At 46.3% G+C, this 144,179-nt stretch overlaps 1 protein-coding gene across 1 annotated transcript; it reads left to right on the top strand.

Annotated features, from left to right (window-relative positions):
* Positions 1–31,523: 31,523 nt before the first annotated feature.
* Positions 31,524–108,977, top strand: LOC147703611 (serine protease 33-like). Its single transcript, XM_086929524.1, has 3 exons — positions 31,524–31,637; positions 38,715–38,741; positions 108,808–108,977. The coding sequence occupies exons 1-3, from the start codon at positions 31,592–31,594 to the stop codon at positions 108,975–108,977; spliced, it is 243 nt and encodes an 80-aa protein (XP_086785650.1). The 5' UTR covers positions 31,524–31,591.
* Positions 108,978–144,179: the final 35,202 nt, after the last annotated feature.

Genomic DNA, 144,179 nt, shown 5'->3' with positions numbered 1-144,179 from the left:
TTTGCTTCTTTAATTTGTGTATCATTTAATGCATGGATGTCTTGAATATGTAAACTTCTTGTTGTTTTACTTTGTTCTTCGTCACATCCATCACCATCGCTGTATATACCAAATCACGTGCCACTTGCGCCGTCACAAACTTCACGAGCACTTGTGGACAGTATCCTGTTGGTTACATGACAATTAATGAAATGCAGTGCTATCTTACCATGTGCTTGTACATATGATGTTTAATATGTCCAACATGTTTTAATTGATTCCAATACAAGCAACCTTAACAAACAAATGTCGCCCTGTGTTTCTCCTCGTTCAGATTGAATCCATTGCAATTGAGCCTATTCAAACGGCCCATAGCAGCTGCGTGGGATACCATGCTCACGCAGTTCCACGAAGAGATGTGCGAGGCGGATGCTTCTTGTACCCCCAGGGCCACTTGACTGCAACCTCCCCCCGATGACTATTAATGCACCACACCGACACAAGCACTCCACTCCGTGGCGTGGGTAGCTCGCACCCTATCCACACACTGCCCCGAGACTAGCCAACAACCCCCTCAGCTGAGGGCTACAGCCTTTACCCCAGAGGCTCCTTGTAACGCTCTCCCTGGAAACTTGGCCTACTACGCTTGCGCTGTTGCGTAACTTTACCCCCACCCCACTTTTACTGTTCAAGAGCTATACACAACTTATGGCAATTCGCCTAAGTTGCATTTCCCTAAAGTAAATGTAAATGTAAATGTGTGGGACTTGTAAAGCGCACAGCTGCCCGTAAGCGTCCCGGCGCTGAAGACCGCTGGGGAACCCATCCTGGTTTTCCTAGTGAGATGGTCCCTTCTGGGTATCTCCAAGGTGAAACCAGGCATGTCCGGCATCTGTGGGGGGCCGTTGTAGAGATGAGGCAAGCTTAATGCCCCGAGTTGCCGAGTGTGATCCCTGGTTAGAGTAGCCACCGAGGCGAGAATTGTCGAGTCCGGTGATCCTGATCCACGACCCTGCCGCGTCAGGAATTGAAACCTGGTCCCGGGCCGTTCTCTGCTTCCGGTTCTGCCGCCTCTAACCAGTGAGCCACACCACTCCACTCAAGGACTCAACATAGACTGCACAGCTAGCACAACCTCATCCTGTCCTTGCAGTGGAATGTCCCACAGTTGCCAGCGCCGTTCTGACACTTTCCCAAAATCTTCAGCTGGCTTGCCCCATGACTAGTGTGTCTGTGCTAGCAAGTAATAATTGCAATGTAAATGTCATAATGACTCTGTCATGATATATATCTATTTTTTTGGTGTAAGATGTTTATTTTATAGATAAAGCATAAAAGGTACACTGCGTCACGCCAACAACCCGGAGGCAGGCCGCTATGGTGTTCACATCATATGACAGCAATTGAAGCAATTGGGTGGATCCTGCCCAGCGGGCTGTGGGGCCATCAAGAACAATGTACAAAACAGGAAGGTCATGTGAATTAGCAGTGTAACATTTGCACGGTAATGATCTTACATTTTGTCAGTGCGGTAGCCGGAAATATGAGACTGAGGGTTTCAGGTCTGCCATAAGTCCAGCAGCAGGACACAGCCTGTTGACACGGCAGATTGAAAGGATTCGCCTACCAGCACTGTTTTCACCCAACTTGTCCCAGCAGACAACAGAAAAACATGAACAATAAACCATGGTGCAGTCGAGAAACATCAAGTACGCATTATCCACTGACATCTAGGGCCATGCGCATGTGAGGGGGGGGAGGGGGAAGGAGGGAGGGATGGGGGGGGTGCTGTGGCAGGTCCGTCTATAGGATCACATGGCCTTAGGGGTGGAATGGGGCGGTCTCGGAGGGTCGCGTGCAGGGACCAAGAAGGGCAGAAGATTCGGGGCATGTCCTATCTCCAAGGAAGACCACATCAGTATCACGCACCAGGACAGCTAGCGCGCGCCCCCAGCCCAGAGTTCTCATCCCATATCATCCGACACGCCAATAGCAGATGAACCATCGGAAGCGTCCGAGCCCGCACGCTCCCTAGTCCATTGTAGGAAGGGTTCCCAGATGTCATTGGGTCTGGAAGCTGTTGGCATCGTTTCCCAATAAGTGGTCAGTTGCGTGTGTCCATACGTCACATCCCTAATCCAGTCTGTGTACAATGGAAGAGCTCTCCGGCCCCAGTGTAGTGATATTAGACGTTTGGCATAGAGGAGGAGCATCGCTTGCAATTTTCTATCGCAAGGTTCTGTGTCCTTAACGTAACCCAACAAACCCAGTAGTGGTGATGGGGCATCAGTTCTGTGGAGAATTTGGTTTATAGCTGCGAAGACGTCCGACCAAAATGCGCCTAGTTTGGGACAGCTCCACGCCACACGGATGAAGGACGCATCCGCTCCTCCACACTTCCAGCATGCAGCATCCTCACGGACGCCCATTCGGTGTAACAGAACCGGCGTGCGATAATATCGCTGTAGAAATTTAAAGTGGATGAGCCTTAAACGATAATTCGGGGACAGTGCCGTGAGCTGCTTGCAGCAGTATTCCCACATGTCATCTGTCAGCGGATCAGTAAGGTCAGCTTCCCAAGCCTGCTTGGCAGTGGATACCGTGACCGGGGCCTGCTCCTGCATACAGTTATATAGTCTTGACACCAGTTTTTTTGGGGATGGTCTAGAAAGTAGGTTCTGAAGGGCATCCAGTGTCGGCGGCTCTTCAGGGAATTGGGGCCCCAACTCCTTACAGGATTCTCTAAGGGAGTGGTACAGCAACGCGTCCGCGAAAGACTCGGGGTGGTCTTCCGTACCTGCCTGTAATGCCCCAAAAGTGCCCTCGGGATAGATGTCAGCAAATGTATGCAGTTTCCGTCCGCGGAGCATGAGGGTATCCCCTCTGGTACTCAAGCAAGGCAGCATCGGATTGCCCCGTAGGGGGATAGCTGGCGCATATAACAGGGTGAGGTCCGCTCTGTTCTGTAACTCGCGCCAAGACCAGCGAATCATCTCCACCGTGTCCACATCCTTCGAAGGACGTTTGACTGTGCCATAAAGTGCCACACGCAGCGGTAACGGGGCAACAGCGGCGAGCTCCACCGCCACATGTGGTTGGTAAGGAGTTGGGAAGGCCCAGAAATGTAGAAACTGCGCCTGCGCGCATAGGGAGTATAGCTTGAGGTCAGGAGCCCCGAGGCCACCTTGTCTCAGTGGGAGTGTGAGCAGATTCCAGGACACCCTCGCTTGTTTTCCCGCCCAGACGAGTTTCAATAGCAAAGAACGGACACGTGCATGGAAGTGTGCCGTCATGGGCAGTGGAACATTCACGAACAGGTATAGGAATTTGGGCAGAATCACCATTTTCACCAGCGCTATTCGTGCTACCAGTGATAGGGGCAGTTTGTTCCAGACCTCGATTTTCCTCTCCAGCCAGTCCACTGTTCTGCCAAAATTAAGTGACCACAACTCCTGAACGTCTCGGCTGATTCAGATACCCAGATACTTAATTGCGTCAGTCTCCCAACGCAGGGGGTACTCCGGTGATGGCTGGCTCGTCTCCTCAGTGAGGGGAAACGCAACCGACTTAGTCCAATTCACGGACACCCCCGCGAGTCCCTCAAACCGCACGAATTCTCGGAGTAACGGGTTCATGTTGTCTTTTGTGTTGACGATGTACAAGGTGACATCATCTGCGTACAACGAAATCAGCAAACTCCTGGAGCTGAACCCGATCCCCCGTGCGGTGTGGTGTTGCCGTATCCTAGCCGCAAGCGGCTCCATAGCTATAGCAAACAAGAGCGGAGATAACGGGCAACCCTGTCTGGTTCCTCTAGATATCTCAAAGGGCTTGGAGACTAGGCCATTTACGCTCACTCTAGCTCTGGGCGCGTTGTATAGTAATTTGATCAGGGTTATGAAATTATGACTGAATCCCATCCTCCCCAAAATCCGGAAAAGATAAGGCCACTCCAGGGAGTCGAACGCCTTGGTAGCGTCAAGGAACACCACTGCCGCCTGCACAGAAGGGTGTAAGTAGTGCAGGACAGAAAAGATTGTTCTGAGGTTGTGCGACGTAGCTCGCCCAGGAATAAATCCAGATTGGTCAGGGAGTGCGATGATCGGCAACATTGGTTGCCGTTTATCTGCGATGATTTTGGCATAGATTTTAGCATCTACATTAATCAGGGAGAGGGGCCTATAGGAGTCCAGGAACTGTTCGTTTTTATCAGGTTTCAATAGTGTAATAATTAAGGCTTCATGCATGGAGTCCGGGAGGGAGTTCAACTCGAGGGCTTCTACGAACACCGCATGCAATTTCGGCGCCAGTTCGTCTGCGTATGCCTTGTAAAAGGACGTCGTCAGACCGTCAGGGCCTGGAGCCTTGTTGGCCGGCATGCTTTTGATGACCTGAATAATATCCTGTACGGTCACCGGGAGATCCATATATTGCCTGTGGTTGTCATTAAACCACACTAGGGCGATGGAGTCCAGAAAGTTCTCCAAGGAGGCTGGAGTCACAGGCTGTCTGGAGGTGTAAAGGGATTTGTAAAAGCCAGTGAAGGCTCGCAGTACCGCATCTTGTCCCACAACCAGGGATCCACTCTCGTCGTGGATGACATGTATGTAGTGTGATTGTGTACGGGGAGCTATTAATCTAGCTAGGGTTCTGCTTGGCCTGTCCCCTTTCCCATATCTACGAGCCTCCGCTCGTTTCCCTAGAAATCTAACTTCGCGATCTGCCTCTTCAGTGAATGCAAGCAGCTTGGTTTTGAACATACCAGCAGTCTCCAAGGACTGATCTTGGCTAAAGGTCACATCCAGGTCGCGCAACTCCCTTTCTAATCAGGCTAGTGTTCTGTGTATGGTTTTCAGCACACCCGCTTGCCGCGCTATGCACTGGCCCCTGATCACCGCTTTAAAGGTGTCCCATTCTATGGCCTCTGATGAAACGGACCCAGCATTTTCTGCAAAGTATGTAACAATATCTTTCCTGATCTCCTCTACAAATACCGGGTCCGTGAGAGCATGCGGGGGCAGACGCCACGTGAATTCCCTATGAATCATATCAGGCATGCATAACTCCAACATACACGGGGCATGATCCGACAGTGATCTGGCCTGTATGTCAACTTCTTTCACCCACATCGCCACCTCAGGCGACACCAGCCAGAAATCCAACCGGGACCAGGCAGACTGATGGTGTGTGAAGCAGGTGCCCATCCTTTCCCCGGGGTGTCGAACTCTCCACACGTCTGAAAGCAGTCCCTCCCCCATTATATCAAAGACAGCTTGACGCGCGTTAGCATGTGTTTGTCTACCTGCACCTCTCCGATCCATAGCATCATCTAGCACAACATTGAAGTCACCCCCAATAATAATCGATTGGCAATCAAGCAGCTCAATTCGTGCCCATAGAGTCCTAAAAAAGTCTGGGTCGTCCACGTTCGGACCATAGATGGCAGCTAGCACAACCGGTTTTCCCTGCAATGAACCATGTAAAATAACATACCTCCCATCCTTGTCTTGCACACATACATGTTCCCGCCAGTCCAACCCCCTGCGTACAAGTATAGCCACCCCTCTCGCATAATTAGAAAATATGGCAGAATATACATTAGACCATCTGGAATTCCGCAGTCTAGGTGAAGGGATAGTGTTTATGTGGGTTTCTTGCAGAAAACAAATGTCCACATTGTGTCTGGTCAGCATACCATGCATCAATCGGACTTTCTTGTAGTCCCCAAGACCTCTAATGTTCCAGGTCCACAGTTTAACCCCCCCCAGCTTGGATGTATAGTAGAAGCAACAAATTCCCCGACAGCCCCCGACCCCTCAAAGCACCAGACCCCGCCCACAACACATGCACCGCCCCTGTGCCCAGAATTGAAAGCAAAAGATATTTCTCAGCGCACCCGGCTAAAACTGCGAACAACAACTTCTCCAACTCCCCCCGCACCCCGCCTCCCTCACCAACCCCCCAATCAGGTGGTGACATACCCCATAGAAAGCCACGCATAGCGTGGCATACAACCAACATTAGAAACAGTGGGAGACACCCCATGGGGACGTGGTGCACCCAGCCTACACCCCCGTGTTAGCGGGGTGGCTACATTCAGAGAAAGAAAAAAAAATAAAGCTGCAGGGCCCCAACGGCGCCCCCGCCTCAGGGTCGACTAGTTCCACCTCAGCCATTGTCACAGAAGGTCCAGGTGTGGATAGTCACAAATTCACCACTCGTACAACAGCAGTGTCTTACCCCACTTGTGATCAGAGTAGATGCATCTTCAGTGGGTGCGTGGGGCCCCCAAGCTCCGGTTCAAGACTTGGAGGGATCAGGTAATCAGCGGCGCCTCGCTGATGCTGGCAGCCCATCTAATCATTATCACTCAGGTGATCAGTAGCATCTTCTAGCCTGGGCGATTTTCTTCTTGCCCCCGGGCCGGCGATGTGTTTGGCAAACTTAAGTGCGGACTTTGCATCCGTGAAGAAGTGCGTCTCGTTTTCATGGAGCACCTTCAGCTTCGCCGGATATAACAAGGAATACTGCACTCCAGCTTGTATCAGTACTTTCTTGGCTGGCAGAAATTCCTTGTGGGCCGCTTGTACCAAGGGGGTGAAATCCAGGTAAAATGAAATATTATTTCCTTTATGCGTTATCCTGCCTTTTTCTCAAGCCAGCCGTAGAATGAGGTCTCTGTCCTGGTAATTGAGCAACTTAGCGAGTATGGGGCGCGGTGGTGCACCCAGCGGCGGTTTTTTCCCAAGTGACCTGTGCGCCCTTTCGACCGTAAAGACTGGTGACAGAGCCGGGTCAAATAGCTCATGTAGTAAATCGGTTACAAACACCTCCATCTTTCCAGTATTTGTCGTCTCTGGAATACCCGTAATGCGCACATTAGATCTACGGGAACGCGCTTCCAAATCGTCCGACTTGGCGCGTAGGTTGTCCAGCTCTTTCTCCAGGTTCGTTATTTGCTTTTTGGCCTGCTGTTGGAATTCGCAGCATTCAGTTTGTCGATTTTCTAAACAATCCAGCCTAGTCTCATGAGCGCCGACCTTGGCCTTCACTGACTCCAGCTGCTCGGACATAGCATCTAGTTTGCTATCAATACTTTTCAGGCTGGACCGCACCTCCAACATCAGTGCCCCAAAGTCTATGTCCGCTGGTGCATCATGCGACGAAGATCCTCCGCCGTCCGTTTCAGCTTGCGATTGTTTTGGCGGTCTTTTATTGTCAAAGCTAATTTTAGGTTGTCTGGCCTCATTTTTCCCCATGATGGAGGTGGATAACGGGCAGCAAGTCACTCGGGCAGACAGTACCAGCAAATGGGCCGTGTTCGTCTTAGCTTATGAAGCGCCAGAAGCAATGTGTGCATATAACAGAAATTGCAGACTCGCCAACCAGCCTCCTAGACCGCAAGTATATCGCACCACCAGGTTCGCGCCTTCAGCCGCACACAGCGCCGAGCACGTATCAGTCTCAAAATGGCGGCAATGCCAATCTCAGCCCTACGGCTGTCCAGCGCCGAGACCAGCCCAGTATATCGGCCAGATGTAGGGTAGGGGCTTCAATAGCTCACGGGTGCAGTAATCCCCACCAGCGGATCAACCCCGTCTTAGGAGGTCAGAGTTGCCACTCAGGCGGGTCAGCGCGCGTGTGAGGCAGCGCGGCCGTCCCACACCCCACACATGCAAGTCCCTCGCCTCACCTTATGGGATGTAGGCGGTCGCCGCTCAGGGTCAGGCTCCTTCCCCCGCCGAAGTGCAGCAGTGCCGGTCAGCATGCGCCAGAAAATGGCCGGCCGTCTGTAAGAGTGTTGCAGGCCCTGCCCCCACGGAGGGGTATTGTCCACCTCACTCGCCCCTCGGGCCGGACGTGCCCAGGTCTTCTCTCCGGGCAGTGGGGGCTTACCGGTGCGTTTTGACGGAGCAGCGTCACAGCCGTCGGGGTTCCGCGTCCGCCCTCTCAGGATCACCAAGGGCCTCCAAAGCCGCGGTCCACAGTAGCTCGTCGCTTCCAGGGCACAGCTCAGCTGCCTCGGGTCGCCGCCGGCGCGCAGGTCGGCAATGCTGCAGATCTCGTTTGCTCCACCGTCCGGGGAGCGCCGCGCCTCAAACCTCGGCAGCAGGATTAGCTGGGTGTCCGTCACCAAACCCTAGGTGCGACGGGGGTCCGCAGGGACCCGAGCAAGGATCATGTCAGGATTTCAGAACGTAGCCGGCGGAGCTCGCTCACAGAGCGGCCATTACGCTGCTCGGCTAGCCACGCCCCCCCCTGTCATGATATATTTAAGTGGAAATACCTCAATAAAAAAGAGTTATAAAAACAATAATTAGTGGAAAAGAATGTAGAGTGCCTTTATTAGCACCAGCACGACAAATAATGCAGATGCAAATCCCAATTAGAATGTAAACTGTTAGTAAAACCATGATTGCCAAAGCTTTTTGGAAGATCTTTATTACTCATTCTCCAGTACTCATCTTGAAATCCTTTTGGATAGGGTAAAGTTCCTTGACACTCTTTAAATGTAATCTATCTTCTCCCGAATGCTAGGAGAAGAAATGAGGATGAAAGAAAATTGTCAGCGCAGCCAGCCAGAACGAAGTTCAGAGCGATCCTATTTTGTAGATTGACAGGCCTTTGAGAGTCTAGTTGGATGTTGATCTACCTCAATGAGAACGCTGTGATATTCATTACTTCCTCTAGTACTGTGGTATTTAGTCTTTCATGTATAGCCTAGACCATGCCATACATAGGAAAAATAATCGAGAAGATTCATTTGGTCTTAGTCACTTTACGGCAGTGTCATTGTAGCTAGAGACAATGATTTTGGGAATGGGAATTGGCAGTTACCACATAGCCGAGATAGCAGATCCCAGCTTATTCTTGTGACAGCCAAGAATAAACCTATTTACTACTGATCTCTTCAGAAGCGGTTGCTCCTCACGCTGCTCCCTGCTCTGCTTGCCGCTTGTCGTATCGTAGCGTTATACTGCCAGATTGCTCTTTGCTAGCTCGAATTGCTCCCACAATTATTAGTGCCTGATTGCTTACAATATTTTTATCGTAGCGCTATATTGCGAAAGTGCGTTTTCACGATCTTTCAATTGTGCTGTGCTGCCTTTGCCTGAATAATTAATTTGTGCCTGATTGTGCCGGTGCCACTGCCATTTTCATTGCGTTTATTAAGATTGTGCCCCAATTCTGTTTCGCTTTTGGCTTGCTGCCATTTTGTTGTTTGTTGTTGTGCCTCCCTGCCCGGCTCTCCACCCCGCTCCCGCCTCCCAGCTGCTCCTCCCTCCCACTGACAGTTTAGGCTCCGCTTTCCCGTAGTAGCGCTGTGACCGTCCTGATCTCTTCAGAAGCGGTTGCTCCTCACGCTGCTCCCTGCTCTGCTTGCCACTTGTGGTATCGTAGCTCTATACTGCCAGATTGCTCTTTGCTAGCTCGTATTGCTCCCACAATTATTAGTGCCTGATTGCTTATTATATTTGTATCGTAGCTCTATATTGCGGAAATGCGCTTTCACGATCTTTCAATTGTGCTGTGCTGCCTTTGTCTGAATAATTCATTTGTGCCTGATTGTGCCGGTGCCACTGCCATTTTCATCGCGTTTATTAAGATTGTGCCCCAATCCTGTTTTGCTTTTGGCTTGCTGCCGTTTTGTTGTTTGCTGTTGTGCTTCCTTGCCCAGCTCTCCACGCCGCTTCCACCTCCCAGCTGCTCCTCCCTCGCCCCTTCCCCCTCCACTATCCACATATGACAGATGCCTTTGCGCACAGCGTTCACGCGCAGTGGACGCGCCCCATACGCGCCGAAGGTGCGCCAAAGGTAAGCCCGTCTACGCCCGTCCGCGCCTGGGCCGCACCCAGGGCCAGACCCCCTGACCCCCGCAAAATCCATTCCGCCCACATAACGTACGCACCGCAACCCTCTCAGCCCTTAACCCCAGCCGCCCACCAAAATGCTACCAAGCTGCCCCAGGACACACCCAAGGACCCTTCACCTGCCACTCCTGCAAGTTCGACTGCATCAGGACCCACAACAAATCCACAAACTCCAAACAGAGCTCCGACACTAACCACCTAAAGTGCATACTGCTCAACACCCGCTCGGTCCACAAACACTCCATTGAACTCTGGAACCTACTCGACACTACATTGCCGGACGTCCCCTTCCTTACAGAAACCTGGATGAACGCATCATCAGCGCCCGACATCGCCATAGCCATCCCGGACGCCTACAAGATCATCCGAAAGGATCGCACCAACCAAACAGGAGGAGGCATCGCCATCGTCCATAAGTACACCATCCGCATCACGACCAGCTCCGAGGATAACCTCGCTATCGCCGAACACCTTCACTTCCAGATCCACACTGACCCCAAGACCACACTCAGAGGCACCCTTTTCTACAGACCACCAGGACCCCGCACACAATTCAGGGAAGAGATCACTGACTTCATCAGCCCACATGCCCTCCCCTCCGAGAACTACATTCTACTGGGAGACCTCAACTTCCACCTGGAAAAGAAAACCGACAGCAACACCACCACCCTTCTGGCCAACCTGGCCAACCTCGGACTCGAACAACTTGTCAATACCCCCGCCCACTATGCCGGACACACGCTCGACCCAATCTTCACCTCCAGCAAGCACATCTCCTTCGATCACACCACAGCTCTCCATTGGACGGACCACAGCTGCGTTCACTTCAACTACAAAAAGACCATGACCCACAACCCCCCACAACCTATTCCCCGAAGTAATGGGAACAAAATCAGCGCCGACCAGCTCTTCACATCGCTTCAATAAAACCCTCCTGCCAAATCATCAGACCCAAACCAAGCAGCCACCAACCTCACACAATTGATCACCCACAGCGCTGACGAACTAGCACCCTTGAAAAACCATCAAATCAAGCAAGGTAGCAAAAAAGCCCCCTGGTTCAACAATGACCTTAAGAAATCCAAGAAGCTCTGTCGTACCCTTGAGAAAGCCTGGAGAAAAAACCCAACCAGTGACAACCTGGCCACCTTCAAGAACGCCACCCGCAAACACCACCAACTAATCCGATCCACCAAGAAATCAGCATTCAAGGATCGACATGACAACAACGCCCAAAACAGCAAGGAACTATTCAACATCGTCAAAGAATTTACCAACCCCACCGCCGGCACCAACGACATCACTCCCTCCCAAGACCTCTGCGACTCTCTATCCTCATTCTTTCACAACAAAATCGCCAACATACATAACAGCTTTGAAAACCAGTCCGAAGACCAGTCCACTCCACCCACCTCCGCACCAAAACCGCACTCTAACAACCTTTGCGCCTGGAACCCAATCACCACTGAAGACACCATCCGCCTGATGAACTCCATCCACTCAGGATCGCCAACCGACCCATATCCCCACCACATTTTCAACAAAGCAGACTCCATTATCGCACCCCATCTCCGCGATGTCATCAACTGTTCCTTCAACTCCGCTACCTTCCCGGAAAGCTGGAAACATGCCGAACTCAGCGCCCTTCTGAAGAAACCCACAGCAGACCCGACTGAACTTAAGAACTACCGCCCCATCTCGCTCCTCCCATTCCCTGCCAAAGTCATTGAGAAAGCCGTCAATAGTCAGCTCGCTGCCTTCCTTGAATCCAACAAATCCCTCGACCCCTCACTGTCCGGCTTCTGAGCCAAACACAGCACCGAAAAAGCCCTCATCGCAGCAACAGACGACATTCGAACTATACTGGACAACGGAGAAACAGCCGCCCTCATCCTACTTGACCTCTCCGCAGCCTTCGACACAGTCTGTCATAGCACCCTCATACAACGCCTCAGCAACGCCGGAATACAAGGAAAAGCATTGGACTGGATCATCTCGTTCCTAGCCGGAAGAACCCAAAGAGTCCGCCTCCCCCCTTTTAGATCAGAGGCCACCGAAGTCATCTGCGGCGTACCACAAGGATCATCACTCAGTCCCACCCTCTTCAACGTATACATGAGTCCCCTCGCATCCATCGCGCGCCAACACAAACTCAACATCATCTCCTACGCAGAAGACACCCAGCTGATCCTCTCCCTCACCAAAGACCCAAACACCGCCAAAACCAACTTAAACGAAGGAATGAAAGAAGTTGCAGAGTGGATGAAGAACAGCCGTTTAAAACTAAACTCGGACAAAACGGAAGTCCTCATCTTAGGTTCATCCCCCTCTGCCTGGGACGACACTTGGTGGCCACCGGCCCTGGGAACCGCACCCATACCTACGGATCCAGCACGTAACCTGGGCTTCATCCTGGACTCCTCCCTCTCGATGACCAGACAAGCCAACGCCGTCTCATCATCATGCTTCAACATCCTACGCATGCTCAAAAAAATCTTCTGTTGGATCCCCACCAAAACAAGAAAGACGGTCACCCACGCACTGGTCACCAGCCAACTGGATTACGGACACACCCTTTACGCCGGAACCACAGCCAAACTACAAAAAAAACTCCAACGCATCCAAAACGCCTCAGCCAGACTCATATTGGACATCCCTCGTCAAGCTCACATTTCCGGTCACCTGAAAGACCTCCACTGGCTCCCCGTCAACAAGAGAATAACGTTCCGTCTCCTCACCCAAGCATACAAAGCCCTCTACCACCTAGGACCCGAATGCCTCAACACGCGACTGTCCTTCTACACCCCCACCCGCCAACTACGATCGTCCAATCAAGCCCTCGCCGCAATTCCGCGCATCCATAGATCCACCATGGGGGGAAGATCCTTCTCCTACTTAGCGGCCAAAACCTGGAATTTTCCACCTCCGCCTTACACAGAACCACCTCTAAAACCAGTCAAGCCCTACTTGCCTTAAACAGGTATGCCAACACACTGTGTTCTCATAAGGTACTGGGGTGTCTGGAGGGACCGTTTTCCTGCAGGATTTGTCTTACTCAATTTACTAGTAGTGCTCTAATCACTCCTTGCCAGCTAAAGTCTACTAACTGTCAGTCTAATTTGATTGACAGTCCTCCTAATGAATGACTCAACTCTTTCTTGCAAAAACTTATTGTGTAATGTCCGCTCCTTAGTTACCCATTCCACCCAAGTCTGGGATCTGATAACATCAGAAAAGCCCCACCTATGCTTTTTAACAGAGACGTGGTTGAAGCCCCACTCTGTTCCGGCCATTACTATGGGGGTACCACAAGGATATAAATTAGTAAGGATGGATAGGCCAATTAAAATTGGAGGGGGATTAGCTATTGTTTTTAAACAAGAAATCGAGGTAGTGGTCACTGAGACTGTATGTAATTCGCAAATGGAGCTCCTCATTTTCACTATCAACCCTAATTCTAGAGAAACAAGGAAGGGAGCATTAGTCTATCGACCCCCAGGTCCGCCCGGGAATTTCTCTCTTCAACTTGTTGAAATACTGGCCCCACATATACAGATGGACTCTGATTTCATCTTGGTAGGGGACTTCAATGTTCATAGTGAACTTTCCTCCTGTGTGGAGGCACAGACACTCTTGGCAGATCTAACCACCCTAGGTCTGCACCAAGTTAATCAGGGACCCACGCATTTAGCCGGTCACACTTTGGACCTAGTGCTATATAATTCCACCTCTATAAAGTGTCTACCTCCCTGCCAAGTGGATTGGACTGACCACTCTATCATTGAGTTCTATACTCGGCCCAATCATGTGCCTAAGGGAGTACAGAAGACCTTGGCCGATGTCAGAAGACCCTGGAATAAATTAACGCCTGAGAGCTTTAGGGAGAAATTTATCGAACCTAATTGGGCTGAATGTGGCGACAACGTCACCGCGGCACTAGCCGCTTTCAATGAAGCGGTAACTATCTCCATTGATCATGTTGTTCCTTTAAGAACATACAAACCCCGACCTGCCCCAAAACAAGAAGTCTGGTACACAGACGATCTCAGGCAACTAAAAATCACGGTACGGAAATCGGAAAAACGATGGAGAGTCACACATAAGGATGAGGATAAAGACATTTATAGGACTTCCCAGAAAAATTATCATAAAGCCATTCGATCTGCCCGGAAACATCATATAGCAGCCCAAATATCAGCTGCGGGTAAAAATGCGAAAGTCCTTTATCAGATCTTACAGACCTTTGTCAAGCCTGCAGCTTGTGAAACAGAGGGGATTGAGTCCCAGGAACTCTGTGATAACATCTCGCAGGTCTTTGTAAGGAAAATAGAAGGCATTTATGCTAAAATCTTAGCCTCGAAATCCACCTCTAACACCTTGAGAACTGTTGATAGTATGGCTCCTCCACACTTCAGCACAACAGAAGACAATGCTAGCAAGCTTGTTGAATTCCCCCCTATATCTATAGAGGACATTGGCACTCTAATTAATCAAACCAAGAGTGGTTGCCCGTCGGATATTGTTCCAGCTCGGATCATGTCTCTCTTAAGGGAAGATCTAGGAGCGGTGATCCAGTGGGTGCTTAATCTATCCTTAGGATCAGGAGAAGTTCCTCCTGATTGGAAGCGTGCTTTGGTGAGGCCTCTACGGAAGAACAACTCCATTCCATGGACTGACCTCACTAACCTGAGACCCATCTCTCTTCTCCCTTTCTTAGGGAAGCTTGCCGAGAAATTTGTTAACCGGCACTTATCTAATTACATCGAGAGTGCAGGGGGACTAGACCCCTCCCAATCGGGTTTTAGACCTAGGCATAGCACCGAGACCGCCTTGCTGTCCGTCGCTGACAATCTTCATATGCTGCAGGATAAGGGGTACTCCGTTATCCTGGTGTTATTAGATTTGTCAGCGGCGTTTGACACTGTGTCACATGAGATCATGACCACCAGACTAGTTGACATCGGTCTGGGAGGCAAGGCGCTGGCATGGTTAAGGAGCTTTTTCAGCAAACGCACTCAGAGAGTAATACTGGGCCCATACCAGTCAGAGGAGGTGGAGATCTCAAAGGGGGTGCCACAGGGCTCCTGCTTGAGCCCAACGTTATTTAACATCTATGTGACACCCCTAGCAAACATCATGAGATCCCACGGGTTTATCCCTGTATCGTATGCAGACGATACACAACTCCTCTTTCCGTTTAAAATCATGACTCCTGAAGTGCGTCACTCCTTTGCCCAAGGGATGAAAGAAGTAGCACATTGGATGGTAGCAAACCTCCTTCAGTGTAACGTCTCCAAGACGGAGGTGATGCTCTTTGGGGAAGCCAAACGACTGTGGACTCCTGACTGGTGGCCTTGTGATCTTGGCCCAGTCCCTGAGCCAAAAATGGTAGTGAAAGACCTGGGAGTCAAACTGGATCAGGAGCTCACCCTAAAACATCATGCTACTCATGTAGTAAGCTCCTGTTTCCATGTTATTGGACTTCTCCGAAGGATGTTCCCCTTGCTACCTGATACCACCAGGAAAACTTTAGTTCAGTCGCTCGTGTTGAGTAGGCTGGACTATTGTAATGGTTTGCTGCTAGCCGCTAATGAAGGGGTCATCGCTAGACTTCAAGTCGTGCAGAACACGGCTGCCCGCCTTGTTCTCAATGCACCGGCCCGGACTCCTTCAAAGCCACTTCTCAAAAAACTCCACTGGCTCACCATAAAACAAAGAGTGATGTTTAAAACGTGTTGCATCATCCATAAGTGCCTTTCTGGTAGAGGCCCGGATGATTTAACCAAGAAATTCATCCCATATATTCCAGAAAGACCCCTGAGATCCGGAGACCATGAATTATTATGTGTCCCCAGATTCTGGAAGACACGACAAGGTGGAAGAGCTTTGTCAGTGGCAGGCCCGAAACTTTGGAATGAACTTCCATATGAAATCAGAGCATGCAGGGAACATTTTCCCTTCAGGAAAAAATTAAAAACTTTCTTGTTTAATTATTGACATTGTTGAACATTGATAACACATGACAGGGCTACTTGCTTTCTGATGTCGGAGAAACTCCCCAGGGAGTCGATTCCCAGCGCGGTATAAGTTTGCAAATAAAAAATAAATAAATAAAAACTAAAAACTTGGATATTCGATAAGTAAAGCACCCCCCTCCTTCAAGCACCTTGAGATCCTCTGGGTGAGTAGTGCGCTACACAAATTTTTGAACTTGAACTTGAACTTATGAAGTAGGCAGATTTTTCTCAGATTCACGCTGATAATGTGAGAATCCAGTGGCATGGCAGAAGTTAAATGGAGGAATATGACCAAGTATTGTGTCTAAAACACTGTCACATTTTTGAATATACCGAGACATTCTTACTGTAAGCCACAAAAATGTTCTTATTGTGAAACTCATTGAACATACCATGTTTATGCATATGCAAGGTGGATGTGATCTGTCAAGAAGGGTTCTTCCAGGAGGTGAAGGCAGGGGCGTAACAAACACCCCCGCAGCCCACGCGGTGGGGGGGGCAGTATTCAGCAAGTGAAGGGGGCCCCCTTAGCACTTGTAGAGAACTGGGTAGAGAGCTGTGACTCTCTCTCCCTAAAGTAGTCTGTAAAGCAGCCTGCACGCGCTGTGTACTGAAAAGAGACAAAGTAGCAACATTGTTTCTCTTCAGTCAGAGCCACGAGCAGGCCCGGGACAAGGATGGGGGTGGGGGCCCCAGAGAGGGCACTGCACAGAAAGGGGCTACCTTCACTCCAGCTACTGTCAGCTTCGCTTTTACAAGTCAATGGAAGTGAAGTAAGAGACAGAAAGACAGACAGAGAGGGCACCTTTTGGAAACTATTTCACAGCCACAGAGGACAAAAAAATGAAGTCAAGTTTGTAGAAGGCATTTACTGTTGCAGAACAGCAGCCTCTCGACCTAAAAAAATAACCTAAATGGGCGCTCTCAGCGATGCCGGGTTCTGAAGATCTGCAGCCTTGTGTAGTTTTTGCAGCCTGTAGGAAGGTGGCTACCTGACTATGGTTACCCCAGATTTTTTGCCTTGTGTTTAGCTGGTTTTCGACCTAGTTGGCCTGGTTCCCTGCTAATCAGGGCCCCAGGCTATCTGCTCTCTCTGTAAAATGGATTCCATATACCCTAGGTGCATAACTAGATTGGTTTGGGTCACCTTATCAGCCCCTGTACAGAGCACTATAAGTGCCCAGGGCATAGGTGCATCCAAAACCTACCAGGGGCTGCAGCATAACTTTTGCCACCCCTGGCTGGCTATCTAAAATTGACACAACTGGCTGATCACTCAGCTGGGGCAAGGTGGAGTAATCACCCCTTGCTTAGATATAGTATGGCTATATCTAAACCTAACTGGACACATTTATACCTATCAGTCACTCCTATGGCAGGCCTTAACAATCCTGGAGGCAGAGTGCTTGGTTTTATGTGAGATGGTGCTCTAGCATGAGCTGAGCCTGTCTGCAGCTGTCGGGACCAATTCCCTAAACTGTTCCGGGATAATGCCATACCATATACTCTTAAGTGCATAATAATCCTCGCGGTTATATGTTAACTTTGGTTTGGCTTTATCAAAACATGGCGTGTAAGGTGTCATACGATTTGGAATACTACCCCCTCTCCAGTCCTCGCGACGGGGGTAGCATTCCACCCCTCTAGAGGGAGACGACATGTTACTTTGCTAAAACGCGGTTGATTTTAAAAAGAGCCTCTGATCCACAAAATGGATGCTTCTGCCACAGACACAAGTCTGACCTCCTGCTGCTGACCGAAACTCAGCAGAGGAGGCCTGGACAAAGGCTTTCCTGTCGCAGGGAGGTGTTACACCACCCCAGACAGGAGATAGTGGATTGTGGCAGGGAGGTTTGTAAGAAACCAGACACTGCCTGGGGAGCACAAGGCTTCCCCTTGCATAATCCGGCCAAACCAGTTCTGGGGCACACCAGCCCAAGTCCCAGCGCGGCCTGGATCAAAGGGAAAGGGGTGTATCCACCCTCTTCCTGGGTCCCACCCATAGGAGGGGACCTAGCAGGTAATTCAGCCCCCTAGATTGGTATAAGAAGGGGAGCAGTGCCAACGCACTCAGATTATCCTGATGAAACATTTGAAATGAAACTCTGGACTCTTCGACATCCTACTCGACGTAGAAGACTGAAGAATCTCCCTTGTGGTCAAGGAGTGACCAGCCTGTTCAAACAGGCACCATCCAGCACCTCGACATCTGCTTTGTTGCAGTTCCTGCCAGAACTAGAGCGACAGAGATCAACAAGATCAAGCTTGCCTGCCTTCTTACAGCCCGATCCACAGTCCCTGCTGAGATGAGACCCGTGGAGGCGACCGGAAGCGTGGGGCACGCCATCTTGAAAAGACCACGAGACGCTGACTGTGCAGCCCACGAGTGACCCTCGAAGCTGTACACCGGGGTTTGAGAAGCCCCAACCCTGAGCCACTTTTGCACCGAAGCTCATCCCTCTACACTTGACGAGTGCTGCGTGGGGCCCTTCTGCTTTCTTTGGCTCAACGCGTTGGACCGGTCACTTGCCAGCTGGCTTGTGGCCCCTGTGCCGACGAAAACCAAAATACGACTTGTGATTCTGGTTGCTCCAGACTTGCACCCGCTCTTCTGAAAAGGAGCACCTGCTCTGACCCTCCTGGTCCGAGTGAGAAGCAATCTTCTAATCCCGCGTGTATTGCTCTTGCCAAGTGTTGTTTGCTCCGATCTTGAAGCCGATAGCGCCGACGGTGAGAGCCTGCGTGGGAAAGCTTGTGACCTGCTTCAGGACATCGCAGATGCCCCAGAGCCCACGTGGCAGCAGAGAGAAGCTCCTTTGACAACCACCTGATTGCTCCCGACATTGCCTGGTTCCGTCCTGGTTCCACCCTGGTCACTGCTGAGTGACCCAGACTCTGTGCCCTCTGCTTTCAGGTACTTTACGACTCTGATCCACCCTTGGATCACACCGGACACTTCTCCTTCACATCGCCTGCAGCATCTTCAGCTTCAAGCACCAACAACCTGCGTGACAAAACCCGATGCCACTTCGACCCTAGGCACCCGCTTCCTGTGGGTGAGGTAACTCAGCAACGCCGGTGTTCTCACAATGGAACACACCTCTAGGGTCTGTGTCTAAAGTTTTGTCCTTCTAGGTTCAGCAGAAGTATCCTAAAACTCTATTTGTGTAACTTTTACGCACCATTGACTTTGCATTGGTGCATGCGTGTGCTTTAAGCACTGCACCCGAATCCCGCGGGCTTTTCCCGACTTCAGCATTGCTTGTCCCGACTGCTCCCAGCGATTCCCTAGGCCCTAGGCCTAACCACTGTTTGATTGGTATCTCTTATACCACTTTCCTAATATATGGTTTGAGTGGCCACCCGCCCTCATCCATAATTGTGCAACTTTCATATGTTATACTGTGCTTTTGATTTAACGCTTGTGTCCCTCTGCTCATAAAGAGTACTGGGGATTATTTTAGTAATGAACATATATATTTTTATAATACATACTTGTGTGGTGTTCATTTGATATTACAGGATTGTGATTGGTAAAACAGCTCGCTTAACACGACCTCTTGAGTTTAGCCTTTCAGGCTGCTTAGTCCATGCTACCCCTAGGATAGCTTGTCTATAAGGTTGACTTACAACCAGACACCATAAGGGATTGTTTGGACTGATACAAGGTGGTTCCAGAATTGGAAACATCATATATCAGGCCAACTTCTCACACAGCCTCAATGTGGTCAACTTCCCAGGATGGCGAGGACAAAAGAAGGCGACATCTGTGAAACTCAGGCTTATGAGCCCACTGCCCCTCCCATTATTAACTGGTGTCATCCAGAACGACAAATCTGCTGGGTTCTGTGCATTTTCAAGGTATGAAAAGAGGCAAAGGAGCAGAGGAGAAACTGCACACAATATACAGGTTAAATGCATGTGGCCTCTAAAATAGACTTATGGTACCACTTTGCTAGTTGCAGGGAGCTCTTTCAAGTAGTTTCTCAATGTCTAATATGATACTTGATACATGGAATAAGAAAAACAAAAACGCTCCTAACACAGGTTACAGATTTTGTTCTGCAAATGCTGTATTGCCCTGCCGGGTACTGCTCTGTCCCACATTGATTTCTTATCTCCAGTCACCACCTCCCAACTCCACAAAAAAAGCATCTGCAATGAGTTGAAAAAAGGAGGGGTGTCGCCCTGTGAGAGGCCTATCCTAATGCATGGCTAAAAAAAGTGTAGCTTGGCTCCCTAGCCCATCTCAAAACCACGGGCCTCAAACAGTTCATAGATATGTTGTATCTCAAATCACCCTAGATTTTGGACGACATGGAGGGGATGAAGGCTATTGATCTATGTTGAGATATAATAAATGCGGTACTTGTAAGCTGGGGATACCGGATGCATCAGCTATTTCTCAGTCTGACCTGGAATCTAACCAACCCAGAGAAAAATGCACCATTTGTCCTGATGTTCCCTTTTTTTCCATATCGGGACACAATTCTGCAGCGCCCTCATGTCGCATGTATTCTGTTCAGTGAAGCTACCTGTAGGCAGCGAGGATGCTTTCTTATACACAGTTCTAGCCGAGCTCAAACAAAGGCCCAATTTAAAGAGCCATCAGCCCATGGTCTGTTCAATTATCATCCTAGCTGGGAGCCACCTGGTACCTGACACATGGATGCCAATGCAGTTGAATGAAACAAAGGAACATATCACTAGTACTGAAGAGAAACTATAACTGTAATGCAGGTTTTGACTTGGTTCGACCACTATGTAAGAGATATGCATTTACTGTAAGGATGCAATACTTATTTGTGAGTAGGTTTAATTACACTAATACTTATTTAAATGACACCTACTTCTCTTTTTTTAATTTAGTTCTTTTACAGCACTACTCCTCCAAGTGTAGGGTGTCAGAGTGCTTTACCTCACACACAAACATACAGTAAATCATACATGTATAAATCAATGTACAGGAAATGTTACTTAAGATAATGAGACTTATAAGGTGTAAGAATCACATACTGCCTGTAATTGTGGACATTGTATGTTAAGAGTTAACGGTTTGGAGAAACAAAACGTCAGGATACAAAGTAGCACTTCGATTGTGGTTGTTTGTAAAGAGTTCAGCACTTCCCAACATAAACTTTCTTTGCAAATTTAGAATAACAACAGATTGAAAAGAAAATAAGGATCTAAGCCCATGATTTACAGTTTGCATGCAGCTCCTTGATGCCACTTAATAGATCCCTGTGCTATATTAGAAGGATTGCAAATACGAACTGGAAGTAACAATATTATCTCAGTTTCAGTAGCAGTAACCCTTTTATCTATCTACATAAAATACAAATATGTGATCTGCATGTTACAACATGTGCTTTGCAGCTGGCACATTAATCCTTTTATGCTTCTTAGTGAGTAAAACCAGGACTGCGGTAATCACCAGCGTGATCTCGGCCTATTGATTTTTTCCTCACAATTGCTCGGCACACGAAGATCTCTGCAACAGGTGTCTTAACCCTGTCAGATATTTAAAAATACAGCTTGTTTGCAACCAATTAAGTAAGCTAGGACAGACTTGCCCTCACATTTGTCCTTTTCAGGTCTCGCTAGAGTCAGCGCATGTGCTAGCCTTGGAAGACATTTAGTAGCTGCTTAAAAATGCGCTACCTTTCCGGCCACTAGCTTGCTAGAACGCGCAGAAGCGCGCGCGACACTCACTTTTTCCCGTTGCACGCGCGCTTGCGCACAACTCGGGTCACCACTCGCGTTTTTTTATTTTATTTTAACTTTGCCTGCAGATTCTAACTAAGATTCCTACTGCGGGGCATGCTCTCCTTTCACCCTCCCGAGTGGATCGCTCTTGGCGCCTTCTAGCGTGACATTGTTTAAAATTTTAACTTTGCCTGCCGATTCTAATTAAGATTCTACTGGGGGCAAGCTCTCCTTTCACCCTCCGGAGTGATCATTCTTGGCGCTTTCTAGGGTGACATTGTTTGAAATTGAAACTTTGCCTGCAGATTCTAACTCAGATTCCTACCGCGGGGCAAGCTCTCCTTTCAACCTTCCGAGTGGATCGCTCTCAGCGCTTTCTAGCGTGACATTGTTTGAAATTGAATAGTTGCTGGTTATATCCTGGTCGGCGAACAAATGCAAGTTTTGACACTGGGTATGGAATAAGGCATTATGTATTAGAATGCCATTACAGGAATGTGTGAAAAAGTAAAGATAATTAAAAAAATGAACACCCTAACAAACAGCTTGCAAAGCAAACAGTTTATTGCACTGCCACGAAAGGTTTTTATATGTGATGCTAGAAGATTCTCTGTCCCCGGACAGTGCCTGTAGTGTGGGTAAGAAAAACATTCCATTTCCCACTGAGGCCGCATACATGTCAGCTGATGGTCATCAAATAGACACATCTAAGAAGAAAGGGTTTAAAGTCTCAGCTACGGCAGGTTACAACGCCATGGTGGTGCAAGCTGTGTCTCTGGGGCAATAACTGCAGTGCGTGGGTAATTGCCACCAGCTGGACAGTGTCAATGGCCAGCGTCAGCTGCCTCATCCGTTCCGTGCACGCAGTTACACCCCGTAGAGTTTGAAGTTTCTCCTGTGCAGTGCTTGCATTGTCACCGGACAGCTCCAACAGTGCCGTCCATGAGCCTCTGCAGTGCTACACTTGCGGTTCCTGTAGTGTCACATGAACTGTCTCTGCAGTGTCACGAGACAGCGACTACAGGTACCCTTGCGGTGCCTGCAGTGTCACTGGACAGCACCTGCGGTGCCATTATAGCTACCGTTTCGGTGCCTGCAGTGTCACCAAACAGCGTCTGCAGTGCAACTAGAGATAGCCGTAAGATGCCTGCAGTGTTAGCGTTTGCAGTGCCTGCAGTGTCACCAGACAGCATCTACAGGTGCCCTTGCGGTGCCTGTGGTGTCACGTGGACAACGTATGTAGTGCAATTATAGGTACCCTTGCCTCTGCAGTGCCTGCAGTGTCACCAGACAGCGTCTGTTGTGCCATTATAGGTAACCTTGCGGTGCCTGCAGTGTCACATGGACAGCGCCTGTTGTGTCATTATCGATAGCCATGCGATGCCAGCAGTGACAGCATTTGCAGTGCCTGCAGTGTCTCGTGGACAGCGTCTGCTGTGTCATTATCACTAGCCGTGCGATGCCTGCAGTGACAGCTTTTGCAGTGCCTGCAGTGTCTCGTGGACAGCGTCTTCTGTGTCTATCGATAGCCGTGCGATGCCAGCAGTGACAGAGTTTGCAGTGCCTGCAGTGTCTCGTGGACAGTCTCTGCAGCGTCATCTTTGCAATGGTGTCAGCATCAGGAAGGGATATAGAAAAACAGTGGTCCTCAAACCAATCAGTCTCAGTGGTGAAATGAATTTATATGTTTTTAGGTTTGGAGCTAAAGTAAGTTCACGCTCCTTGCGGACAACAATGCTCGAGCATAAGGTTTTATACATGAAACAAATGTATATATATATATAGAAAGAAGGATAATGGATGTGCAGAGACTTAACTTTGGATGAAACAACAAGGATCCTTGTTGTTTCATATAAAGTTAAGTCTCTGCACATCCATTATCCTTCTCTCTCTCTCTCTCTCTCTCTCTCTCTCTCTCTCTCTCTATATATATATATATATATATATATATACTAGCAGCCCGCCCCGGCCTTGCCCGGGGCAGAAAGGGGCTGGGGGCTGCATCCCAGCCCTCACGCAGACGCTCCTCCCGGCGCTCATGTTCTCCGCTTTCCTGTGTATTCACCCCATTGCTGTAGGAGCTCATTGGAAGCATCTTGTTGATTTGGTATTAGCATAATTCTTAATCCCCTTGGGATACGACGTACTTCCAAATATTTGTTTAGGGTAATTAATTCCCAGGATTTATTTATTTATTTCCTGCTTAATTTCTCCCATTGTCTCAGTTTGCTTTTCATGTCCGTTGTTATTGATGTGTTTTGTTTATCTGGATCACTTGTTGTTGCAGCTTGTTTGTTACACTTTTCAAACATTGTTGTCAAAAGCTCTTTCCTTTTTGCATCCCTTTTGTCCATGTTCGCCTATATTTGTTTAATGTTCCTTTCTTGCTTTTGTCTGTTACTGCTGTGCACGCAATTACTTAATGAAAATCTGCGTTATGATTTTCAAATGTGATTGAAAGTTCGTGTTTTAATTAGCACTTTGCCGCCTTTTATAAATGCTGGTTTACTTTTAAACTCACGATTGCATGTTTTATATTGCGCAGCCTGCCTAAAAGAAACACATATCTTTCACTATGAACCGACTGGTGATTTGGGAAGGTTTGCTTCGAGTTTTCAGTCTTTGTTGTTTAAATGCAGGCACATACACACAGGCTTACCTCGAGGAGTTTTCCATCGGTTGACGTGTTGTTCTGCTTCATTTACAATTCCTCAGGAATGAATCATTCCAGTCAGCGAGCACCGCAGCCCGGACTTTCAAAGTTACTTCTCATTTGGTTCAGGATGCCGGATTTGCATGGCGCTCATTTAGGTGCGGGGCTTCAAGGCAGAACCACTGCCGTTTTTGTATTTCCTCTCCAATCCTATGTCATCCACAGGATCCCGAAATGAAGTCACACTCCGCTCCGCAGCTCCTCCCAGCGCTCATGTCCTCCGCTCTTCCTGTTGCTGGTGAACGCCGCTCCTCCCCTCACGCAGACGTCCGGCCGGAGCTACTTGCAAGGCACTACTTTATTTTTATTTCTAAATATTTTAAACAACGTTTATTTTTATTTTTATGTAGCCTATGTCCTTCTGCTCCCCCTGAGGTTTTCTAAGATGTCTTGGGTGTTTCGATTGGTGGTGTAGTTTTATATATATATATATATATAAATAAATTTGTTTCATGTATAAAACCTTATGCTCGACCATTGTTGTCCGCAAGGAGTGTGAACTTACTTTAGCTCCAAACCTAAAAACATATGAATTAATATCACCACTGAGACTGATTGGTTTGAGGACCACTGTTTTTCTATATTGAACGTTACCCAGGTCCACAGACTTGTTTGGGTTACCCCATACTTGTAATAGCATCAGGGAGGGAGACTCGCCAGACCCCATTGCATCGAAACGTTTCTCCTTCAAACGGCACGCTTGAAATCCACTAGGTCCGTGAAAACACCTTATAAAATTAAATGCAAAGCACCCCACTCAAAGGCCGATTGATTCTTTTACAAAACCCGGCTTTTCAAATACGATAACGTATAGCTGTAGTCAAGCGCGGTGCATCCATTGGGGCGTAGGGGCGTAGCCCCACTAAGCCCCATGGACCTACCGCGTCGGGACTCGTCACTAAAAGCCCGATACAAATATTTTTAAAAATCGCGCTATCTGCCGGCTGGGAAACCGGAAGCCACCCGACTTTCCCGGAGTGCGCAGGGGGGGGGGAGGAGGATGGGCCTGCTGCAGCTGCGCAAGTGTATTTTTGGGCACAAGCATGGCCGCGCATGCGCAGATCGTTTTCCTGTGAATTCCCCCTTAGAGAGAGGACCAGGGGGCGGGCCGCAGCCCCCGGGGTTACACAGGGCGACTAGGCGAGGAGTCATGGTGCCCCCCCAGCCAATCCTGGCGCTGCATACAGCGCCAGGATTGGCTGGTCAATACATAGCTGACTTTGGTGCTGGGAAACCAGGTTCAAGCCTCTTAGCGAGCCATAAAAATGTATACATTACTTACTTTTGTGTTAAATAAATAGATATTTTAAAAACAAATAAAAATGATGTTCCGACTAAGGTGTGAAATTGGTGTCGAATAAATACATGTTTTAAAAACAATTAATATTAATCATGTATCATTGGCGCTGGAGTACAAGGTTCGAGACTGGTATTGAACACTGACAAGCTGTGTGCAAGTTATATGTTCATAAAAATACATGAATGATGGATGGATGCAGGATGGATGATGGGTGTGTGGATGGATGGATGGATGCATGAATGAATGATGAATGCAGGATGGATGCAGAATTGGTAGGTGGATGGATGGGTGGATGCATGAATGAATGATGGATGCAGGATGGATGGGTGGGTGGATGCATGAATGAATGATGGATGCAGGATGGATGGATGGATGAATCGATGCAGGATGGATGGGTGGATGGATGGATGGATGCATGAATGCATGATGGGTGCAGGATGGATGCAGGATAGATGGGTGGATGGATGGATGGATGGATGCATGAATGCATGATGGGTGCAGGATGGATGCTGGATGGGTGGATGGATGGATGGATGGGTGCATGAATGAATGATGGATGCAGGATGGATGGATGGGTGGATGGATGGGTGGATGGATGGGTGGATGCATGAATGAATGATGGATGCAGGATGGATGGATGGAAGGGTGGATGCATGAATGAATGATGGATGCAGGATGGATGGGTGGATGGATGGGTGGATGCCTGAATGAATGATGAATGCAGGATGGATGCAGAATTGGTGGATGGATGGATGGATGGATGGATGGGTGGATGAATGAATGATGTATGGATGCAGGATGGGTAAGTGGTTGGATGGGTGGATGCATGAATGATGTATGGATGGATGCAAGGTGGTTCGGGCTCGCTCGCTCGCTGCGGTGCAATATGCAAATTAGTTTACGACCACCACTTTCAAATGTCACCAGCCGCCCCTGGCTGTAGTGAAATCTGTAGTGTAGTGCCGTCATGAAAGCGATTACGAGCCTTAATAAACGTGCAGTTTTGTGTGCTCCATGTTGTGCCAGTCACTTCCGGCATGCATAGATAGCTCTTGCCGTAGCGGTATCACGTGGGGTCTGAGGCGGTCCTACCGTGGAACGTGCTCCCCATGAGGATGTAGCAGGTCAAGGGTTCGCATCTTTCCTCAGTGGACTGGCCCTACCGTTCATGCTTCAGCTCTGTAAAATGATTTACTGAGACCCGCCAGCATATTGTTGCAGGTGACGTACTCTGTTTTTCCCACTCTGGCTACCTGGGCTTAGCGTAAGCCCCGCTATTTACATAACACGACGCGTGGGAGTGTACTAAGGCCTCAGAAGGCTTACATGAATGCATTACTTTCTTTTGACAGCGGTATACAATTCTGAAATTCCTTCTGTTATCGGTTTAAACTCTTCGGCATAAGCAACACAAGCGCCGAGGGGCAGCGCTCTGCCAAGAGTCTTCTCTTGTGAGGTGAGGAAAGGTGCGTGATGCTAGTGCGCAGACACCTGGGAGGCAGCCGCGTGGCGCACTGTGTTCATATCCTACTCACAAGAAGTTAAATTGAACGTGGATTTTTCCAAGCTATGCTGCTCGTATGGACCCCACCGCTGCTGTCCACAATTACAAAAAATACACATACGGAATTTCACCTGTCAGACAAAGCGCTCTATTACTTGTGCATGGAGACTGAGCGCTGCATTCGATGTCTGCTCGCCCCTCCTGGGGCCATTTCTGGGTAGAGACTATGTCAGATTGAGGCCTGTCTCCTCTGATTGGTCCATTACCAGCAGGGCTTATTTTGCAAACGAATGCGTGTACGTGCCCAAGGCTTTACTAAGAATCCTGGCCCAGCGCACCTGAAGGTCGTGGTTGCCAAATACCAAGGCTTCTTAGTACTGATTCGACCTCATGCCTCTTTTCAATCACTCAACAGCATCTGTACAGCGCCACACTGTCACCCCAGGAGTATCTGGGCGCTGTGTCTTTTATGCTCTTGCAGGTTGTTTTTGACGCTGCTTGTCACATTATCACTGTTTTTCGCCTTTCTCTTCCTTTTCCTTTCTCCTTTTTGCGTTTTTCTCTCTCTCTTGCATGGGTGAAGGACTGATGAGACAAGCATTGGCATGGCCAATAGGTCTCGCCTTTGGGACTTATAAGTGTTTAGTTATCCAGCACAATATCCTTGGTGCAACAACATCAACTCTTGCATGGCTAAACACGTATAAGGCCCCAAAGGCGAGACCTATTGGCTATGCCAATGCTTGTTAACATTTTCGTTTCAGCCGATTTTTTAACAAATGTATAGGTGGAGTGTCACTGTTTCAGGCGCTGCTTTTAAAGCTCCGCCCCCCTTGTGACTACACGCCCTTTCACCTGCCTCACCCCCATCTATGGGTTCCTGGCAGTAAGTTGTTTCCAGTAGTACATTGTTTACAGTTCCAACACAGAACACACGTGATCTGAGGACTCGTAGTGCGCAACATTATTATGTGTGTTTATAGATTTACAGTGGTCTCACCTGTGGAAAGCAGGTTTGTTAACATAACTCTGCAAGCGATATGTGAAAGGAATGGAAAATCTAAGTTTATGGTAACCGTATTTTCTGTTCCCGGCAAAGGTGCAAAAACCTTCCTTTGATAATTGCTCTCGATGTGCCTCTGGCTGCAGTAATATATTAGTGTTTCTTTTTCAGGTGTCTTGTCTACCAGGAGTCTGTGCCTCTCCCTTAAAAAAGAGGGTCCATCCTGCCTGTACCACTTGTTCACTCAGGGGAGCACCTGCAATGAAAACCCTTTCGTCTGTAGCATGGGCACTCGCAGACATTCTCTCAAGAGCCACAATGTTTCGTCTGTGATGTGAGGGATCAGCATTGATGCCAGCAGGGTGGCGATTCGGGGATGGGGTGGAAAGGGTCAGAAATGTGGGTATAGGGGAACTGAAGCATATGCATTTAGTGGCTGAACTGCACACTGTCAAACTAGAAATCCTCAGATTAATCCCAGCTTCTCCACTTATATATAATGAAAAACACTTTTTGAATTTTGAAGAGATGTTACCACATTTTTACACTTTTGCTGCAAGATAGCTTTGAAAATGAAGGTGTTCCTAAAGTTGTATGTCTTTTTAATGTTACTGCTGAGTTCAGTGTGTTGATCAGGGGGACACAAGTAAAGGTCAGGAAGGCCCCATAGCGCCCCGGGCCATACTTTGAGTATCACAGGTCTATAGTTTCTTGCTACGTCTATGCAGGAAACCTGTTTTCAAATCAATAACCCTATCCCCTTCTGTTCTTGAACACTAGGGGTTAGATTTGCGAACCTCTTGCGCCACCGGAATGCGGCTTTTTGTGAAGCTCCGGTGGTGCAGATTAAAAAATCATATCTATGAAGGCACATTAAGCCACTATACGTAGCTTTGAATGGCCTCGGAGATATAGAGTGAGGCACAGCAGCACAAATCGCAGCGCTGCCTTACTCTGTTCTTGGGAGGTGTTCCATGTGTATTACGGTGGGTGTTCCACCGCAACACCCATGGATTTTGACGCTGCTGTAGATATACAAGAGCATGTAAACCTGGGGAAGCTCCAAATCCTTATGCCTCCAGTTGGGAGGATAACATGGAGAAATGTCATTATTTCTCCTTGTTATTTCCTCTTTCTATGTGTGCTACAGTTCCCTCTTTCTGTGTGTGCTGCCTTTTACAGCACAATGCAGCACACATAGAAAGAGGAGAATGCCTCTTAGGATTGTTTTTGTGCAGGAAGGTCCCTTTCCTGCACAAACAAACAGTCCTACCAACAACAAAAGCACTCTTGCACCATGGTGTAAGGGTGTCTGCATTGGTGCTAGGCAGACAAAACAGTGTCAACGCAGGGAGAAAGGACAGGATTGCACTGTATTGCATAAATATGGCGCATTCCTGCCCTTTCACTTTGGCGTAGGGCACGGCAGCCAGGTGACTTGCTGTGCTGTCCTACACTAAGTCTAGGGGTGGGCGGCCAGCTACGCTCCGTGCACGGAGTGTGCGTAGTGCCGCCTACTCCGCATTTTGCGGAGCTGGCTGAGCCAGGCGGCACTACGCACGCTCCGCAGACGGAGCGTAGCTGGCCGCCACCCGCCTCCCTCCCGCCCTCCCTAAATACTTTCAAATAAAGGAATGCAATAATTTAAAAAGCACTTACCTTGCCGCCGCTGCCCGCCACGTCCCCGGGGCTCGTTATCTTCCGTCTTCCGTCTTCTTCAGTAATGCGCATGCGCGGGCGGCCGCGCATGCGCATTTTCACGGGAAAATGCGCATGCGCGGCCGCCCGCGCATGCGCATTACTAAAGAAGACGGAAGATAGCGAGCCCCGGGGACGCGGCGGGCAGCGGCGGCAAGGTAAGTGCTTTTTAAATTATTTCATTCCTTTATTTGAAAGTATTTAGGGAGGGCGGGAGGGAGGCGGGTGGCGGGGCTGGCGGCCAGTGGTTTTGCGGAGTGGGGCTACGCGAAGTGCGGAGGTGGGCGTAGTTTCTCGCCCACTTCGCGTAGCTCCGCGAAGCCCCACTCCGCCAACTCCGCCCAGGGCTAACTAAGTCCCTGTAAATGAGGGCGCAATTTGTTAGATTAAGCAGCAAGGTCAACATCCACCTGTTTATCGTTGGAAATGTAAAAACTCTTCAGAACTTTTCTGTTTTGTTTTTAAAACATCCTATGTTCTGTTAATTTGACATGAGAACAGGGCTGCAACAAGAATGAGTTGCATGTACTAAACGATGAAGCCGTTATAATGAACATATGGAATTAAGAAATGCCATTGTTTGGAATGTTTCCTTCATTATGTCATATGGGAATGCTATTAGTTCTTCTCTCTTGAAATCATTACGACATCTTGGGTGGAGTGAGCTCCAGTGAACCACCACTGAAGCACTGGTTCATATCTAAGCATGTAAATAACTAAGCTGCAGTCCAGCAGTGGCTGGTGTGGCAAGTACATCTTTTAGGGAAAAAGCAGTATTTGCCCTGCAGGGTTCATAGCTCCCACATTTAGATTCCTTTCCCCCTGTGAGAATAAATAAACACTGGGAATGACGTCACACCACAGGTTTGAGCAAAACTGGGGGCGGAGCTATGTGGGTGGCCTGCTGTCCACCGAACTGCTAAAAAAATTGACTACCCCACGAATCAAAGTAGACATTTTAGGCATTGAAAAGTTCAATGGCCAGCTGTATCCCTAATCACCCTAAAGTAAGGCTGATTTGAGTTTTCAGCCTGGTCCTGTTACCCCACGTTACCGGTCAGGTGACCCTGCCAATAAAAGGGACCGGGCACATGTGCCCTGGGTCAGTTCCAGTGCCCCCTACCATGGTGTCCGTGCAGTCATTACCCAGCATGGGGGTGGAGGGCTCCAGACACCACAGGTCCGTTGAACATATACATTGTAAGTAACTCTGTACCTCATACAGTGTGAATTTATTTTTCATATATTTAGGTCTACATTGCATGCTCCTCTGTAGGAGACAGAGTTTCCAAAACTAACTAGTTTAAAAACCATGAATGGGCGGTAATTTCCTGATTGTCTGTTCCTGGCAATGACGGGGGAGAGTAGAGCTGGGAGGGGCAGGGGTTACGTTTTGAGACATGACCCGCCTCTGCGCCCAGCCCTCATTGGTGTATCTTCGTGTCATAAGCCTCCTGGCAGTCACCGTTTTGTCAGGTGTTGTGGGAACTGTCCGGTGCCTGCATCTCTCCCTAACCGCCGTCTCCAGTCTCTTGCATGTATTCGCTCCGTCCAGCTTCTTTCGTCAAAACTATTTTTTGTGTTTAGTGCTAAGCTGTGAGCCGGGCGCAGTTCTATACAGGAATAAGCTCTATTCTACATTCCTCACTCACCCCTCTGACTTTCCGCTCTTGAACATCAGTTTCTTTGAGTTCTAAGCAGGCGGCTCCACATTTACCTGCTTATTGTCGCAGATATAGTCTTTTCAAAGCTTTTCTCAGCTGCCTTTGCGAAGGTGGTAACTCAGGACTCCAGAGAAGATGGCGGGATTTGGCCTTCTGACCGTTCTCCTTTACTTGGGCACAGGTAAGTGTCTGTCTTCCTTTTTCACTGGCAAGAAAATGACTGCAGAAAGAGGTTGAGCCTGCAGTCCCTTTTTTTTGGGGAGGGGGGGGGGGAGGTGATAGGGGGCAATTTGGGGGCAACTCCACAGGGTCCCCATCGTGCTCAAAGCATCTGAATATTTATGAAATATTGCGGACACGGGGGCCTTTTTAACATTCTACAGAGGGGCCCCCGTCATTTTGCGTTACATCACTGTGCAGGGGTGTTTTATTGTTGGTTAGGCCGGTGTTACCTCGGCCCTCCCATTCACAAAGTTCACCTTGTGGAGGCATTACACTGTATTCTGATAGGTACTGTTGCCCGAAAATCAGGTCCTTGAGCCTGGTCTTGACGGTTTGCAATATTTCACGGTTTACTATCAGAGACTTGGTTGCCATTAGTGCAGGAAGTGCAGTGGCACCAGGGCCCAGAGGACCGAGTGTCATTATTGCTGCATTTCACAGTTCAGACGGCGCCCAAGGGGCCCGTGACCTTCCTTGCACTAGAGACTTTACATACTGGCTACACCACTGGTGACTTTTTAGAACTACCTCCAAGCTCTGTTTTTATCTGACAATTGAAATAATTATGATACATTTATCTTATGGTACAATTTGAAAAAGAGAAACCCATTCACATAAGACCTGTTTTTGGGTGAAAAGAAAATGTGAAAACATGTATTATAAAACTATTCACTCGGCACCATTTATTTAATCGATAAAAACTATTTTTAAGGGCCGAATCTTCAAGGTCCTTTTGACAAGCTGGGATTGCGGTCCTCAGTCGCTTCAATATGAGGCTGACTTACAATCATCTTCAGGGGCTGTTGTTACTCCCCAGTCCTGTCCCATAGAATATTCTTTACTCTGCTCCATAATAAGGACAACCTTTGAAAATCGTGTCTCATTTCCCCAAAGGCCGAAATGTCAACATTTAAGAACACGGAAAGAGTCCCATTTAGAGAAAGAAATTGTGAAAATGTCATTTTGCATTGGTGGCTTTAAGTGGGAAAAAGTTAAAATATCACAATTCATAGGACAAACCTCACTTACACTGGTTAAAGCTATTTTGCACTCTGTTGCTCCGCTGGCCGGTGAGTAGAAAAAACTGTAACACATTATTCCGATTCTAACTGATTTTTATTTTGAATAATTATTCATGTCAATTCTAATTTTAAACTGTGCCGCATCACCTGTATAGTGTGGTAAAGGAAGTACAGGAGTCCACTGTAGGTATAAGTTCCTTTAATGTAAGTTCCTTCCAAGATAACAGGTACAGAAGTAAGATAGATAAAACCCCACCAGGAGCTAGCTCTCATCAGCTCAGCCTGAGTAGATCAACTGATGTTAAGAGCCAGAGAGTCACCCCAGGCATTCTATGATGTCATCAACATTCCAATCAGTAGAGCACCACAGCTAAGTAGTTTACTACACATCCTCTCTCCTTAGTGAATGAGGAAAGAAAGAAGGAAACATAGACAAAGATACCTCAAGTGTGACATTTGCATAAAAGTACAAAGATGAAGTACGCAAATAAATAATGTACAACAAGTACTGCATGAGGTATGATTAGCATGAACAGAAATACTATAATCATAAGTATGAGCAGGAATAGAATAACATGCTAAATTTGAATGGAAAGAAACCACTAAATGCTACTATATGCCACATCCCCTTCCCTTAGAGTAAAAGCATGGCTTTGATGAATAAAGAGCAGAGTAGCGAAGAAAAATGGTCACGCTGCCAACTGGGTACACCAGAGAGAAAACTCCCTGAAAAACAAAGGCAAGCATAGACACAGACCCTTTACAAGCTCCCCTAACAAAACAATCTGACAGAGAAAAATGAAACTTCTCACCCAAAGTCCCACCGACATGAAACCCTTGGCCACGAATCTCAGGCAGGCAGACTTTGACGAAAGCAGAGTGTCAAAAAGCAACGATGTTAAACAATCTCCACCAAAAATAGGGAACACAGGGTACTAATACTTAAAAATCACAACCTCCCCAAAGTAGGGTACACCACAGGAAAGAGAACCTGGAACTGAAATAGGGCATTGACTACCCACAAATCAACAACCTCCCCTCAAAAGGGTACACCGCAGGGTAGGAAACCTGGGAACTGAAATGGGCATTGACTACCCTAAAATCCACAACATCCCCTAAGTAGGGTACACCGCAGGGTAGGAAACCTGGGAACTGAAATGGGCATTGACTACCCTAAAATCCACAACATCCCCTAAGTAGGGTACACCGCAGGGTAGAAAACCTGGGAGCTGAAATGAGCATTGACTACCCTAAAATCCACAACATCCCTTAAGTAGGGCATGGACGCACAGACCACTACCTCAACAAACTAAAAGAAATGGGCATTGACTACCCTGAAATCCACAACATCCCCTAAGTAGGGTACACCACAGGGTAGAAAACCTGGGAACTGAAGTGGGCACTGACTACCCTAAAATCCACAACCTCCCCTGAGACACAGACCCCTAAAATAACACCTAGACTAATAAAAAAAACAGTTTCACTGACCTCCCTCACAAGTGTCAACAACAAAACTGAGTGCCCCACGCCAAACCCACAAACGAAATGACAGCAGGCATTATAATGACAGTAAAAGCGTAAAGCTCCCCACACCAAGCTCACAAACCAAATAAAAGCAGGCATTGTAAAAAAACAGTGAAAATGAAAAACTCCTCACAAACTTGCTTTCAATCAGTCCCCCACCCCTTACACACAAAACGAAATAAAAGTGAGCATTGAAGGCAGAGATAAACCTTCCTCCCCAAACCACACAGGACCTCACAACGTTGCCATCGAAGAATAAAGAAGTAAAGTTCCTCCAACGGGCAAATGGTGAGCAGCGCTTCCAGAAAGAAGAGATACAACATCCTCCCAGATCTCGGATAAGTTCACAAGTCGAAAGTTCGTTACCTCTTGAAGACGAGCTGTAGTTGACCAGCGGCACCAGCGATTAACTCTTGAAGAACCCCGTGTAAACAAACAGCTCCACAACACTTTATTGACACAATCGTTGAAAAAAAACAAAAACTGTAGGACTGAACAGAAGATGGCGGCACGTAACCATGACGTTGTGCGGGGTGGCTCTCCGCTGGAGCGTGAACCAAAACGTCCACTGCAGTAATGAACTGGCAGACGTCACAGAAGAACGAGTGCAAGCATCCATGAGGAGGTAAGACTGCGCGTGTGGCATGAGAGCGCGTGGTGAAAGATCGTGCGCTGTTTGAAAACCAGCGGTTAAACTGCCAAATTGCAGAGGCAACATGTCTAATGTCCAACAGAGAAAATAAAAGTAAGTATGGCACCACGAAAACGCAGGTACAATCCCAACATCCATGAAAATGCACATTCGCTTGCCGAAGACGCCACTCACAATACCACAAGTCACTGCGACAACATGAAAAGTACCCCAAGTCGCTGAATGGCGCTTTAGCAAATGTGTAAAAGAGTTTGCCAACAATACCGTTTAACTCTTGTCTCATGAGTCCTTTTCAACGCTGCAAACGCTCCTTAGGAGAAGCCAAATCCGACCTACAGATGGGCAGCGTATGTCTTGGAGAGTGCGTGTTGGCGTCGCTGATGAAGCTTGTTCTCTGTAGGAGACTTGCAGACAGTAAGAGAAAGCCTCACAAATAAACGCCGATTTTAACACGCAAGGAGGATAGGCTGAGTTAGTGCACAAGTCTCTTTAGGCACAGATGATTTCAAAAAGTCTCTTTAGGCACAGACGATTTTAAAAGTCTCTTTAAGCACAGACGATTGAACACTGTGACAGGCACTTTCCTCAGAAGGCTTGCTGATGGGCTAAGACAATTCCCACACAGGTTGAAGTATGTTGCATTAACCCTCACAACATTCACCAGATACAGCAGAGTATTGGAAAATGAAACCACAAACGCCCTAGATGCAGGCTCAACAGGTAACATACACCCAGATTGCAGGCTGTCCAGGTGGTGGAACGGACACTGGTGGGGTTGGCTGGGGCGTTACCTTTGGGTTTCAATTTGAGTCTGAGAGTCCATAAAGTCTTTAGTTCCTTGTCTTTAAGTTCCTTAGTCGTCCTTTCTCCTGAGTTCACGCGTAGGTTCATCCTTTCAAGAAACGTCGCCAAATTGTGGTAAAGGAAGTACAGGAGTCCACTGTAGGTATAAGTTCCTTTAATGTAAGTTCCTTCCAAGATAACAGGTACAGAAGTAAGATAGATAAAACCCCACCAGGAGCTAGCTCTCATCAGCTCAGCCTGAGTAGATCAACTGACGTTAAGAGCCAGAGAGTCACCCCAGGCATTCTATGATGTCATCAACATTCCAATCAGTAGAGCACCACAGAGAAGTAGTTTACTACATATAGCATTGTATCAGACAAAAACAATTAGCTACCCAATTGTTCACTGTTTTGGGTGACAAAAGATCGCAGAACAGGAGAGGGTGGAATTACATATTTTTAACGAAATGTTGTGAAATTATGCAACATTATATATTTTTTACTTTGCCTGCCTCTCTTGCCTGAATGTTGAATGTAAGGACATTCCTCATCACCTCACAAAAGTCATGCAGGATCCTGGCAGAGGACTGGATCCAGCTGAAAACATATCAAGACTGCACTTCTACCGTACCCATGGTTTTCCAAGGGTACGGGGTACCTTAGAGAGAGGTGTGGCGCAGCGGCCAGGGAGGCTGATTTCGGAGACCAGTGCTATCCCCGGCAGGAGCCCAGTGCCATAGGTCACTTGGGGGCATATAATCTAGGGACGGCGATGAATAACGCAAAGCGCGCTTAGCGCTTTTTTATTTATCGCCGTCCATCACTGGAATTTATCGCCCTGGTAGCGCGTTATTAACAACGCGTTTCTCCAGGGTGATAAAAATGTCAGCGATAGCGGGGAATTAGCTTCTTTGCCGGGAACATCGCTGTTCCCTGCAAAACAGCAATAACCTTGCTGATATGATCCTGTGGTCGTATCGGCATAATCCACCCGCATGTTAGGGATAGGTAAGTCTGCATTTAAGCAGACATTATTTTTTGGCAAAAACAGCGTTTTTCTCCAAAAACGAACGTCTGCCTAAATGCTGGGGCAGCATTGTAAACATCGCGATGTACACATCAGCGATATTTACAAGGTTGTACTGTCCAGGGACGCCCACTTTGCATCTCATTAGAGATACAAAGAGTGGCGTCGGTAACAAGGTTGCTAACATGCGCTAATACATGTTAGCACTGCCTTGTTAATAGGGCGAAAACATTATCTCCGCTTTTTTGGCTTTTAAAGACAAAAAAACGGAGATAAAGCCCTTGATAATACGCCCCTTAACCTCTCCACCGGACCCCAGGGCCTTGAGACTCTTATAGGGGAGTGGTTCCCGCATTACAAATACCAGATTTAGATTTCCATAAGCAAATTGTTTGGGAAAGACCCCGGCAGTGTTGTCCTTCAATAAATGGTTCGGTTGCATTCACTTGCAAACACATATTAAGTTTTACACCAAGGGCACAAACAGTCCCCTTTCTCCTAAGGCTAACTTAAATAAACACAGAAGAATAAAACATTTTAGAAAGAGACTCTATAACTAATATATGCTACAGTATTGTTTCAATCCACAGGTATAATTGAAAAAGATACTCTTTGTGAAGTGCTTGTGCTGTGCTGTAGAACGTTCATTTAAGTCAGTCTTAGGGGATAGCGGATTGTTTCTGTCCTTGGTGTCAAAGTTACAATGTGTTTGCAAGTGAGTCCAACAGAATAATTTATTGATGCATGTAGAACAGAACATGCTTGACTAACATGTGTCTCCCAATACAGCCATCTCAAGCAATGATAACAATTGTTCCGTTCATGTAGCTATTCATTTATAGCAAAACACACAAGATGATGGACGGAATGTTGCACAATGGCAAAACATTCACCCCCAGTCACAGATCTGGGTTTAGTCCATGTTATTTTGCTCACCAATCCACCCCAGTTCAGACATGGCCATATTCAAATCAGTCTTGACCCTGTGCCTCATGGGAACAGTCCAGACTGAACTGTCAAGCCATGTCTTCCCTGGACTGGAATCAAGCATCCTAGGACCGGTTTCTGGTTATCAGCCTTAATCAGCCAGGATAGTTTGACTCCAGAGGTGTAGTGAGCGCAGGACCGACGCCTGGGCATACCCTTCCCACATAGGGTGAACAGCAACACACAAGATGATGGACAGAATGTTGCACAATGGCAAAACATTCACCCCCAGTCAAATATCTGGTTTTAATCCATGTTATTTTTGTTCACCAAGCCACCCCAGTTCAGACATGGACATATGCAAATCAGTCTTGACCCTGTGCCTCATGGGAACAGTTCAGACCGAACTGCCAAGCCATGTCTTCCCTGGACCGGAATCAAGCATCCTAGGACCAGTTTCTGGCTATCAGCCTTCATCAGCCAGGATAGCTTGACTCCAGTGGTGTAGTGAGCACAGGACCCACGTCTGGGCATACCCTTCCCACACAGGGTGAACAGCAAAACACACAAGATGATGGGCGGAATGTTGGACAATGGCAAAACATTCACCCCCAGTCACAGATCTGGGTTTAATCCATCGTTATTTTGCTCATCAAGCCACCCGAGTTCAGCCATGGCAATATGCAAATCAGTCTTGACCCAGTGCCTCATGGGAACAGTCCAGACCGAACTGCCAAGCCATGTCTTCCCTGGACTAAAAGGTTTTGCTATTCATTTATATGCAGAGCTTCCATCATTGTGGTGTTCCTAGCTTTCACAGATGCTGGACAGATACCTCAGTTGGTTTGTGATCTTGTTTAAAAGAATAATTTGTATTCAGAGTTTCACATGTTCAAGTCAAAGCTTCATCCGTCCTTTGTCCATAAAATGAGGAAACTGAGTTGTGAATTAGTGATAGCTGCCAGGTCCACTGTTTGAGACCTACAGTCAGTCTGGAGTGAACACTATATTAAAACTCATTTCCAAAAATACCTTGTTTTTCATAATCCGCTGATCACCCTGCAAAGTTCCTTGACCTTATTCCTTTTTCCTTCTCCAGGCTTCCTCAAGATGGCCGATGCTCAAGGTAAGATGCTTCTTAACATATTTGTTTCAAATTATCTGTACTCATGCCTTTTTTGCTGGAGCCTTTGGTCTGGGTGGAATCTGTTGGGCAACTGCCTCCGCACAACCCAGGGTGCTGAAATGTCAACCCAGGGAGATAAAATGTCAACCCAGGGAGATGAAATGTCAACCCAGGGTGATGAGATGTCAACCCAGGATGATGAGATGTCAACCCATGGTGATGAGATGTCAACCTATGGTGATGAGATGTCAACCCAGGGTGATGAGATGTCAACCCATGGTGATGAGATGTCAACCCATGGTGATGAGATGTCAACCCAGGGTGATGAGATGTCGACCGTAGAGTTTGATAATAATGTATGGGATAAAGAACAACCTTCTGTTCCCTAAAAGGATAATGTGAGTTGCGAAGAAGTTCTTCTCGGAAAACCAGAATATTCTAATTCATTTGCATAGTTTGGGACGCTAGTGTGACTTGAATTTTCTTTTTTGCATATTTTGTTCATAAGCTAAATATCACTACACAATCACTCCTCCAATACATTTTAAGTTCCTTGTCTCTTGCTATTTCTGATAAAATAACTTATTTGGATGCAGACATCCCGAAATCTTGTTGACACTGAGCTACAAAAAACAGAGCTCCAATTTTCAGCTTGTAATGTGTTGCAAACTCAGTAGCAAAGCAGAATGAACCCGTACTTTATGATGTTTGTATGATGTCTCATGTTTTTCAAGGGAGTCGAAAGTAATTAACTGGTAAACTGACTGCTGGTGCTGTTTCGACTCAGGGAGCTGCTTTGTAAACTTTCTGCAGTCTCTAGCTTCAGGCACTCTGCCGAGCCAAATGAACAACAATAAAAGATTTGAGTATAGATGCAGTACACCTATTGCAGATGGTTAAGGTTGTCACACCTTAACTCCAATGAAAAATAAACACACATTTTTAAATAGGCATTGCAAGCTGCCATGTGTTATAGCAAGCCTAATTCTAGCACTTAGGAGCTCATTATAATGGTGGTCGGACCGCCACCCACAGGCTATTGGTAGTGGTCCGGCCTCCGACAGCCCCTTGGTCTGAACGCTGGATTGCAATACCACGGGCGGACCCACAATGCTCAGGGCGAAGACCTCCGCCTCCACCTGGGTCTCTGATACCGACAGGGCGGTGGTCAGGTTCGTAGTTCCAAATGGAGGCGGTGCCGAGGCAGGCATCACCATCGGGATTACGATATCCATTTCTGACAACCTTTTGATGTTAGAAAGACTGCCATGAAGAGGTTTTTTGGAAACGGAATGTGAGGGCCCAATCATGGGCCATGTCCATCGTGGGCCATTGTAAAGCGGCCCATGTGCCCCCACTCACCACCATGCACCGTGCGCCATGCACCACACTGTGCACAGCACACGGTGCATGGGCTTGTAGGAAGTGCGCCTTTTCACAGCAGCTTGTGCTGCAGCCCTTTTCCTGGGCCGCAGCACAAGACGCAGTGAAATAGATCACTTAGGGGCATATTATCAAGGACAGGCGATACATTATCGCCGCTTCTATCGGCAGGAAACTGCCGATAAAGCGGCGATAATGGCCTTGATAATATGCTCTATGGATTCCAATCGAAGCCCATGTTAGATGTGAAGACATCTAACATGGTCTTCGATTGGAATTCATAGAGCATTTTATCAAGGCCATTATCGCCGCTTTATCGGCAGTTTCCTGCCGATAAAAGCGGCGATAATGTATCGCCTGTCCTTGATAATATGCCCCTTAGTGACCCCCAACCTAGCAGGCGGCAGTCCGACTGCCCATCTGCCTGCCTTCTATCACAATGAGGGCCTTAGTTTGCTCAGTTTGAGGTTTGCCCTATACAACCTGTTGGCAATATCATTGCTGTTCTTATTATTTGGAGCACATACACTCATGATTAGTGGGTGTAGATAACTTCCTTTTCTCAGACTTCTTTTGATGTTGGAACGTTGCTGTAATAAGACCACTTTGTAACTTTTTACATTCAGTAACCCAGGGCACAAGTCTTTAAAAAAACAGAAGTGGTAGAACTAAGTTATACAGCATGCAAGTGTCATCACGATGTGCGACATCACTGTGCATGACATCGCATGTGGCATCACAAAAAGTGACATCATAGGACGTGACATCTGTAAAAGAATTCAATAAAACAACGGTTTTGTTAAATGCACATTCGTGTAAATACTCACACAGTCTGATACAGCTGACATTCATACAGTGCCTGCTCTTTTATATAAGGATTAAACAAAATCGAAAACTTGCTACCAAATCGTAGTTTCTCTTAAATGCTTATTACGTGAAAACAATCTGTGTGCCTTTGTTTCCAATACACTGCTCCAGCACAGAGGTGTGAGGCTGCAGATAGCTCCCCAACAAGATTGTACTCCCACAAAAGGTGAGCTGATGGCCTTTACATCAGCCCTTCGTCTTAGGCATAGTTTGAGGAGAAAATATAACAAGCATTTGCAACGCAATCGGTCTCGCCTTTGGGACCTTATATGTATTTAGCTAGGCAGCCCATTAGCCTGGGTGCTGAAACATCTACTGTTCTTTAACATGGAGGGAAAGCAAGTACCAAACTGTGGAACACGTTAGGTATGGGAACACATGGAGAAATAATATTGCCTTTCAGCAGGATATTGTATAGTCCAAATCTCTGTTTTTAATATAAAACCAGGGCCTTTGTGGTCATATCACTGAAAAAACAAGATTTGAAAAACATATTATTGTCTACGGGTGCTCGTTGAAGACAAGCTTTTTTAGCCTGGAATCTAGGTAATGCTAAAGTTATTCTGGTATTTCATTGACCTCTGCTGGTCGTCTTCTATGAAGAAAGTTAAATACAGGCAGTTGCCAGAAAAATATAAAAGAAAGTCCCTAAGTAGAAAGCAATTCTGGTATTTTAGTGACCTCTACTGCTCATTTTCTATCAAGACAGTTAAATAGAGGCAGTTGCTCAAGCAGAAAGCATGTCTGGTATTTTACTGACCTCTACTGGTCATTTTGCATCAAGACAGTTAAATAGAGGCGGATGAACAGAAAGAAAAATCCCTGAGCAAAAGCGGAAGCATACAAGTCCTAGGGCTGATCTCCAGAGCCCACAAAGCACATACAACAGATCTTCCAGACAGCTCAAGTGCTGTCTAGGCCCGAACTAAAAAGCCCCTCCACCCACTGCATGCTGTTGCTCAGCGGAAAGCAGTCAGCATTGATGGCGATGCGGAATGTGTACCAGGGACAAGTTCAGCTTACCTCGTTTTGGCCAAACTTCTTTCCAAGGGGTACGGCGTCTACCCTGTAAAAATAGTGGGAAGACACTGTCTACCTGCTTGTATCCACAACTTGTGCCCTGCAGTAACCTCTTCCTAGGAAAAAGTCAGGGCACTAGTTGAGGGTACATGTGGGTAGACTAAGACTACCCACTCTTTTCACAGGGTGAATGCCATTCACCCTGCCAACAAGTTGGGACGCCAAGAAATATGCTGAACTCATCACTGTATAATTATCACACACCAGGGCACATTCAGCAGTGCCTGCAGGTTGCCTGCTTTCGTTCCACGCAGCAACGTGCAGACAAGGGTGCTTGGTAATTTTAAATTCTAGCTGGGCCCAAAACAAAGGCAGTAATTAAGGGACCATCACGCCTCCTTTTGTTTGAGTATCCTGTCTGAGAACTATCTGAAGCCACATACCTAGTTGCAAATGCAATGGAGGGAAAACAAAGGCACACAGCTTGGTATTACTTCACTTTACTTAAGAGAAGCATGGTTTTGACTTTTTTTCAGTCATTATATATCAGAGATATGAATGCATTGTAAGAATGTCAGTTATGTTGGCCTTCCCAGTAATTACACAAATACCAATTTAAATACCACTATTTTGTTTTATTTCTTTTATAGCCCTACGTATCCGTTTACATCACATGTGCACATTATACATTAAGAATAAATCATATGGGGGAGGAGCTTCGCGGGCAACCAAGATGGCCGCGTGAGCTCGGAGCTCCGAAGACCCTCCGATCCTCCGTATTGATCCTGCTACCCATCCTGTCCCACAGTAGTGGGAATCTGTTGCGGTGCTGTTGCTGAGGCGGGGCCAGTTCTCCGATCGAAGATCCGGGTTTCCTGAGCTGAGTTACACCGTCGTGAAGATTGGAGACGACGACGCCATAATAGTCTGGCATTACGAGGGGGACGGTGGCGTTTCCACACGGTGGCAGTCCGAGAGGGTTGGAGCTGCCCCGCTCTGTGCTGGTGGCCAGACCAGATTGTTCAGAGGCCTGACGCTCTGCTGGGTCGGTGGAGTTGATTATTGACTTCGGCCGTCTAGGAGTGGCAGTGCCGGTTCGACCTCGCTTTGGGTTGTGACATCCCCGTAGCCCATCATGGCGGGCAGAGGAGACCCGGACAAAGGGAAGCCCCTGAGAGTCAGTAGGAAACCTTCCCTCTCACAGGCCACCATCTCTGAACGTTTCTCCCTTCCTAAGGGATCGCCTGGTGCTTCAGGCCGCACTAAAGATCCGCAGCGAGATGTGTCTCCGGACGATGTCGAACCCACCCTCCGGGATGTTATGGGAGCCATTGCGGGCATCAAGGCCGAAATGCACAAGCAGCACGAAGTGTTGTCGCACAAGGTCGACACGTTGACGATTGAAGTCAACCTCATCAGGGCCAACCTCGGAAAGACGAACGACAGAGTCAAGTCGCTCGACATTAAGACGTCGAGCCTGACTACCGACATGTCCGACGTGCAATCGGAGGTTCGGGACCTGAAAGCCGCTAACTCGCTGCTTGCCCGCAGGCTCGATGATTTTGAAGGACGGGCACGGCGCCAGAACGTCCGCATTATCGGTGTGCCGGAGGGTGCGGAGGGGGACGCTGCCGATCTCTTTGTTGAGGACATGGTGGTGAAGCACTTGGCTCCCGGTGGACTAAGCAAGTCCTTCTCGGTGGAGCGAGTGCACAGACTGCCCGGCGGCCAACCGAAACTGGGAGCATCTCCGCGCCCCATCATTGCCAGACTTTTCAACTACAGGGACCGGGATGCGATCCTGCAGGCATCGAGGAGAGGTGGTCCGTTAAAATTCCAGAATGCAGAAGTGAACTTCTTCCCCGATTTCACTCAAGCGGTACAGAAACGCCGGCAAAGCTTTATGGGTGTCAAGCGTAGGCTGCGGGAGATGGGGCTGAAGTACTCTATGCTCTTCCCAGCGAAGCTTCGTATAGAACATGGCGCTCGAGTGGTGTTTTTTGACTTGCCGGAGGCAGCTGGGGACTGGCTGGACACCCTGCCTCAACATCGGACTGCCCCTGAGGATCAGTCGGAAGGGGCGTCAGGTGGTCCTGATCTTCAGGAATGAACAATGTTTCTTCGGACTTCTTTCGGTGGAGGGCCCTGCAAGTGCAATCAGTCACTGACTTATGTTTTTTCCTTTTCTTTCTAATGCAGCTTTAGAAACTTTGGAGGATAACGGGGGTGATAGGATGTCTCCTTTCTCCTCTGGGGGCTTTCCGTAGGTTAGTTTTTTGGGGGCGACAGGCACACTGCTAGTTGGGGCAGCTTTTTAGTCTAATGCAGGGGTGCAGGGTGGGGGTGGTTGGTTTGAGTGTTTTCCTTCTGTTTTTTCTTTTTCCCTTCTCTCACGGCAAGGTTACTGTTCTTCTGTTTATTATGTTGCGGTAGCTGTTTTCTGGGGGTGGTGGTCGGGACTGTGCATCTTTGACGATGGGGGGTAAGACATTAAACGTGTTGAGTTGGAATGTGAACGTGCTGGGGGATCGCATTAAACGTGGGGTTGTACTGCAGATGTTTAAACGTTGTGTACCCGATGTTATTCTATTACAGGAGAAGCATCTCATTGGCAATACGTGTCACGCACTCAATAGAAAAGGGTTTAAGATGGTGGCTCACTCCGGGTTCTCTTCGGGGTCCCGAGGGGTTGGGATCATGGTGCGCATGTCTCTCCCACTGGAGGTGGAGACTACGGTGATTGATGATAGAGGCCGCTATGTTGCCGTTGTGGGTAGATGGGAGGGGCGTACCCTGGTTTTGGTTTCTGTTTATGTCCCCCCAGGTTTGCAGACGACTACCTTCCAGGATCTCGGGGGCGCCATTTTGGGCCTCCCGGAGGGATTGCTTATTCTTGGTGGGGATTTTAATGTGGTGGTGTCGGGAACCCTTGATCGTTTTCCATCCAGAGATCTTCGCAGTGCGCAATTATGGCTCCCAAATTTCCTGAATACTATGGGTCTTATTGATTGTTGGCGACTTCTCCACCCTGCCCAACGGCAGTATTCCTTTCACTCGGGTGCGCACGGAAGCCTCTCCAGGATTGATTATATCTTGACTCCGGCGGTCCAGGCATCGACCGTTTCTGGAGCCCGTCTAATGGCCAGAGGTATATCGGACCACTCCCTGGTCTGGGTGTCGTTTGACTTTGGTACTGCGGCAACCTCCAGACTGGTACCGGTCAACCCCTGGTACTTTCGCAACCCCAAAGCTTGTGACCTCCTAGCTAAAGCTATCGACCTGTATTTCTCTGAGAATACGGGCTCGGTATCGTCGGCCTTGTCACTGTGGGAGGCCTTCAAAACTGTCCTGAGAGGGGAAGCCTTCTCCTTGATAGCCGAGGTGCGCAGGCGCAGGGATGAGGAAATGGTGCGGTTGGAGTCGGAAATTGAGGGCCTGGATTCTCAATTCGAAATAGACCCGACACCCGAATTGCTGCACGCTCTCTCCCTAAAGCAGTCAGAGTATCGAGCCACTGCCACTGACGCTGCCAAGGCAATGGGCAGGGAACAGCAAGGGAGGATCTATGATGCGGGTGACAAGGCGGTCAAGCTTCTTGCCTGGTTGGATAGGAGGGAGATGGCTTCCCGTGTGGTGCCTGAAGTTCTGGGAGAGGACGGGGTGGTTGTTACTGATCCTGCGCTATTGCCTCGGCTTTTGCCGACTATTTCGAGATGGTTTATACCTCGGTCTCCACCTTGACTGAGTCGGACTCGGCCTCTTTTCTGGAGGGAGTTGAGCTCCCTTGCCTGTCGGACACCGAGCGTGACGACATGGACAGGGACATTACGGCTGATGAGGTGGCGCTCGCGATACGATCTCTGCGATCTGGCAAGGCTCCCGGTCCCAATGGTCTTCCGGTGGAACTCTATAAGATTAAGGCCGACACCGTCGCAGTGCCCCTGCGGCGTATGTTTTTGGAGGCCCGGGAGGCTGGTGAGCTCCCGCTGGACCAGCGTTTGGCCACAATTGTGGTCATTCATAAGGAGGGGAAGCCCAGGGACCTTTGTAGATCGTACCGCCCGATCTCCCTGCTGAATGCCGAACCCAAGATTCTGGCTAAGTTACTGGCTAACCGGCTGGTGGGTGTGATCGCCGACTTGGTTCATCCGGATCAGTCGGGCTTTATACCTCACCGCAACACTGCTCTTAATCTTCGCAGGCTTCACGCTGTCATGGCGCGGGTGCACCAACTCTGCGAGCCAACTGTCCTGGCTTCACTGGACGCGACAATGGCGTTTGATTCCCTCGAATGGAATTATCTTTGGGCGGTGTTGTCTAAGTTTGGGTTTGGCCCCGACTTCATCAGTTGGGTAGGGCTTCTCTATGCCTCCCCGTTGGCCAATGTAACGGTCAACGGCCGGATATCGGCTTCCTTTGCCTTGCGCAGGGGTACTAGACAGGGTTGTCCGCTGTCGCCGCTCCTTTTTGCTCTAGCGCTCGAGCCGCTCGCTGCCTGGATACGCACCCACCCTGACGTCTGTGGGATCAAGTGGTCGCCGGGCTTTGAGGATGGAGTCTCATTGTACGCGGACGATATCCTGCTCTATCTTACTTCCCCCTGTCGGTCTTTGATTGTGGCGTTTGACGTGTTGAGCACTTTTGGTGGGTACTCGAGCCTAGTCATTAACTGGTCGAAATCCTACCTATATGTGCTCAGTGGAGACACCCCACGTCTTCCTAGGGGTTGTGCAATACAGGTCTCACAGCAGGGATTTAAGTACCTGGGTATCTATATATCAACGGAGGCCCGGGCACGATACACCAACAACTTGCTTCCCCCTCTTGCGCGCCTCAGGCGCGACGTGGAGGGTTGGAAAAGACTGCCGCTGTCCCTGCTGGGCCGGGCGGCATTGTTCAAGATGATGTCCCTGCCGAGATTCTTATACGCGCTCCAGAATACGCAGGACCCCGTCCCCTCCAAATACTTCAAGGAAATTGAAGGTCTACAACGGACCCTCTTGTGGGAGGGCAGGCCGCGTATCGCTGTAGTTAAACTGACTATCCCATGCTACGATGGCGGTATTGCCTTGCCTGACATCCGCCGGTACTATTGGGCCTCCCAATTGGCTGCTCTTAATCACGGCTTTTATGGACCGGCGGAGAGTCCGGGATACGCCATGGACCATTGGCTCTTAAATGATGAGATGTACTACAGAGCGCTGTACTCTAGATCTCTGGATGGAAAAATGACTGGTCCCACCAAGACCGCTGTGCACATTTGGAGGGCCATTACGAAAGCCTTGGGGTGGAAGGGTAGACTTACTATGGCCACTCCACTTTATGACTCCGACTTGCTGGGTAGGCTGTGGCACTTGAAGGGGTTTGACCGGTGGGACCTCATTGGTATTTCCAAGGTGGCTGATGTGATGGCCAGGAGGGAAATTAAGTCTTTTGAGGCTCTACAGACTGAATTTCAGCTAGGCGCCACAGAGTACTTCAGATATGCACAATTGAGACATGCCCTTACGTCTGCCCTGCCTGTTGGTGAGAAGGTCCCCGAGTCATCCCCGCTTGAAGACAGGGTGCTGGACGGCCATATGCCTGACAGTGCCATATCCCTGACCTATAAAAAGCTGATAAATGTTCGGACGGATTTGTTGTTGAATGTGAGAGATCAGTGGGTGCGTGATGGGATTGAGTTGGATGATGAGGATTGGCAGTGTGCGGTGTCTTCCCCCAAAGAAGTGGCAATTTCGGCTAGGCTGCGCTTAGTCCAATTGAAGATACTCCACAGAGTTTATGTAACTGGCCCCAGACTGATTCACATGGGGCTCTCTGTGGACGGTCTCTGTAGGCGAGGGTGCGGTGCACTGGCCACCTTCATGCATACCATCTGGGAATACCAGGTCATTGCTTCCTATTGGGAACGGGTGCATGTGGTTATGCGTGAGGTGACTGGTGTGGACTTGACTGCGGAAGCTCGACGCTGCTTGTTGAACGTGTGGGGTCCGACTGACTACACTAATGCTCAAACCCGCTGGGTCACGTTAGGGTACATGGTGGCCAAGCGAGACAGTGCTCAAAAATGGGGTGCCCCGACTCCCCCCACCGTGGGACTGTGGAAAACCAATATGGAATGGTGCATGCTCCGTGAGAAAACTGTGTACATAGCTAGGGGTAAGCCTAAGAGGTGGGGGGTTGTCTGGGGTGCGTGGAATGAATACAGAGGTAATATTTGTGTGCCCCCCGACACCGGTCCGCTGGAGGTTCGTCTCTCTCCCTAGCCCTTCCTTCCTTCCGCTCCACTCTTTACTTAAACGAAATCCTGGTTCCTTTCCCCCCCACTTTTGTACGCTTCTCCAATATGGTTAGTGCAGAGTGCTAAAAGGTCCCACTCGCCCCCTGGAATCGTGCATTGCCGCTCCTATGTTGTACCTTGCCACCTCCCTTTTTTTTTTTTTTTTCCTTATTCCCCTTTATTTTACCTTTATCGTTCTTCTTGTTGTTATCTTAGGTTTCTTAATTATACTATAAAATTAAACCTGATTTGCTCCTTTACTTGATTTGTGCGCACCTCTTCTCCACTCTTTTTATTGCTGCCTAGCCTCAGGGATGTAAGGCTGAATAGCTGTGTGCTTTGAATTTTCAATAAAGGTTTTCCAAAAAAAAAAAAAAAAAAAAGAATAAATTATATGTGTGTAAATCAATGTACCAAATGCTTTACATAAGACAGTGAGAGTTCCATTATCTCGGAGCCACCTGTTCTTCATAGCTCACTGTGCTATATTTGGAGGATTGCAATTTATAGACTCCTAGTAACAAAATAATCTCTGTGTTAAAAGCAGAAACCCACTTACCCATTGATATAAATAATCTGTCATCTACGTACTACATGATGTGCTTTGCTGGAGACATATTAACCCGCTTTGTTACTTTGATTCAAAACTGAGTCTAGACAAAATACAGATCTCTCCAGCAAGTGCATTAATCTTCAGAGTTATTTTGCAATTATTATTCCCTAAGATTTACTGGACACACACAGATCTTTGCAGCAGGTCCCAAAACCAACATAAGTTACTTTAAAAAGCAGACTTTGTGTTAGACTTGGCACCATTGGTGTGTCTCTCCCTTCCACTTTTTGCTGTTGCCTCATCTGTTTTTTTTGGTATAGATGCTTTGGACACTTTTCCACTGCTGATCAATGCCAAAGTGCAAGTGCTCCCTATTGTAAAATGATGTAGTGGATTAGTAGTTCCATGCTTGGTTGTTTGATTTACTTGTCAGACCATAGTACAGTGCACCATGTGTGCCCAGGGCCAGTAAATCAAATGCTGCTGGTGGGCTTGCAGCACTGGTAGAGCCACCCACAGAAGCAGCCTCGTAAAATATGGCTCAGGCCTGCCATTGCAGAGCCTGTGTGCAGTCTGGGACTGCCATGTCGACTTGGCAAGTGCACCCACTTGCCTGTCCCTAAACCTTCCCTTTTCTACATATTAGTCACCCCTAAGGTAGGCGCAAGGGCAGGGTGCATTGTATGTAAAAGGTAGGACATGCCATGATGTGTGTGGCATGTCCTGATAGTGAATTATAGCCAATTTAGTTTTTCACTATAGCAAGGCTACCTGTTCCAATAGGCCAGAATGGGCAGTTTGATTATAACATCTTATAATCTTAACTGACCCAGGGAACCAAGTATAAATTCGAGTTTAGTATGCCTGAACTCAGAATGTTGAAATACATCTTTTAGTGAGGGTGATTGATTTTTACAGTCTGTGTTTGAAAATACAATTTTTAGAAAGTAGGTATTTTTTTGCCTAACCATCCAGCATGCCTCTGCTAGGTTTGTGTATTCCATTTTTGGTTTTTGAGTGACAGGAGGCTTGGCTCCAGCAGTCGGATGAGTCAGTGCTGGGCTGAATAGGACCTGCATTGAATAGAGAGTAGGGGGTGGAGATTTCGTTTAACTGACCTGAGCCCTCATAGAATAAAAAGTAGGGGAAGGAGATTTCCTTTCAGCTACCTGGGCCAGGTCTGCTCTCAAACAATGCTGTCTCCACCTCCTGCCAGGAAGCTGCTCCCAGGAGGACAGAACTGGATTGGACTAGGTAAAGACACTCTCTGCCTTCAGAGACAATTGATTAGTGTGTATAAAAAGGTATAAAAAGGGGGACTCAGACCCCAGTACTTGAGATCACTTCAGGGAAATCAAGAGGAACCTTTGCCAAGGAGCAGAAACCGGAGAAGCAGAAGGTGGATTACTGTCCCTGTGCTGTTTATTGTCTGGGGTTGGCCTGCAGTGGTTACTTGTTGCCAAGGAAAGGAGAAAAATACTTTGCTGTTTGCTTTGTCATCTTGAGGAAGATCTTCAAGGGCTTGAACTGAACTTGCCTCCTGTCTGAAGTCTATGGGACACAAAGACTTCACCACCAGCTCCCCCTGAATTTCCTTGCTGGGCATTCTACCTGCAGTGAGGTGCGTGCTGTTGTTGCTGTTGTGTGGGCTTTCTGAGAAACTGCATGTTGCTGGGAGCTGGAAGCGTGACGCAACGAGGAGAAGCGTGTCGCCGCCGCAGCAGTTGCCGTCACATCGCCGAAGAAGCGTGCCACCTCCGCAGCTGTTCTCCGTAGCACCGCAGAAAAGACGTGTCGCATCACCGGAGAAGCGTGCGGCCGCTGGAGAGGTCCCTGTCGCATCACCAGAGAAGCATGTCGCAGGGCCTGTTGCTGCTCCAAAGGTCATCGATTTCGCTGCACGGCCGTCGGGCGTGCATGCATCGCATCCACGGTGTCTCATCGCATCAAAGAATTCATTTTGTCTCATCGCACCAGATCATCGCATTGCATCAAATCAAATGAAATCAGGTGTTTGTTAAGTGTGACTACTCACCCCTAAGAGTCTCAAGGCGCAGGAGGTGTGGGGGGGTTTGCAGGTTCCAGTCCATTAAGAAGGGAGTCTGTCGAAGAGCCAGGTTTTGAGGTTTCTTGCGACGATGGGGAGCGATGTTATCTGTCTGAGGTGGAGCGGAAGGTCATTCCAGGCACTGGCTGCGCGGAAGGGGAAGGAGCGGCCTCCCGATCTGGCCTTTCTGGTGCGGGGGATCATGGCGTAGGAGAGCTGGGCTGGTCGTAGGGTCCTTTGGGGTGAGTGGAATTTGAGTCTGCTGTTCAGGTATGCTGGTCCAGCATCGAGGTGCCATCTTGTCGCATCGTAACCGGAATGCAGGAAGAAACCGGCACATCACCTCCTCTCCGGTAAGGAACTGGCACATCACCTCCTCTGCGCTGCAGTAAGGAACCAACGCATCACCTCCCCCGAAGCAAGGAAACCAACGCAGCACCTTCCCTGCGACCCTTTTGTTTGCTTTGTGTGACACATTCAAGTTACTTTGAGAGTAAAGTGTTGCTTTTACCATCTACATTGAACTAAGCTATTTCTACCATTTTAAAATCATATTTTTATTACAGTATTGTAGATTTTTGTCGTTTGGTCTTGTGTTAAGTCTAGTAAAGAATACTTATTTTTCTAAACTGATGTGGTGTCCATTTGTAGTGTTTTCACTGTATTACTGTAAGTGTTCACAAATGCGTTACCCACTACCTCTGAGATAAGCCTGTCTGCCCTTGCCAAGCTACCAAGGGGGTGAGCTGGGGTTGTTCAGGAGTTTATCCCCTTTCCCTGACTATAATCAAGGGTCCCTATTTAGACAAAGGTGTATACCATTGCCACCTAGAGCCCCCCATTTCTAACACTTTGCAACTAATTGAGCAGAATCGATTTACAGTCATGTGTCTACTTGTTGCCATTTCTTTGTGACAGGGTTTTCAACAAGCATTTGTAATGCAATCGGTCTCGCCTTTGGGACTTTATATGTATTGAGCAATGCAGCACATTAGCCTGGGTGCTGAAACATCTACTGTTCTTTCACATGGAGGAAAAGTAAGCACCAAACTGCATGACATGCCAGGTATGGGAACTCATGAAGAGAAATATTGCCTTTCAGCAGGAATTGGTATAGTCCAAAGCTCTGTTTTTAATATAAAATCAGGGTCTTGGTGGTCATATCACTGAAAATACAAGATTTGATAAACATCTTATTTTCTACCGGTGCTTGTGGAAGACAATTTCTATGAGCTGAGATGTAGAGAATGCTAAGGTGATTCTGGTATTTTACTGACCTTTTCTGGGCGTTTTCTATCAAGAAAGTTAAATAGAGGCAGTTGCCAGAAAAAGAAAAAATAGAAAGTCCCTCAGCAGAAAGCAATCTTGGTATTGTACTGACCTTTACTGTTTGTTTTCTATCAAGACAGTTAAATAGAGGCAGTTGAACAGAAACAAAACGTCCCTAAGCGGAAGCAGACTAGTCCTAGGGCTGATCTCCAGAGCCCACATAGTACATACACATATAAGTTTATACTAAAGTATATACAAGAGGTCTCAAATGCTCGACCTAAAAATGAATGTTTAAGTTGAGGCCCATATTTTAAGTCTGGATTTGCATCACGTTTTTGGCACCACATCAATGCAAAAGTGAATTTGTTAAATATTGTAATGCGCTCACAGACACTCATGATACGCCTGCTAAACATATGTGTGAGGTCTAACTTCTTGTGATGTCACTTCTGGTGAGGTCATGGGTTGAGATGCACTTTCCTGTGATTACACATTCATGTCACACTCCATGATGCCACTTATTGTTATGTCATGCACCATGATGCCACTTGCATATTGCTTAACTTGGTTAGACCCCCCCACCGTGTTTTTTAGTACTTGTTCCCTGGGAGTAGTGAATTAGCGGTGCTGGCTCATCTGTCAATCAGCTGCTCTGGTTTAGGGTCCCCCTTCCCTCACTCTGAGTGATCCTAGAAGCCCTGTCAGCAAGAGCAGTGAATAACACCTAGTGGTGGGCCCTTTTTTGGGTATTCGGGGTAGTTTGTCAATAGGGTTCTATCATTTCTTTCACATAGATATCCATGACAAATTTGCACCCTTTTTTTCAACATCCTGGGGATTCTGAAAGCACCCAGAATTTGTAGATTTCCCTGCATGCAGGAGACCGAGAAAATAGGCAAACAACTGGCAAATATTTGAGTTTTATAAAGAAAAATAGGGAAAATAGGGAAAATACGCTACAGATAAAAGCATCTGTTTTTCCTCCTTAAACTGCAATTCACAAATGGTTTGCTATTCTATATCCACCATCTTCCCAGCTTTCAGGAACATGAAGAGCTAAATCTGAAATCCTAATTTTGTACCACTGTTTAGGCATTTTTCAAAGAGGTAGCCCAATTCTCCTAATTTTGTGCTTTAAACCTACTTCCAGTTTGTGGTGAAAACCAGTGGAAAACCGAGGGGTGATCCAGTACAGCTATAGTTTAAAAAAAAGTAGACACAATTCTAAATTCAGCAAGGGGTCATATATGTGGATCCCTCAAGGTTTCCCTTAAGAAAATAAATGAGTATGAAAGAATGGCCATTTGTGAAAACTTTTACATATGTAACATTTTGTCATGATGGCCTATTTACAAAAGTGGGTGGGGTTACTTGAGAGGCTCTCACCATGTTTTGTTTACCCAGAATCCGTTGCCAACCCCAAACTTTGACTAAAATAAAACATTTCCTCCCCTTTCTGTGATGGAAAGTTCTGAAATATGGGGGTGGGGGAAGCCACAAACTTCCTTCGACCTGGCATTTATCCAAGTCTCTTGATAAAAATGGTACCTTAATTTTTTGGGGAGGCCTCGTGCCAGTGACAGGAAATGACCCAAAACGCAGGTGAGCCTGTGTTTAGCGAAAGGGGTTGCTGGACACCAGTTTAACCATAATCTTCCCTACCTTGTTTGTCCTCATCGCTCGCTGCAAAGCAAGGTGCTTAGGGACACCCCTGGACATGTCCCTCTCTCATGACCAGCTATTTATAAAAACCATACTGTATGGCCGTACTGCCTGTGACAAGGTTGGTTCTTTTGTTTCCTTGATGGCACCTATGTACCGCTCTGGAGTTGCCTGGCTCCTTTCTTACGGGCACCATCTTAGTAGAGTGCTCAGTCCCTTTTTAGCATTTTAATAATTTTATGTGTTCCCTTACTTACATTTTTGTTGCTTTTGCATTTAAGTTACCAGTAGTCGCTGATCACAGGGAAGCCTGTGTTTAGCAAAAGGGTTTGCTGGATACCAAATTAGCTATTGTTTTCCCTTCTTTACTAGTTCTCGTCACAGGCTGCAAAGCGCGACCCTTTAACATGCACCCGGGCATGCCTCCCTCTCATTCCAGGCAATTTAGGCAATCATAATGTGCTTCCAAACAGTGGGCACACCCACTGGCGTAACAAAAACTGAGGGGGCCTCCCTGCACGGAACTTAGAGGGGCCACCTCCGAGCTCAATCAGGAGCTCTCCGGCCAGAGGGCAGCGCCGAGGGGGCTTCCTGGAGCTTGGGGCCCCCCCACACCGCGGGGGCTGCGGGGGCCTGTATTACGCCCCTGGGCACACCACTGGCGTGCCAAAGGGACATCAAAGACAAGGCCATTTGCACCTGTCCGTGCCCCCTTCCGCCCAGCACCTGTCCCACTCGTTGTTTGGACTCACAGCATGTGCAGCGAAGCACTTATGCTAGAGATGCTCTATTGGCCCTCAAACCCCCAGGTAAGGTTTCTACCTCCCCACTACTGTGCCCTTCATTCATCTGAGATAAAATCCTTCCTGTATGTCAAACATGCACCTTGAGATTCATCAATTTGAACTCACTCAGTGAGGTTGAGAATTCTGACATAGGGAGTGACTAATGAAGCCATCTCCAATACTTCCAATTTCAAATGTGTCCTGAAGAATGCCAGGTCCTTGATAAAACTTTACTTTGAATTCTCAGAGTTTCTGGATTCTTATCAGTCAGACCTGGTATTCGTGACTGAAACCCGAGCTGACAATATATCAGGTCCCAATATAGTTGCAGCGTTTCCGCCTGGCTACTCTATATTTTGCTTAAATTAACAACATAAGAAGGGTGGTTGGATGGCGGTCATATATAGTGACACGTTGCCACCAGATTTAAGCCAGCCTCCTCTGCTGAGTATGAAGCGCTCATATTTAATATTGAACGAACCAAAACACAATCTTTTAACAAACTTCTGGTCTATTGCCCTCTGGGCCCAGAGCGGCTTTTTCACGACATCAGCTCGTTATTGGAATCTTCTATCATTACAGCAGATTTCACTATATTGGGCAATTAAAATCTTCGTCTAGATAATCAACTTTTAGTAGAGTGTGGAGAAGTGTGGCTCACTGCTTAGAGGAGGCGGACCTGGAAGCAGACGTCAGCCCGGGACCAGGGTTCAATTCCCGGCTCGGCGGGGTCTTGAGTCCTAAAAATGTCCTTGGACTCGACAATTCTCGCTCTGGTGCCTACTTGATTCACGGGCTCACACTCTGCGACTCTGGGCAATAGCTTGCTAAATCTCCACAATGGCCCCTCGCGGCGGGATGCCTGGCTTTCACCTTGTGGATACCCTGCCGGAGTTATCTCACAGGGCAATACCAGGACGGGTTTCCTAAGCAAGCGCTTAGAAACCGGCGGTGATTTGCGCTATATAAATTCCTGTACATTTACATATGTCCTGCTTCAGATTATTGTAGATAGTTGCTGGCTCGATTCATCGGGCGGGCACACCCTTGATGGGATATTTATGAACTCTCCCTCCATCATTAGTGTGTGTACTCGCCCTTTGACCTGGTCTGACCATTGTGCAGTGATTTGGGAGATCATGCCTTTCCAAAATACGCTCCCTCAAAGTCTGCAAGGAAATCGTTTGTCGCTCGTGCCTGACATAAGGTGCAGGCCTCTGAACTGAATTTTGCTCTAGCTGGATCTCAGCCCAAAATATCAAAATACATAGATAAGACGTCAGTGAACTATGCAGACTGGTTAGAATCTGCATTTAGCACTCTTGCCCCCACCAAAACCAAAGTGCACAAGAGAATGAAGTGTCCTTAACCCTGGTTTAACAACGCACTTAGGGACAAAAAACAGGGTTATCGCAGGCAGGAACCCAGGTGGAGGAGAGCCTATGACTTGAGAGAAAAAGAAAAATATAAACAGTGTATTGTTGAGTACAAAAGTCTTTCTCAGCCTGCCAAATCGACTTACTACACGGAACACATTAAATCGGCTAGTATCTCTAATAAAGCACTTTTTCAAACAGGCTTATGTCAATATCTACGAGCACTTCAGCAACCTGTAGTCAGGCTTTCTGCAATTCTCTCCCAAATTTTGTTTCAGGAAAAAGTCAAGGTGATCTCTAATAGGTTTTCTTCAAACCGCTTTAGATCCAAAGAGAATTAAGCATCTTTTTATGTAAACTCTGCCAAGTCCATCTTCAGCAAATTTGACTTTCTCACAGTCAAACAATTAAAGTCAGTTATCACCAATACAAAATCAGAATTCTCCCAGGACTCCTGTTCACCTAAGATAATCCTGTGCCCAAAGTGGTGTCCATTCATCAGACCAAAATCTTCAATGACATGTTCAGCTCAGGATATTTTCCCAAACAGTGTAAGTCGGCATCAGTTTTGCCAATGTTAAAAAAAACCTTCCTTAAATGTGCTGGATCCTAGCAATTACCTGCCTACCTCCGGGCTTCCTTTTCTGGTCGAACTGGTGGAGAAGGCTATGAATACACACATAACCACTTTTATAGAGAATAACCACCTGTTGGATGATACCCAACTGACTTCAGGCAAGGTCATGGCACTGCATCAATGCTTATAGCGGCCACAGAAGAAATCAGGTATTTTTTAGATACGGTGGCAATGCAGTCCTTATCTTACTCAACCTGTTTGCAGCATTTGACATGGTCAATCATGACCACTTGATTGACCATTTACAAAGTCTAGGGATTGAAGGATTAGTGTTCGATCTGCTGCGTCAGTTTCTATTGCTTAAAGAATTTACATCAGAGTCCTCCTCCCTGCCTAGCAGGGTTCCGCAGGGTTTTTCATTGAGCCTGACCCCTTTCAACCTCTACGTTACACCTCTAGCCACTTTGATCAAGTAATTTGGTCTATTGTTAGTGTCTTATGCCGTCAATACACCGATCATGGTATCGCTTTCTAAGAACTGTGCCAACATATGCGAATCTTTTCGAAACTACAGGAGTGCAGTTAGTTGAATTCATCCAAGATGGAAGTTATTCTTTTTGGGAACGATACCTCTTTTTGGTACCCTCTCTGTTGGCCTGATGACATGGGCACTCTGCCTAAGCCTGTGAAGAAAGTTAGACATCGCAATGTCATGATGGATGAAAATCATAATTTTAAAGACCAAGTTAGCAGGCTCATAGCGTCCTCCTTCAACGCCCTTTGAACCATCAATAAAATAGCTGAATTTGTCTCATTTGATTTCTTAATGACCTTTGTTATAAACATTAGTCTTATCAAGATTAGACTACTGCAATGGTCTTTATTAAAATCTACAAACGGTTACTTAAATAGACTTAAACTTTTACAAAATTCTTCCTCTCATTTGAACTTAAACGGTGAGGAGCCACAAACGTCTGTTCACCCAGCATTTGCCCAAGTTTCCCGATAGCAATGGTACCTCATTTGATTTGGTAGGCCTTGTGCCCGCAACAGGAAAGGCCCAAAATGCAACATGGACGCATCACATTTTTCCTCCGAAAACTGACAATTTTTTCCCAATGTGGGTAGCTCTAAATTTTCAACCTTAGCTCAGCCAGCAGCTAGAGAAACCTAGCCAACCTGTACATTTTTTAAAACTAGACACCTAGGGGTATCACAGCTGAACTGAATGAGCTTACTTCCCTGACTCTCACCAGGTTTTTTGACCCAGAATCCCCGTAAACCACAAACTTTGACTTTAAAAAATCAATTTTCCTCATATGTCTGTGATAGAAAGTTCTGGAATCTGCAGGGAAACACAAACATCCATCCACCAGCATTCCCCCAAGTCTCCCAACAACAATGCTACCTCACTTGTGAGGGTAGGCCTAGTGCCTGCAACAGGAAAGCCCCAAAATGCAACATGGAGGCAATTCATTTTTCCACCAAAAACTGGACCCTAGCTCTGCCAGCAGCAAAGAAAACCTAGCCAACCTGTACATTTTTAATAGCTTAACACATAGGAGTATCCGGAATGTGCTGACTTGCGTGGGTCTCACCATGTTTGGTAATCCCGAATCCCTTGTAAATCTCAAACTTTGGCTTGAAAAACACATTTTCCTAACATTTCTGTGAAAGTTTTGAACCCTGCCAGAACCACAAATTGCCATTCTCCCGGCATTTCTCCCAGTTTCCCAATACAAATCATTCATCACTTGTGTGGGTAGGCCTGATGAACGTGACAGGAAATGGCCCAGAATGCAACATGGAGCATTGTATTTTCCACCAGAAACTGATCCCTTTTTCCATTGTGGGCAGCTCTAGGTTTTAGACCCTAGCTCAACTAGCACATAGGGAAGCCTAGCCAACATGTATATTTTTTTAACTAGACCCCTAGATGTATCCAGGGTGGGCTAATCTGTGTGGTTCTCACCAGGTTGATTAACCCACAAGTCCTTGCAAATCTCAAACTTTGACTGAAAAACACATTTTCCTTACACTTCTGGGATGGGAAGTTCTGGAATTTGCTGGAAGCCACACATTTTCCATTCCCCCAGAATTCCCCCAAGTGTTGTATGGGTAGACCTAGTGGCCACAACTGGAAACGGCCCAAAAGGCAACTTGGACGCATCACATTTTTACACCGAAAGACCCCTTTTTTCCAATGTTGGTAGCTCTAGATTTTGGACACTAGCTCAGGCGGAACCTTGGGAAACTTAGCCAACCTGTACAATTCTGAAAACGAGACATCTAGAGATATCCAAGGTGGGCAGACGTGACTTGGTCTCAGCAGGTTTTTGTTTACCCAGAATTCCTTGCACAGCTTACATTTTGAATGAAAAAACACACTTTCCTCACATTTTTGTGATGGAAAGTTCTGAAATCTTATGGGGAGCCACAAACTTCTGTTCACTTTGCATTCTCTCAAGCCTCCTGATAAAAATGGTACCTAACTTGTGCGGGTATGCCTAGGGCCCGCGACAGGAAATGGCCCCAAACTGACCTTTTTTTCAAATGTGGGTGTAGGAAGGTGGAATCTGACTGCATGGTTGCCCCCACTTTTTTCCTGGTGTTTTGATGGTTTTTGACTTACTTTGGCTGGGATCCTGATGATCAGGACCCCAGCCAATCTACTTTCTCTTCTAAATTGATTCCATACACTTTAGGTACACTCCAGATTTGATTCTGGGGTACGCTTATCCCTAGTATATGGTACACTATGTACCCAGGGCATACCAGGGCCTGCAGCATATATTATGCCACCCCTGGGAAGCCTTCCAAAATGACACCACAGGTCTGCTACTGCAGCCTGGGTAAGGTGGTGCAGGCACCCCTTACTGAGATATAGGTTCACTATGTCTCTTGTAATCACTAAACATATAAACCTATCAGTCACCCTTGTGGCAGGCCTTAACAATCCTGAAGGCAGGGTGCTTGGTTTTCATGTGAGAGGGTGCCCATGCATGAGCAGAGCCCTTCTGAAGCCTTCAGAATCTATTCTACGGTGTTGTATGTGATGCAGCCATACCATATACTCTTAAGTACATAATAACCTTGTGGTAAATGCTAACTTTAAAACGGCTGAACAGAAACATGTCTTGTTTGGTGTCAAACACTTTGGAATCATACCTCCCCACTAGTAACTGGTGTGGGAGGTATGATTCCACCCTACTAGAGGGAGAAACATGACAACACTGGTACACCGGTACTAGCTTAACAGAACCCGGGCACCACAAAATGGATGCTGCCAGACACAGACATGAGTCTGTCCTCCTGCTGCTGGACGAAACTCCAGCAGGGAAAGGTTGAACAATAGGTTTCCTGTCACAGGGAGGTGTGACCACCTCCCAGACAGGCTTTAGTGTATTGGAGCGGGGTGGGTGCACTCCAAGAGTGCTTTGATGTCTGCACTGGGGGCACATTTGGTGTCCCTGTGCATAGTCCATCTCAAACAAGTTTCAAGGGCTACCAGCCCCTGCTCTGGCGTGAAACTGGACAAAGGACATGGGTGTAGCCACCCCTCTGTCCTGACTCTCCCTTAGATGGGTCCCAAGAGATTTTACCATCCCTTCCTTGGGTATAAAGTAGGAACCCCTGACTACAGGATTTGAGATATTACCTGGATGAAACTCTGCTACAGAAACCAGTACTTTGATGATCTACACGACTAGATAACTGAAGAATCTCCATTGGAGTAAAGGTGTTACTCCCCTGCTTGGCAGGCACCAAAAGACGCATCTTACCAGTTTGCAACTCTGAAGGTCCTATGGACTCCGAAGACTTTTGCAACACAGGAGGTGGGGTTCCAAGCATCCCTGAGGACAACTAGTGTGCTCAGCAATCCTGAGACCCGTATCCCTTGTGGGGACCGTGCAACCCGAACCCCTGGGCACCGTGTCCATTTGCAGAAGCATCTTCTTTCCAGCGACCCCTGAAGCTGTGCTTTGGACTACATGTAGTCCAGTCACCGGTCAGTGATTCCACAGAAGATCACCAACCTACACTCCACGAGTTGTCCGTGGGCTGGTGTTTTGTGTTTCCTCTCGAGGTCCTTTCGCGATCCCTGGTCCGTTGGCCTGTGGGTCCCTGTGAAGGCAACTTAAACTTCCAAAGGGATTTCCTGGTTCCTTCAGACGTGCTCTGACTCTCCATTGCTTGGGGAGTCCCCTGGACCTTGCTGGTCCTCACTGAAGCATCCTTTCCTGCACTGTGTGGGTTGCAGTAGCCAAGGCTTTTTGGTGTTCAATCCGAGCGCTGACCCCCCAGCACTCGACATCCTTCATGGGTCAGCTCGTATCCGGATTCTCATCATTGACATTTCCTTGTCCCCATGGCTGTAGAGTCAAGCTTCACCTTTTCGCACCTGAAGCACCTCACATCGGTGGCCATTCGTCTGTCGTGCCTCTGGTCACAGGCTAGTGACCCAGACTCTGTCCCCTCTGCTTTCAGGTTCTTCCCATCTCTGATCCAGGCTTGGACCGCACGGGACACATCTCCTCTTCCCGGCAGCAGCACTTCTATGCAAGACACCAATGAAATCGACAACCGTTCCCGACACCACTTGACCCCTATGCACCCGGCCCCTCTGGGAAAGGTAACAAGAGTACTCCGGTACTGTCAAGGGTGCTGGCCTTAGCACTGTCTTTGTTCCAAGGGGTTTGCTTAGAGTCCACTCCTAAGTGTCCTAAATCTTTAAAATTCCAACCGCGACTTTCCCATAGGATTGTACGGAGCTCGCAGCTGTGTTCTCACACTGCAGACTTCCCCCGTGGGTCCACTGTGTCACTACCATGGGTGGTTCCTTGGTGTCCCAGCGATTCTTCGTGCTATAGGCATGGTGTCTAGTCAAGTCGAGGTGGTTCTACCACTTTCTTAATATATGGTTCGGTCCCCCCTCCGGGGCCTATCGTGTAATGTGCTATTTACTGTGAATCTAGTGATTGTAAATTGTGTACTTTGACCTCTAATCTCATAAAGAGATTAGTAGGGAGTATTTAGAAATAAATAAATATATTTTATATATACTTGGTGTGCTTCTCCTTTCATTTGGTCATTCAAGAGATTATAGACTGGTAAAACAAGCTGCTTTATATTCTTTCAAGACTTAGCCTGAAGGCTGCTCTCCATATCAACCACTAGGATAGCTTTCAATAAAGGTTGTCTTTAACCTATCATCAATAAGGGTCGTTTGGACTGGTGCAAGGTGCTCACTTTAATTAGTGGACAGCATATACCAGGTCAACTTCTCACAGTGGGTAGCTCTAGGTTTTGAACCATAGCTCAGCCGGCACCTAGGAAATATAGTAAACCTGTTCATTTTTTAAAAAGTAGACACCTAGCGGTATTCGCGGTCAGCTGACTTGTGCGCTCTCACCAGGTTTTGTTATCCAGAAATCTCTGAAAACCTCAAATTTTGAGTAAAGCAGATATTTTCCTCAGCTTTTTGTGATTGAAAGTTCTAGAATCTGTGGAGAGCAACAAACTTCCATCCACCCCACATTCCCCCAAGTCTCCTGGTAAAAATGGTAACTCACTTGTATGTGTAGGCCTAGTGGCAATGACAGGAATTAGCCCAAAACACAACATGGACACATCACATTTTTCTACCGAAAACTGGCCTTATTTTTTCCAATGTGGGTAGCTGTTGATTTTGGAACCTTAGCTCAGCCAAGACCTAGAGAAATCAAGCCTACCTTCTCATTTCTGAACAACTAGACACCTTGGGTATCAGGGGTGGGTTGACTTGAGTGGCTCTCTCCACGTTTTTTGACTCACAATTCATTGCTTAACTCAAACGTTGACTAAAAATATATATATTTGTTCACATATCTGTGATGGAAAGCTCTGGAATGTGAGGAGAGCCACACACCTCTATTCACCCGGCATCCCCCAAGGTCTCCGGATAAAAATGATACCTCATTTGTGTTGTTAGGACTAGTGCCCATGACAGAAACACATCTAACTAAAGTCATTGGGAGTCCCCTGGAGAGGGCTCCTGTTGACCTCGGTTTGACCCATTCTGTAGTGGCCACTACGCCCAGCCACACAAGTGGGGCAGCATTTTTATCGACATAAGTGGGGTAATGCTGAGTGGTAAGAATTTTGTGGATTCTAGAACTTTCCATCACAGAAATGGAAGGAAAATGTGTGATTTCAGTCAGAGTTTGCAAAAGACGCACAAATGATAGACACAATATGCTAATCAGCCTTGCCATTGCTCCTCATGGAAACAGTCCAGCCCAAACTGCAAAGCCAGGTCCTCCCTGCAATAAATGCAAAAAGAATAATTGGTGGACTGGACTGTGGACTGGACTGTTCCAATGAGTAGGAGTGTTAAGACTGATTTGCATATGGCTAGGTCTTAAGTGGAATGGCAATTGTGTGCAAAAAAATGTTAGATTTAAGCTCTAACATCTGTATTGGGGGTGAATTTTTGACAATGCTTCAGCATTCTGTCCTTCACTTGTTCTTTTTGCATTCAGTCAGTGTTTGACATTTTTATATTTTGTGGGTAAGAAACCCTTGATGGATCCACCTAACCCACACCACCTCGGACTGCCTAGGTTGCCTATTTTTCAAAAATTTCTTTAGTTTGTAGATTTGCATAGGTGGTGCCACAGCTTGGCCCCAAATACTGCACCTACCCCCTTTGCTTATCTATCAACATAGCGATGTATGGCCTTATGTGTCATTTTCTGTAGGGCCACCTAAAGAAGTTGGTTACCAATTTTATGGGGAGACATGTGGGAACACAGGGTGGTAGAAAACTTGAAGCTCCATGCAGATTACATGTCTTTACATCACAAAAATGTAATGAAAAAATGTGTGTTTCCTACCAAAGTCTGATGTTTGCAAGGGCTTCTAGGTAATGTTACCTAGAGAGAGTCACATCACATGCACCCCTAGTCTCTCCAGTTTTCTAGTTTAAAAAATGTGCATGTTTGCCTTGATGCTGGCTGAGCTAGTTCCCAAACTCCACAGGTACCCATAATGAGAAAAAAGCAAACCAAGTAGTTCTTAGTAAGGGCCATCTTACCATCACAGATAAATAAGTCTGGTACTATTTTTTTTAAAGTGAATCCACCACTTACACTGGTTCATTTTAGCATCTCCGAAATACTGGTTTCAAAGCACAAATACTTATCAAAGTACCTGAGTATTGAAACCAAGGCTTCTGATGGTGAGTCATAAAGCCACTTCAGGCCACCAACCGCTTTATGGCCCATTCAGACACCATTCATGCACCACACAGATATCTTTATACCTATGGCCTCAGGCCCAATCTAACAGATCAGTGCACTCACATCAACATATCGCCACCATGCAAAAGCCCATTAAACTCATACGCAACAGGATTGAATCAGTTTGACCACATTTTAAAACCTGTAAAGGAACCATCTCCTTCTTTCTGAACATTACCAAGCGGGTGCCTAGTGAACCTTAAATGGCTCCCAGGACAGCCACATGAGGCTCAGGAAGACGTCTTGTATTCAATTTAATGTTTCATTGTGGCAAATTCAACTACTTCCAGTTTGTGGATGAAAGTTAGGGGCGTTCAAGTATGCCTCTGAGGTGTCCTTCCGTGAACTTAGGGAGCATATCTACCTTTGAAACTAAGGCTAACATGCTGGGAAATACTACAGTAGTTCCCTAAAGAGAACAGCATAAACTATGCCGACAATAAGTCTTGACACAGGGTAGTCTGCGAGAACATAGCATATATCCTATTCAGCATTTTGCGCAGTGCTGTGACTGAGGTGCAGCTATCATGCAGCAAGCTGAACATCTGCTAAGTTCTGACGGAGGATGAACATGGCAAGCAGGTCTAAAACATTTTACCTGTTTGTGTAAAGTTAGGTGCAGAGTTCTCTGTAATGTTATGATTTTTTTCTGAAACTCACCATCACCAGAGGGGCTATCTATCACCGATGCAAGAGCAGTCAGGGGTGATCCATAGAGCAATCTAGTCAAAGAGGCAAGTGTGAGAAGTTGGCCTGGTATATGCTGTCCACTAATTAAAGGGGGCACCTTGCACCAGTCCAAACAACCCTTATGATGATTTAAGAGGTCAAAGATAACCTTAGAAAGCTATCTAGGTGGTTGCTGAGGAGAGAAGCTTTCAGGCTTAGTCTTGAAGGAATGTTAAGCAGCTTGTTTTACCAGAATGCAACCAAATTGTATTCGTTAAATGAAAGGAGAACCACACAGTAGTTACAAAAATATGTATTTATTATCATAACACACCTTAAATACCTCACAGTATCTACTCCACACAGATAAAGACAAAGCACACAATACTGTAGCACAGAAACAATCGTAAAAAGCACTAATACACAGTGAGCTCCAGGGGGAGACCAAACCATATACTAAAATAGTGGTATAAGAACCACGACTCAAGTCAAGACAGTGTCTTGTAGAATCGCTGGAACTCCAAGGAGCCAGAATAGGAAGGGACCTCTTGGAGGATGGGTGCAGTGTGAGAACATGACTGCGTGCTACGTACAATTCAATGGGAGAGTTGCGGTTGTAGTTTTAATGTTTAAGGACCCTTCCCAGTGGATTACAAGGAAACCCTTTGGAACCTAGAAGGTTGGAGAGCCACCCCACCAGTGGACACTGACGTACCAGAGTTACCTCTCCCAGGGAAGCCGGGTGCATAGGGTTGAATTGGCACTGGAAACCGTTGTAGTTCTCAATGGGAGTCTTCAAAGAAATGCCACAGCTGCAAAGAAGAAAAGTGTCAGATGGAACCCACAGGTGGATTCTTGATTGAAGGAACCTGAAAGCAGAGGGGAGAGAGTCTGAGTCACTCAGGAGTGACCAGGGGCTTGGCAGACAAATGCCCACCGATGTCCGGTGCATCAGGTGTGAAGATGGAGACCTTGACTCTGCAGTGACGGGTAACAGGAGACATTGAAGATGGCCAGAAGCCATACACAAGCTGCGCCACAAAGGATGTCGAGTGCTGAGGGGTCAGTGTCTGGCGGCAGCACCAACAAGCCTTGGCAGCGGCAACCCAAAAAGAAGGCAGAGTAAGGTTACGGTCTGGCCCAGCAAGGACCAGGAGACTCACCACAGCAAGGGGAGTCAGGGCAGGCCTGGAGCAACCAGAATAGCCCAAGTAAAGTAGTGTTGTCCCTCAAATGGACCCACAGGCCGGAGGCACAGGAGTCGGGAGGGGACCTCTAGCAGTTTCACAAAACAACAGCTTGCAGGGCACAGAGTGTAAAGAGACCAAAGTCCTTGGTATGAAATGTGCGCAGAGTGTGGGGCTATTGATAGCCTAGTGCACTTGGTTGGGGAATGCCAACAAGCATATGCACTTGCCAAAGTATGTGGTCCAAAGGGGTTGGAGTTATACAATTTCCACAAGGGATACTGGCCTCAGACTTGGTGAGAGGGCAGATCAACCGCAAAAGACATTGGAACCCATCTCCTGTATTGATGGAGCCTTCAGAGTCCTCAGGAGCTCAGGATCAGCAGACCAATCAGTTGCACTGTGGTATCTGGAAATGCAGGTGAGTGTCTCCTTCACTCCAAGGGAGATCCTTCAGATGTCCTTGATGCTCCACAGGTTCTGCACAGAGCCTGTATGGTGCACAGGAACAGAAGATGCTTTGGACGGAGAGGGAGACAAACTCAGGCCCAGTCGAACTCCAGCGAAGTCCAGAGTGTCCAGACAGTTGAAGGTCAGTGGTTTCTTGTTCAGAATATTGTCCACATCGAATCTAAGGACCTACAGCCATGTAAGACCTTTTGTCCCCACGGGAGAGGGTTGGACAGATTCACGGGACCCACCCAGAGGACGGTCTGGATAATGCGGAGGATACTCCCCTGTCCCTTGTCCAGTTTTGTGCCAGAGCAGGAGCCGATGGCTCCCAGAGCTGGTTTGAACTGGACTATGCACAGGGACACCAAGTGTGCCCCTCATGCAGACTTTCAGGCATTTTGGAAGTGCACATACCCAGCCGCAATACGCTAAATCTTGTCTGGGAAGTGATCACACCTCCCTGTGACAGGATGTTTATTGTTCTGCCTTCCCCTGCTCAAGCTTGGCTCAGCAGCAGGAGGGCAGAAATATGTCTCTGGTTGGCAGCAACTATTTTGTGCTCTCCGGCTCGAGAAGGCTGGTACCGGGAAGACCAGTGACCCTACAAAGCTTGCATCAGAAGGATGGGATCATACCTCCCACACCGGTTTCCGGTGTGGAGGTATGATTCAAAGGTGTTTGATATCAACCATGACATGTTTTGTTGCAGCTATTTTCGAGATAGGATTTTACCCGAGCATATAATGCACCTCTACCTATATGTCTGGCTGCGTCACTTACAACCTGGGAGAATGGTCTCCGAAGGCTGCAGGGGTGCTCTGCTCATACAGGGGTACCCTCTCATGTAAAACCCAGCACCCTGCCTTCAGGATTGGTAAGGCCTGTGTGACGAGGGGGACCCGGATTCGGGCCCTCCAGGCTTACCTGTTACTGTCCCCCCTCTTTCCGAACAACACACAGACTCCTGGAAGACGACGGACGCGACATTCAACCCTGTGATGTACAACAAGGACCCGTGTTACTTTAATTGGGCGGAGCTGGACCCTGACCCCGCCCACCTGTCACTGGTAAAACCCAGCCCGAAAACTGCACAGGTGTGTGATTCACCCGGAGGCAGAGAAGGAGAGTGGTGGCGAGAGGACGGAGCAGAGTGGAGTCCGAGGAAGGAGGAGGCGGACGAGGAAGAGCGGAGGACGAAGGAGGCGAGTGAGGAAGAGCGGAGGACGAAGGAGGCGGGCGAGGAAGAGCAGAGGACGGAGGAGGCGAGAGAGGAGGATTGGAGGACGGAGGAGGCGAGGGAGGAAGAGCGGAGCTCGGAGGAAGCAGGAGGTGGAGACCGAGACTATAACGACAAGCCAGGAGGCCAACGTGAAGGCGCATCGCCCAGCCACACTTCCCGGGGAGAGTGGCTAGAGCAGGTACGGTCACGCTTCACGGGTTGGGCGGGACGTAGGTGGGTCAAGCCACCCTAAAGAAGCACTCGGCACACCTTGCACTTACCCCCCCTCACCTTTCCGACACTGGCACCAGGGTACGTTTTCTGCATGTGTGTGTCCCCACTCCCTTCCCCTATCAAACGCCTTTTCAGTGCCAGGTTAACACTGGTTTCTTTCTTTCCTGTCGGTATCTGATACACCTTTGACAACGATGGAAGAGCGGCCTACAACTCCCAGAAGACATCGGGAACGGCGGCTTGGAGCAACGAGAACCACGACGGAGGACACCAAAACCCCCCTACCATACTACCGAGTGCCGGTCCAGAAGTGGCGACTGTATAAAATAATAAAACCGGCTTTACCAAGAACTCCGTTGTCCGTGAGTCTATTTGAATCCCCACGCGAAATCCCACAGCCTGCTATAGGGGTGACCTACAGGTTTTAAGTGTAGTGACCTATAGATATAGTAAACCTATATCTTTCTTAAGTGGTGCACGCACCCGCTTACACAGGCTGCAATGGCAGACCTGTAGTTCGATTATGCATGGCCTCTCATGGGTGGCACAATACATCCTTCAGCCCATCGGAGGCCTCTGGGATACCTATGCACTGGGTACATGTGTACCATATACCAGGGACTGACAAGGGTACCCGAGTAACCGATTTGGAGTGTACCTAGGTACATAGCAATCAATTTATGGAGAAAGCAGATAGTCTGGAGTCCTGCTTAGCTGGATCCAAGTCAGACTAGTCAACAACAGTGTAAAATCAAGCAAAAAGTGGGAGTAACCATAAGAAACAGATCCTACTTTCCTACAGCAAGTGCCCAGCTTCTTATGGAATACACTAATTTTAGAGGCAGGGCATATGTGTAGAGGCAGGTCATTACGCCCTTTTGAAGTCAATTAGGAGAAGTCTATTCTCCTTGCTCTGGTGCTGCCTTTTATGAGCAAAGGTGTCTATATGGTTCCTGAAAACTAAGGCTAAAGGTATTGAGGTATGCAGGACCAGTGCTGTTTAAGACTTTGAATATGAGGTTTTAGGAGTTTGCAAAGAGCTATGAATTGGAAGTCAGTGGAGCTGTTTCGGGTGCCGGGTGTGTGCTTGTTGGAATGTTGAGGGAGGAGGCTGCCTGGTACGTTCTCCATGGTTTGGAGTCAGCTTCTAAGTTGATTGAGGGACTAATTCAGTATTGGAATGTGGAGACAATTGGTTTGAATTAATAGGTGAAGATGAAGTGATGGCATATGTATCTGTACTTCCTTTACTACCTGCCTTCTTCCTTTGCAATACACCTACCCGAAGCTTTTCTTGCCTATTCATGTCTCTGTTGTTATCAGAATCCTGACCAATCCTGTATGTTTGCCAAGTGAACCTAGAATAATGCCATCCATGCTTAGCTACTTGAAGCTCAAGAAAATGTATCTTTCATGTGCCTTCAGTACACTTGCTATGCTAAATTCAACTTCTTCCAGTTTCTGGATGCAAGTTGGGATTGTCCTAGTATGACTTTTGAGGGCTCATTCCATGAACTGAGTGAGCATATCTACGGTTGAAAGTAAGGCAAATATGCTGGGGAATATTGTCTACGTTTCCTAAAGTAATAAGACAAACAAATGTATTGGTGGACTCATTTATCAGCGCTTCGACTTTTGCTTTCAAAGTGTGAAAACTCAATTACTAACTTTCATCATAACCAATACTAAAGATGTGAAACAGTCAACATACATTGTATTGTGCCCTGTACCCTTTTTCAACAACCTCGGTTATGATATAAGTTACTAATTGAGTTTGCACATGTTTAGAGTAAGTATAAAATGTAATGAATAAGATCCACTGGACATTTCTTTGACTTATTACTCTTACTCTGGTTCTCGTGGGCAATCAGTGTGGTCCTTGAATTTCTGCATAAGTTCCCTAAAATCCCTTCACAATCTAGTCAGGCCATTACTATTTTGCCATACAGGGAACTCTGTGACAATGGAGCTTATGTTCAATCCACCATTATGTGCCGTGTGGGGACCATATTGCACTTATCAATCGGCGAACAGAACACCCAACAACATTTTGACGGCAAATAAACGTGTCAAGCAGGCCATAAGCAAGTCCATGATTTCCTCAAGTAGAGGCACAAAAATTCTACAGCAGCTTACCTAGTAAAATAATGGCTATTAGAAGGTAGGTATCAATGCACATCCATGGCAAGGTTTACGTAACAGCATCTCCACCCCTGTCAATTTTCCAATACTTCACTTTAGTATGGTACAATGTAAAGCAATCCAGAAAACACAGGACTGGGTGAGATGGGCCCTGGGAACAGTAAATTCAATTCTCCTACCTCTTTCCACGCTTAGAGCAGACTTTACAACAACAACATGGTTATGTCTTTTTAGCTGTTGCAGGAATGTGATTAGCAAAATGTTGCACCTGCAGCCTTACCAAGTCCTCCAGAGCATATGAAGTGGAGGCTGCTGCTTCCGTAGCAGTATGACATTCAATGACAGACAACAGAAAGTCAAGGAAAAATACAATTCTTCCTGTGGCTGTCTGATGATAAACAATGTATGCATTGTACATTGCCATCTCAATCAGGTGGGTAAATAGTTTTTGACCAAGTGTGAGTTTTACAACACTTATTGTGTGGCTGATAAACCTGGTTATTCATATCCACTCTGCCCGCGTAACTACTGTAATCAAGTATACAGGTGGGCTTGTGAACCATGTCCATCTGACCCCAAACCTTGATGGGGGAACTGCTCTCATCATCTCATCATAAATTGTAGTGATCACGTACACAAGAACACAGAGAGTCCGCCTACCACCATACAAGTCAGAGGCCTCCGAAGTCATCTGCGGCGTCCCCCAAGGATCTTCTCTGAGCCCCACCCTCTTCAACGTCTACATGAGCCCCCTCGCGGCCATCGTACGCAAACACAACCTCAGCATAATCTCCTACGCCGACGACACCCAGCTGATCCTCTCCCTGACCAACGACCCCGCCGCCGCCAGAGCCAACCTACACGAAGGGATGAAAGAGGTAGCCAAGTGGATGACGACCAGCCACCTGAAGCTGAACTCGGACAAGACGGAGGTCCTCATCCTGGGCTCCTCACCCTCCGCCTGGGACGACTCCTGGTGGCCTCCCGCCCTGGGCACCGCACCCAAACCGACAGACCATGCACGCAACCTGGGCTTCATCCTGGACTCCTCCCTCTCCATGTCCAGGCAAGTCAACGCCGTCTCCTCGTCGTGCTTCAACATCCTACGCATGCTACGGAAGATCTTCTGGTGGATCCCCACAGAGACCAGGAAGACCGTCACCCAGGCCCTCGTCACCAGCCGACTGGACTACGGCAACGCCCTCTACGCCGGCACCACCGCCAAGCTCCAGAAGAGACTCCAGCGGATCCAAAACGCCTCAGCCAGACTCATCCTCGACATCCCACGAACCAGCCACATCTCCGGACATCTGAGAGACCTCCACTGGCTCCCCGTCAGCAAGAGAGTCACCTTCCGCCTCCTCACCCACGCACACAAAGCCCTACACGACCAAGGCCCGAGCTACCTCAACAGCCGAGTCAACTTCTACGCTCCCAAACGCCACCTCCGATCAGCCAACCACGCCCTCGCCGCCGTCCCCCGCATCCGAAGAGCAACTACAGGAGGAAGGTCCTTCTCCTACCTGGCCGCCAAGACCTGGAACTCCCTCCCGACCGACCTGCGCCTGACCCAAGACCACCTCTCCTTCAGGAAGAAGCTGAAGACCTGGCTGTTCGAGCAGTAGCGGCACCCCCCCCCCCCCCCCCAGCGCCTTGAGACCCTACGGGTATGTAGCGCGCTCTATAAATGTCACTGATTGATTGATTGATTGATCACGCCTGTCTGAGAACTTGACTATGAGAAGTTTATTGTAACCCAATGCTGTGCTCTGGGATTTCTGGAGCTTCTAATCAACAAGCTCCTGCTGGAAGCCTTTGCAGCGATAATGAACTGTACCACAGGCCGTTGTGCCAGCTTTGTACAGCTCACTGAACAGCTCTACCCCAGTATAGAAATGTTCCATATAAAGATTATAACCTTTGTGAAGGAGTGGCAGGACAATATCCCATACAATCTTTCCTGTGACTCCTAGCATTGGAGGGCAACCTACAGGGTTTAGAGTGGAGTCCTTCCCTGTATACACCCTAAAGCAGTACACATAGCCAGTAGAGCTCTCACGCAGCATGCACAGCTTGATGACAAGGCAAGCTCTTTTGCTCGCAATGTACTGTCTGCAGAGCAGCTGGCCTTTGTATAGGATCAAGGACTTATTGACAGCTATATTCTTTCCAGGATTACAAATCTCTGGAAACATGGCTAAAATATGTTCCACAAGAGGCCGAATTTTGAACAACGTTACATGGTCTGGATAGTCCTAGAGAATGCAGCAGAATTGGCATCGAAATGCAGCATGCGCTACAAACCCAAACCGTGGGAGTAGACAGGTAGGACTGCAAGGTTGATTTCTGCTCTAACCCCATTTTGAAAGCAAGGCTCAAAAATATATTCAATTCCTCGAATGAAGTCGGAGTACACTTGCGTGCCCTAGAATGATGCCCGAGAGTGCCTCCATGCTCCCTCACAAATAGTTCGGCACACAAATTTGTTTGCCGCACAACTTGCTCAAGGAAGTCAACTTCCAAACAGAGATGGACATCGTCAATTGGCAATAAATTGACCGTGTCGACTTTACATCCAGTGTCACCAATGAAAGACTGAATTTGGAGCTGAACTAAATTGGGGTCTGCCAAGAGCACTCCGTCTGTACGTGCTGCTGCATGCGCCTGTTCTCTGGGTTTTCTAACCTGCTACTGTTGTCTCACTCCACAGAATGTGCTTGCAAAGGGACTGTATGACTGCCCTCATCGTGTTCCTCAGAATCACTGGAAGATGAGGCATCGTATAGGACTCTGCTGACTGAAATATGACCTTTAGATTCTGCTCCCTTTTCCTCTCCCTCAGATGCTCAGATGTGGAAACTGTGACATCAGTGTGCCTCGCGGTGTGCTGACATCAGAGATGGGCTGGAGGTGGTCAGGGAGAGACGAGGAAGCAATTCTGCATCTCCCCGAGCATTTTTTAAAATGTTTTTAATTATCTTGTGCTTGCACCTGAGGATCCTTTTAAACCCTCCTGGGTGTCTCTCTATGGCCAAGGGACTCACTGGGAAGGGTGTGCATGTAACGACACACACACACTTAAAGGGAGTTAATTTTGAATGGCTTTCTAATCAAGTACCCATCTGCCCCAGTAAATCGGGGGGGGGGGGGGGGGGGGGGGTCATCTTAGGGTGATCGCCTTACATGAAGACAAATTTTAGTCAATAATGAAAAATTGAGTTCAAAGGTTCATCCTTAAGGACAAAAGGTCAGTTTTGCAACATTATCTGAGTAGTCAAGCAATAAGATAAAATAAGTAAGTAGAAGCCAAACACAAGTACAACTCAAAGTATGCGTATGTTCTTTAAACTATAACATTAGGGCTCCCGGTTTTCAGTTTAAACAGATTTTTGCATATAAATACAGACGAAAAACTATTTTTCCTTTGTCTGTATTTATATTTAGAAACTGGAAAATAAAAGTTAATTTTGCAGCGCTGCCGTGCTTCAGCCCAGAGTTGTCGCACCCCTGTTCCTGATGCTGGATTCTTTTCAATTCGGAATCTACAGGACTCCGCTGCTCAGGTGAGCTCTGCACCAGCTTGACACCAGTTCACAAGTTAAGTAATTGTATTTCTGTGGCCTCAGGAAACGGATTAATGGCGGCCTCACAGCAACCCAGGACACTACCCCTTGAATGCCGCTCCTCACTCTGTCTGTCCCACTGCAGCCTCCGGCTCTGGCTCCCGCCCCCCCCCCCCCCCCCCAATGAATGAACAGCCATCGACCGTATTTGAATATGGGTGCAACTATCTCAAGCTGTGTCCCCCGGGGTTCCTATCCTCCGTCCTCATGTGGGTGGGGGGAGGGGTGGGGGCTTGTGGTGTCCTTACTTTTTGAAAGTGATCGGTGTGTGTGTTGAGTTTGTTGCCAATTTAGTTTGTTGATCCCTCTGCTCTTGTGCCCCTGCACTTCAAATGCAGCATACCAGCCGACAGTATAAAACAGAATACATTTGCAAACACGTGTATCGCTGTGTTTTAATTGAAGAATGACATTTTTATTTTTAAATGCTTTACAACGGAGATGGCAGAATTCGAACCTGTGTCCTCCACGTATGAACCGGCAGCACCAAGGGGTTTGTATCATTTTGTTTTCTTCAGAACAGCAATTAGCGTTCATTGAGCTGAAGGATTAGGATAACTGCAGCTCAGAGAGTATGCATTGTATTCTGCGAGCTGTGCTTTCTGATTGTCGTGTTTGCCTGTTGAAAGCTCGTGTACTACTAAGATCTTAGAAAGATACACTTTCCTGAAGTGAGGTGAAGGACTGCAGCTCTGCTTTTGAGACTTTGCTGGAAGCCTGCACGCAGTCGGGTTTATAAAATATATTTACTAAACCACCAATAAAGAGACAACATGTTGGACACTGTACACGTTGTAAAAATTAGCACCCCCTCCGAAAATACAAATGCATATCAAACCAGCGTTATGGGTTTAATTTGACCACGGCCTTGCAAGATGAAATACTGAGGTGACTTTGCCAACATTTGAGCAGAGGCACAACTAGAGCCAAATTTCGAGGGAGGGGGGGTAGTCGCTAAGAATTTCGTGGAGGCTGAATCTTTAAGCAATAGTCAGAGTGGAGCTGCAGGGACTCTTAGAAGGGGTGAAACAACAACAATGCCTCGTTAATATGCAAATGATCTTTTAGAGACCTGTGAAGTGCTCGGGTGCCGCTGTGTGTGTGCCTGGGAAGCTGTCTCATCCCGGGCTGTCACACACGATGGGGGGGGGGGGGGGGGGGGGGGGGGCTGAAGCCCTTTGATCCCAATGGGCATTGCACGCCTGTATTTGAGCTTATGACATGCCAGAAACCACCCCTTAATTTGCTGAGCCATCTGATAGAATGTGATTACAGCAACAGTGCTGCGCTTGGAATAGCGCACTGGCATATCAGCAGGTTAGGCTTCAGTGTGCTGATTCAGCCAAACTGCATTTGTGCTTTCCTTTGCCTCCATGCGCTATCAAATTAAAGACAGCCCTTTGGTTGGTTTCTATTTTGTTTTAAACAGCTTGATTTTGCACCCTTACTCATATGTGGTTGTTTGTAATGTAGTATGTATACCAATAACAACCAAGCGCATATGTGCATTGTCATTTGAAATAAATGTGGAAAAATACTAGCTGTAGCGTCATCTTTTGCTTGTGGGAAAAATAAATGTGTATAAATAAAGAAAAAATGCCCAAAAAATAAATATGGATAAATACAGACGGAAATGGCAAAAAATAAATACCATAAAACTGGGAGCCCTATATATAATACATACCAGTAGTAATGAGCAAACATTTATTTGTACTAAGAATTATTTAAGGGTCACCAAAATTAGTAAGCATATGAACACTAAGCAAAAATTGATGGCCAGTGTAGGAAAGTACCCATGTTTTCCTGGTTACCTCCCACGTTTTGCCTGGTATCTGATGCAAATGTGACTGAAAGTGTGCTGGATCCCTGCTAACCAAATCCTCAGCACCATAGTTCTTTCCCTAAACTGTACCTTTGTTCACACATCTCTGTTTGCCATGTATGCAAAGCTCTGCTTGTGGTATAGGTAAGTCACTCCTACAGCAGGCCATACAGCCCTAGGACAGGGTGCACTATACCCTTTGTGTGGGCACATCTGTATGAGTGGATGTGTCTCTGTGCTAGCTAAGCCCATTCTTAGTTATTACAAGTGCTGAATGAGTACACGGGCTGGACACTCGTGATTATTCAGTGTACCTTCAGATATTGGGTACCAAATATTTTGTCTTCATAACCTACGTTGTTGCCAGAGTTAGATATATGCAGAGATGCACCCAGTGGGCACCTTAGTGGTGTCCCCTAAAACCTACCGGCCACTGGTGTATTGACTGACTCGTCCCGACCAGCCAGCCAATCGCAAGAGAGTGACTTGTTCTGCAAACTAGAAAACTACCACAACCTTGGGTAGCCTGCCAGCACTACAAAAATTGCCTACAATCTCCCTCGAAGTAGTGGAGCTACTCTCCCGCAGTCGGCAGGCACCAAAGGGCAGAGTCTAGTCCACTCCTTGCAGCTTTCTGGCCTGGCCAACACCGCAGATGACTAGTAAGAGGTACCCATGCTCAGAATATCGACTACAAGAATATCGATGTTAAAAATATTGGAGGTGAAATATCGAGATATAGAATATTGACATCCTATCTACATTATGGTAAGTACAAAAATAAAAATAAAATATCGATGTCAAAAATATTTTTGTTAAAAATATCGTTTGTTATTTAACCTGTAAAAAATAATGGTAAATAAAGTAAATAATACATATAATTAAAATAAACATAGCTAATACATTTTAAAATGTTTAAAAGTTATAAATATATATATATATATATATATATATATATATATATATATATATATATATATAATATAAAAATCAATTAAACATATACATGTAATATATAATATACATATTTACTAATGACTGTTAATAATTATTTAAATAACTGAAAATATTATTAAAAAAATATCATATATATTATAAATACAAATATACACAATAAACAATAATATAAATTAAAATTAAATAAATATATATAACGAATTGAAAAAAAATACTCTTTGTAATACTAATTATATACTACATTAACAAAACTACTATTAGATAGCAGAGATAATAAAATTACTATTCCAACTCAAAGCAGTACAACACTAAGAAAATATTGGATAGCGTAGGGATAAAAATAACTATTCCCACTCCAGAGAGAGCAACAGTAGGTAAAGTGTTTGATAGCGTAGGGGTAAACATTACTATTCCCACCCCAGTGAGTGCAACAGTAGGGAAAGTGTTGCATAGAGTAGGGGTAAACATTACTATTCCCACTCCACAGTGGGAACGTGTTGGATAGCGTAAGGGTAAAAATGACTATACCCACCCCAGTGAGTGCAACAGTAGGGAAAGTGTTGGATAGCATAGGGGTTTAAATTACTATTCCCACTCCAGAGAGTGCAACAGTAGGAAAAGTGTTGGATAGAGGAGGGGTAAAAATTACTATTCCCACTCCAGTGAGTGCAACAGTAGGGAAAGGCTTGGATAGCGGGTGTATAAAAATTATTGTTCCCACTCCAGGGAGTGCAACAGTAGTGAAAGTGTTGGATAGCTTAGGGGTTAAAATTACTATTGCCGCCCCAGTGAGTGCAACAGTAGGGAAAGTGTTGGATAGCGTAGGGGTTACAATTACTATTCCCACTCCAGAGAGTGCAACCGTAGGGAAAGTGTTGGATAGCATAGGGGTGAAAATTACTATTCCGACCCCAGTGAGTGCAACAGTAGGGAAAGTGTTGGATAGCGTAGGGGTAAAAATTACTATTCCCACTCCAGTGAGCGTAACAGTAGGGAACGTGTTGGATAGCGTAGGGGTACAATTCACTATTCCCACTCCAGAGAGTGCAACAGTAGGAGAAGTGTTGGATAGCAGAAGTATACAAATTACTATTCCCACTCCAGTGAGTGCAACAGTAGGGAAAGTGTTGGATAGCGTAGGGGTTAAAATTACTATTCCCACCCCAGTGAGTGCAACAGTAGGAAAAGTGTTATATAGCGTAGGGGTTAAAATTACTATTCCCATTCCAGAGAGTGCAACAGTAGGGAAAGTGTTGGATAGCGTGGGGGTACAAATTACTATGCCCACTCCAGAGAGTGCAACAGTAGGGAAAGTGTTGGATAGCGTAGGGGTAAAAATTACTATTCCCACTCCAGGGAGTACAACAGTAGGGAAAGTACTGGATAGCGTAGGGGTTAATTTAACATACTGATTAATTAAATACTTTTTGTAGAATACATAATATATTAAAATTAATTGACTAAGAAATTAATAATAAATACCAATAAAAGTAAATTAATAATTACTTAAATGAAATTAAATGACTTCCCACCCTATACCCCCATTAACACACAACCCACTCCACATAAAAAAGAACACAATAAATTTAACTTGCCATTAATCTATTAATAAGAATGAATTACCAATTAATAATAAATTAATTTACAATTTAAAGAAATACAATGAATAATACATTAATTATAATTAATATAACTATAAATTATTCAATCAATAAAAAGTAACTACCAATTAATAATTAATTAACAATCATTTATTTAATAATAACAATACATTAAAAATATTAATTTATGTATAAATATTAAATTACTTCCCACCCTTTTCTCCTTTGACCCCACAACCCGCTACACATACAAATTAACATAATTCATTTAGTTATCAATTAATAAGAAATAATTAGCAATTATTAAGTCATTAACAATAAATTAATTAACCATAACAACACATAAATAAAATAATGAATTATGTATAATTAATATAATGATAAATTAATCAATTCATAAAAATAATGACCAATGAATAATTAAGTAACAATAAATTAATAATCAATAACAAAATGAATAAATACATATTAATTAATTAATTATAATCAAATTACTTCCCACCCTTTTCCACTATAAACCCACAACCCGCTCTGACACTAAAACGCAACATTTTCTTTAAAAAAATGACTACTTTCCAAACATTTACTACATATTTTTAGAAATAATTAAAATACATTACAAAAAATGTTGAACATACATCTAAAATACATAACACTAATTTAAATATCGATATTATTAACAACCACATTTTTGCTTTCGATATTACTTACTTCGATATTACTTACTGATATAAAAAAAATATTATTTACCTTGAAGTCGATATTCTGGTCAACGATATTCTTAACATCGATATTCTGTCCCTACGATATTGTGAACTCAATATAATTTTAGGTCAACATTATAAATTCAATATTTTGCCTGCTCACTGCTTTGAAGGGTCAGATTTGTCTTCCCACCAAGTGTGAAGACACCAGGACTCACTGGAGCTGTGAAGCACCAATCCCCAGGGTACCAGACACCCTGCACCATACACCAACAGTGAGAGTCCAGTCCAAATTCCCACTGCACCACAGCCGAGCAATCATTGAGGGATGTCAGCTTCCCTGAGACCCACTTTGTGAGTGGCCCAGCTTTGCTGATTTTGACCCTTGTCCGTTGTTTGTCTGCAACAGTGAAGATTATTTTTGTGCATCCAGCCCAGGCAACCAAACTACTCTGTTACAATTACAATTACAATTTATTGCCTTTGTAAACACAACAAATGCTTAAGGACCCCATGTAAGGGATAAAAGATTAAAACCGGCTGACACCCTACCACTGCAACATTCCAAAAGCTGTTTGCAGAGTATGTACACGCCCATCCCTCGGATGAACCCTTCAACCCATGAGATCAGGGTGGGGAAAGTGATAATGATGATGAATCAGAGCCTCCTCAACCTGAAATAAAGGTTGTGGTACCAATATCCAACAACCGACCCAATATGCCATGGGCACCTGACTATAGCGAGGATAGCTTAAGTCGCTCAAGGTACAAAGAACATCTCACTGAGGAACAGATTCTTCATGGAATATTGGCCCGCAGAATAACCCTGGAGGACAGGATACTGGCCATAGAAAGGGAAAGGGCTGATAGGGGTTTAGTACCCATGAATGGTGGCAGCAACATAATACCTAGGGACAGAGAGGAAACCTTGGACCCTAAATCCTCAAAGGGATTGTCTCCAAATACACAGAAGGTGATGACATCACCTAAAGGGTTACAAGAGAGCCTGTATAATAAGGAGAAATAGCCAGAACTATTCTGGCTCTCTACATTGGAAAATGTTCTCTAGTAGTGTCACTCCCTGTCCGGCTCGGGAATTGATGGCTGTGTGAGACCGTATAGGAGAGGACATTGTAGAGAGGATCGGAGAATCGGATACTATGACTCTGGGGGCTTTTGAGAAAAACTCAGTGGCAGGAAAAAGATCTATGTTCACGGCTCGGCGGAATCAGTGGCTTTGGCTGCGGGCGGCGCGGCTCGCTGCAATCTCCCTTTGGAGCCGAGCTCACCTGTGGGCTTGGAAAGTGTGGCATGTGGAGAATCAGCAGCGAGGAGCAGCGGTTCACGGTAGCCGTGGAGAACGAATGCTGCCTCGCAAAAACAGGACTGGCAAAGCGGCGGAAGAATCACCCCCTGTCTCACGGAAGATAATGGCAACACCGGAATTAGAGAAAGAGAAAGCTGGGAAACCTGAAAGGACGGAGAGAGTGGGACTCAGGACCGTGGCAGTGAGTCTAAAGAAAGGCTTGTTAAAGGGGAAGCCCACGGAAAAGATACAGCTCCCTCCTAACATGAATGATGAAAATAAGAGTAAGGGGACCAGGACTGTGGCATTAGCTGTAAGGGGCGCAGGATGGGGAAAGCCAGTAACAGTTCCCGGGATGTTTTCAGGGAAGGCTACTGCCATGAAAAGTCTCCCTCAAAATGTAAAAATGCCTCCAGGGGGGGCAGAAGGTATTGGAATTGGCAAAAATGGCAAGAAGACAGGGAAAGCTACAGAAGGACTAAAAGATAAAGTGAGAGACTCAAAGGATATTGAAACCCCTGGGGCTGAAAGTGAGGTAAAAAACCGGGCTCCCTATATTGCTACACCGGAGCCCCCTGTGTATGTAGACCCCGATTCTGGAGGGAGTGAAGGGGCCAAAAACATTAGCTCTGTGCAGAACTCAGAGATTTCAGAGAACTCAGAGATTGATGAGAGGGATCAGGACGATACATTTAACTTTCTAACCCCTTCTGGAGAGAAGTCAGATCCAGGATTAACTGGGGGTAGTTTCCAGGACACCCAGGATGGTGATAGCTTCTTTTCTGCAGCAGAGGACTCTGAATCAACTGTGGACTCTACTAACGAATATTTAACATCAGGTGAAGAGAGTGGTAGCCCCCCTAATACTGGTGATACTTTAAAGAGGGTGACCCCGCGCCATATGAAAGGAAGGAAAATGTCTAAACAGAAATTAAGAGTTTCTAATAGTGATGGGTCTGAAGCCAGCAATAACCTCCAATGGGATTACTCACATACTACTATTGGCCTCGCAGGAGCAGAAGGACCGAGCACACAGGCAGAACAAGTAGGGGCTCCCAGCGGAAAGATGGAATCATCCCTCCCAAACTCTTTGATATACGTGATGTTGAAATCTATTCAAAGTGAAGCTCAGCAGGAGCATTAGAGGGCCCAGCTGGCCACCATGAAAATACAGGGTGCCATCGGGAAGAACACGAAGGCGTGTTCTGAGGTGATAGCTATAACAGCAGCCCTGGAAGAATGGATTGTTGGGCTCGAGGCCGGATTACAGGGGTCAGAAATGAAAACTACCGCCAATGATGAAAAACGTATGGATATAATGTGGAAGCTGGAGGATTCCGAAAATCGGCTACGTAGGAACAACCTACGATTATTAGGAATTGAAGAGGAGGCCGAGGGGCAAGACATAAGAGGATTTGTTGTTAAATTGTTTAAAGCGCCATTTCCGGGACTGTCACACTGGTGTTGGGAATCAGAGATTCAAAGAGTCCACCGGTTCCCATTTATGCTAAAAAAAAATCCAGGCCCTGAAGCGAAACCACGTGCAATATTAATATTCTTCTGCAATTTTTTGCTGAGGAAAGCCATTTTTGAAAAGGCCCGCCCTGACACTAAAGGATCTGTAGAGGGACACCCATTTTTTGTGCGACCCAATTTTTGCCACGCTACAGTGGAACGGAGGTGGCGACTCCGTTCACTGATTACTCCATTCCAAAAGAAGGGATGTGAGGTTTACCTGATGAACCCTGCACGATTAAAAGTTATCTATCGAGGCAAGACACAGGTATTCACTTCTGAAATACAAGCTGGGGATTACCTGAATGAACTTCCTGATGGTTAATGGGCCTTAAGATTAAGGGATTCTGAATCAACCCTTTAATGGCTTCTATTTCTGAGTGGTTGTATATATCTGTCCTTTTATATTCTTTCTGTCGATCCTTCAAAATTCTCATTTTTCTTCCCTCTCTCGGATGTATGTGTTGTGGACAGGGAGTGACCATTGACATTTGGGAACCGGGAGGCATCACACGGGTCCGAGGACCCCTTTTGCCTGTTTTGTGGGTGGGGGTGAGAAGGCAGGGAGGGGGGGTCGCGGGGAGAGGGGGGAACTGCTGCAGGGGGAGGGAAAGGTGGGTTCTGAAGAAAGAGGAATTTGATTTAATGTGATACAGTGTTCTGGCAGGTTCAATCTTAGAAATGTTTTCTTAGTGGCATGGCTAATATCCGAGTAGCATCTATTAATATCTGTGCGCTGAATGACCCAAATAAACGTCGCCGAATCAGAGAAGATCATCGTTTCTTGCGGGCAGTCAAGAAACGCATACAGAAGCCAGTCGACATAAATTCTTGGAGTTTTAGGGGTTCCAGCTAGTATCCTGGACTAAATTGGAGGCAAAGACCAAAGGACTCGCCATTTTGGCAAGACGGGTCGGGTTAATATAATTCGATCAGCAGCGGACTCTTATGGCTGCTGGGTAATTGTGCATGGCAAATTTCTGAATAAAGAGCTGACTTTATGTTCAATATACGGCCCTGTACTTGATGATACAGAAATACACAAATGGCTGAATCTTGAGCTGGTAGGATGGCCTACCCCATTGATAGTGTGCGGGGACCTCAATATAAATATTGACTGAGGCTTGATGAATCAACCAGGGGCAACATATGGGGGTCGAAAACCAAAGGTGTACAGGGCATTACGGCATATGATGGCTCTACATGGTTTGATAGACGCTTGGGCATTCTTTAAACCTAGGGATCCTGGATTTACTTATTTCTCGGCACCTCATAAAATATGCTCTAGACTAGATTATTTTCTTATTTCCTCGGTTTTGGTTTCAAAATCCAATATTACGAAGTATCCTAGAGTGATGTCAGATCATAATCAGCTTTTACTTGAAAATAATGTGCAATCAAGGAGGGATAAACCGGATTTATGGACGTTTAATCGGGGCTTGCTTAGGGATGGGTTGTATATAGAATCTATGGCTGGTTGGATCATAAGGTTCTTAGAAGAAAATATGGGCAGCACTGGGATACAAAATGTCCGGGACACACTTAAGGCCAGGATAAGGGGGGAGACTACCCGCTTTGTATGAGAAAGCCAGAAAAAAAAAAAAAACTAAACTATTGGCGTTATATGGAGATCTAGAGAAGGCAGAGCTGAACTTAGCTAGGGCTCTGTCTCGGACTGAGGACAGTGATTCTGTTGACACACGAATTATCTTGGCCAAATCAGCTATTACAGAGATTTCACAAGCTAAGGCGGCAAGCAAATATGTAGCTTGGAGGTCCAAGATGTTTGAAAATAGTGAAAGAGCAGGACATCTACTCGCATCTAGAACCAGAGAGAGAGAGTCTGTAATGCGTATTAAAAATATCCTAGATCCAGATGCAGGTTTAGTCTCGGAAGAAGGTGCTATTGCGTTAGCTTTCCAAAAATTTTATCAAAATCTCTATAAAGAGGATATCAGGGAAAATGAGGGCAATACTGTTAGAAATTCAAGAATATCTTAGGGACATTGAGGTCGACGCATTATCCTCTGAGGAGAGCGATTTGCTAGATGCAGACATTAGAATGGAAGAAATCTTGCTTGCTATAGACTCCCTCCCTGCTGGTAAGGCTGTGGGTCCGGATTTCCTGCCGGGGGAATTCTATAAATGTTTCCGATCTCAGCTTGCACCGGTGATGATGGAAATGTTTGGTAAGATCCAGAATGGGGATATGCCTCCTGACTCCTGGAGAAGAGCCAGAATAGTCACATTCTTGAAGAAAGGTAAGAAACCTTCTGATACAGGGTCTTACCGCCCAATTACCCTGATAAACAGTGATATAAAAATATATGCCAAAGATTTTGGCAAATCGGCTGTCGGGTTTATTAAAAAACTCGTTTCCCCCCGACAACATGGGTTCGTTCCCGGGCGCGAAACGATTGATCACATACATCGCACAATTGCGTTGTTTGATTTTACCCAGGTTTCAGGGGACCCTATGGCTTTAATTCTGCTGGATGCGGAGAAAGCATTTGATAGGGTCTCCTGGCCTTTTTTATGGGCTACTTTGAAGCATTATGGGTTGGGAAAAGATTTATTTGTGCTATTCAGAGTATGTACAAACAACCTATAGCCCAAATTTCTGTCATGGGAATTCAGACTGGCACAATTAATATTCTGAGAGGTACAAGGCAGGGCTGTCCCTGTTCCCCCTTATTATTTGCAATTTATATCGATCCCTTAATTAAAAAGCTTTTTTTTGATAGTCTGATACGTCCAATTCAGTCCAAGGGGGGTTACTAAAGTCCTCGGCTACGCAGATGACCTGGCTGTTTTGACAGATTCCCCTCAGGTGGCCTTACAAGAAATCCAGATTCTCACCACACAGTTTTTTCTGATTTCATTTGAATGAGGCCAAAACTCAAATAATACATAATGATAAAATTGTTTTAGCAGATTCACGGGTGGTGCATCACGCAAAATATCTGGGGAAAGAAATTTGTGCTAATCCAGTTGAGATCATTTCGATTAACTTATCCCCTTTGATAGACAAAATTGATGCTGATGCCCGTCGGATTAATAATCTTCAATTAACACTAATGGGTCGATGTAATGTGGTTAAAATGATATTCTTGCCCAAATTTTTTTAATTATTTAAGAGCCATTCCTTTATTGTTTGGTCAAAGTTGGTTTAGAAAACTGGATCTGATTATCTCCTGGCTCTTATGGGCAAGAAAACGGCCCAGGTGTGCTATGAAATTTATGACACTCCCCAGAGGGAGGGGGGGGGTGGTCCGTGCCCAATTTTCAGATATATTATTGGGCAATAACGCTGAGGCATATTGCCGAATTATTAGATGTTCAGGATCTAGAATGCTCGGATATCTCAATTTATCATTTAATTTATGGAGAAGAGGCGCAGGGACTTTTATTTAGACATATACAGGTACATGCATCGTTGTTGCCGTTTGCGATTCCTTAATTGCGAAAATTAAGGAATCGCAATTAAGGAAACGGCAATGCATCAAAAATTCGCAATTTTCTTAGCGATTCCTTATTTTTCCTTAATTGCGATTCACAATTTGCGAATCGCAATTAAGGAATACCTTCCCATTGATTCTTATGGGCCAAAAGGCCCATAGGAATGAATGGGAAGACAATCTCAATTTGCGATTCACAATTAGCTAATCGCAAATTTGAAATTGCGATTTCAAGGGTGCAGGGGTGACCAAAGGACACCCTGTTGCACCCCAGAAATCAATCCATGCACATATGTTATGCACACACATGCCCTAAGGGCATGTGTGTGCACAACATGACAGTTTGAAAAATGCACAAAATTGCATTTTTCAGATTTTTCGCAAATTACCATGAGGTCCAACCTCATGGTAATTTTTTCCTCCTAATTGCGAAATCGCAATTTTTTTACGTGTCATGCATTGCATTTAAGGAATCGCAAATTGCGATTCCTTAATTGCAATCACCATTTTCCGAAATTGCAAAAAATTGCGATTTCTTGTATTTTTTGTTGATGCATCCCAAATAGTGATTTAGGAATCGCAAACGGCCGAATTTTGCGATTCGCACCATTTGAGATTCCTAAATCTTTTGATGCATGTACCTGATAGATTTTGCTTATTTTAAACGGGTTAGGTTCAAGGTCTTTATAGTTTGGTCCATGGTTCGGAAATTGTGTAATATTGGGAGGATTCATATATATTCTCCGGGAATTTTTCATGACATCTCAGGCTATAATGCTGGGTATAGCGGATCAGAATATGACTGAACCAGAGCGCAAACTATTTTTTATTGCCATGGCTATCTTGCGGCTATCAATTGCTACTGTTTGATTGGATCCTACTCCCCCGAATGTGCATGAGTGGTTGGGTACATTTATTATTGTGAGTAAGTGGGAAATATCTGTTTTCAAGAGAAGAGGAATGAGGGCTCAGAGGGAGGGAGAACAAATCTGGGAAACTCTAAATGATTGGATGACTCGTGAAAATTAAGGCCCAAGATATTTGGATGAAACTGCCAGGTTTATGATTTGTTCCTTCTTTTCTTTTCCTAATTAAGTAGATCCTATTGTAATTCTTTCTTTCCTTCCTATATTCCTGCGGTGATTCCTGGGTGGGAGGGTGGGGTCGGTGAAAATTGAAAAATTGAGAGATGTTTGACATGTATATTCTGTATGTTAATTTTGAATATTTGAACGAATTTGCTACCATGTCTTATATCTAATAAACACCTTTAAAAGGAAATGTTCTCTAGTAAGTGCAGGGATATACTCCTGGCACTGAACAAGGCAGAGGCTGAGCCCAAAGACCACATGAAGGGTACCCTGATTGAAGGCTTTGGACTTGCCTCTGAGGAGTATAGAACTAAGTTCATGAGGATTCAGAAAGCCTTGAGTCAGTCCTGGGTTGATTTTGTAGATTGTTCAGTAAGAATAGTAGGTGGTGGGTTAAAAGGAAGGAATGTGCAAGAGTATGATGGGGCTGTATAACTTGATTATGAAAGAACATCTGTTGGGTAACTGTGGTTCTGAAAAGTAAGTTGCATCAATACTTGGTGGACTTAGGTCTGAATTCTCCCCAAAAATTTGGAAAGAAGGCAGAACACTGGGTCAAGACTAGGGTGAACAAAACTGCCACTGGTGGGGGTGACCAAATGAAACGGATTACTAAACCTCAAGGTAAAGAGGGTGAACATCCTAAAGTTAAAGTGTTTGCTAAAGGCCCCAAAATACCTGCTCAGGAGGGTGGGACCACAAACTCTTCACAACCAAAACCTAGGTACCAAGCTAAGTATTGAGATCCCAAAAAGACATGATGTCACAATTGCAAACAAACTGGATACCAAAATTGAGTTTTTGTCTGCCTCAAAAAGAATACCCCTACTGCCCCTTCAGCTAACTATTGTTTTGACATATCTCCAGGTGGGATCTTTAGTGTACCCTAAGAAAATCAGAGTACACACAGGAACTGCACTGGTCTCTAAGAGTGGGGTGGATCTTGCAAACTTAGCTGTTTGTCCCTAACATGGAGAAACACAAACAGCAGCCCTTAATAAATGGGATCAGAGTATAAGCACTGAGAGATACAGGTGAAAGCATCACTATGCTGACTGAAAACTGGTAACTGCAGGACAGTATCTGGCTGGACAGACATACCCAGTCACCAATGCTGGCAATGTTACTAGGGTTCAGCCCATGGCTATGGTGTCCTTAGAGTGGGGAGGGGTTATTGACCTGAAACAGGTAGTGGTGTCTTCTGCAATCCCGGTTGAATGTCTGCTAGGGAATGATCTGGAGTCATTAGCGTGGGCTGAGGTAGAGCTTAGGTCCCATGCAACCATGCTGGGAATTCCTGATTCGGTGTGCACAAAAACCCAAGTACAGTGCAAGGTCCAGGGTGAAACAAAAGTGTTGGAGTCTGAAACTATGAAATAACCCTTCAAAAACAATTTAAGAAGTCTGGGAAACCAACGTCTGAGCACCCACAAGCTCAGATCCCCTCTCCTCAGGGAAAAGACCAGTCAGTCCCAGAGGGAACTGAGCCCCAGGAACTTGAGCATTACATGGCATAGCTCCTATGCCAAAGGAGACACTCTGGGGAAGAGCTGTGCCAAGGGCAGATGAGCTGTCCTACTCTTGAAAGCCGGAAACAGAAAACTACTGCACAGGAAAAAGGAGCTGTCAGTGGCTCCCACAGGACCAATTGGGAGGAAGAACTCCTGTACACTGAACCCACAGACCCCAAACCTGTGCCTCCGGGAGAGTGGTAGTATCTCAGCAGTTCAGAGAGTTTTTCCTCACATTGGCACATGAGATCCCCCTAGCTGGGCATCTTGGTCAGAGCCCACCTTGGAGTAGGCAAGTCAGTCACTTCTATTGGACATACATGTCTCAGAAGGTATGAAGCAAATGTGGGAGAATAAGGGAAATAGGACTCACAGATAGCACAGTACCCAATTCTGTTCAATTACAAAAATAATCAATGCAGTGCTCAAAGAGGAGAGTTGTCAGCCTGCATCCCTAATTTAAACAGCAATAAAGCAGCAGCTCTGAGCACATTCAGGCTTGAGTCCAAAGTATTTAACCCTACAGTTGTCAGTGTGTCCATATTTTGTTTAATCAGTCAGCACTACTTGCACCAGCCAAAACATGTTTTGTCTTTGGGAAGAGTCACCCACAACTTCCTCAGGGCTTTATATCTGGTCAAATTCTCCAGTCTGTGTAATTACATATCACTGCATACAGGCCATATAAAGTGCTGATGTGTGCAGTCATGTCAATATAATGCCTCTCGAATGTTAGCCGGTGGCGTCCTATCTTAAGTCCAGTGTGTAGTAAAGACTTGAAGGTGAAGGAGTTTTTTAACTCCTGTGCCGCCTGCCAAGCCAGTGGCAAAGCAGGTGGCTTTCCAAAGGCCCCTTTAATTCAACTTCCAGGGGTTGGGGTACCCTTTAAAAGAGTGGGGATTGGCATTGTCAGTATTGGCATTGTCAGTATCCTTGACCCTCTAAGTGCATAAGGGAAAAGATGTATGCTGGTAGTACTGGATCATGCTACCAGGTGCCCTGAAGCAATTCCCCTCAGGAGTACTACTCTTCCCCAGTCTTCTTCCAAGGTGATCCTTCCTGTGATATTATACATTAGAATAATACCAGACCTTCGAACAATCGATATCATGATAGCACGACCTTTGAGCCAGGTCCCTATGTATAGGACCATGTCAGTACCAGTTGAGGCATCTAGGTCCCCGGTCTACTTTAACACACCAGGTAACCAACACTAGTAGCTTAATACAAAAAAATGGCAATACAATAATGGTTTTTGTATTGCTCCAACAAACTTGATGACAGTATGACACCTTGTGCCAAAGAAATCGTAGGCACTATTACCAAATCGGGCTAATGCAGCCACACTTAAGAAACACTTGTCTATTATGTGTCACTCAACATATCAGGACTTACCCACTCCCACTGTCGCTACTATTACCAAGGCAGACACCTCTAGGATTTCGAATAAAGTTTCATTGATACCCCCAAAATGGCCACCACGGTTACCGGTCTAGCTGACACACGTTCCTGACGCTACGATAGATGTTTACTTAGACACAGCCCACTCAGACAGGTTTACGGATCTCATAGCAGGGGTAGGATGACAGCTAGTTGCTACACTACCCGCCTGTAAGTGAACGCCACATTTCTCATTTAGGCTTGATGATAGAAGCACCAACAAGGTAAAGAGCATATACTAGAGCTAACTTGACTGGCGCCTCCCTCCCATTTTCTCTTGCTGTCTCTTGCATAGAATCGAGGAACGAAGTGCTCTATCATTTTGACCCTGTTGGCACTATTCCTTTGATAACTGGGTGAGTGCGGGTATACGTGCAAGATGTCCACAAGACTTATTGACAAGTCGTATTTGTGCCAGATATGTGATTAGGAGGCATTGTTTGTCTAATTTGCCATTATGGTACAAGGTGAAATTTAAATACAATCCTTCCCCGGCCGCCACGACACACAGCGGTATGCCTATATTGATACTCACTATAATCAACTTTTAACTCAGTGATCACCACGAGTAATTTTAAATGCACATGGAGCCCCGATGGCATGCCAGTTCTAAGAGAGAAAGTAGAACACACGCCATGCTTTGCACGACAGTGATTAGCTGTCCACAATTCTTCTCTCATGCAATAATGTATGCAGCTGATATTTTTATTACCTTTACAACCCGCAGTCCCATTGGCACTTTTTACCAGCATCAGTACCTTCCATATGCTCTGTCTGTGGACCGCAATTAGGTAACTGGCCTTGTGAGAGCATATTTGTACAGTTATAGATCGCTTTCATGACTGATTGACACGTGAGTTCACTTGAAGGACAGAATTTCACCTTCATCAGGAGTAGGGGAGTGTCCTTACCGGATGGGGTACCCTCGTTCTAAAAGGGTACCTCTTTCTTCTCATTTTTTTCAGGTCTCCAAAGTCCAGGCTATACACCATGACTCCAGGCAGCACCGCTGGTTATAAAATGATGTACTGCACCAGCGCTGCGGTAGTGTAAGAGTCAAGAGTACCCTCTCTCTCACTTTTTAATACACCAGTCCTGACGAATTGCTGTTTGACCTGCTAGGGGCTATAAGGCAAGAAACATGTTGACCACCTTCACTAGACAGACTCTGCAGGGTCATTACTCCCAGACAAGTTTCTGCAGTTGCGTCGCAACCTGAGGAATTGCCCGTAGGGTAGATTTCCATGTAGTGCTTTTGGATGGAAGCTACTGAAAAGCAAGGGGCTGTATACCCTCAGAATACAATTAATTACTTAGGACAGTACCAGACCTATTTTATTCCACACCACTCACTCACTACCTTGTCCACATACCCTCACACACCCAACGGCTTCATAAAAAGGTCCCTGGCAAAGAGCCCCTTCACGGGTGCCCGTCGGACATTGCAGCGCCGGCCCGACAAGGAGCAAAACGCCCTATGATGAAGCATGACATTCTTCGGGTGTGTGAGGGCAATCCATAAAAAGACCTGATCTCTGCTTGACTCACATGCACTTTAGGAACTGCACATTCCTTCATTTTTTACTTTCATTGAAAACACCTTGAGTGAGGCAATTCTTCTTCATCTACCCCTCCAACCTCCTGTCATCCTCCTGCATGACGCCGGCTGGCACCCCGGATGTCATGCAACCACAACGCTGCCTCCTCCACACAGCACTCTCCACTGCCAAACTCTTCATCCTCCGGAAATGGAGGTCAGCTACGTCCCCTTCACAGGAGGATTGCATGGTGGCAATGATCCAAAAGGCAACCCATGAACTCATTATCTATGGATTACAGGATCAGATGGAGGTGTTCATGCACACATGGGCCCCATTCCTAGGAGAGACACGCAGCGTCCCTCTTAGATTCCCCAGCCGAAGTGTCGCTTTAGTCTTTTTGGTGATATTTTCACTTAAACTCCTAATATTGCACCTCTGTGGATTTACTCATTTGATTTTTGTCATTTCAGTCTTGTTTTATACAATAAAAATTACTATTTTTTTTTTAAACTGGTGTTTGATCATTTTGTGATGTATTTTCTTGTGTTACTGTTAGAAGTGTTAAACAAAATCAAAAAACTTTACACATTGCCTCAGAGTTAGGCCTGACTACTTTGTGGCAAGCTACCTGATGGTTTGAGGGTTGAGCACAGGCTGTTTAAGAGGTTGCTTATGACTTCACACTGAGAGATTTGTGGTTGCTGCATGAGAAGGGTTTCACCCCCCACCACCAATCAGTAACCCAGTAAGGGTTTTATTAAAAGACAACTGAATGTCAAGGAAGTACCTCAGTCTTCCTCTGGTGATCTCTCAATAGACAACATATGCATTGTAGTTTGGCAACTGAATCAGGTGAGTAGCCACCGTTTTATACCATGTGAGCGGTTTAAGCCTCAAATTATATTGTTGAAGAACCTGGTTGTTTTTAGCCACTCCATCCATGTACTTTGGGCTTGAGGACTTCTGCCAGCAGCCCCCAAACTGTGTTCACGATGAGTGCTCTCATCGTGAAGTGTAGTGAGCACACATACTTTCCAAAACAAAGTGAGAACAGATCATCCACCTCTTTTTGGTTTGGTTAGATCAAGTCTTCTTCCTTCCATCCCTTCCGATGTCGTTTAGGTATTGGAACCGACAGGGTTTTTTAGAAGAACCCTCACTCACTTACCTAGTAGGTAACATGCTTCATCATTGGGTTCCCACCCTGGTTGTCGAATGCCCCCAGGATGGGCTTTGATGCCAGATTACCGCGGAGCTGTTTTTTTCTGTCAGCACAATCGTCACAAGCGTAGGGTCACTAGAAGATCCAGTATTGATATGCGATCATCCATTGCTCTCTGTAGTGGTGGAACAGCAACCATCTGTTGCAGGGCCTGCTCTTCATAGACCCTTTTCTGCAGATAACCATCACCATGGATGCCTCGCTGCCAGGGTGGGGAGTGCATCTTCAGCAACCAACCTTTCAGGGCATGTGGTTGCTGCAACAAAGGGGCCACCATATAAGTTACCTAGTGCTCCTAGTCATCCATCCAGGCCTTTTTTCAGCTGGTTCAATACATTCACCACAGCTATTCTTCAATAGCACAAAGCATTTGGCATTGGGAGCTATAATGCTCATACACCTACTGGAGGAGTACCTTCCAGGAATGGACAACAATTTTGAGACCTCCTCAGCAAGATGGAGCAAAGTGTGCACGAGTAAGAACTCCACCCACAAGGTGAACTGCTGCTGCTGGGGGTTTTCAGAGACCAACCTCCTCTCAACTGCTCTAAATGCAAAATGCTAAAGCTTTACATCGAGGTTCCCACATCCACAACTCATAGGCAATGCTCTAGCGATAAACTGGTCAGGAATATTTGCATATGGTTTCTTCCTCCCCGCTCCTTCTGTATGTGGTCTGGAAGTTAAGGCAAACATCCCTCATTCTCACCCTGATGTCTTCCATGTGGGCCAGACAACCATGGTGCGCGACCCTTCTGAAGGTGTCAGTTAAAAAAATAAAAGGTCACATAAAGAGGAAGGATTGGCACATCCTGACCCTCCAGGGCCATGACAAGAGGTCTCTGGTTGTGAGTATCACAGTAATCATTGCTGTCCCCCTGTGGGAGGAACCAATGAAATACGCCAGTTGTCGTTTTATGAACAAATTTACTTGCCCCCCATCAGGCATAGCTCATGAACTTACATATTACATCACTCATACTTTAGTGTAACTTTAACCTTTGTTTTCAGTACATAATTAGCATTATCAATTCAAAGTGTTGCCATTTGGGGTCACCACTGCCATCATAGAATTCACAAAATGTCTTGCTGTGTTAGCCACCCATCTCAGAAGGAGCGGCATTCATGTATTACTTTACATGTTTGACTTATCCGGAGTGCAAGTAAACAGCGGTGTCTCACACATATCCAGGCCACTATCACATTGCTCTACAGTCAGGACTTCACCATAAATATTGGCAAATCCCACCTCTTCCCCTTCAGATTCAACCCTGTTTTAATGCAATACGTAATACATTCACCGGCAAGGCTTACCCTACACAGGCAAGAATGCAGGTATTCCAGCAGAACAGTTATGCACCTTCTTGGAATGATAGGTTTATGCATCAGCATAGTTACCCATGCAAGTCTTCACTTACTTCTGCTCCAGCAATAACTTTCAACACAAGGGTGATAAGTGTAGAGTGACTGGGCAGATCTAGTGTTAATACACCAGTACCTATTGTTCTCTGTAGTGGTGGCAACAATCTCTTGCAGGATAGGCCCTTCATAGACTCTGCTCTGCTGGTGACCACCCCTATAGATGCTTTGCTCTCAGGGCGAGGAGCTCAACATAAAATAGAAATAAAAACAGACAGCCTGACCTTGATGGGTTATCTCCAAAAGCAAGATGGAACACATTCACCACAGCTGTCAGTGTTATCACAAAGCATTTGACATTGGGCAAAAACACCATCTCATATATCATTTGGCGGAGTACACACAGGTCCAGAAGTGATCTAAGTATGATACCTGGGATGCCACATTTATTCCCAGTGCCAGTTGTGGGTGGAGGAAACTCCTGGCCGCTCCCTAACCAATGGGCTAAACATCCCAGGGGTGACCCAGCTAGGTCCTGCATCCAGCTCTCCTCAGTTGGCCAAACACTCTGCGCATGGCCTTTAGCCATTCAGAGCACAAGTTAGTTGTAAGGCCTGGCTCCTTGCCTCTTTAATAAGTTTGGTGCACTTTGACAAATCTGCATGAAACTTTCCAAACAAAGTCATGCTATTTGCCTCCTTCACTGAAAGTTTGGCACTGATCTATAAAGTGGGGGCCCAAAAAAGCGGCGGGGCCTCACAAGAGTGATATCCTACATTAATTCCAAGGAAAGTTTGCTCTCTGATACAGAAAAGTATTGCAGAACAGAATTACAATAAAACTTGAAAAAAGTTAGAACTTTACTCAGAAAGCATCATGAGCGGACGTAATCCGACGTAAATCCGTTCAGCAGTTATCAAGAAATCCACATTAGAAAAGCTGCTCGGGTCGCTATGAATTGGTTAACACTGGTAAAAACTTTGCGATATCTGAACCGTGGTGTCCAGATATTCTCTAATTGGATCACTCAAAGTGGATGGGTGAATCCTGATTGGTGTACCACAACATGGAGCATATGTTGTGGCAGCTATTACAGGCCTTGTGACTTGATGAGTGAGCCCTGAAAAAAATGAAAGGCCGCATAAGGGGGAAGGTTAGCCACTTCCTGACCCTCAGAGGTTGTCAAAATTAAAATTAAAAAAACAATGGTTGATGGTGCCAAGGTACCCAGCATGGCCGCCCCATAGAGAAAAAACAGTGAAAATTGCAGTTATTGTTTAATGAACTAATTATAACTTGCACCCCCATCAGGCACAGATTATGAACTCACATATTATATCACTCATTTCTCCAGCAAAGTATTTAAGCATAGGATTAGCACAGAGCCATCCATGCCTAGTTGTAAAATGACACAAAAAATGTTTGCCACTCCAGTCAAAGTATTACAACTTTGGAGTGGTAGAATACCATCCAAGCCAACCTGGAAAGAGAGGTTTAGCTTTGTACAGACAAAAGGAAACACCCAGTATAAGTCAAAACAAAACCCGTATACATTTTGCAAAAGAGAAGCTGAGGACTCTGGGTCGTTTTCCAAGTTTAAGTGAGGAGCAGCTCCAGCACAGAGCACCCTGCAACACGAGTGACACTCTGTATCTACTCACCTCAAATGTCTGTTTTTCTAGCTAAGTTGTAAGCATAGGATTAGCACAGTGCCATCCACACCGAACTAGAAAAGGACTTAGGGCCTGATTATGAGTTTGGCAGTCCAATGGACTGGCAAACCCACGGTGGCGGTGCAGCATCTGCCAGAGCGGAGGTCTGACCGCCCTATTATGAGTTTGGCGGTCGAACCTCCATTGGACCGCCACAACAGCTTATGAACTCACATATTACATCAACCATACTATAGTGTCACTTAAACCTTTGTTTTTCAGTAAGTATATATGTGTGTGTGTATTTATAAAATACTCTGTTAGGATTAGAGTGCTGCATAAATTTAGCAAAACAGAAGCATAAAACTCTGGGTAGTTCCCAAGTATAAGTAGATAGCAGCTACTGCATAGAGCACCCCACAACAAAAGTGACATCTTGAATCTGCTCACCTTAAATTGCTGTTTTTCTAACCAAGTTTTTAAGCATAGGATTAGTAAACTGTCATCCACACCGAGTTGGAAAGGGACAAAGTATTTTGCAATTTCCCTAGCAAGAGCTTAAAGCATGGGATTAGCACTGAGCCATTCATGCCTAGTTGTAAAATGACAAAACAACATTTACCACTCCAGTCACAGTATTCCAGCTTTGGAGTGGTAGAATACCATCCAAGCCAACCTGGAAACAGAGGTTTTGCTTTGTCCAGACACAAGGGAGCACCCGGTATAAGTCAAAACAATGCCCTTTCAGGCTTAGAGTGACGTGTAAATTGTGCAAAAGAGAAGGTGGGAACTCTTGGTCGTTTTCCAAGTTTAGGTGAGGAGCAGCTCCAGCACAGAGTACCCTGCATCACAAGTGACACTCTGAATCTGCTCACCTCAAATGTCTGTTTTTCTAGCTAGGTTTTAAGCATAGGACTAGCATAGTGCTATCCACACTGAACTAGAAAGGGACTTAGGGCCTGATTATGAGTTTGTCGGTCCAATGGACTGGCAAACCCACGGTCTGACCGCCCTATTACAAGTTTGGCGGTCGAACCTCCATTGGACTGCCACAATAGCAAGGGATCCATGATTCTTCAGTGTTGGCGTGGCTGTCAGAGGCTCGCAATATGCCGGTGGTGCCCCTGCGGCACCACCAAACATGTTGCGAGTTTCCTCACCACCACGGTTTTCATGGCGGTGAGCCCATCATGAAAAGTGTGGCATGAGGAAACAAAGGGGGCCTACAAGTTATGGTGTTGCCTCAAAGTCTGGGGATGTGTGCAGGGGAGCATATGGCGTGCCCCCCATGTGCATGCACCCCCTGTTCCGGCATGGCATGGACTTCACAGTCCATGAATTGCAGGAACGGGCTTTGGTGCTCCCAGGGCGCATTGTAAAATGACAAAAAATTCTTTACCACTCCAGGCACATTATTACTGCTTTGCAGCAATACCTGACATGTGTTTCGCTATCATAATAGATCTGCAGAGTGGTTTAGCTCCATCCAGACACAGGGCAGCAACCAGTGTAAGCCAAAACAGTACCCTGTCAGGGTCAGAGTGCTGCGTAAATTGTACAAAACAAAAGCAGAGAACTCTGGGCCATTTCCAAGTTTATGTGGTGAGCAGCTTCTGTATAAAGCAAACTACAATACCAAAAGACACTCTGAATCTGCTCAACTCAAACACCTGTTTTTCTAACTCTGCATGCTGCATGCTCGGCATGTGCTAATCCTGTGCTTAAAAACTTTGCTAGAAAAAACAGACATTTTAAGTGAGCAGATTAGGATTCACTACATGAGGGTGATCCCCAAGCAGGAATCCCCCCACTAGACACCAAGGGCCATTTTGAGGGAGAGAATATCCCTGTGGCAAAAGGGCTAATGCTCAACTCTCCCCAAAGCCTGAAAAGTTTTTCTGCCCCCCCCTCCCCTTCCCCCCCACCTGGGTAGATTGGAGGAAATCACCTCCATTCTGACCATGGGGATAATAGGACAGAAAGACCACTACACATCAGGGTGGTTTTTTTGCAGAAAATGTGAAGGGGCCGTGCCTGCACCCCCATAACATCACCCAGCAGTCTTTAGGCCTCCCATAAGGGGCAAATAAGAGATGATTTTCCCTAATTACCCACCTGGCAGATCTCAGGGGAGCCTATATGGAGCCTATATGTAGGAGGGAGTGCCCCCACCAATGGACTAATGCTCCACCCTAAAGTTGCAGAAACAGGCAAAGGGGTGGAGAAAAAGGGCACAGGTGTGCCGACAGCGGCAAGAGAGGTGCAGAAAGTGGCAAGAGGGAAGCAGAAATTTGCAAAAGAGTTGCAGAGAGAAGCAAGAGCAGTGCAGAAAGAACAAACAGGTGCAAAAAGAGGCAAGAGGGGTATACAAATAGGTAGGAGAGGTGCACAAAGATGCAAGAAGGATACAGAAAGAGGCAGGAGGGGTGCAGAAAGAGGGCAGAGATGTACAGAAATAAGCAACAGAGGTCATCAAAGAGGCGTAAAGGGTGCAAAAAGAGGCAAGAGAAGTTCAGAAAGATACAACATAGGTACAGAAATAGGCAAGAGAGGTGCAGAAACAGTCAGAAAAGGTGCAGAAAGAGGGAAAAGGGGTGCAGAAAATGGAAAGAGAAGTGCAGAAAGAGGGAAGAGGGGTGCAGAAGAGGGGTGCAGAAACAAGCAAGCGACGTGCAGAAAGAGGCATTAGAGGTGCAGAAAGACGTAAGAGAAGTGCAGAAACAAGCAAGAGAAGTGCAGACAGAGGCAAGAGAAGTGCTGAAAGAAACAACAGAGGTGTCAAAAGAAGCAAGAGAAGTGCTGAAAGGGGCAAGTGAGGTGCAGAAAGAGGAAAGGGAGGTACAGAAAATGGCAAGAGAACAGCAGGAAGAGGCAAGAGCGATGCAAAATAGGGACGAAAGGTACAGAAAGAAGCAAGAGAGGTACATAAAGAAGCAAGAGAAGTGCAGAAATAAGCAAGAAAGGTGCAGAAATAGGGAAGACGTGTGCAGAAAGAAAAAACAGGTGTGTGGAAAGAAGCAAGAGAGGTGCATAAAGAGGCAGGAGGGGTACAGAAAGAGGAGAGAAAAGTGCAGAAAGAAGCAAAAGAGGTGCAGAAAGAGGCAAGAGGGGTACAGAAAGAGGCAAGATCAGTGCATAAAGAACCAATGGATGTGCAGAAAGAGGCAAGAGAGGTGCAGAAAGAAGCAAGAGATCTGCAGAAAGGCAAAGAGAGTTGCAGAAACAGGCAAAGGGGTGCAAAAAGAGGGAACAGGTGTGTAGACAGAGGCAAGATAGGTGCATTGAGAGGCAAAAGACGTACAGAAAGAAGTGACAGAGGTGCACAAAGAGGCAAAATGGATGCAGAAAGAGGAGAGAGATGTACAGGAAAAAGCAAAAGAGGTGCAGAAAGAGGCAAGAAGGGTGCAGAAAGAGGCAAGAGCAGTGCAGAGAGAACCAAGAGATGTGCAGAAAGAGGCAGGAGAGGTGTAGAAAGAGGCAAGAGAGTGCAGAAAGAGGAAAGTCAGGTGCAGAAGGAGGCAAGAGAACTGTAGAAAGAGGCAAGAGAGTTACAGAAACAGGCAAAAGGGGTGCAGAAAGAGGGAACAGGTATACAGGCAGAGGCAAGAGAGGTACAGAAAGAAGCAAGAGGGAAGCAGAAATTTGCAAGAAAGGTGCAGAGAGAAGCAAGAGCAGTGCAGAAAGAAGCAATAGAGGTGCAGAAAGACACATAAAAAGTGCAAAAATATGGAAGAGAGGTACAGAAAGAGGGAAGACTATTGCAGAAAGAGAATACAGGGGTGTAGAAAGAAGCAAGAGAGGTGTAGAAAGAAGCAAGAGAAGTACAGAAAGAGAAAAGTCAGGTGCAGAAGGAGGCAAGAGAATTGCAGAAAGAGGCAAGAGAGTTACAGAAACAGGCAAAAGGGGTGAAGAAAGAGGGAACAAGTATGCAGACAGAAGCAAGAGAGGTACAGAAAGAGGCAAGAGGGAAGCGGAAATTTGCAACAGAGGTGCAGAGAGAAGCAAGAGCAGTGCAGAAAGAAGCAACAGAGGTACAGAAAGAAACAAGAAAAGTACAGAAATATGGAAGAGAGGTGCAGAAAGAGGGAAGACTATTGCAGAAAGAGAAAACAGGGGTGTAGAAAGAAGCAAGAGAGGTGCAGAAAGAGGCAAAAGAAGTGCTGGAAGAAGCAACAGAGGTGCACAAAGAGGCAAGAGGGGTTCAGAAAGAGGAGAGAAGTGCAGAAAGAAGCAAAAGAGTTGCAGAAAGAGGCAAGAGGGGTGCAGAAAGAGGCAAGAACAGTGCAGAAAGAACCAATAGATATGCAGAAGGAGGCAAGAGATGTGCAGAAAAAGGGAAGAAGGGTACAGAAAGAAGCAACAGTAGTGCAGAAAGAGGCAAGTGAGGTACAGAAGGAGGCAAGAAAACTGCAGAAAGACGCAAGAGAGTTACAGAAAAAGGCAAAAGGGGTACAGAAAAATGGCACAGCTGTGCAGACAGAAGCAAGAGATGTGCAGAAAGAGTAAAGAGGGATGCAGAAAGAGGCAAGAGGGATGCAGAAATGTGCAAAAGAGAAGCAAGAGCTGTGCAGAAAGAACAAACAGAGGTGCATAAAGAGGCAAGAGAGGTGTACAAAGAGTTAGTAGAGGTGCACATAGATACAAGAAGGGTACAGAAAGAGGCAGGAGGGGTGCAGAAAGAGGAAAGAGAAGTACAGAAAGAAGCAACAGAGGTGCTAAAAGAGGTGCAAAGGGTGCAGAAAGAGGCAAGAGAAGTGCAGAAAGATGCAGCAGAGGTACAGAAATAGGCAAGAGAGGTACAGAAACAGACCGAAAAGGTGCAGAAAGAGGGAACAGGGGTGCTTAAAATGGAAAGAGATGATTCAGAAAAGGGGGTGGTGATGAACAGAGTGTCTGAATTAAGCAGACCACTCTTACCCAGTCCAAAGATCAGGGCTTGATCCATCACCGTTATTTATCTCACTGCACCATCCCAGCTCAGAACCTGGCTATATGGAAATCAGTCTGTCCCTGGCCCAGTGCATCATGGGAACAGGGCAGACTAAACTACCAAGCCAATTCTTCACCAGAAAGGAGACAAGCTACCGGGGACCGGTTTCTGGCATTTCAGCCGTCTTCGGCCCGGCTTGCTTGAATCCTGATGGTGCAGTGAGAAAGGGACTCATGTATGACTATACCCTGCCACACCTATAGTGGCCAAAAACGATTCAGAAAAGGGGGTGGCGATGAACAGAGTGTCTGAATTAAGCAGACCACTCTTACCCAGTCCAAAGATCAGGGCTTGATCCATCACCGTTATTTATCTCACTTCACCATCCCAGCTCAGAACCTGGCTATATGCAAATCAGTCTGTCCCTGGCCCAGTGCATCATGGGAACAGGGCAGACTAAACTACCAAGCCAATTCTTCAGCAGAAAGGAGACAAGCTACCGGGGACCGGTTTCTGGCATTTCAGCTGTCTTCGGCCCGGCTTGCTTGAATCCTGATGGTGCAGTGAGAAAGGGACTCATGTCTGAGTAAACCCTGCCACACCTATAGTGGCCAAAAACGATTCAGAAAAGGGGGTGGTGATGAACAGAGTGTCTGAATTAAGCAGACCACTCTTACCCAGTCCAAAGATCAGGGCTTGATCCATCACCGTTATTTATCTCACTGCACCATCCCAGCTCAGAACCTGGCTATATGCAAATCAGTCTGTCCCTGGCCCAGTGCATCATGGGAACAGGGCAGACTAAACTACCAAGCCAATTCTTCACCAGAAAGGAGACAAGCTACCGGGGACCGGTTTCTGGCATTTTGGCCGTCTTCGGCCCGGCTTGCTTGAATCCTGATGGTGCAGTGAGAAAGGGACTCATGTCTGAGTATACCCTGCCACACCTATAGTGGCCAAAAACGATTCAGAAAAGGAGGTGGTGATGAACAGAGGTCTGAATTGAGCAGACCACTCTTACCCAGTCCAAAGATCAGGGCTTGATCCATCACCGTTATTTATCTCACTGCACCATCCCAGCTCGGAACCTGGCTATATGCAAATCAGTCTGTCCCTGGCCCAGTGCATCATGGGAACAGGGCAGACTAAACTACCAAGCCAATTCTTCACCAGAAAGGAGACAAGCTACCGGGGACCGGTTTCTGGCATTTCAGCCGTCTTCCGTCCGGCTTGCTTGAATCTTGATGGTGCAGTGAGAAAGGGACTCATGTCTGAGTATACCCTGCCACACCTATAGTGGCCAAAAACGATTCAGAAAAGGGGGTGGTGATGAACAGAGTGTCTGAATTAAGCAGACCACTCTTACCCAGTCCAAAGATCAGGGCTTGATCCATCACCGTTATTTATCTCACTGCACCATCCCAGCTCAGAACCTGGCTATATGCAAATCAGTCAGTCCCTGACCCAGTGCATCATGGGAACAGGACAGACTAAACTACCAAGCCAATTCTTCACCAGAAAGGAGACAAGCTACCGGGGACCGGTTTCTGGCATTTCAGCCGTCTTCGGCCCGGCTTGCTTGAATCCTGATGGTGCAGTGAGAAAGGGACTCATGTCTGAGTATACCCTGCCACACCTATAGTGGCCAAAAACGATTCAGAAAAGGGGGTGGTGATGAACAGAGTGTCTGAATTAAGCAGACCACTCTTACCCAGTCCAAAGATGAGGGCTTGATCCATCACCGTTATTTATCTCACTGCACCATCCCAGCTCGGAACCTGGCTATATGCAAATCAGTCTGTCCCTGGCCCAGTGCATCATGGGAACAGGGCAGACTAAACTACCAAGCCAATTCTTCACCAGAAAGGAGACAAGCTACCGGGGACCGGTTTCTGGCATTTCAGCCGTCTTCGGCCCGGCTTGCTTGAATCCTGATGGTGCAGTGAGAAAGGGACTCATGTCTGAGTATACCCTGCCACACCTATAGTGGCCAAAAACGATTCAGAAAAGGGGGTGGTGATGAACAGAGTGTCTGAATTAAGCAGACAACTCTTACCCAGTCCAAAGATCAGGGCTTGATCCATCACCGTTATTTATCTCACTGCACCATCCCAGCTCAGAACCTGGCTATATGCAAATCAGTCAGTCCCTGGCCCAGTGCATCATGGGAACAGGGCAGACTAAACTACCAAGCCAATTATTCACCAGAAAGGAGACAAGCTACCGGGGACCGGTTTCTGGCATTTCAGCCGTCTTCGGCCTGGCTTGCTTGAATCCTGATGGTGCAGTGAGAAAGGGACTCATGTCTGAGTATACCCTGCCACACCTATAGTGGCCAAAAACGATTCAGAAAAGGGGGTGGTGATGAACAGAGTGTCTGAATTAAGCAGACCACTCTTACCCAGTTCAAAGATCAGGGCTTGATCCATCACCGTTATTTATCTCACTGCACCATCCCAGCTCAGAACCTGGCTATCTGCAAATCAGTCTGTCCCTGGCCCAGTGCATCATGGGAACAGGGCCGACTCTGTTCATCACCACCCCTTTTTCTGAATCATTTTTGTCCACCATAAGCGTGGAAGGGTATACTCAGATGTGAGTCCCTAGCTCATTGCACCATCAGGATTCAAGCAAGCCGGGCCGAAGACAGCTGAAATGCCAGAAACCGGTCCCCGGTAGCTTGTTTCCTTCCCAGTATAAGAATTGGCTTGGTAGTTTGGTCTGCCCTGTTCCCATGATGCACTGGGCCATGTTCAGACTAATTTGCATATAGCCAAGTTCTGAGCTGGGATGGTGCAGTGAGCTAAAAAACGGTGATGGATCAAGCCCTGATCTTTGGACTGGGTAAGAGTGGTCTGCTTAATTCAGACACTCTGTTCATCACCACCCCCTTTTCTGAATCATTTTTGTCCACCATAAGCGTGGAAGGGTATACTCAGATGTGAATCCCTAGCTCATTGCACCATCATGATTCAAGCAAGCCGGGCCGAAGACGGCTGAAATGCCAGAAACCGGTCCCCGGTAGCTTGTTTCCTTCCCAGTATAAGAATTGGCTTGGTAGTTTGGTCTGCCCTGTTCCCATGATGCACTGGGCCAGGGTCAGACTAATTTGCATATAGCCAAGTTCTGAGCTGGGATGGTGCAGTGAGCTAAAAAACGGTGATGGATCAAGCCCTGATCTTTGGACTGGGTAAGAGTGGTCTGCTTAATTCAGACACTTTGTTCATCCCCACCCCCTTTTCTAAAATGGAAAGAGAGGCGCAGAAAGAGGGAAGAGGGATGCAGAAAGAAGCAAGTGGCGTTCAGAAAGAGGCAACAGAGGTACGAAAAGACGCAGGAGAAGTACAGAAACAAGCAAGAGAAGTGCAGAAAGAGGCAAGAGAAGTGCTGAAAGAAGCAACAGAGATGTTGAAAGAACCAAGAGAAGTGCAGAAAGGGGCAAGTGGGGTGCAGAAAGAGGCAAGAGATGTGCAGAAAATGGCAAGAGAACAGCAGAAAGAGGCAAGCGCTATGCAAAATAGGGAGGAAATGTGCAGAAAGTAGCAAGAGAGGTACATAAAGAAGCAAGAGAAGTGCAGAAATAAGCAAGAAAGGTGCAGAAAGAGGGAAGATGTGTGCAGAAAGAGAAAACAGGGGTGTAGAAAGAAGCAAGAGAGGTGCAGAAAGAGGCGGGAGGGGTACATAAAGAGGAGAGAAAAGTGCAGAAAGTAGCGAATGAGGTAAAGAAAGAGGAAGAGGGGTGCAGAACGAGGCGAGGTCAGTGCAGAAAGAACCAAGAGATGTGCAGAAAGAGGCAAGAGAGGTGCAGAAAGAGGCAGGAGATGTGCAGAAAAAGCGAAGAAGGGTGCAGAAAGAAGCAAGAGATCTGCAGAAAGAGGCAAGGTTGCAGAAACAGGCAAAGGGGTCCAGAAAGAGGGAACAGGTGTGTAGACAGAGGCAAGAGAGGTACATAAAGAGGGAAGACGGACACAGAAAGAGGCAAGAGGGAAGCAGAAATTTACAACAGAGGTGCTGAGAGAAGCAAGAGCAGTGCAGAAAGAAGCAACAGAGGTGCTGAAAGAGGCAAGAAGGATACAGAAAGAGGCAGGAGAGGTATACAAAGAGGCAAAATGGGTACAGAAAGAGGCAAGAGGGCTGCAGAAAGAAACACTAGAAGTGCAGAAAGAAGCAACAGAGGTGCTAAAAGAGGCAAGATGGGTGTAGAAAGAGGCATGAGAAGTGCAGAAAGAAGCAACAGAGGTGCCGAAAGAGGCTAGAGAGGTGCAGAATCAGGCAAGAAAGGTGCAGAGAGAGGGAACAGGGGTGCAAAAATGTACAAGAGTGGTGCAGAAAGAAGCAAGAGCAGTGCAAAAGAGCCAAAAGAAGTGTGGAAAGAGGCCAGAGGGGTGCAGAAAGCGGAAGAGAGTTGTGTGGAAATAGGCAAGAGAGTTGTAAAAAGAGGGAAGAATGGTGCAGAAAGAGGCAAGAGGGTGCAGAAAGAAGCAACAGAGGTGCAAAAAGAAGCAACAGAAGTGCAGAAAGAAGCAACAAAGATGCAGAAAGAGGCAAGAGAAGTACAGAAAGAGGCAAGAGAGGTGCAGAAACAGGCATAGAGGTGCAGAAAGAGGGAACAGGGATACAGAAAGAGGCAAAAGAGGTGCAGAAAGAGGGAATAATGGTGCAGAAAGAGGCAGGAAGGGTATAGAAAGAAGAAAGTAAGGTGCAGAAAGTGGAAAGAGAGGTGTAGAAAGAGGCAAGAGAGGTGCAGAAAGTGGAAGAGATGAGCAGAAAGAAGCAAAAGAAATGCAGAAAGAGAAAGAAAGGTGCAGAAAGAACCAACAGAAATGCAGAAAGAGGCAATAGAGGTGCAGAAAGAAGCAAGAGTGGTTTGCACACCATAAGAAAACACCGGAGGGTCGAGGTAAACTACTGCACCTGTTACTAAAGTGGCTTGCTAGTCTTGTGATGGTGCTCAGGAAACCAGGGAGTACAACCCTATTTACTCCCAATTGGGCAAAAGCCCAAACCACAAATACAAAACTTTTAGGAATCAGCACCCATCAAACATAACATAACATTCCTTTCACATTGAATTAGTCCAAGAACAAAGTGATGTAAAAAGCAGGTCCAGAATCCAATGTTGGTCCGATTAAATTCTTTATTGGTTGATCCAGACATAAAAATCCAAGCACATAAGTGAAATACTCTTAGCCAACGCGTTTCATCTCTCATTTGAGACTTCTGCAGGGCTCAAGAAAATTCAAGGTTTAGTCAGTCGTAATGTGTTACACTTATTGTAATATGGTACAACAAGAAACATTAATTCAAATTCTTTTCATTTCTGGCAAGAAACTTGTATAAACGTTTTATGGCATGGTGGCCAGCCGAAAAATCAGCGTCCGCATCGAAGCAGTGGTAGCTACCACTGCTTCGATGCGGACGCTGATTATACAAGTTTCTTGCCAGAAATGAAAAGAATTTGAATTGATGTTTCTTGTTGTACCATATTACAATAAGTCCTTTCACATGGGGCAAGCCCCATGTGAAAGGGCCTGCATCAGTCTTACACCTGCTGTGAGGCAGGCGCAAGATTTTGACGCAACGGCGTCCTAGAAGTGACGCAGTGGAATCTCGTGATTTTATACTTCCCCTCCACATTTTGTTTCAGGCATGCTGGGTACAGCATTGATTATTCGATAATTAGTTCCCTCAGTTTGCACTTCTTCGGCACAATCTGTCTCCTTGCCTCCTGCCCCTGCGGAGTGAAATCCAGGAAGATGGAGAGTTCTGACCCTCATAGCGATGGGTCCGCAGCTCTCTGGAAAACATAGTCCTATATCCTGGTTCCTATAATTAAGTAAACGTGCAATAATAGGGTGAGGTCTAGCACCCTGCACTGGCTTCCACCCCAGAGATTGGTGTGCGTGTTCCACCATGAAGATGTCGGAGAAAGTGTTGTGGCCCAGTAATTTGATAAGAAGCTAGCTGTTAAACAAACAACTCCATGGGACCAGTATCAGTGGACTCAACTAGCCCCACAAAGAGAATAATGTTTCACCTCGGTGGGCCTCCAAATCCTCCACCTTTGATTGAAGGGCCCTCAAGGCCGCCTCCATCTGCTGCTGATTGTTAGCAACCGTGGTCTGCTCAACTTCTGTGTCCACAACCCCCCTCTCCGGTATATCCAGGTGCTCTGCATGCTTATTGATGCGCTCTGACATCCTGTCCATTCTATATGACAGCGAGTCTATCTTACCATCAATTTTGGTAAGACTGAGTTGCATCGTGGACAAGATTTGGTGCAAGCCATTACTTAATTCTGAATTAGGAGGAAGAGGTATAGGCGCAATGGTCGACAGGCCCTCATCCCATGCCCTGGACGACTGCCATTGCTTAAATTGCAATGTGGACTGAGTTTTGTCTGGCTTCCCCATTGTGCAGAGAGTAACAAGAGGTATCAATATCTGTGGAGCCAAATATCTCAAAAGGTGTATTGGTGCACATTCCAGAGGGCCTCTGCCAATGCCAGTTGATCACTGCTGGCAATCACCATGTACTACCCCTCAAGCTGGTACTAAGCTGGACAAGCAGGAACCACCACCCTCCCAGTGCAACCCTTGAAGCTGCTTCACTGCCATAGGGGGTTCCAGTGGATAAACAGATGCAGGCCATGGAACTGCTGCCTCTCCCTACTGACATCGTCAGAACTAGATAACAGGAGCTGGCCTTTGCAGGCCCAGCAGTTGCTATGGACCTCCACTGTGCTCCCGACATTATGCACACAGTAGTCAATCAGGCTCCTCTGCTCGTAGGTAGGCCTCCACGGCTTTCAGCAGCTCCCTCACGCTGCAGCACAAACAAACCCAGCAGGGCATGGCACTATTGATGGGGCGTCGCCGCACCCCTAAACAGTGCATATATGGCCAGGGGAAGCCCACGAGGAACACCCACTCTTGCAGCACATCTGTCCCCCCCTCCCCCCCAGGCACCTGCCATGCCAAATGTGCAGCGCAGTCTGGCCTCATTCTAGTTCCCAGAGGGACGCCTGCGACACTCCCCTCCTCACCACCAAGCCCTCGCTGCAATCTAGGTTCTGCTCAAGTCTTCTCAGAGTCTATTCCCCAGGCCTCTCTTATGCTACCGCCATGCTGCAGAACCACACTACAGACGAGCAGGTCCGCTGCCAAACCGGGCCTCACGCATCGCAGGCCTCAACCCCGCAAGGCCTCTTGCTACCAGTCTGCACGGTACCAGGGGCAATCTCGACTGATCCCCCTCAGCTAAACAGCGCTGTGCAATATTCGAGGTGGGGACACCTCTTAAAAGCTCAATTTGCGATGTTACGGCATAGGATTATGTAGGATGGTTGGAAATGGCTACAGGAGCTTGCTGATCAAGCGCCCATCATTAGGCCAGGCAAACTCCGCCCCCTGAAAATTTACTGTTATTAGGTCTGATATGTAATTCAGATGTACTTACCAAACAATATCCCATTCCCATATGTGCCATTCTGGAAGGGCTCATTGATGTTGGAGCGTCTGAAGATGTATGAGTCATGCACACTCCCAGGGTACTTGGCAAACACGTTGGTGAACATGCCCCAATGGTCCACGAAGGCCTGGACATTTATTGAGTATGTGTGTTTCTGGTTCCTGAGGAGATGGGATATAGCTGCAGGGAGGACCAGTTACACACTTGTGTAGTCCATGGCACCCAGCACACGTGGGAAACTGGTGATGGCATAGAAGCCTTGCCTGATCTCTAACTGAGGTTGTTGACTGTTGGGAAAGAGGAGGTTCTATGGTGTTAGGCAGAGGATGTCGTCCAGGACAGAGGGTAGGAAAGCTGAGAAAGATGGCTGGGAGATCCCTGCCACTCTGAATGTTGTAATCTGGAATGACCAAGATTTCAACATGTGGAGGACAGTTGTGAGCTTGACCTGTGGCGGGATGTTGATGGCCTTTAGAGTTGGTACCTGGAGCCTTGGCACTATCTGGTGTAGCAGTTGGAGGATTGACTCCCTCCTAAGCCAGTAGAAGGTGATTACCTCATCTTCCCTGAGGGAAGTCTGCTGCTGCTAAAAGCGCTCCCTTCTCCTACACTGCCTTTGTGGTGGTGAGGGGGGAGGGTTAGGGGTTGTCGGAAGAGGAGGGTGGTAATCTCCTTGTGACTCGCAGCTGCAAACTCAGCACATCAATGTCATAGTATTGTTTACCACAGTTCTGTCTGGCTACTCTTTAACCCGTTAACCGTGGCCGTTTTTTTGTGGCAGTGCAGCCGTTTTAAAAAACGGGCGGGCCTGCGTCGTCCGTTGAACATGCGTAGCACCAGCCAGGTAGTGCTCCGAAAGCTCAACGGCCGACGGCAGAACTTAACGGGTTAAATAGCAAAATAAATGCGTCATTTCCTACTCATGGGTTACCAATGTGCAGGATTTTTCGATACTTTTAAACCTCTGCGCAACACTTACTGGCAATCCGTCACTTTTCACAAAACGCATAAATATAAATATATCAGTTTTACAGTGGAAATTGCAATGGAATCCCTACCATGCACATATTAATACTTACGGACGCAACCGGTTCAGACGCAGGTACATTTTGACGCAGGTGTCCAGTAAGGTACGCATCACTCTAGACAGCACCAACGAATCATCACAATTATTGGTGCTTAGCGGCTCAAGTTCCTTGTAAATAAGCCCCTCAGTTTTTGTGCATTTAGAGTAGCATACCTTAGGAAAACACTTAAAAACACCACTGCTATCCACAAAAAAACACTGAACACAGAAACTCTTAATTATATTTCTGTTTGTGAGCATTATGTGGAAAGAAATCATTCAAATAACAAATCACTCACAGAGCTCATTTATGATTACTGTTTGTGCTTTCTTTGGTTAGCGACTGCACACATTAATGCCTGTTTCGTCTGCGAGTGTTCCATCGAACATTACCCGCTGCTGCTGCAGCCTTTTGTGAATGTTTTACTCTTTAGTGGCAACTTACCTGTTACTGTTTGCTTCACCCCTAATTACTGCTGAAGTGATTAAATGCTACGATATTTGGTCTTCTTTTTCCACAGAACCATAAGTAAATAAAATGTAAATTCGATACAGACAAGCCAGGTATATCATGTAGCAGAATGACATGTTCCTTCTTACATTTCACTCACTAAAGTAGATTGTGTTCAACAGACCATCATGGTTAAGACATCCTCGAAATTTGCTTTACCTCAAAGTGTGATCCCACCCACTGGGTCTGAGTGCAAACCCTGCATTTCTCTAACAGTTAGAGTCTAACTACTACATATCAAAAAAATGGTGCACCTATAATCATTGATTTATTTTCTTTAGAATGCGGGAGGCCAGTGTTTTCTGATCGGATAGTTGGTGGAAACGATGCAACGGATGGGGCGTGGCCATGGCAAGCCAGTGTGAAGGTGTATGGAGAGCATATTTGTGGAGGAACTTTAATCACCAACAGCTGGGTGGTGTCGGCAGCGCACTGCTACCATGGACTGTAAGTAGAACCCCTTTCATGATCACCTACTTGACAATTCTGACAGCACCAATGTGGGGGATGGACAGCAGTAGGAGCAGGGAGGATGTGATCACAAATAGACTCACTCGGTACACAGTGCATGAGAGGAGATTGCTCATGCTCAACCCGTGGTGTACCTCAGTATCTGAACACATGCAACATCCAATATCTAAGCACTTGTGTTGGTGTAAGAGTGCATTGACTGCAGGGCCGGTCCTAGAACTGCTGGGGCCCCGGGCGAAAGAGAAAATGTGAGGCCCCTCTAATATGCATATATCTTCCAGTCGCAGCCGGCATGACTCGCGGGTGTAGGATCTCGCAGGAGTTCGGAAGGGGGGGTGGAGAACAGGAAGCAGGCAGCCTCCCTTCCCTCCCCTAAGCCAATCACAATGCTGCAATGGCAGCGTTGTGATTGATCAGGACGCCGACCAGCCAGGCGCCTATGGGGAGGCCATTTTCCCCATGTAGGCTGCATTGCAGCCTACATAGAGAAAGGCCAGAGTGCACATGACTGGTTTGGCCGAACAGTCAGCGCCCTTAGCAGTTGGCAAGGCAATCCTCTCCTGCCCTAAAACAGACCCGCCCGCCCCCAACAAAACACTTCTGCTTCCTCGCAGTGCTAGAAGCAGAAACATAAAATGGTCGTTTTAGCATTTTGTGTTTCTGCTTTTGCAAGAAAGTAGTGGGGCGTCGCTCTTCCGCCCTAGTGAAGGAGCCGCCCTTGGTAACATCACAAGAAGTGACATCATAGAAAGTGACATCGCAGGACTATTGATCTTATTTAGCATCCCTGAAGAGACCTAACGTGGATATCAGTAACATGGACAAAAAGATAAATATACAAATGAAATAAGTCCATATATTTTAAAACTGTTAAATGGATTACATTTGTCTCATTAGATAGAAAAGCTAGGTGCAGGTCTCACAAAGATGTATATTATTGATCACCGGAGTTTCATGACATTTTTGTTGTTGCCAAAAATTCCTGGAGACCAGGAAGGAGGCAGCAAGTGCTTTTAGAAACATAATATATTCGCAAACATGACCCAAAGTCAGCGCTTAATGCTATCTCACCGTTTGCACCGCCCTAGAGCCTTCCTGCTCAAGGGTCCTGTGACCTCAATGATAGAGTCACTGTTGCTCTAGGGTGTGCTGCTTCGTAGGCCTTCCCAAAAGACTTGCAGAGGGCTTCAATAGGGATTGTGGTAGACAGGCCTTCAAGGTTAACCCACACTTGCCACTACTAGGGTTCACCTGCAGGAGCTAAGACACCAGGGCTTCTAAGGTCGTGCAAGTCCTTTCAAGGTCTAGCATGGAAATATGCTCCCTCAGGGAGATTGGTCTGGTGGACTGGTCATGAAGGCTGAACCTGGCTCCCCAGTTCCAAATTCGGCAGCTCTGACCATAGTGCCACATCCTCTCTCCACTGAACACCATACTACCCCACTGAGAGAAACTCGCACTGCCTTCAACTACAACCCAATTGTGCCCCGCTACTAACACCTAGAGGCGACTCATTTCAAATTACGCACTAGACAAGAGCATATGCTGCCTAAAAAAAAAAGTGACAACATTCTGGAAAAAGCAAACACTCATAAGGAATGTAAGATTAATTAAAGCATGTGAAATGTAAGCAGGAACAACATGGTTACCTTAACGCTTTAGCACTTATTCAGAAATGAATGAGTGCTTTTGCATGAAAAGTTAAGGCCATGACTACAGGGCCAGAACGGACCTGCTTCAATGCCCATTGAATATATCCTTCCAAACCAAAACAATATGGATTAAAAAGACCACATTTGTGAATAAAGAGCAGCGGTATTCACTTTATTTTCCAGTCCCCCCATTAAGGAGGAATTACAGTACATCCAGAAATGGTGCACTTCCCCACCTGGGGAAAACAATGCTGTTTAGAGAAAGACAAGAAAACAAAAGTAGCGCTACACTGGTAAACTCTGTGTAGTGGCACTAATGTGATTTGGGTGTGAATAAAATCAATCTGGACCCTTTTCGACCCACTCTGTCTTGCTTTAGTTATTTTTTACAGTTTGAATTTTTTATTTCTCTCTTTCCCAAGGCTGCACTTTGGAAGTGAAAAATGTCACAAAAAAATTGCTGGCCCTGCCGCTTTGACTTCCACACTCTGTTTGTCCCTCCCCCCCACCCCTGCACCCCCAGAAATGCCACCACGCGGTCCCAGACATCTCTGATGTGTATTGTAATGTGTGGGGAGGGGGCCCTGGTGGAGCAGGGGGGCCCCCTGCCTCTCACCTGAGCGCGAGGCCCTGGGCGGCTGCCCACACTGCCCATGCCTAGCGCCGGCCCTGATTGACTGCGAAAAGAGTGATTGAAAATTTGCCGAAGGTACTTGGCAGCCTGGATTCAAATGTGTAAGTGGGTGACATTGATTTGCCATGAGAAGGCTTTTCATCGTGTGATTCTTCTTTCTCGTGCCATTTTATGGCCGTGTTTGTCATTCTGAATTATTTAGATCCCTGGTCAGATCAACCATTGCATATGTGTGTAAATACCAATAATTTCAGAGTGCTTCTAGTTGAGTGAACCCGTCCATCTCACGGAGAAAATCATCATACATGGGCCTTAAAAGCTATTTAATTATGCCATAATGCACATCCAGGGCTTTCAGTTCAAAATCTTTATTTCGGTAAAAATTTACCATAAAAGACAATTTATAAAAACAATTCATTTAAATATTTTATACAGCAAGTTGTAAAATTCATAAAAACATCACTGGAAAGAAATCCTTGTATACCAAAAACCGGTCTGCACTCAGGTCTGTGTTTTAAGACATTTTCTTCTGATAGACCAGAGGGCGCCCAGGTACTTGGCCATAGCGAACACAATATGGTCTGACAGATCAGTTTTTAAAACTCTAAAGGCGGCCAGACACCTCTTAAATCCAAGGTTCCTGCATAGGGGGACAATCCAGTACCTTCGGATCTCCCGATAAGCTGGACAGAAAAAAAGAATGTGGAGCTCACTTTCCTCCGTAATTCTGCACGCTGGACAGGTGCTACTTGGATCGTGACTCCATTTGGATGTAAGAGTTCTGATGGGGAGAGATCCATGTCTCCACTGAAGGTATAACTTTCTCAATAAGGTGGGATAAATTTTGTCCAGAGTTTGTTCCATGTTGTAGTTCACCTTGTGGGACAAGAAGGAAGCTGTTAAGGACCCAAGATGTTGGTGGCTAAGTATCAAGGAAAGTTTACTTTCACGATATGACCTGGCTAAGTCCTTTTTAGAGAGGATGTGGCACATGTTCAGGGGGTCAGACCACATTGTTGAGAGGCCAAGGGCCTCCAATTCCAATTTGATGGAATTGAGCCACTTTATTTTTCCAGCACCTGGAATAGCAAGAACCTCCCGGAGTCCTTCCCTGTAACTGGCCAATTCTGGGGTTGTCCATAGTCTACGCCAGAAGGCCAGCGGGCGTAGAGCCAGTTCCTCATCGAGTGGACACAGGCCTAAGTCCATCCTGAGGGGGACAAGGGGGGTGCTCGGTGGTAGCCCAACAAGGTTACGGATGAATTTGTTTTCCACCTTCAGCAGCACTGATGTTTTTTCATGGCCCCAAAGTTCAGATCCATAGATGACAGCCCCCTTGGCCTGGGATTTGTAAATCTGTAGTGGAGGGCCAATGGGCCTAATTGAGGATTTGTTTAATTATGCCATAATGCACATCAAGGGCTTTCAATGTCTTTCAATGTCTTACTGCAAATTTGAATGTTAATTTTAAATGAATAAAAGTTCAAACTTATCTATTTATCTCTTTACATTAAATATATTCTATTAAGTATAAAGATAAGTGTTTTCAACACAAATTTAAAATTCTTTTGATTTTAAATCTCTGAAATATCATCACACCTGTAATCTTTTATGCTTAATGTGATTTAATCTTTGCCCCCAACTTTATGTATTTCGAGGAGTAATGTCTCTTAGAGTTCATGTGAATGGGGAAATACAGGCCACATTACCAGGGCCGTTTGCATCCATAGCTCTTTTCTTTCATTGACACTAACGGGGCATTATTTCCCCAACCATGTGATCTTGATTATTGATCTGTGCCTTTCCCACAATATTATTGAATTATATTTAATTCTACCTGATGAGTGATAAATGAGTCCTGGCACACTCATGCTTAGAGTAGCAGGTCCAGGCGGCACAAATATGCATTGATATGCCCGACCTGAGGCTGAGGTGCATGGAATAAATTCACAGGACCTTATAAAATCATGGAAGTTCATGATCTTTGGAGAACTGTGGGAAATGGAATTGTAGGAGGATGGTGCTTTGCCAAAGTGGTGATGATTGTGGAGGAGAGAGGAATGAGAGTTGCAGCAAGTTCATGTTGATGGATGATTGTGAATTGTGCTTATCGAGTCAGTTGGGAGCGTGTTCTGAAGACGGGGTTGAACATTGTCCCCTGTAATTATGTATGTCTCCCAGAGGGAGCAATGTGAGATGATGGGTTTGAGAGGTCAAGGAAGTACTCACAAGCTACCTGGATATTTATAGGTCGAGCCTAGGCAGCGCTTCTGCTGTCTGCGAGAACTGTTGTATTCAATCTATGGGCTGTGGGCATGCCCACGTATTGTCATTTGTTCTTTCTTGTTCCATTCCGAAATGCTGGCTTTCTATTGGTCCATTGCTCTCAATTGTCCCTCTGTTAGGTGCTTGGTTCAGCCCAGGTGATTTCACCAAGGGCCTGATTATGATGTAGCTCGGAAGGCTCTGACTGACGGTAGAAGCCCTTCAAGCCGCATCATAATGTGACGGTTGGATTTCTTTCCAACCGCCTCATTACAATGGAGGCGGACGGAAAGGAATCCGGCCGGTCATTCCGTCTGTCTTCAGATGGGTTCCTTCATATTAACACAATTATTTTCCGAAGGCAGCACGAATGCATGCAGTCTCATATACCTTGCAGACCACCTACACAGCGAGTCTTTAAAAGTTTAAAACTGAGTTGATTGGCAAATGTAGGACAGTTTTTGGCTTTGAGTAGCCAAAGGCAGCCACATTTATTTTGATGCCTGGCACTATTTTCATTGTGAGTCCGCTCCTGGTAGTGACTGGCAGCTCTATTACAGAAAACTGCATCATGCAGAACAAGGTGACCTGTGGTTCATTGTGTGTCCACTTCACAGAACAAATATCGCTGACCTATTTGTCACTCCAAAAACATTGCAACATTGAAAGACTCATAGCTGTATGAAATACATAAATCTTCTTCCTCCTACCCCTAACAAACATATGTCTATACTCAACAGGCTCAACACATTCATACACAGTGCTCTAAATCAAAATGCAGAGGTGCAGGTACTCAATTTTTAGAGTACCTGTTTGCTTATGAGAAGTGCCGATACTTTCCCATTAAATGTATGGCAGTGATGCTGAGAAGTGCAGGTACCCAGTGCTGAGTAATACCTGCTCATTTAAAGCACTGCTCACCCACCTTCTACTGTCCTCTGCACAGTCCTGAAGATTAGAGTATGGCAGTGGTATAGCAAGGCTGAAATGGCTCCTAATATCATCTTTGAAAATGGGGTTCCATCCCTAGCTGTGTGGTAAAGCAGTCATAATGGGTATGCAGCCAGCCAGTTAATCCACTGGCCCCAGTGCTTCTGCACCTCCTGCAGTTAAGGGTAGTGCCCATGGCAGTGTTAACAAGCCTAGGCAATGCAATTTGATCTTGCGTGTATGTCAAGGTGAGGCGTGGTTTTGTAATATCGCATTTTCCTTACTCTCCGAAGCGTGTCCTCTGCCGTTTTCGATTTTATGGATGGAAATAATCATCACATAATTTTCACCTTCAGAGGACTCTGTCGGAATGATAATCTGCTCCCCTGATGATGCACATTGGAGGGATCTGGTATTACCCTTTGACAGCGAGTTAATCTACGGAAACCGGATGGGTCTGCAGTGAATCCTGCTGATTGTTACTCGTGCACAGAAGGTGTGGCAAGATAGCTTTAAATAGTTGTGAGTGAACAGCTGGCTGGCTTCAGTTAAATGCCATTTCACGGGCCATTTCGGCAACAAAAATGTCACAACAAAATTCTTACTAGGAAGGGGTTGCAAATGTAAAGTTTTTGTTGACTTTTTAAAACACACACATTATTTTAGGCTGTCACGATTTTTTTTTAATAAAATTTATTTTTATTGAGTTCAGCAAAGCAATACAGTACAGCATTCGGACAAACTTAGCGTTGCGTGGGCTTTCCATCCTGATTGCCTCATGCCCCCCAGACAGTTGAGCATTGGGGAGGAATGTCATGTGTCCATGTAAGCTCGTAAGGTGGGAACCTGACCATTCAATGCAAGCTAGAACCCCTGTATACAAACCTCCCCTGAGACCCTCCCTCACCCCAACTGCCCCCCTCCCTCAGTGCCCCCTATCCCCCCTCCCCCTTCCCCTCGGTGTGTTCTGATGCGTCGTCAGAAGGTGACTAAAAGGACCTGTTCTAGACCTTGCGTACCTCCTTGGGTGTCGTGTCGTGAAATTCATCCGCTAACTTTAGGACCCTTAGGTATTTAGGGCATGTAAGCTCATTAAATTATTGGGACAGCAAGGAAACTAGAGGCTGCCATATTTCTTTGAAAGTGTCGGATGTTTGTGTGAGTGAAGCCTGTATCCTCTCCATCCCCATGATGTACCACAGTCTGTGTAGCCACCCCGTGTGCGTGGGTTTTCTCGACGTGCCCCACAGTGAGAGGATGTGTTGTGTTGCAGCTCCTAACGCCAATCCCATCTGTTTCCCCCTTATTGATTTGAGCAGGAACGTGAGTCTGTTGAGGAGCCAGAGGATCGCATATGCTGGGAAGCGGGGGATTTCTGTTTCAAAGTAGGTGTCTATGTCCTTGAGTACCCCTTCCTAGTATTCCTGTACCTCCACACATTCTCAGGGTATGTATAGCATGGTCCCTGTGTGCCTGCATCCCCTCCAACATGTAGGGTCTCTACGTGGGTTACCCTGATGCAAGCGTTCCGGTGTCAAGTGCCAATAATAGGCCACTTTCACCGCCGATTTTTTGCTGGCCGTGTTTCTAGCAGTGTGGTGTGCTCTATAAAAGATGTCTTGCCATTCTTTGTCTGAGAGCGTGCGTCCCAGTTCCTTCTCCCATCGTTTCTGACCGGCTGACCTTGTCGTGGGCGGTGGGGGGACAGCAGTTTATATAGTTCCGTGATTGACCGCGAGTCTGGGGATTTAGTGATAAGCCATCTCTCATATGGAGTGAGGGGACGGCTGGCATGTGGTGCAACATCTTTGTGTGTAAGCCAGTGCCTGAGTTGAAAGTACTGGAAACGTTGCGGTCTGTCAATTGCATAATCCTCTTTTACCGTGTCCCATGTCAGGAAGCCCTGTAGGTCAAATAATTGGCCCGCGGAGCAGCATTCAGTCTGTCGCCATTGGGGGAAGGAGCCCGGAGGCATCCCTGGTGGGAACGCTGGATTGTCCAGCAGGGGCGTCATTGGTGATGGAAAGGACGTTAGGCCTTTTGGGACCGCCGTTGCGTCCCACACCTGGAGAAGCGTCCTGGTGATGGGCGACTTCTTGAGGTAAGCCGGCCTGTCCGGTCTCGCCAGAAAAGGGACTTTCCAGAGAGGTATGCCTGCCATAGCCCTATCCTGAAATAGCCAGTGCTTTTCGGAAAGAGGCCGGGACCATTCTAAGAGATATCGCATCTGTGCCACTTGAAAATAGCGTCGTAAGTCAGGCACTCTAACCCCCCCCCTCAGCTGTCACACGCGTGACCAAATCACGTCGTAGTCGGGGGCCTTTACCAGCCCAGACGTACTGTAGCAGGGTGTCTTGCAGCTTCTTAAGCATACCCAAGGGGGGGGGGTGACGGGGATGATCTGGAACAGGTATAGTACCTTCAACAAGAGGGACATCTTGACGGCCGCCAAGCAGCCCAGCCATGAGAGCGGTTGTTGTCTCCATCTCGAGATGTCACTTTGGATGCGCGTCAGGAGTTCGGTGTAGTTTAATTCGACTGTCTGGGCCGTCGTGGGCGTCAGTTCAATCCCCAGGTATTGTAGTGCCGTTCGAACTGCCAGCCCTTCAATGTGTTGTGTACATGCAACACTGGTCCCATGCATACAAGAAATATGAAAGGAATAAAATATAGACAGAGTCAATCTATATTACGAGTGACATGTCCAGCCGGACAGTGGTCTTCAAAATTTACTCAATAAACACTTCGTTATAACACAAGGAGTACCTTCCACAATTCAACCAGTGTGGAACACTAGCCTGTGCCCAGCACTAACAGAACGGGTACAGAAGGTGGATATAGAGAGCGAAGAAGGGCTTTTTAAGGCAAAGCACGTTTTCTGTCATTAATGCAGTTGTACAGAATTTTTTAACAAACCACCATTACAACACATAGTAATCACGTTTTAGCATTGGGTGCTCGGTAGGTCGACAGCGTTTCGGACCCCCTAGTAAATCACGGGGACCATCATCAGGACATTTCAATGAAAGCCTTAATAATAATTTAGCCTGGCGCCAGGGAGCACAACTGCCCACCGACTCACCCGGTTCCCCAGGCCCCGACGGTTACCATTCTGTACCGCGGACTTACGCGCTCGATTGTGGGCGCGCACATCCCATACTGACCGTTGCCGATTGAGGCTCAACGGCAATTAGAGGCTAAATTATTGTTAAGGCTTTCATTGAAATGTCCTGATGATGGTCCCCGTGATTTACTAGGGGGTCCGAAACGCCGTCGACCTACCGAGCACCCAATGCTAAAACGTGATTACTATGTGTTGTAATGGTGCTTTGTTAAAAAATTCTGTACAACTGCATCGGGTCTTTGCCTGGTTTAGGCAGGACTATGACTTCTGCCTCCAACATCTCCTGTGGGATCGAGCATGGGCCCTTGAAGGAGTTGAATAATTTTGTTAGTATAGGTGCCAGGAGGGGGCAGAATGTTTTGTAGAAGCCTGCCAAGAAGTCGTCCGGGCCCAGGGCTTTTAGAGGTTTGAGTCTGGCAATTGTTGAAATCACCTCCACCAGGCGTATAGGGGCATCTAATGCTAGGGCACTTGCCTCGTTGACAGCCGTGATCTCCATGGTCTCTAAGTATGCCTCTCCCGCCTCACCATCTAAAGCCGGGTCCGCCGCGTAGAGCTTTGCATAAAAGGCTCTGAATGCCTCCGCGATGCGGTTGTCCTCCTGAACGCCGTCCCCTCCCTCCTCGCGGATGACGGGAATTTTGGAGTGGACAGTCTTTGCTTTAAGCTTACCGGCCAACAGGCGGCCGGTTTTGTCCCCCCCACATAGTACGTATGGCGGAGGCGGAGTGCCGCATATTCCGCCCTGTCCAGATCCAGGCTCACGAGCTGTGCCCTGGCTGCCTTCAACTTGCGCCATATTCTGGGGGCACCGGTCCGACAATTAACCCTCTCTAGTTCTAGCACTTGCTCCTCCAACCCCTGGCGCCTCTCCTTCCGCTCTCTATTGTCTGCCGCTGCGATAGCCATTATTTCGCCTCGGAGAACCGCTTTTAGCGCCCCCCCAAACTGTCGACTGGGCCACCTCCTCTGTGTCGTTTCGAGTTCAGTAATCAGTAATACTCTGGGATAATTGCTGCGCAACCTCTTTGCGAGAAAGTAAGCTTTCTCTAAGTCGCCATCTACCCCTGTGTGGTAGTGTGCGTGGATTCGTCAACTGAAGGACCACCGCGTCGTGGTCTGACAGTGCCGCTGGGGTGATGTCCACGTCCCGTACCATAGGGGTCAGGTCCGCGGAGCCCAGAAAGTGGTCTATCCTGGCGTATGTGCGGTGCACGTGAGAATAGAAAGTGTACCCCGGGGCGGTGTAGTGTATCTCTCGCCATTCGTCTACCAGCCCCCTGTCAGTCAGCCATTGCTTCCCCGCTGTGGATAGTGCTCCAGAATCTCCAAATCTCCGCCCCGATCTGTCCACCTCATTATCCATGACCAGATTTATGTCCCCTCCTATCAAGATGTGTCTTGCGTCACCGGCCAGTACATCTGATAGCGCCCCCTTAAGGAAGGCCTCTTGTTTGGTGTTGGGTGCATAAATAGACCCCACAATGAGCGTCAGGTTACCTATGAGAATAGTGTGGGCCAGGAGTCTGCCTTTGATTTCAGCCACTTTGCTCCCCACCCGCCCCTTGAAGTGGCTGGCTATTAAAAGAGCCACCCCTGCTTTCTTCTCGGTGGTGGCGGAGTAAAATTGATGGGGGAAGGCCCTAGATTTCATGCGGTGCCAGTCTTTGCTAATAAGTGTGTCTCCTGGAGCAGACAGATTTCGGCCCCAGAATGTTCTAGGAATGAGAGGACCGCCCTCCTCTTAACTGGATTGTTGAGCCCTTTTACGTTAAGGGTGAGGACCCGGATGGGTTCGTCAGCCATAAGGCAGTGCGTGCCCTGTCCGCTCATGCCTCGGTCCGGAGTCACCTCCCATTCTTATGCCTGTCACCTGATCGAATCGAACACACCGAACCCCCTGTCCCACGCCCTCCTGCCCCCCCCCAACCCGAACCCCAACATTGAAACCCCAACTGGTGAACATTGTCCAAGGCCTATCCAACGACAGTCCAGGCCTGTGGTATAGTGTCTGGTGAAGGGAAAGCGTGTCTGTGGCGGACCTGAAGCCCCCCGTCCCGCCTCCCCACGGCAAAGCTGCAGCAATGCGAACAAACACTCATGGTCCGGCATTCGTGTCCTTGGTGACCTCCTGTATCGCCGCTGCGTGCTCATTTGCCATGGTCTCGGGATCCGGCTTGAACCCTTTCTTAGGCGTGCGTCTGTTTCTCACCTTCTGCCACCCGTCTCTCATCGATTGTGAAGACCTTGACTGTAAAAGCTGTTGTCCGGAGCCATCGTCTGTTGCCTCCCCTTCCTGAGGAATGCCTAGTATGGTGCATGTGTCTCTCAAGGACCTAAGTTGATGGAGTGCCCTCTTCCATTTGAAAATCAGTCTGAAGGGATGACCCCAGGAGTACAGGACTCCATTGTCCCGTAGGAAGGTGGTTGCCACTTTGAACGCCCGTCTCTTCTGTAGAGTGATCGTTGACAAGTCCTGGAAGAGTTCTATTGCATGATCTCTGAAGCGAAGGGGTTGTTTTTAGCGCGCCGCCTTCAAAATGCGCTCCTTGAGGGGATAGTAGGGCAAGAAGGCCAGGATATCCGGAGGGGGGGGGGCGGTGACTTGCGTGCTAGGCCCACCCTGTGAGCCCTATCGATTTGGATCTCGAAGTCCTCATTCTCCCCTAGTACCTCACGGAACAGATCCTGTAGGTATGCCGTGATGTCTCCCCCGTCCGCTTTGGATGGCACATTACGCACCAGTATGTTATTCCGTCTGGAACGATTCTCAAGGTCCTCCGCGTGGGCCTGGAGGTCCGTTTGTTGTTTGTGGAGCCTGATGATTTCTTGCTGCAGATGCTCTACCTCGTCACTCCTGGCCTGCTCTGTGTTTTCAACTGCCGCCACTCTTTCCCCTATATTGTCTATGTCGTGGCGCAGCTCTTTATAGCCTCCCGCCATGTCTTGCCTGAGGGTTTGAATATCCTCTCTGAGAGACGTGAACAGGGCCTCCATAAATGATTTTGTTGCTGGAGCTTCACTCTCATCCCTCTCCTTGTCCTTCAGGTGGCTCGATGGCGTCGGTTTGTCTGGGCTCTTGTCCCCCTTGGGAGTTCCTTTAGCCAACAGTTCGGGGATGGTGCTCCCCCCCCTGCGATTTGTGGAGGACATGTTCCACTCCCTTCTCTTCAGGTGTCTATAGAGTCTCTCAGTAATTCCGTGGACCAATATCGGGCCCGTGAGTGAGGCGATGTGTCGAACTCGAGGTCCTGGGCTTGCTGTCTCTCCCGCCGGGCTCGCTAGCGTGGCCACGTGTCAGGGCTGCTGGCTCTCTGCATGTGGGCCTACGGGGGCTTCCGTAGGCTCAATTGCCTCTTCGCCAGTCTGCCCTTTCTACACCAAAATCCAGCCTCCGTCTGTTTCGTGGGCCCTCCCGGACGTCCTGAGGGCCAGATGGCAGTCCCCCAATGTCGTGGCCCCACGTCCCGGGCAGGGCCGCGTGGGCTCGCTGTTATGGCCGCCTCTTAACTCGCCTACTCGCGTAGGCCGCTCGGTGTAGGCCCAGCCCGGGGGGGAACCTTTGTGTGCTTATCTGGGGAAGTCCCCCACCGGGGGCATGAGCACAGGTCCCCTGGAGCTGAACGTCGTCGGTGTCCCTCCTGTGTGCTCTGCGCCTCTGGGTATCGGCCGATTCCGTGCCTCCCAGCCCTGCTCCTTGCTCACCGGGCCGGAATGTCGTGTCGCTGTGGGCCGGGGGCTTCTGCCGTCTCCTGCTCTATGGGCTCCCTTGAGCTAGCGGTGGTCGATCCGCTACCCTCATCCCTCCTCGCTCAGACCGGTTCTGGGGGCCGCCACACTGTAGTGAGGCATGTGGCCTTCAGCAGCCCAGCTCTCAGCCAACCGCCTTCATCCTGCAGGTCGGCCGCCTAGTTCTCGTCCCCGGCCAGGGACGGCCGTTGTCACCGTTCTGGGAGCCGCGCCTCGATCGCCGGCACCCGCAGACTTGGCAAAAGTCACAGCTGGGGTCTCGCTCACGGTGGGTAGCCGTTTCCGCACTGATGGGGGTGTTATCTGCTTTATAACGATGGCCGTGGGGGATTGGGATGAGTAGCTCCCTTCAGTCGCGTCCTCTCAGGCCGCCATCTTGGCCACGCCCCCGGCTGTCACGATTTTGCCACTGTGTGGAATGATATGAAAAATAATGCCATATCTCTATGTTAGCAGTTTTAGGGAAGTCTGATTATGGCTGTTCTTACGAACAACCTTTTTTTCTTGGAAACGTATTCAGGATGCAATTCAAAAGCCCTTGTCACAGGAAGGGTATGTCATGAGTAAATGAGGCGAGAGTGGCCACAGCTATCACAGCATAACAGTATACTCAATGCTTAATTTGAGCCGGTGGTTTCAGTGCTCGGCACAGCACTTAATTGTCAATACCAACACTTTAACACATTAACATTTACAACGACAATACCTGTAACTCTAAAAAATGCAAGACCTATTGCATTGCAAATGCTTGTTTAACGTTTCATTGTCATTACTTCAGCGTTTCATTGTAAACACTTTTCATCTACTTTTCTTGCTTTTAATTTCACTTTTGATCCCATTTGAGCCTTTCTTTTGGATTGTGAATATGGAAAGGAAGGGGATACGTTATGCTGCTGTTGCGTTATGGATTGTTGGAATGCTTTTGGCATTCTATTTTTTCCCCTGAGTAGGAACATAAAATAACCAAAGATAGGTTCTGCCTCTCTCAGGCCAAATGTAACATGCATTTTTAGGTCGTAAACAGCCTGATTCGGGCCATTTGCAACCAGAAAAAAAGAATTTTTGAATGTACACACCCCTATTTTTTTATTTGTTAACCTATTACCTAATCACAAAATTGGTTAGTATTAGTAAGGGGTGTTTTAAGGACATCCCTTTATAATAGCGACTCATTTGTATGTGTGAATGTTTTGCGACCAAAATGCAGTCGCAAAATATTCACATTTTACTTACTACTTCAAGTAGCTGGTAACCCATTCCCAAACAGGAAGGAGTCCCATGGGACCCCTTCTCCTTGATGAATGGTTGTAAAAATGTTAATTTTTGTTTTTGAAATGCATTTCCTTTTTTCCATTAAGGAAAACGGGTTTCATTTTAGGAAAACCCATTACTTTATTGCAATCACAGACATGGTGGTCTGCTGACCCCAGTAGCCCACCATCTCTGTCACTTTAGCGATTCCTAATGGGCCGCAAATTGCAACCTACCTCATAAATATTATTGAGGTATGTCTATTTGCGACCCACTGGGAATCGCAAACAGTGTAAAACACTCTGAAGTACATCGCTGTTAGCGATGACCTAATAATAAATCACAAAAATTTGCTATTAGGCAATCGCAAACACAAAGCTGTGCACATGTGGCTCAAACTTCTTATAACGTATTCTGGAGACCCTGTGGATTACTTCACAACAAAGAGGCCTTCCATGATTTATGTCCCAAAATACTATAAATGTATTTGCACTTTTGTATCACAAAATTTGTATACAACCTGTTGTGCATTAAATTTCTTCACTCCAGGCCCATAGGTAAAGAACTCCCAAACTATGGAGTTTGTGATGTTCCTTGCATTCTCCACATTCTCTCCTGGGCAGATGATATCTTTCTTATATTTTTGACAATTAGAAGATGTTCTGCAAAATCCTTTGGTAAGGAAATGAGTTACTGGTTGAGGGGTTGGAAACCCACTCACGCAACAACCATAATCCCTGTCAGAGTGAACCAGAAAAGTGACTAAATTAACCTGCACTTAACTGTCTGGTAGCTTGACACATAAGCATTGGGACACAACTAGGAGGCGATGTGTAAGGTATTTATGCAGCACACAAGCAGTAATAAAATGAAAACACAGTACAATATAAATCCCAGATCAGTTTAGAAAAATAGAGAATGTTTAACAAACAAAAGTAACAAAAATCCACTGATTAGAACAAGAAACATGCAATTTCAAATTTCAGATAGATATAGCACCTAAAAGCACAAAACGCCAACCACGAGTATATGGTCGTGCAGGACTCAGACTGAGTGAAAATGTCAGTCTAACTGTAATGGAGCACAAGTTCAATACAAGGGGAGGATTGGTCCTGTCTCGGCTTATCTTCGAAATTAAAAAAAGTTCTAAAGAAAAGTCCAAGAGAAGGAAGAGTTCAGCTGCACCGGGTAGCAGGCGACGCCAGAGGATGAAGCATCATCGGAAATCTCCAGCAGGATGGAGCTACAGGCTGTAGCTGACGAGGGCTCCACATGGCCGGATACCTGTCACTAAAAGGTTTCACAGAACAGGATTTACAGCTGCAGAGAAGAATGTAAACAAGAGCTAACACAAAGTCAAGTAGAACAATGATATAGCTTGGCAGATCAACTGGTATTTAGGCCCTGGTCTTCTGTCAGTTCTCGAGGAAGTTTTTTGGTGAAAAATGTTCTAAGTCTCAGGTTTCAGGTTTAGGCAGGTGCCACCAACACATATATCAATTGACCAGGATCTGAGGGGGTCACAACTTGTGGACTTAGGACTCACTCCAGCAAGAGCCAAGTGCAGAGTTCAAGGCCTCAGGAGCTTGTTATGTCCCTGTAACTCAAGCAGGAGGCCAACCAACTAGTTCTTGGAGTCACTTCTGGTGCTACTGAGTTCAAGAAGATGGTGTAGTTCTCCTTTAAGCAGCAAGGCAGGACTTCAAGCAAGAGGGAAGTCCTTGGGTAGCTACAGGGTAGTCCTCTGGGGGTCAAGGCAGTCCTTCTGAAGACTTGCACAGGTCCATAGGTATACTGAAGAGGTGTTCTGAGGATCCAATATCTATACCTAGTGAGGTAGCACCCTAGTTTACTCCCACCTCTGGTTCTGGAAAGTTATTGTTGTCACTGCCAAGGCTCCAAGAAGTTTGTGTAGACAAAAGGTTCCTTTGTGTGTGTGCTGGAGGCAGCCTTTTGAAGTGTAAGTGGGGCAGAGAATAGCTATGCCCCAGCCATCCTGGCAGGATTCCCCATTCTGCTCATGCCTACTCTCTTTTGTTCTCAAAGAGAAGGGGGAGAAAGAGGGAAAATTTGTCTAGGCTCACCCTCCAATAATTAATGTAGACCAGAAAATCTCTAAGTCTAGGGATCAAGAACCTAGCCTTTGAAAGGCGGATCTTCACAAAACTTACTGGAGTTGGAAGAATTAATGTCAAAAAGAAAAAAACGTTTTCTTTCTTGAGTCCCCTCACTCACCAGGGTTTCCCCACGGGGACATGCTTCATCATAGGGGCCATCTCAGTCCTCTACGGACTGAGGCATGCTACGACTTGCAGAATTACGTAGGAGCACTAAAGTGATGGACTATGTGTTGTGCAGACGGTGTAGTGAGGTGGAGTGGGCTGGAAGTGAATTAAAAATACCTATCTAGTGGGCGGTGTTGATTTATTCTTGCTCCTAGTAGGTATGATCTAAAAACGGGGTAGAACACTAGGGGTCCTAATTACAATGGGTCAGGTGTACCTAGTATTTCAAGTCAACATGTTTCGAGCATGTACTAACACATGTTTTACTGTTGCAGCGTATTTTATTAATAAAGTTTTTACTTTACCTCATTTGAGAACAACTAGGAGGGGCGAACACAGGGCAGGTCCCTGTGTAGTCCTGACGAAGAGCTTGGGGAATGCTCGAAACATGTTGACTTGTGACACAGGACACTGGCAGTGTGCCCCAAATATTCACTGCAAGAAAATATCAATTTTCAAAAAGTGTCATTTTCAGAATTGTGACTTAAAATCCTACTTTACCATTAAAGAGAAGTTCAACTTACAATTCATTTGAGTTCAAACTTGATATTCCTGTCTGCTCCCAATGCAAAGTTAGCAATGTAATGGGGTAACCCCATGTTTTCCAATGCGAGAGAAAGGCCTTACAGAAGTGAAAAATGAGCATATGAGTTTTTCACTTCCAGGACATTTAAAAACTTAAACCCACATGTCCTAGTTTTTACTTACAATGTACTTTGTCTTATGGACCATTTGGGTCTACCTTAAGGATGATTTATATATATATATTAAGAAGGACGTTTTAGGCCTGGCAATATGTTTATTTTTGCCAGATTGAAATGACTGGGTAAAAACTGCATTACAGGCTGTTATGTTATGTTATGTTATGTTAAATGACTCTTGTATCGCGCACTGACACCAAAGGTTTCCTGGCGCTCTTTATAACAGGATGGAAAATGAAGAGTTGAAACTGACCAGGTTAGCCTAGGGAGGGGAAGAGGAAGGTCTTAAGCAGTTTTCTGAAGATAGAAAGGGAAGCGCTTGACTTGATGAGAAGAGGGAGGGAATTCCAAAGGCTAGGGGCCAGATGAGAGAAGCGGCGGCCGCCATACTTCTTGGTTTTAACTTTGGGAGCAACAAGCATGTGAAGGTGAGCAGAACGGAGGTTGCGTGACGGGCGATGTGAAGTAATTAAAGATTTCAAAAATGCAGGACTGGTGCAGTGCTGGGCTTTGTAAGTGAGGCAGGCCACCTTAAAGGCTGTCCTTAGTCCCATCGGCAACCAGTGAAGTCGATGCAGCAGGGGTTTTGCCGATTGCCATTTAGGGATTTTATAGATGAGGCTGGCCGCCTGGTTCTGAACCACCTGGAGACGATACAGCAGGGACTGAGGGAGGCCATGGTAGATGGAATTGGAAAAGTCCAGGCGGGAGAGAACCAAAGAGATGACAACCTGAGTTAGAGCAGGAGGTGGTAAGAGATGGCTAACTTTGCGGATCTTTCTCAGCTGATACATACAGGACGAGATGACAGTGCCCACTTGGGCTTTCAAGGAAAGCTCTGCATCAATGATCACGCCCAGACTTTTCACTGATTTGACCGAAGGTGGAAGGGGGCCAAATTCAGTGGGCCAGAACTGTGGACCCCAGTGAGCAGAACTGGAGCCGGGAAGGAGCAGCTCGGTTTTTCCTGGATTCAACTTTAATTGATTCACATTCATCCAGTGTAGGATGTGAATCATAGCGGTGCGAAAGGTGTTAACAGCGTTGGAAGAATTGAGGGGAAAAATTATCTGCAGATCATCTGCATAATTATATACAGTGATGTCCCAGTTCTTAAGTGAGTGGATAAGTGGACGGAGGTAAAGATTGAATAGTAATGGCGAGATGGAAGAGCCTTGGGGTACTCCACAAGACGTGGAGGTTTTTGCTGCGGTGTACGGGCCCAGGCGCACAGCCTGGGTACGTCCAGTTAGAAATGACGCGATCCATTTGAGGGCAGTACCCTGGATGCCTGCCTGGCCGACACGGTGAAGAAGGATTTTGTGGTCCACCGTGTCGAATGCGGCAGACAAGTCCAGGAGTACAAGGACTTGAGGGATGCCCGCATCCGCATTTCTCCTCAGTGTATCCAAGACCGCGAGGATAACAGCCTCAGTTGAATGGGCGGGTCTAAAACCGGCCTGGTTGGGCTCCAGGTAGCCAGAAGTCTCAATGAAATTAGAGAGACAACGGGTGACATATGCTTCCGTTAATTTAGAAAAGTAGGGGAGGAGAGAAATAGGGCGAAAATTTGAGAGATCGCCGGGATCAGCTCCGGGTTTCTTAAGAAGGGGCACTAAGATGGCATTTTTAAAAGAGTTAGGAACAATGCCGCTGTAACGACATCCCTGAGATATGCTATGGTGGACGACTTTAGTGGGTGGCATGATGAGTGCTGCTGTCAGGTTCCACTTTCCAGAATCCTCGGAGTTGTGCTGATGCCCAAAAGGGTCCACCTCTCGACTGCCCCAAGTCCGGAATACATATATACTCGGACTGGTGAGATAGTCAAGTGAGGGAAGGATAGGGACAGCATGGAGGAAGATCTGGGGAGGACACAATAAACACCTTGTTAGTCTCAGCTGTCAGTTCAAAACAACCCAATCAGATAAGGCATACCAATTATGAGTGACTGCAATGGTTAAACACACTACCTGAAAATAAAGAGAATGAAGGAGTGATACCAGAAGAGAGAAGAGGGTGACTGCACCACCAGCATGGAACTAATAGGAAGAGAGAACAAACCATATAAATATATATATCATGTATACGTAACAGTTCCCCCTACAGAAAACAAAAGAAAAGATTTCCCTTTACCTACCCAAGGGTACATGTGGATCTGTTTAAAGTGCAATACTGCAGCTTCCTGCACACCCTCCTACGTCTCTCTCTCTCCTAGGTAAATGAAAGATAGCGAACAATCAAATGTGAAAAAATTAACGTAGCAGCAGAGGTATAATCATCCTTGTACATTGCTGAAAATGATGCAAACTTGGCGTGTACAAAGACCATGAGGATCCAAAGAGATTGATTGTACTGTTCCCAAGACACATACCAAACTGCATATAAATCCATAGTCTTAACTACTCAGCAGCTAACCGTTTTAAGAAGTTATACCCTGGAGGAGGGTATCTCATGTGAGCCAACCAAATGAAGTTCAACCAAATACAATCATAACATGGGAAGTAAAGCGTAAACAACAACCCACATTAGTAATAGCTTGGTAGTTTATGGATTAACAAGGAGGATACTGTTATGACCATAGCAGGTCTCTCCAACAGGGAGTTAGCAATATATAATGCCAAAAGAATCCCACCTTGTCCTCCTCTGCAATGAGACAGTGAAACCCTCTGTCTCTTCCAACAGAGGAGCGTGGGAAAGAATGCAGCAAATACGGGGTGCTAGCACGTTCCTCTGCAAGAGACTCTGGGAAGCAGTCTCGCAACAGAGGAGCGAGCGCGGTGCGCCTTTCAAGAAATCAGGAACACAGACCCCCAGGAAGGTAAACAAATAAGGGGCGTTAGCAATTTCCTCTGCAAGAGACGCTGGGAAGCAGTCTCGCCAACAGAGGAGCGAGCGTGGCGCGCCTTCAATGGTACCAAGAACACGGACCTCCAGGCAAGTACTCACGGCACCCTAAATAAAGCGAGTCGTACTCACGCCGCCTGGCCTTCTGAACTCTAGAGAATCACACGGACCGCCATTCGGAAAGAATAATTCGCAGCACCAGGTCTTCCTGCTTGCACTTATATCCGGTTTCCCCGTGGGGTGTGACTCATGCTAGGCATGCCGGGAAATGGAGTTCAGAAGGGCCAGATAGTTTCCTGGTTGCCCGTCGATGTGCAGTTAGTGATTTACCGGTTGGTAGGGCCTGACAGCTACAAGGACCCTAGTAGTATGTAATTTACATTACCAGCTCTGAGTACAAGTAGCACGATATATACTAGGGACTTATCAGCAAAAATAAATCTGCCAATCATGTGTAAGCTTATTTTACTTGGTTTTAGGGAGTGAGTGCAAGCATTTTAGCACTTGTTGCAGTGGTAAAGTGCACCGAGTCCTAATGCCAACAAACACGAATTCAGGAAAGCAGTAGAGATGAATATAAACAGTTTGGGGGAATGCCATGCTAAGAATGCATGGTCTAACATTTGTCTGCCCCAGCTGAAAGCAGCGACAACAATTCACTCTCATGGGAGTTCTCATTGCTAACGTGGAAGAACCTTCAGCATTAGCTTGATCAGTTCCAGTGCGATGTTCCACCATAAACTCAATTCCCTGAAAGGAAATTAACTACATCAACAGTGTGGGATTCTCCCCTCTCATCTGCATTAGCCATCTAAAGGGTCTGTGGTCTGTATGAACCTGTATGTGAATCCCAAATGAGTATGGTATCAAAGTTTTCAGTGCCCAGACCACTGGACAGGCTTCCATTTCAATTGCATGCCACCTCTGTTCCCTGGGAAGTGGCCTCCTGCTAAAGAAGGCTAGAGGTTAGTCCAGGCCCTCTCCATTTAGCTGTTCTAGCACAGTCCCTGTGCCATGCTCTGAGGAGTCCGTCTGGACAATACATTTCCCGGAGAAGTTAGGGGCCTTGAGTACTGGTGCTATAGAGATGGCATCCTTCAAGGAGTCAAAGGCCTTCTGGTATGCCTCTTCTAGGGGTGGGTTTACATCTCCATTCCACCCACGGAATGTGCAGAGATTTGTCCTTGCGCAAACAAGGCAGAAATGTGCGGCAAATCTCTGCACATTCGGGGCCCATCCGCCTCCCGCCCGCCTTATTAAATTATATATAAAAGCCTAAAAGTAAACTTAAATTAAACTTACCTTACTGGGGCCGCATCCTTGCCCCATTGCGGCTTCATCTGGGAAACTGCGCATGCGCTGGAGCCTGCGCATGCGCAGTTCTGGCGAGGACTGTGGGTGGGCGGGCTCGCGTAACGGAAATATCGTGGAGAGGCATGGAGATTTGTTCAATCTCCGTGCCTTTCCGCGATAGTCCCTTATGCGACTTCCTCCCACCCCTAGCCTCTTCCAGCTAAGTTATCTCAATCAAGGGGACACCATTGGTATCATAGCTCTTGACAATTCTCCTGTGTTAACCAGTGAAGCCTAGATATGCTCTCCCTGCAGTCTGGGTGCTGAAGGGGTTCCCCAGCCAAGATGGTCTGAATCGTGGCCTGGAGGGGCTGCACCTTGTCATTCCACTTGGTGTTCCAAGTAGACTACAGATCTCTGCCCTATCTGGCAGTTCCTGGCTTTGATAGTAAAGTCTCCTTGCTACAGGGCCTGAAGTGCCTCCTGGAGATGGAACAGGTGGTCCTCCCGGCTGGAGCTGAAGGCTGAATGCCTATATCCCAGCCAGAACTCTATTGACAATCCTCTGGATGGTGGCATGAGTATTTGTTAACCCAGAGGGCATTACCTAAATTGAAAGAGGCCCACTGGGGTGGAGAATGAAGACCTCTCCTTTGACCTCTTGGTTAGGACAATCTGCCAGTATCCAGATGACAATTCAAATGTACTTAGAAACTATGCAGCCCCTAACCTTCCTATGAGCTCATCAGTTCAGGTGCATCAACCTCGGTGACTGAATTGAGCCCCTATAATCCTAGTGTGCTGGGGTGGCACCCTGTGGGGCATCGTTAGGCACCAGCACCACTAAGCTTGACCAAAGGCTGTTGGAGGACTCAATGTTCCCTAGTTTCAGCATGTTGGACACTTCCTTCTTGATGCTGGCTCTTCATCAGATAGCATGTAGATCTTTTTCTTCACAGACATACTGTCTCCTTTATCAATCTGAAGGGTACATGGATGTGTGAGCCCAGGGGACAGTGAGAAGAAGAAGGCAAACTGCCCCACCAAAGGGCGGAAATCCCTCTGTTGCTCTGGGGTAAGGGTAGGGGAGAAGGTAAAACCTTTCACTGACCCATACTGTTTCTTGGTAGATGAGAGGTCAGAAAGAGGTTTTCTCTCCTCCATCCATCATCTGTCACCAGTAAAATTGTGACCTTGGACCTCTCAAAGTGTAGTTTGAGACAATTGACATGTAGGACTTTTTAGGAGTTCCTGGGAGCCTCACGATCTACCAGGTAGGCGACCTCCCCCTTGCAGTTCTTCATTTCATAGGGCCAAGGTCATCAGTCTTTCAGGCCACTGAGGCTCGATAGGCTCCATCATCCACACTTTCTGACCAGGCTGAAACTCAACCAGAGTGGCCTTCTAGTAATACTAGAGAGCCATGACTTCCTGGCTGACCTCTAGGTTCTCACTGGTCTTCTTTCAGATGCCCTGCCTCTGAGTCCTGAATGCCAACTTGAAGCTGACTACATTCTGGGGAGTTTCTTGAGAGTTTTCTACCACTGCTTCTTCACAAGGCTGAGAGGACCTCTGACAGGATGAACATACAGGATTTCAAAGGGACTGAACCCAACTTCTTTCTGTGGCACCTCCTTGCATTCAAATAATAAGAATGGCAAGAGAAGTTTATGTTCCACTTCCGCCTCATTGGCTCTGACAGGGCTATACTCATGCTTTTGAGGATCTTGATAAACCTCTCAACCAGCTTATTAGTCTGGGCATGATAGTGTATGGAAAACTTGTAAGTTACTCATTACTCATCCCACATTGACCTCGTGTAGGCTGCCTTGTAATTGGTGTCCTAATCAGACCCCACTTCTTTGGAGAATCCCACTCGGGTAAATCTCCCCATCAGGTCCCGAGTAGGGCACACCTTCTGAGCTTTGCAAAATTCCTCCCTAGAAGGCCCTCCCTCAGCTTACCAGCCAGCCAGCTCAAGCAGGTCCCAGAGGGCAGCAGTATCCTTTCATATAGATCTGCTGGGTGTCAAAATCAAACTCAGCCTTCTCCTGGACTGCAGGATTGTCAGGCGTAGGTTATCCATGCCCATTGCCCTTTTACATGTTTCGGAAGCTATCTGTGCCATTCTTCCAGCCCAAGGTCCCCTTGACTTCCCTCTCAGGCTACCATGGGTCTTGTGCTCAGGCATACCCACTCAGACAACTCTAACATCCCCAGGTAGGACCGGAGCTTCAGCTAGTGCTTCTTTTAATGAGGGGATAATACATCCTGTATTGCTGGTTCACTGACACCTCATCAATAGCATAAATATTGATGTAAAAGACATTGAGTAAAAAATCTAGACAACAAAAATATCAACTCCTATACTTAAACTGGTAAGTGCAAAAATATTGAATGAAAAGTATTGATGTAAAAAATATAGATGTATAAAATATTAACTTTATATAATTAGAAAATGAAGTATTATATATTAAATATATTAAATATTACATTTAATTTTAATAAAATAAAAGACATTTAATATACATTTTAATAACATATAACAAATAAACTTAATTAAAAGATAAATGCACACACATAATTATCTATACATATATATATACATATATATATATATATATATATATATGTTTACTTTAAAACTATTAATAAACTATTATTTTTCATTTATGATAAAAGTTTACAATTATGTAAAAATATAAAAATATATTTCAATGATTCAAAATATAAAAAAACAAAAATCTATAACACATTGAAACAATATACTTGAAAAAAATATTTAAACTTAAATTTCACAATACAGACAGTGCAACAGTGGGAAAACTATTGGATAGCGGAGGGGTAAAACTAACTATTCCCACTCCAGTGAGTGCAACAGTAAGAAAAGTGTTGGATAGCAGACGGGTAAAAATTACTATTCCCACTCCAAAGAGTGCAACAGTAGAGAAATTGTTAGATAGCGGAGGGGTAAAAATTACTATTTCCACTCCACTGAGTGCAACATTAAGAAAAGTGTTGGATAGCGAGGGGTAAAAATTACTATTCCCACTCCAAAGAGTACAACAGTAGACAAAAGTGTTGGATATCAGAGGGGTAAAAATTACTATTCCCACGCCAAAGAGTCCAACAGTAAGAAAAGTGTTGGATGGAATGGTGAGATCAGTGTTGGATCGCGGATGGGTAAAATTTACTATTATCACTCCAGTGCAACAGTAGGGAAAGTGTTGAAGAGCAGAGGGGCAAAATTACTATTCCCACTCCCTCCATTGAATTTTTTTTTTTTTTACTGGTGCATGAAATTCAATGTTTACAAAATGACATTATAATTTAGCATGTTCAATTAAAGCAAATGAATACATTAAATAGTTACAGATTCAATATTTATAACGTTACATGTCCTAAAGCCAATGAACTTATAGCGGAAAATAAAGGATGAGGAAAAAGGTGTTAAATTAAATCTGTAACATTTCTGTAATATGGTCTCATGCACATTTAAAAAAAAAATCTACCCCACCTCCCTCCCTCCCCGGGGTAGACCATCTATCATAATGTCATTTTGTGTTGGATAATCTTGGATATACTAGGGTGTACCTGAATTGTAGTGTTCTACTGCTTTTTCCCCTCGAGCCATTTAGTCAGTGGTTCCCAGATTTTTAACCCCTTTTTCCATATATTGCTTTTTCAAATTTGTAATTCGCAATTAGATGTGTTAGCCACTGACAATACCCTTAAGGGGATGAATCTAGCCAAGGCTGATTTTAGGGTAAGGCGATATATTGCCATACTTATAAAAATTAACTGTTCTCCGGGCATCCCTTCAGTCTCCCGATCTACCCATAGAAAAATCAGGGCTGAAGAAAGGTTTATATCCCTTCTTAGGACTTTTTTAAAAAATGTCATGATGTCAGATTTTAAAGTATTTAGTGCAGTACAGGAAGCCAATATATGTTCTAGATCTGCCTGAAACAGCGAGCATCGAGGACATAAGGTCTCTTTCCCTGTTCCCCATTTAGCAATCCTTTTCGGCCTATAATAGTGCGAGAAACAAGTTTTATAATACTGTGCCTGAAGTCGTGCTGGTATTAAAAGTTTCTGTGCTAATTCAGTGGAATATTGAAATAAGCCCTCTGAAATATCAATTTCCGCTTTCCATTTGCTAGCCCGCTGTTCCATGTCATCAGTCATCAAGGAGTTAAGCGAATTATATACCTTTCCAATTGATTGAGTATTCTGTCTTAGTTTATCTATAATGGAGGTATTTATGAATTCTATCGGGCCACTACATTTCTTGCTTGAAAAATCACGCATTTGTTAATACTTAAAAAAATCTTTCCAATTTAATTCATATTGAATTTTAAGGTTTCAAAGGAGTTATATCAGAGAGAGAATAAACATCTCCAAGCTTGAATAGGCCTTTGTCTATACATCTCCTAATTGTAGGGTCTTTAAAGATTCTGGGCAGATTAAAGTTATAATTGATTGGGGTATAATAGTTCAGATGGCCCAATCCTAACATCTTCCGGATTGCTTTCAAGGTTAAATAACCCGCGGCCAGCATCTTATATCGTACTTTTTTATAATGAGAGTCATTCAAGAATCTCCAGGCCCATCTCCAGGCCTGATTACCCATTATTATCTCTATAGGTGTGGGAGTGTAACTGGGGGAGTCGTCTAGTGGTTTATCGGAAAAAAGGGTGTGATTGTGTAAAAGAGTAGTTGCCCAATAGTAGAGTTTAATGTTTGGAAGAGCCAAACCACCCCTATCCTTTGGTAGAGAAAGGATCTTATATCTATATTCTTCTAGGTTTCCCATAAGATCAAATGAACCGGGAAAACATATCTTCGATCTTTTTTATATATTTGGAATTAAATTCTAGTGGAATAGGTCTTATAAGATAGAGGATCTTAGGGAAAAAGAGCATTTTGATTATATTACATCTCCCGATTATTGAAAGATGTAGATTATGCAATCGCCTCAATTCTGGTTTTATTTTATCAATCATATGGTCGATATTTGCATTGACTAGCTTTTCAATATTGGCGGTAATGTCTACCCCCAAATATGTGGCGTTTTCTACCTGTCCCACGTCGTCGTCTATGTTGACATTTTTGCAAGTAATCTGGGTTTTGGTTCGATTTAGGGAATATCCTGCCAGAAGGACGAATCTCATCGCCTCTCGCTCTACCTCTACCATAGACTCTATCGGGTTGGATGTTACAAGCGCTATATTGTCGGCATATGCCAATACTTTTGTTTCCCAGCCTTGAGTGATTATCGGCCTAATCCTTTGATTGCGCTCCAAAGCGCGTAAGAAGGGGTCAATATATAGGGCAATAGTAGAGGTGAGCTGGGGCATCCCTGTTGTGTGCCTCGAGTTATTTAAAGGTGTTAGTAAGTGTACCATTTATAAATAATTTCACGGTTGGTTGAAAATACAGCATTTTAAATGCCTGTATGAAATGTTGGCCTTGACAGAGACTCCCAAAGACACGGCCAGGAAACTCTGTCGAAGGCTTTCTCAGCATCAAGTAAAATGAGTGCCATTGGACCTCCGGATATTTGTGCTTTATCAAAGAGTGAGATGGTTCTTCTTATGTGATCTATGGTACCGCGTCCATAGATGAACCCATGTTGCCTTGGGGATAAAATGTTATGAATTACCCCTGCTAATCTGTTTGCTAATATTTTGGAGTAGATTTTACTATCCGCATTTATTAATGTGATTGGAAGGTAAGAAGCGGGGTCTAGTGCTGTTTTATGTTTTTCAGAAAAACAATTGTTTTTGCTTGCGACCATGATTCAGGTGGTCTTCCCCCCTTGAAAACATGTACAAACAAGGGAAATATTGCTTATATTATTTCTGTCGAATTTTTTTATAGAATTCTGCTGGGATACTATCTAAGCCGGTTGCTTTGCCATTAGGGAGACTACTAATACACAACAGAGCATCAACCCATTGAGGGGGCTCCTCAAGTTGTTCCTGATCATCTGAAGATAGTTGTTCTGTTGGAAATTGGTTGAGATAGGTCATAATATTGTTTGAGTGAGATTTGGTGGTTTCTTGATATAGATTTTGATAATAAGTTAAGAACTTATTGCGTATACCTTCTGAGTCTGTGATTATGGCCTGGGTGCTATCTTTCACTGCCGTAATAGTATTTTTTGTGGCATTTTGGCTGGCCCTGATCACAAGATGATGTCCGACTTGTTCACTACACTCATACGCTTCTTTTCTCCAAGTCTCAAATCTATCTGCTGCCCTTTTGGCTATTACTTCCATAACTGATGATTTAGCTGAAATTATTTTAGCAAGTGCTTCTGTAGGATCCTCACCATCTCTATATACAGTAATTAAGTTTTCTTCTGCCGCTGCCAATTGCATTTGTAGGATATCCAATAATTGACGTTTTTCCCTATTAAGAGCTAGCGAAAAGTTCATTGTTTCTCCCCTTATTGCGGCTTTGAGTGCGTCCCAGACCACTTCTATCTTGGTACTGCCAAGATTCTCCTTAATAAATTGGGAGATCCAATGCCTCATGTGTTTGCAGTATTCATCATTAGAAAGTAGAGAACGGTCAAACGACCAACTGATCGTATCTTGTTTAACCCTTATTTCCCCTCTTATATCCAGAACCAAGGGACTGTGATCCAAAACCATTTGGGAAGTCTTTTCTATTGAGCACTTGTGAAGAATAGAGTGAGATGTAAGGATATAATCTAATTGAACCGTTTTTTGTGTGGGAAAGAATAAAAAGTGTAACCTGGGTCTGTAGGGTAATATGCTTGGCAGACATCCATTAATGCCTGTTCCTGACTTAAGGTCCTCAAGGCCTTAAAGACCTTGGGTTTCCTACCTGTGTAATTCCTATTGGTGTCCGAGGATACACTTTAACTAGCCTGTATATTTATATTAAAATCACTGCATATGATGATAGGTAAAAACCACTTGGCCAATTCGTTATTTAAATAATCAAAGACTACAGGATCATCAACAATACTGTCATAATCCATGCATATCGTGATAATGTCACCGTTCTCTCTACGACATTCGGTAATAACCCACCTCCCATTCTGATCTACTTATGTACGTGAAGTGAGCCTTTAGCAAATAATTTGGCGCCCCCGTGTCCTGACACTCTATGACGTAGCTTCTATTACTGTAAATCCAAGTGTGCCTAAAAGGTGAGTCTGTGTCCTGTCTATATGTGTCTCCTGTAGGCATAGGATAACAGCTTTAAGTAATCTAAGGGCTACAGCGGTATTTTGACGCCTCCTTGGATCATCCAAGCCACATATATTTAATGTAGCTATGCGTAATTTACTCATTTCATTACCTAAAGTTTAGCCCGTTCGATAAGACTCTGGACAAGACATAATAGTGTCTCTTGATCACATAACAACATAAGGAAAAAGGGAAATTAAAGAAAAATCCACACCTGGAGCAGATGCTCTTGGAGTCAACCCCATCCCCCTCCCCTTTCCCCCCAACAAGACCCCCCCGCCACCTACCACTGAGGCCTGCCTGGTTCAGCATGAACCAGATGTGGACATCTGAGCAGGCGGAGACCCGAGTCTCCCCTTCAGTCCGGCCCGTGCCCTAAACTGCACAATCTATCTATGTCTACTCATATTGTGATATCCCCAGTTTGAAACTTCATAGAAACTAAACAATCAATCAATCAAAAGTACTTTATTCGGTTCATATCAAAAACCATAAAAGTATACAAACATCAAGAATCAGGCCCATAATATAATACATTGATTAAAAATGCAATTTACAAACCTCGCATTAACAATTTAAGATTTATATACATATATATATATAATTTGGGTCAGAGACCTTAAACAAGAGATTAAGGGGATCGAGAAAATATGGTCTCACTAAGCACACTGCTTCCAATTAAGTTTTTTGCCCAAACGCATTGCTATGGTCAAGAAGGTAGAAACGTTAAAAATTTCCCAGATGTTTGACAACAGCTGGAGGTACAAAAGGGCTGGTTTGACCTGCGTGAAGCCTTTATCTTTATTCAATGGCAAAATGAATGTTTTCCCTATTGTGATAAAATAATTACAAAAGAATACAAAATGAATAGTATCCATAATGGAAAAACCATCACAAGGGCAAATCTCCAAGTCTATATCCTTGGTCCAGCATGGGCGTCCTGTAAGGAGGAGATGGAATTTGTTTAATCTGAGCTTGGTTGCCAAAAATCTGTGGTTAGAATTATTTACCACTCTCAGGTATAATTCCATCTCACCATAGTTTACGAGCAGCTCATGAGCTCTAACAGTTGGTTTGATCAGTTCTTTGTCTTCTCTTTCTAGACCCTTGATAAGCTTGTAGGTTTCTTTTGCCCACTTTACATCCCCCTTAACTAATTTGGTAGGCTGACTGAACAATTCTGGGTGCCCTAAAATGCCAGCCTGCCTTTTAACGTAGTGCAGCCATGGGATGGAATTGGAATAATCAAGGGCTAGACAGTCCCTCAACACCTCGTGATTAAGTTCAAGGTCAGGGTTCAACCATACTGCAATCCATTTCAGCAATGGTGCCAAAGCTATCCGGTCTGCCAAAAATTCCAGCCCACATTCTTGATGGACAATGTAGCCTGGTGTAGATTGGGGGACCGATAAGATATTCTTTAAAAACTTGTCCTCTATGCCTTGTATCAGTCTTACATCCTTAAAGCCCCATAAGTCAGCACCATACATGGCTAGGGAAATACATTTAGCGTCATAAACTTTTAAGACAGCCTGCAAAGGTTTCACGCCAAGTTTTCTCGCAAAGCTGAGTACAGCCAAGGTGGCCCTTGCAAAAATATTTTGCTTAACAGCCAGTTGGGGCAACCATGAGGAGCTCTCGTCAAAAATAACCCCTAAATAGGGAAAACTTGAAACTTTAGACAACTCATTTCCGTTACAGTACAAGGTCTTCATTTTTTTGCCCTTTGTGCCCACAGCCATTACATGGGATTTTGAAAAATTAACATTCAAATCTAAACCTATCATGAAATCATAAAATGTATTTAAAAGCAGCTGCAACCCTACTGTGGTGCGTGCCAAGAGAGCGGCATCGTCCGCATACAATTGTGCCGGGATTAAAAACTTGCCCGCCCTGGGTATATCTTTGCACGCCTCCTCTAAAACCGTACCTAGTTCATTTATATAGAGGGTAAAAAGAAGGGGCGCTAAAGTACACCCCTGTCTAACCCCATTCGTGATCCCAATCTTGCCCGTATTATTGCCTTGGCGGTCAAACCTAGCTGTAGCAGTGAGGTCCCTATGGAGATCTGCCAGGAAGTACACAATGTGTTCGTCAATGCCTAGTTTTAAAAATATGGGCCACAATTTCGACCTATTCACTCGGTCAAAGGCTGATGAAAGGTCCATGAATGCTATATGTAGTGAGCCCCCTTTGGCAAATGTGTACTTCCCGATTAACATCTGTAGGTTCAGGCTTTGATCAATGGTGCCACGCCCCTTCCTGAATCCATACTGCCAAGAAATTGCTGGTGTCTTTTCTGTCTGATAGGACCCAGGCTGTCACACTGGGCTCCATCCAATCGTCCAACCTGTCACTGCCATGCGGGGTACCACAATGCTCATCCCTAAGTCCGACACTTTTTAATATCTATGTGTCGGACCTAGCTAACATCATTCGAGCACACGGGATGAGCCTTACCTCCTATGCGGAGGACACGCAGTTGGTCCTGTCCATCAAAAATAATGGCTATAAAGAAGCAGAAGACTTTAAAGAGGGCATGTTGGCAATTGGGGACTGGATGGCCACCAACTGTATAAAACTTAATTCCGATAAGACGGAAGTTGTCATATTCGGACAACTGACCCCAGAGTGGTCCTCCGTTTGGTGGCCCACAGCCTTTGGTACTCCGCCTAAACCTGCTGGCAAGGTGAGGAACTTGGGAGCAGTCTTCGATGACCGTCTCAACTTTTTCCCACATGCCAACCAAATTGCCTCCTCTGCCTTCCACAAACTGCGCCTAGTAAAGAAAATAACCCCCTTCCTCCCAGAAACGGCCGGTAAAACCCTGGTGACCTCATTGGTGCTGTCCACTCTGGACTACTGTAATGCCCTGTTTACAAACGCCCAAGTCAGGGTCATTAACAAAATGCAAACCATCCAAAACTCAGCAGCTAGACTCTTGGCCAGAATCCCCAAATATAAATCCGCAACCGACGCCATAAGAAATTTACACTGGCTGCATATCAGAAACAGAATCAAGTTCAAAACTCTTTGTATTGTGTATAAATCTCTGCACAATCAAGGGCCTTTATTTCTCAAACAATACCTGATGCCCTACGATCCACCCAGATCTCTACGTTCCTCTTCTCTAAATGATCTAGTGGTTCCCCGCACCAAAACAGTCTCTTGGGGGGACCGAAGGTTCTTGGTTTTGGCCCCGAAACTATGGAATACCTTACCCCAGTCAATAAAAACTAGCCCTTCACTCTGGTCATTCCGCAAGCAGTTAAAGACCTGGCTGTTCAACCAGTAACTTCAGAGCTTCCCCTCCCAGCTGGTGAACCTATTGGCAGATATCTCAGCGCCGAGACGCCCACGGGCATTTGTTCGCGCTCAATAAATGTCATAAATAAATAAATAAATAAATAAATACTGCAGGATCGAAAGTGCATTATTCTCGTCTAATATATCAGATAGTTTACTTAAAACCACACGTCCTAAGACCTTCACTGCCGAGTCAATGAGCGAGATCGGGCGATAGTTACTGGGTTCCCCTCTGTTGCCTTTTTTATAGATCGGCACGATGACTGATTTGGACCAGGTAGTCGGTATGCCGGATTTACAGACTCTATTAAAAACATTTGTTAAAATTATGGACCATAACTTGATGTCAGATTTGAAGAGGTCGGCAGGAACACCATCGGGCCCAGAGCCTTGTTTCTAGTCATTCTCCCGATGGCTTTTGCCACTTCCTCCTCTGTGACCGATAAAGTATATAAAGGCCAAGTTGGGGCTGATGAAACCTCCTCCCCTACTGAGATCCCTTCATAGACTGATTTAAAATGAGAGTGCCACACCTCTTCCTGTATGGCACAATCTAACAGGCTGTTACATACATCATTAAAATAAGGCTTGTTGACAACGGACCAAAATTTAGCACTGTTCTTCAAAACATCAATTGAGGTTAGCTCCTCCCAGGCTGTTTCCCTAATTTCGTGCCTTCTTGCTTCTACTACCCTTTTATAAGTTTTCCTCAAGGAGGCCACAAGGACCCTATCCACTGGCTTACACTTCAGTGCCTGTCTTAGGTTTTGGTTGAGGAAGTTATGCAGCAGCGGGTGCACTCAATGTAGTGGATTATCTTTTCTTTCAAACAAATGTGATTCTTTGTCAATTAGCAATTATCCATGCGTGCAAAAGGTGAAAGGTCCTGCAAAACCTTTTATTCTGATAAGTATTAGGAATTTCCTGAGAATTACTCAGGAGCCTAATGCACTGCGCTATTCACTTTAATGAGTGTACAAAGTAAGTGTGTAACCAACTTATCGTGTATTAGTCATACATGATTACAATTACCAGATGATCCGACCAACGAATTCCAGACAGCTCTGGATGCCATTCTCACGAGGGCACTTGACATGAAATGGATAAGCCCTAAAACAAAAGAGTACCTATACACTAAATATCCTCGCAGACCCAAGATCTACATGGTACCAAAAATCCATAAATCTCTCACAGACCCCCCCTTGAGACCCATCGTCTCGGGGTGTGGTTCAATTCATGACACACTAGGTCGCTACTTGGACACGTTTCTGCAACCAATAGTGCAATCAGCTACCACGTACATACAGGACACCACACATTTGCTGAATATCCTGAGAGAAATTATCATGCCTACAGACACACAAATATGGTTGTGTACTATTAATGTCATATCACTCTACACCTCCATCCCACATAGTGAGGGAATGGAGGCAATAGAATGGGCGCTCTTGAGAGCAGAAACCCCCAGAGCTAACCAAACTTTCCTGATGGAACTTCTCCATTTTTGCTTGTACCACAGTTACTTTAACTGGCAGGACCGCTATCTCCTACAGTCCAATGGAACCTCAATGGGGTTTTCGGGAGCCCCCAGCTATGCGAACATCTTTATGATGAAATATGAACTAGAGAACATTCTGACACAACCCCAATGGGACTCCCACCTGCTAGTATTCAAGCGGCACATAGACGATATCCTTATCGTCTGGCAAGGCACATTCCAGGATCTTGAACACAACATACTTCAGCTCAATACCATCAACCCTCGAATTCAATTCACTCACTGTATAGAGGCACATCAAATTCCATTTCTAGATGTCCTGATCACAGTAGCCAATGGACAGATATCGACCTCCATTTTTACCAAACCCACAGACAGAAATAATGCTTTACTCTACCAAAGCTTTCACTCATGGTCACTAAAGAGACACCTACCCTATTCCCAATTTCTCCGCATCAAAAGGATTAACTCTGACCAAACCACAGGCATGCAGATGATTGATATCTCCAAAGAAAGATACAAGCAGAGAGGCTACCCTGAAAATGTTCTTAATGAGGCAGCGGAAAGAGCCTCTAAGATAACACGCCAGACGCTCCTTGAGAAAAAGAAAGCATCAAACTCCTGTCCGAGAGAAGTGTTTGTATCCACTTACTCTACACAATCCAGACAAGTAAAAAACATCATCCTGAACCGATGGTCTTTACTCCAATCCGAACCAGACTTTGGTAACATGTTCAGTGCGCAGCCACTTTTCGCCTACAAAAGGGCACATAACCTTAAAGAAATATTGAACACTAAGCCATCTCGACCTAAAGTTCAACACAAAGGTTTACTTAAATGTTTGAACTGCTCCAATTGCAATAATGCAATTACAGGAACTACCATGAACCACCCCAGATCAGGCAAACCGATCCCCTTAACATACACGGCAACGTGCAACACCAACTTTGTAGTGTACTACATAAAATGTCCTTGTGACCTGCTTTATGTAGGTAAAACAGAACGCAGTGTGCGGACCAGAATTACAGAACACAAGAGTAGGATACGCACACAGAATGCCAATTCCCCTCTGGCGCAACACTGGCTCACGCACAGGCACAACATTGCACAACTGAAGTTTGGCATACTACAGGTGATCTCACCTAATCCTGAACAAGACCGAGCCCAAACATTATCACAACGCGAATCATTCTGGATTTGGTATCTAAGAACTTTGATCCCCACAGGGCTTAACGATAAGTTCGAATTAGCATGTTTCATGTAATTGGATAGCAATCATGCACATTGATGATCAACGTACAGGTTCTTTGCTTTACCAAGTCTATCAGATTGTGCACACGTTGAGTGGCAGCATATGATGGAGACCTAATTTACATAGCCTCAGCTGGTTATTATTGCTTTATTATGGTTACTGTTGACTCTCTACAGTATTTTTCAGACATAATCAGGACGAGGCCTGAAACGCATTGCTAGTCCAATGTTTATGCAATTTTGTCATTTTGTGCACACTCCAATGTGGCAGTTCATTTTTGATACTGTTGAGACAACACCTTTGTGTCTTACTATTTCACTTTTTTCAACCATGGTCTTGATATGCTTCTCTTTCGTCAATTTCTTTTTCTGTTTTCTAATTTTGTTTTTATAACAAACTGGTGACCACGCACGCAGTCCTGCTTCTATCTTTACCACGCACGTAGTCCCGCTTCGATCTCCATGTTTCTATACACATGGCGACCACCCACGCAGTCCCGTTTCTACCTCTACGCTCATACACATATTGAACACTCTCTCACTAGTTCAGCCTCTTACGTTGGAAGCTCCTGCTAGTTCGCCGAGCACCCGTGAATTCTTATCCGGTAAGGCTTACAATATGCCGCACCACAGAGTAGTTTGTTTCTAGAGGTTAACACGGACTCACTAAATGTCTGTCATTGTTCATACAGGGCAGCATCCCCATCGAGATTATCTCCAGTACTGGTCAATTACGGGTGAGCAATTATTCTCTAATTCATGCTCTCGGCTGCACCCATTCTTTTCCTTTTGTTAAAATATACATTTTGTATCCATTATTTCCCCCTAGCCCTTTTAATGGTTACGCAAATCTGGAGTGCATACATCTCTTTCAAATGTTCCCGGCCCAGAACCGTAAGCGCTCATTTCCTGTGCACTGTTTCTCACTTGGGTGTCTTTCTTTTCACCGTGGAGACACGCGTGGTTTGGCTGTCGTTTAATTAAATAAGCCTTCTTTTTCCTACGCATGATAAATGCATTTACTTACACTGGTTCATTTAAACTTTTTCACTCCACGTTATCTCCTGGTGACTTGGTCTTGATTTGGTTCATTCTTTCCGACGCATTGGTTTGCTTTGACACATTGGTTCCTATGGAGACATCATTGGCTGCACTTTTTCATCTAAAAA

Source organism: Lissotriton vulgaris, chromosome 7 (assembly GCF_964263255.1).
Source record: "Lissotriton vulgaris chromosome 7, aLisVul1.2, whole genome shotgun sequence".
In the NCBI taxonomy this organism is placed as follows: Eukaryota; Metazoa; Chordata; class Amphibia; order Caudata; family Salamandridae; genus Lissotriton; species Lissotriton vulgaris.
Note: the sequence above shows the minus strand (reverse complement) of the source record. Positions and strands in the feature narration are given on the sequence as shown.

Excerpts from the sequence above, each read along its gene's own strand:
- LOC147703611 (XM_086929524.1), top strand. The coding sequence starts at position 31,592 with ATGGCGGGATTTGGCCTTCTGACCGTTCTCCTTTACTTGGGCACAG. Across the intron at positions 31,638-38,714 it reads TCTCCTTTACTTGGGCACAG|GCTTCCTCAAGATGGCCGAT; the intron begins GTAAGTGTCTGT and ends TTCCTTCTCCAG. Across the intron at positions 38,742-108,807 it reads CAAGATGGCCGATGCTCAAG|AATGCGGGAGGCCAGTGTTT; the intron begins GTAAGATGCTTC and ends TATTTTCTTTAG.